Source organism: Trachemys scripta, chromosome 17 (genome assembly GCF_013100865.1).
Source record: "Trachemys scripta elegans isolate TJP31775 chromosome 17, CAS_Tse_1.0, whole genome shotgun sequence".
Classification (NCBI taxonomy): domain Eukaryota; kingdom Metazoa; phylum Chordata; order Testudines; family Emydidae; genus Trachemys; species Trachemys scripta.
Window position 1 is genome coordinate 14,442,926 of NC_048314.1, and position 144,179 is coordinate 14,587,104.

The 144,179-nt window shown below is 48.4% G+C and overlaps 3 protein-coding genes across 3 annotated transcripts in view; 2 read left to right on the top strand and 1 right to left on the bottom strand.

Moving 5' to 3' along the window:
• Positions 1 to 12,257: 12,257 nt before the first annotated feature.
• PRRX2 (paired related homeobox 2) lies at positions 12,258 to 82,950 on the top strand. The gene is made up of 4 exons (XM_034793952.1): positions 12,258 to 12,761; positions 73,500 to 73,684; positions 74,058 to 74,236; positions 78,536 to 82,950. The coding sequence occupies exons 1-4, from the start codon at positions 12,518 to 12,520 to the stop codon at positions 78,669 to 78,671; spliced, it is 744 nt and encodes a 247-aa protein (XP_034649843.1). The 5' UTR covers positions 12,258 to 12,517; the 3' UTR covers positions 78,672 to 82,950.
• A 7,995-nt stretch (positions 82,951 to 90,945) lies between these two features.
• PTGES (prostaglandin E synthase) lies at positions 90,946 to 109,377 on the bottom strand. The gene is made up of 3 exons (XM_034793908.1): positions 109,193 to 109,377; positions 105,611 to 105,693; positions 90,946 to 94,449 (listed from the first exon to the last, which is right to left on the bottom strand). Exons 1-3 carry the CDS (start codon positions 109,298 to 109,300, stop codon positions 94,200 to 94,202), a joined length of 441 nt encoding a protein of 146 aa, XP_034649799.1. The 5' UTR covers positions 109,301 to 109,377; the 3' UTR covers positions 90,946 to 94,199.
• A 34,727-nt stretch (positions 109,378 to 144,104) lies between these two features.
• Positions 144,105 to 144,179, top strand: part of LOC117889401 (torsin-1A-like) — a 4,602-nt gene continuing 4,527 nt past the window's right edge. Inside the window, exon 1 of the mRNA XM_034793559.1 lies at positions 144,105 to 144,179. This exon is cut by the window's right edge and continues 136 nt beyond it. Coding sequence (XP_034649450.1) covers positions 144,129 to 144,179 — 51 coding nt within the window. The 5' untranslated portion in view covers positions 144,105 to 144,128.

A 144,179-nucleotide genomic window follows, 5' to 3' on the forward strand; every position in this document is an offset into this window, starting at 1 on the left:
CTGTACAAACAGAAGCAGATTTGACTGGCGATGAACGGGACGTAGCCCAGTGCCAGTCCTATGCGATCCAATCCCCCCACCCTCCCCAGCAGTTTTAAACTGGAGCAAAGGTGCAGCTGTGGGGAGGCACTTTAACTCCACCAGGTTCCTCAGCAGGACACGGCAGTCCCCAGGAATGCAGTTCATAGCTGTGCTGCCATCCAAGAGCCCACAAGGGCTAGGTGTGCAGGGGGCACTTTTGTACAATGTCACTGAGCCGTTGTCCCCCATCAGGGCACAGCACACAAACCTCTGAAGGCGAGGAAGAAATGGAAGCTATCACTATGCAGAGCCTTACATCTCCCGCCCATTGAGTGCTCCTGTCCCCAAACCCTGGTGCTGCGGGGCATAAACCCTTCAGAGTGAGTTATCTATGGTACTTAGCAAGTCCGCACCCCACAAGCTATAACAGCTTTAGCTTCACAGTGCCCTGTGAGGCAGGGCAGGGCTATTAGCCCCATGTTACAGATGGGGAACTGAGCTGCTAAGTGACCTGCTGAAGGGCATACAGGAAGGCTGTGGTGAGGTCCATAAAGAACCATCTGCCCCAGTTCACTCCCCACCCAGCTCACAATTGTTCCTTTCCTTCCCAGAGCACTGGCATCTGGGGCCTGAGTCTGGCAGGGAACCTGTGGGCCAACAAAGGGCCTGCCCCAAAGCATTGGCTTTAGTGGGTTCTGGCTCAGGAAAGTCTCCTGTTGCCTACAATGGGCTTTGCCTCATAGACTCTAAAGGCAGAAGGGACCATCATGATCATCTACTCTGACTTTCTGCACATCGCAGGCCACAGCCACTGACCCACTCCTGACATAGACCCCCTAGCCCGAGGGGTGGGTGAACTTTTCGGCCTGAGGGCCACATTGGGGTTCCGAAACTGTATGGAGGGCCGGGTAGGGAAGGCTGTGCCTCCCCAAACAGCCTGGTCCCCACCCCCTATCTGCCCCCCTCCCACTTCTCGCCCCCTGACTGCCCCCCTCAGAACCCTGACCCATCCAACCCCCCCTTCTCCTTGTCCCCTGACCGCCCCCTCCCAGGACCCCCCGCCCCTGACCACCCCCCCCGGGACCCCACCCCCTATCCAACCCCTCCTGCTCACTGTCCCCTGACTGCCCTGGCCCCATCCACACCCCCACCCCCTGACAGGTCCACTGGGATTCCCATGCCTATCCAACCCTCCCAGTTCCCCGTCCCCTGACCGCCCCCCCGAACCTCCACCCCATCCAACCACTCCCTGTCCCCTGAGTGCCCCCGGGACACCCTGCCCCTTATCCAGCCCCCCCTCGCCCCCCTTACTATGCCACTCAGAGCAGCAGGACTGGCAGCCACGCGGCCCGGCTGGAGCCAGCCACGCCACTGCGCTGCCCGGCAGGAGCTCGCAGCCCCGCTGCCTAGAGCGCTGGTGGCATGGCGAGCTGAGCCTATGGGGGAGGGGAACAGTGGGGGATGGGCTGGGGGCTAGCCTCTCCAGCCCGGAGCTCAAGGGCCAGGCAGGACGATCCCGCAGGCCAGATGTGGCCCGCGGGCCATAGTTTGCCCACCTCTGCCTTAATCTCTGGCTGAGTTACAGCAGGCCTCACATCATGGTTTAAAGACACCACAGGATACTCCATCCCCTCCATGCCCCAGGGGGCTGGTCCCTGAGTGTAACTATTCAGTTGTGGCAGTGGGCTATCAGGGGCTTCCATCTCTGCTGGGGCTGGCAAACAGCAGCACCTGAGGCTCTTGTGTTTGTTGCTGCATAGTGACACTAGTTCGCTCCTCAGAAGGGGAGCTCCCAGCACTTTGCAGACATTAGTGCATTGGGGGCGGGGTAGCGGGGTCGTTGTGTGTCATCACCAGGCACTGAGGTTTCCCACATGCACCACTCTGGACGGGGGATATGAACATGTCTTATAGCCCCCTGCAAGGAAAACAGAAAAAAATCCCTCGCGCTCCCAAACACATTAACTGTTTGTCCAGGTTTACCAAATGTTTCCTCTTCATCTATTAAGGGGCTTAGAAACAGCTCAGAGAGTGTATGTGTTAATGAGACATGTTGTGACACTGAGGATAGTTCCTCCTACTGCATTTCTGATCAGAGAGACTGGTTCTATCCCCATGCCCCTGGGGAAGCAGCCACCCCTTGGGGTTTGAGCCAGTCCATCGAAGCCAATGCCATTTTGCCATTGCCATTAATGGGAGCAGGAGCAAGCACTTGCTGCCCGCCTCTGCAGTGTGGGCTCCTGGTTAGAGCAGAGCGGCTGGGTTTTGGGTTTCAGGACTCCAGGGGGGTCTATTTCCAGGTCTGCCACTGACTTGCTGTGCCATCATGTGCAAGTCACAGAACCCCTCTTAGGGCACTGTTTCCCCATCTGTCAGTCGAGAGTACTCAGGTGAAAGGCAGGGCTAGATAAGCATGAGGTATTAGCATCAGCATTCAGGCCTGGCTCTCACAAGCTCCACCACCTTTCTGGGGGAAGGGGGGTACCCAATGAACAGGGTTATCAGCCCTTTCTCATAAGACCATTAGAATGGCCAGACTGGGTCAGACCAATGGTCCATCTAGCCCAGTGTCCTGTCTTCCGACAGATGCTTAGGGTAGGGTGACCAGATGTCCCGATTTTATAGGGACAGTCCTGATTTTGGGGTCTTTTTCTTATATAGGCTCCTATTACCCCCCACCCCTGTCCTGATTTTTCACATTTGCTGTCTGGTCACCCTAGGGCATGGGGTTACATCCCTGGCTAATAGCCATTGATGGACCTATCCTCCAGGAACTTATCTAAATCTTTTTTTTTTCTCCCATGGAAGGTCCATTGCTGGCCATGAGACAAGCAGAGCCGGCTGCAGAAATGGCTCTGTCAGCCTAGTAGAGTTTCTCACTAACCATATTTCAAGGTCTCAGGCCTTGGCCCCATCATGGCCATTTATAGCGCTGAGACGTGACATGCCATGGGCACGGTGCAGTCTGCGGAGCCGGCCAGGCAGGCCCTCCCCCACCGCAGATCAAAACCAGCCTCAAGCGGCGTAATGGCCAGAGGGACCCGATGGGTCAAGCCCCGCCTTATTAATGAATATTCATGACTCCCAACGCGTAGGTGAATGCCTCTTTATTGTCCCTCGTCCCAATGAGGAGAAGGGGGCCAAAGTAGCCATGTGTATAACATCCCTCTTCAAACCTCTCCCACTCTAGGTATCTAGCTCCAAACCCTGCAAGCCAAGCCTTCCCGGGAGGAAGTGACTCCAGATTCCAGAGCTGGAAGAAGTGCATTTTTATGGGAAACAAGCAGCGATTGCCTTGTGAATAAAAGCTTCGCTGGCCACCGCCAGCCACAAGCATTCTGTGCCCTGCTAGAATAACAGAGGTGGGAGCTGCCCCCTTTCCAGATCTCTTTGGCTGGGCTGATTGCAGGAAGAATGCAGTTGGCTATCCATCAGGGAGACAGAGCAAGGGAGAGAGAGAGAGGGGGCATTTTAGGAGGAGAGCCAGGGAAATTTGATCATTAAGAAACCCTCCTGGCTGTCTGGGGGAATTTAATTAAATTGCTGGAGAGGGCTGTATACAAGGGAGCACATCTGGATCCAATATGTGCAGCTTTGATTTTTTCTTTCTTTTTTTTTCTTTTTAGTTCAGTCTTTTCCCATCTCGCTGCTGAAGGGTGGGGGGAAAACGGGAAATAGCAGAGCCACGGAGCATTGGTTCATCTGGGACCAGAATTCCTGGCACAGAAAGAAAGAGAGAGAGAGAGAGAAAGAGACAGAAATAGAGGGAATAAGAAATCTGGGAGAAAATCTTTAACAAAAGCATGGAACAGGGCACTTTGTAACAATGCGGACAAGTAGCTAAATCAAGCTGTGTGGGTGGGTGTGTTGGGTAACCTAAAAGATACAGGGAGAGGATCTAAATTCCCAGTGAATTGCACCTTCTGGAAATTAAGGAGATGGCAGGAGAAATAGGAATGGATCCATGAATAAAGAAATACCATTCAAAATTAGGCAGATAGAGAGAGATAGAACCACCTCCTTTGCCAACCCTCTATGTTCTGCCTCCCTCACAATAGATTTCCTTTCTGAATAGATTTGCACTGCACTCCACTCAGCCCCACAGCTAAGCCTCTCTCTCTCTCTCTCTCATATAGTATAATCCCCACCCCCCCGCCACACACACACACAGTTGAGATTTCTTCTCAGCTCTCTGCAACCCTCCAGCATTCGCTCTCCTATCGACCTGCAGTCCTTGCTCAACTGCTAATGGGGAAAACAACCCAACCAGCCCGCAGAAGGCCCGAGACCACCATCGGTCTGTTGACTTCAGCGGAGTTACTCCTGAGTTACACCAATCTATGCAAGAGGAAGATAAGTTCAGACACTTCAGAAACAGCATTGAGGAAAAGCCGCCCACCCAAAAACCTAGCATCCCCCTTTGACATCCAGCTATTGAGAGCTCAGTATGCCTAAACATGCTTAGTCAGCAGAATCAGGCTGCAAAAGGGGTCAGCCATATGACTGGCAGGCGAGAATATCCCCCTGTTGGTCACCTGTTGACCGGGCAGGAGATGAGATTGTTACTGTTGAACCTCAGACTCCAGCCCAGATGTCCATAAAGGCCCTCCACCCAAAAAGAACTAGATATGTTCACGGAGGGTAGGTCCATCAATGGCTATTAGCCAGGATGGGCAGGGATGGTGTCCCTAGCCTCTGTTTGCCAGAAGCTGGGAATGGGCGACAGGGGATGGATCACTTGTTGATTCCCTGTTCTGTTCATTCCTTCTGGGGCACCTGGCATTGGCCACTGTCAGAGACAGGATACTGGGCTAGATGGACTTTTGGTCTGACCCAATATGTACATTCTTATGTTCTATAGGGTTGAGGACCCCTGGCTTAGAGACATTTCCTTAGGCTCCTGCTCCGGACCTTCCACCCAAACCCAAAGCTTGAGGCAACCATCTGGGCTTCCCAGGTTTGCAATTGGGCCATCAGATCAGGATTAAACAAAGACTGTGAATGGCTATCCAACTACAGAAGCAGTTTCTCCTCCCTTGGTGTTCACACCTCAACTGCTAGCAGAGCACCTCACCCTCCCTGATTGACCTAACCTCGTTATCTCCACACTGATTTATACCTGCCTCTGGAAATTTCCATTACTTGCATCTGAAGAAGTGAGGTTCTTATCCACAAAAGCTTATGCTCCCAATACTTCTGTTAGTCTTAAAGGTGCCACAGGACCCTCTGTTGCTTTTTACAGATTCAGACTAACACGGCTACCCCTCTGATACTTGACATCAAGGGAAATAATCCCCAGGAGCAGTGGGCACAAGGACTACAAAGTAGGGGGCTTTGAAGCTGGCACGCAGGCGAGTCAGACAAGACATTTTGGCCAGCGGTCAAGAACTTGATTGAAAACCTGGCCTGGCAAACTCCCATTGACGTCAATGGGGCAGGATTTCACCTCTGGTGTTTACTGTATCTAACATCACAGGGGAGCCTAACCCTATTGGTTTCCTCGTCATGCCCTGTGCCGTATGTCGTCCCATGCACTCGACTATGACGAGTCAGAGCCCTAGGGCAGTATATTTGGAAAGGGGCTCATTGCTGACAGGAGTTAGGAACATACACACACACACACACCCCATATGTGTACAGAGACATGGCTACATTAGTCCACACTGGAGTTCCAGAGGCAATGTCTAAGCCACGGGGGGGCAAAGGTCAGCAGGTTTGTGTAGTTGCTTTGCCCTCGAGCTTCTGTGCCGGCTTGAATCTGGCCATTCATTTATGTCACGTCTAGGAGCTCCATGGATTTGGTGCTCAGTTTGTGTATTTAAACCTGCAAACCATACATCATAGAATCATAGAAGATTAGGGTTGGAAGAGACCTCAGGAGGTCATCTAGTCCAACCCCCTGCTCAAAGCAGGACCAACGCCAACATATACAGCCTTGCGATCGCATTCGTATCCATCTAGCTGCCCAGTGAAAAAACTCCTTTCCTGCTGGATCAGTCTGGGTGTGGAGGATGTCAGGAGAAAGCTTGTGATCTGTAGACGGCCAATCTGGCAGGTTTCCTGGATTTCCTACCAGGCCAGCTGCTTTGTTTACTTCACACAGTTCACCTGAATACCACTCTCCTCTGCACAGCCAGAGAGGGGGCAGAGAGGGTGGTTAGCAACTGCAGGTTTCTGTCAGCTTCCCCCATTCCATTTCCTTCTGATTTCCTCACGGCTCCCATGAGCTGAGAACACTGCTGCGGAAACACCATCAAAACCCAAACAATACCACCAACACCCAAAGGCTCTGTGACGTTCTGGACCCGGCGCTGCCGTGAACCTGCAACACGCTGGGATACACCCCACCAGCAGCTCCTCTGCTGTGATCTCAAGTGCCTTCTACACTCAACTAGACAATATGTAGCTCTTCCACATTGTGGAGATGACAGTTCTGGTAGGTGCTCAGGTATCGCGGGTAGGAGTCCAAAAGCGTAGACAGATATTCTAGAGCCTGAAGACTGTAATCCTTATTCAGGCAAATAATCCTTGTTTGAAGCCAATGGGAGCTATGCCTGAATAAAAACGAAGGGGAAGGTAAGACTTTGGCTCTAATCCAGCAAAGCATTTTAACACATGAGGTCCCTTGGCTGCAACTGGACCACTCCTGTGCTTAAAGTTAAGCACGTATCTAAGTGTTTTTCTGGATCAGGTCCTTAATGACACACACATGGAGAATAGCAATATTCTGCTTTTGTTGCAAGAGGTGAAACTAGATAAAATTCTAGCTGAGATTCCCTCTCCGGAGTTACAGTTTCAGTGCCTGATGTTTTGAAAGCAGTTGCGAGGCAGGAGACACACGTGTTGTAAATGGCTTCCTAACTTGTAGGGTAAATAAGGAAAATTTATTGGTTTGACCTCTTGGATCATCTCCTCTATGAGCGTAAAGGGGGAGAGAGCCCAGCAAATGAAACAGAAAGGTCAAAAGTGTACATGGCTAGGAATTATCACAGCGGAAAGACTGACTGCAAAGACAGGTTTTGCTGCTCAGGGAGAAGAGGCGCTAGGATCTGCATGAAAGTTGTTAGAGAGTGCAGGAAGGTTTCAAGGAAGATGCAGATGCAAAAGGTGGAGAAACTCTAATGGGGTGTTATGGACAGAGTAGTCCAGTACTGATGCAAGGTAAACACTACACTAGTATAACACTGCCACTTCCACTGACTACCCCTGTGAACCCAGGTAATTGCATTCTGCCTATGCACTGTAAACCTCATCTGCAGTTTCAGACAGGAAATATGGGCAACATCTCAGCTGGTGTTAGTTCTATCGAGATGCTTATGCCATTCTCATCACTGTAGTATGCGAGTGTGCTAGAGACGCACCAACCCAGTAAGTACAAACTACCTCCCAAACCTAAAGTGTTGTGTAGCATTGCTATTGAACGGCTGCAGCGTTCCACCCCAGAGGCAGCTGTATTTCAGGGATGAGGAAGAGGATTGTGTTTGTAAAACATATTAGGATCTTTTGTGTTGGAAGGCGCTACATAAATGTAAGAAATAATCTGAAAGAAAACCTAAGGACATTCAATGAGATTACCACAAAAAAAAAAAAAAAAACACACACACACACACAAAAAAAAGGTTTCAAAAAAAAAAAAAACCTGAAGGAAACAGGACATGGCAACAAAAAGTCCATCCAAAGGGTTTCAAACTGCAGACTTCGCAAACATTGACCACACAATGGGCCAGATCCGTAGCAGGGGTAAATTGGCATTGCTCCATTGACTTCAATGGAAATATGCCACATTTACCCCACAACTCAGCAAAGCTTTGAATCACATGCTTTAAGCTATTCAGCAAAACACACATGCTTAACTTTAAGCATGCGCTAAGTCCCGTTGAGCAAGTGCTTAAATGCGTCGCTGAACAAGGATGAGGGATGGATTGCTGAATTGGGGCCCCGCAGAGATCTGGGTTTGATAATTTAAAACAAATGAAAATTTAAAAAAACATTAGGATCCCATCCGGGGGAGCCAGCAAAGCGAGGAGATAGGTGTTTTTAAATAAATGTCTCTAACTCTAGATGCATCGTATGGCTGGAGGGGGGAAAATGATGCTTTAAAAAAAAATCAAATACTACAGCTGAAAAGGAAATTGCATTAATACAGATTGTTTTATTTAAAAAAAGCAAACCCTGACCTCTACTTCAAAAAAGTCATTAGACATTCCCCTTCTGAAAGGCCGACAGGGGATATTATTGAAAGGCCAGTTAATTTCTCAATGACTTACTGTTCTTGCTCTGCTCCTGGAAATGTGTAAAGAGTTGGAGGGTAATTTAAGGCACCCTGCAGAAAGGTGTGTAAATCTTTGCATGTCTAAAGAAACTTTACCAGACCGCTAGGATTGGGAAAAAGAAAACTCTCTGCCTTTTTTTCTTTCCTTTGGAACTCTGATCCCCTTTGATCATAAAAAAGGTCGTATTTCACCCAAAAAAATATCAGCAATCACAGGGGCTGAGGAAGTGCGAGCCCAAGGGGGGTTTCACTGCCGATTAATCCCTCCATTTCATTATTTAACACCCTGAACTGAGCAAAACTCTCCTCTGAAAGAAACAGGCTGGCCTGGGTTCAAGAATAGGGTCTAAATAATAACAATGATGCTGATGATAATTATAACCCCGATTAAATAGGGTAGGAGTGAGACAAGGCTAAACCATTCAGCCTCCCCCTCCCCCATGGCCCGAAAATGAATAGCCCTTGCAGATCTCCAGCGCTCCACAACATAATCACAGCAAGATGTTACCCAGCTAAAAGAAGGCCTCTGGGTTTGAGCAATTAGAAGGCCTGTGGGAAGGTCAGAGGCCAGTCCCTAGCCTTCAGGACCTATCCTCTAGCCACAAACACTCAATCCCTAACCAGCAGATACCAGCCCTTGGCAGCCAGCACTTGAAGCCTAGTTGCCAGTATTAAGCTACTAACTTTCCACCAGTCCCACTGTGTTGCCTCTGATGTCCTAAAATAGTGTGTTGAGAGAGGTGCCCAGCAGTGCTGCCCACTGTCCAGCTGTGGGAGGTAGATCTCCATCCACCAAACAGAGAGGGGCAGCGCTGGGCAGCCCTGTTAATCCTTCAGTGTTCACAACTTGGTCTGATACTTATAGAACTTCATTGTAAGTTACAGTAACTGCAAGACATAACTGAATCATACCGGTCTGACAGCGTTTATGACCTCCCTGGTGTATAATAATGGACGCGGAGAGCAGATTCTTGGGCAAACCCAATCTTCTTTTAAAGATACATTTCTAGCCACAGCTGCCAAAATATCTGCCAGGCCGTTGCTTGATCGACTATCGTGAGAAAAATCGAGTCCGGTGTGCTTCAGGATTAATCCCAGTAATCTCTGTCTTGATGGTTCCCGGGAAGAGTTCACCCAAGTCAGAAATTGACAAGAGGGAACAACTCAGCTGGGCAAACCTCTGGTAGCAAAACCTGAAACCAAGCAAAACTTGGTTCACATTTGCCAAATGGCAGCATGGCTTAGTGAACTGCGTTTGGAGCTGGGTGTTCGAAGGTTCCTACCTTGACTATGCCAATGACTCTCAGGGTAACTTTTGGCAACCCTTGGGACTTAACCCTTCGTGTACTAAGGACAATGACTAGAGCAGCAGGTCTTTTACTCTGAGCCTCAGTTCCCCCCTCTTTAAAATGGGGGTGATAATCCTCACCAACCTCCCAAGAGGGTTGGTTTTGTGTGCAGAGCTGCTTGAAATGTTAACAACATTTTGAAATTTCAATCAATACAAGATAGGCAGTGGAACATTTTGATGAAATTTCCTCCCCTCCATTTTTAGCCAGCTACAGAGCTGGTCAAAATAGAATGAATTTCAAACTTCCGTAACTAAAAAAAAAAAAAGCAGAAACATTTGAAAAAAAAGCCACCGCGTTTGTTTTCTTATCTGACCTGCTCTGTTGGGAAGTATTAATTCGTGAATGTTACTAAAGTACTTCAAAAAATGTCAACTGCTGCATAAATGGTAAGTATTACTGGAGAGTTTGCTGACGAGCCACTCTGGGCCCAGTTTCAGGCCTTCTTTATGGTTCCTGGTGGAAACCAGGCCAAATGTGATGGTTTCACATTGAGATTTTGGATGAATTCAAAGCTGACATGGAAGGGAGGCTATCCATTCCATCCGGAAGCCATCCATCCCTGTTTCTCTGGTACTACCAGAAACACAATCCTTTCCCACACAACACACAAGGCTAAGGACAGAAATGGGTCCAAACCAAAAGCTCAGCTCCAATATCTGCAAACCTTGAGGAAGTTTGAATCCAAATCTGACCCGAGTGATTCTTCACAAGGACCTGGCTCCAGCTGCTGACTCCTCTAGGAAAACTGAAAAATGTTGTAAGCCGTACGAGCATTCTGTTTATACCAAGGATGGGCCAGCATTGTCCAAATTTAGATTTGATTTAGGCTCTCATTCAGGGACGAGGTCAAGTCAGCCTAAGGCTTTTAAGTTCGGATTTGGTGGTGATGCTATCTCACCAGCTGTTCTCATGAGATTTCACCAGCATCAGAACGACAAAACAGGCCCTTCCTGGGTTTGGATAAAACCCGGAACCAAAGGGCTCAGACCAAGAGATTAGATTCCAAACCATCTAAGAATCAAAGGAGGTCTGATTCAAGGGTTTAGCCTGGGCCTGTTTCTCATTTCTGTATCCTGTCTTGCTCTCCATTTATTCTTTAGTACTTCACAGACATTTATATGACAGCAAGGTCTTTACTCCTTCAGACTCCATCCACTCCTGCTCATTACCCATTTGAAGACATAATTTACTCTTTGTGACACTAGCACGTGGAGATGAGGATTAGGTCACAGAGGATATTAAATGAGCTAAATTCTTTGGGGGAGTCAGATTATACAAGCCCAGGAGACCACACTCAACTCTCATCCATAGGCATGGACCCCGCAGCTCAGTCGAGGAGTTAATTGGTGACAGAGCATGATGGGAAACCTGTTGTGCTTCTTCCCATGATTTACCTGTCCTTTGGTCAGAGACTCTCAGGTTGACAGCCCATCTCTAATGTCATGCAACAGCATATTTTGAAAAAATAAAACAGTTTGGATTGGCTTCTTTATCAGCCCAAATCACCTCACTCCAGTTCAGAGGGATCCATGCTCTGATTTCAGGTATCCCATCTAAATCCGGAGTCTCTCTGCTGACTTCAGTGACGTTATTCCCAGTTCACACCAGGGCTAAGAAGATCAGAATTGGCAACATTTAATTCTAATGAACAAGGCTGGAGTCCTGTTTTGGAAGCTTAAAAAACAACCTCTGAACCTACCCACGCTTGCTCTTGTTTTAAAATAGGCATGTCTGTTATCGAAAAACAAATGCACAAGTCAAACTTGCTACAAATTTTATCTCGATTCAGTCAGTGAGCCCTAGTTGAGATATTGTAGGACATGTTAAGAGTTCAGGAATAGATTTTTATGAGCTAGGAGTTTGGATCGCCAATACAGGTCACATAGCTGTACACACATGTGCCTTCAAAAACAAGCTCACCCGCGGCACTGAGGAAGAATCGCGATAGGCACAGATACATCAAAAGGAAGAAAAAAATCATGAACCTCTTCTCTCATTGTCCTGACTGCAGCCCCTCACCAGACACTAATAACAAGCCCCTGCCTCACTTTTCAAAGCTTGCTCGTTTTTTTTTTAAATTTTTAAAAAGGAAAAACTCATTTTTCCTCTCTCAGTGGCTGCTTTTCATTAGGAAGGCTCCTTGGCAATCCCTAGGGAAGCAGCCTATGAGTTTTTAACTGTGGTGCAGGGCATAATTATCTCGTTAAGGCAGGAGAGCTGGGTTTTTCCCAGGAGAAGTGACCTTGAGCTGAGGCTGAGGGAGGCAGTGGGGGGGCTATCCAGAGATTTTGAGGAGGGGGTGTGTATGTTGTATATATGGAAGAGGGGGGTTACATTGATGTGCGTGTGAGCTTGATTTTATGAGGTCCCTTATGCCAAACCATGGGTCAGATCTTTCTCCAGTGGAATCTGTCCATGTGAAAAAGCCCTTCCCTATCGAATCTCCGCTGAAAACATTCACTTACACTTGTTGATAGAAGCACTTAACTTTCTCAGGCACAGGAGAGAGGAAAAAAAATGCGTGCGGGGTGAGAGGGAAAGCGAAGCGGCTTCTCTCTCTTTTTAAAAATCTCGGCAGCAGAAAAGAGGGGGCAGAAAAGTGGGGGGAGGGCAGTGGGGGCTGTTCGCGTCAGTGTCAAAGAAGGCGCGTTGTGTGGACACGTTTGTCTGCACCACTCCAGAGCGAAGGGGAGAGGAAAGTTTTGGGTGTTTTTTTTTCCTCTCCCCCAGACGTCAGCACAAGGCGGAACAGCGCTCGGGACGGGAGAGGGAGACCGAGGGACTGGCTGGCTGGGGCAGGGTGGCTGCTTGGCCGCTCGGGGCACGGGGGCGTGGGGCGGGCTGGGGGGCACCGGGGGCGCCGGAGCGAGGCATGGACAGCGCGGCAGCCTTCGGCATGGACAAGCAGTTCGGCCCCAGCCCCGGGCGGATCCTGGAGCCGCCTGACAACCCGCAGGGCAGGAAAAACTTCAGTGTCAGCCACCTCCTGGACCTGGAGGAAGTGGCGGCCGGCATGAACGGGGGCAAGGAGCCCGGCCCGGAGGCGAGGGACGGCGCGAAGGGGCTGCAGGAGCCGTCCGGCGGCAGCAGTGGCAGCGAGGCGGCCCCCCAGGACAGTGAGTAGCTCCGGCCGGGGGGGGGCTGGGTGCCCGGGGGGCAGGGTCACTGCTGGGGCAGGGAGCGGAGCCCCCAGAAATAGCCGGGGGGGGGGGTGAGACCAATGTAATGGGGGGAGGGCAGAATCCGAGCATCCCTGGGCACAAGGCGAGCAGCCGCTGGGATGGGACACAGCTGAGCATGGGTGAGAAGGGAGGGGGCAGTGCTACTTAGTGCCAGGGGCACCACGGGCCTGGCAGTTCTTAGCCCTGGCGGTTCCTAGCCCTGGCACCCCCAGGCTTGGCGGTTCCTAGCCCAGGCACCGCTGGGCCTGGCGGTTCCTAGCCCCGGCACCGCTGAGCCTGGCGGTTCCTAGCCCCAGCACCCCCAGGCTTGGTGGTTCCTAGCCCCGGCACCGCTGAGCCTGGCTCTTCCTAGCCCCAGCACCCCCGGGCTTGGCGGTTCCTAGCCCAGGCACCGCTGGGCCTGGCGGTTCCTAGCCCCGGCACCACTGAGCCTGGCGGTTCCTAGCCCCGGCACCCCCGGGCTTGGCAGTTCCGAGCCCCGGCACTGCTGGGCCTGGCAGTTCTGAGCCCCGGCACCCCCGGGGCTTGGCAGTTCCGAGCCCCGGCACTGCTGGGCCTGGCAGTTCTGAGCCCCGGCACCGCTGGGCTTGCCGCATCAGTTCGGAATGTCAAAATATTGCTTGAACCCCGGCGCCTCTTTCATTACAAATTAAGCACTGGGTGGAGGGCACAAATCCAGGGTCTCAACAGTGACCAAACCAAGCTTCTGAGCACCTGATTCCATAGGGTCAGACCCTGAGTGTCAGCTGGGACGGGACAAAGGCCCCCAGCCCCGGTTTTAACTTATTTCTCCTGCTAATTTTGAAACTTACGTGATTGGACTCAGCCAAGACATTTGTGCTGCAGGTGGGGATAAGAATGGGACCCCCCCACACACACACACACACACACCTCAATGGGCGGCTAGCATCTCTATACTGATTGCAGATGGGACAGGGACACTGGTTGCCCTTTACAAACTGTGACAGAAAGAGAGTTGTTGGTGGGCCACCAGCACCAAATAAAGGCCAGATCAAGTTTGGCTCCAGTGGGCATAGACATGTGAGACTGGGCTGGTGGCTGGTTGGAGCCCCAGGTCTGAGGGCTGGGAGAAGAGGATGGGAGACAGAAAAGTGCCTGGGAGTGAGTGAGGGGCAGTGGAAGAGAGAGCTTTTTGATGCACAGGGTTTGGGCAGTGTGATTTGCTGGCTCTATTTGGGAGTTCCATTAACAGGCCCGTGGACCCACCTTGTGTTCTGAATACTGTGACTTTAAATGCACTAAAGCAGCAAAGGGACTATCCGATTGAAATAAACTCATTCCACTCAGGCAGGAAATGCTACAGGCCAAATACTCCCCTGACCAAGATGTTCAAAAGTAACTAGGAATTTTGGGTCCCTCCGTTTTGGGGTCTCTAACTCAAGGCATCTGAATGTTGCCCAATTTTCAGAGATCGAGGGCTCAGCGTTTCTGACAGTCAGGCTGCTTTTAGGTGTCTTGAGCTGGAAATCCAAAAATCACTAGTCACTCTTGAAAATCTGGACCATTATTTTATTTTCCAGAACAGATAATACCGAACAATTCTGTCCAGAGTGAGTGCCCATCTTTATTTAAAAAATAAAATTAAACAAGCACGTCTTTGATTTTTACAGGGTTAGATTTTGCCCCTCTTCACTCAGATTAAGCAGTCCCCTGCTCCGCAAGTCATAGCAATGAGATGTATTGGACCACTCGCACAGCAAGGTACTGCTTAATGTAAGAGGGGCAGAATCCGGCCTCTGGTTTAACATGAACGGAGCGCTGGGTGAGGTTTGCAAGCAAGCGTCTAAAGTCATGAAGGGAGAATAGTATATTGATATTTTGCTGGGTCTGCTCCAATAATATCACGGGTTCAAACCAAACAAAGCAAACTTCAAAGAGCCAGAAGTATTTTTTAATGCCATAAACACTCAAGTTTGGTTCCTAGCTGTCCAATAACTTGGGTAACCAAAAAAGATCCATTACCTGATCTCTCTTTGGAAAATTCACAATAGGTCTCTACCCATCCTAATTTATGGATCAAAAATTACTCCCCGCCCCTCTTTTTTTTTTTAAATAAGGAAAATAATTTGGTTTAGGTTTTTAACCTGAGCTTCAATAGCCACTCTTTCCTCTCTGCCGAAGGCAAACTGAGACGTAGGCATCCCAGCTCCTTCTAAACTCATAAAGAAAATGAAAAGAGACCCCTTGAAGAAGTGGAGCAGAGCACTTGTAAACACCCGTAAGAAGCACACTCCAAAGAGCCGATGCACTAAAACGAAGGCAGAACGAGCATTTTTCTTGTTTTCAGTCTGGTAGCGGCGTCTTGTCGAGTGACTAGCATCTATCTGAATGCAACACAGAAGCCGCTTAATCCCATTCCTTATCATTAGAGTCTCCATGTACGGTCTCTTTTTCACAGCATCATTCTTGCCAGGAAGTTGGGCTAGCTATTGCATCTATAAAATGACTAATACGTTCGCCAGTCAATGCAAAAACACTGGAAAGATTCTTGGGGGTTTGCAGGATATTGTTTTTTTGCACCCCTAGAAAAAAATATTAGTAATTTTTTTTAAAGTTCTTCCTACTGATTTCTAGCAGGTATTGAGGGAGACGCTGCAAAGCAAACCAGCTACAGTTCTGCACTGATCTCTCTGAAAAAGGAAAGACCAAAACCACTCAGGTTTCTTTCTGTCTCTCTCTTATTTTTGTGGCTGGTCTTATCTGTTATTGTTACTGAATCAGAGAGGAGGAAAGACACTCTCCTTCAAAAGGAGCCTATACACACACACCATCCGGAACAGAAAACCCAGCATTTAAATTCACAAATCACAGAGAATGGACACATAACTTTTGAATATAGACTCTGATACTTCTTGATTTTGTATTGTGTTTAAGATACCAACATAATAGGTGCCTTAGAAGTATTATAGATAGATAGATAGATAGATAGATAGATAGATAGATAGATGCCAAAGGAAAGCAAATACAATGGACCGAAAGAAAATAAAAATGATTATGGGAAAGCAAACCAAGTAACTTGACTTTGGAACACACATTACAAAAAACTTTTTCAAAGCACATTTTTTCTGATGAGTAGAGATTAAAATACTGAGGGAAGCTCCTTACACAAAGAAATGTCATCTGCTTTCCAGCAAAACGAAGTCGCAATCGCAAAGTTTCTAAGCAATGCAGTATACAGAATGCAATTCTGGTTATAGCGAACCTCTGCAGAACGAGGGGGGGGGGGGGAAATACTATCAAATCACTTCCTGCAAGATTACTTTGCAGGAAAAAAATATTGATCAAATAATAATCCCGTTTCTCCCGCCAAATGACACTGGGTTTCATCAATATTTGATAGATGAGAAAAAAAATGATGGAGGGAAAATAAGCACAATTTTAAAAGAAGCAAATTGGTAAATCACAACAAGTGGAACCCATCCATGTGGTGTTTATATCCAAAATGGGTAGAACATTACAGTCCTCTATGTCAGTATTCCCCCATTCTAAACAATGCCCAAGAGACATGGGTTGAGAATTAGGGCTAAATCCCGAAAAACCCTTTTGGAGACAGTCCTTATGGGAGTGGACGACAGTGGAACTACTCATGTGAGTCAGGGCTTGCTGCAGTGATCCCTTCATTATCATAATCTTAAACGCTACCCATCTGATGATGACATATAATGCCCTCAATGGATTGCAGAGCAAAAGGAAAAGGGATGCTGGGGAAAATATGTACAGAAACAAACTTTGCCACAGATTCAAAGGTGACTCTTGTGAGTTGAGCACTTTTAGCTCCTTACAAAAGTGAATTTCTGAGGATCCTGCTGGCCTGCACATGTTCAATACGTTGTGTATTGTAACACACATCCCTAAATAGGTATTTGACTGGAAGGCTGGAAAATGCCAGTTTTGTGAGGATTAATAGCTGTCTAGGCCCACCAATCAGGCAGGCTCGTTTAAATGACACTGTCCATTTCTACCGATGAGACAGACGGCAACATTTTCACAAGCACCTAAAAACTTAGGAGCCTTAAATCCCATTGATTTTTCACTGAAACTTAGGCATCACGGTGACTTGTAAGAGGCTCCTAAATCACTTGGGCAAATTTGCAATAACAACAACAAATTACCTGGAAAAACTGAGATTCCTCATTCCACAGCTCAAGACTGGGAGAACTCGGACTTATCAGATAACGCCGTTCTCTACAGCTCATTAATTAAACCTTTCCACCATGGCACACTGAGCTCAGCAGCAGTGCATCTGATTCGAGCCGAGCGCACCGGGTTTATTTTTTAAAACTATTATTACTTCCTCTTACTTTTTTTTTTGTTTTTTGGATCAGCTTTTTTGATTTATAAACATGTTCACAGCAACTCTATTGCTGTCAGCACATTGCTCTGGAGGGTTCCTCTAGGAAGTACGGCACCGGCAAGCATCAAATCTCAAGGCTGATGTAACTGATTGCTAGAGAAAACAGAGGGCCCTTCAACCCCTTTTCAAAGTCGCTGCACGTAGGGAAGGGAATTACTGGAAAGTGTTGGTCCCAGACCAGCACCAGGGGAGCTGCAAGTTAAAACTGTCACTGTAGTGAGCCATCCTATGCAGCAGATGGAGAGACCCCGAGCACCTCCACCTAACTCTACCCTGCACTTCTGTCCATCAGAGGCCTGCTGGTTTAACCAGTGTCCCCTCTGTAGTGTAACATACCTGAAAGGTAAGAGGCAGGCTGCAATACGAGACCACTCCCAGGCATGCCTCTGAACTGGGACTGATTGCAAAGCCGCTCATTTTATTTCAGACCCCATCAGTTCCTCATGGTCCTGCATGAAAACGAGGGCCTGATCCTGCAACCCTTACTTGGGTGAGACGACCTGACGCGTGCAAGTTGTTCCGCTGAAGTCCCAGGGACAGCTCTACTTGCTCGTGTGCGAAAGGACTGCAGGATTAAGCCTTTCGATAGGAGGAAAAGTTATGTATATATTAAAGGAATGAATACCTCCTCACTTCCAGCGGCCTCCTTTGCTGGTTTTCGTCCTGCCATGGAGTTCATTCTGGGTCCGTGTTGCACATGGGAAGCCCGGGAAAACCGAGAGCAATAGACTTGTTCAATGGCTGCCACAGTCAGGCCCCTGTGATCCGATTCCTAGCCGACTTCTTTAAAATATTCCCGGGGCCCACCGCCTTTTAAACAGGGAGCCCGCTCCTAAAGCATCCAGACACCTTTGTGAAGCTAATAGATCCACAGCTTCCCAGGCCAGAAGGAACCCTTGTGATTATCTAGCCTGACCTGCCGTAAAACGCAGGCCGGAGAACTTCCCCAAAAGAATTCCTAGAGCAGATCCTTTAGAAACACACCCGGCCCTTTGTGATGCTCTGGGGCTTTTCAGGAGAAAGAGATAAAAATGTGCCTCTATCATTCCAAATAAATATAAAATAATAACAACAACTAAAAAATTAGCAGAGGAGTGGTTACCAGGGATTGAGCTGAAGTCCTGCACTTAACAATCTTTCTGTCCCTTTCATGAAACTGCAGATTCAGATGTCCTCAGCTGGCATAAATCGAAGTAGCTCCATTGAGCTATGCTGAGTTACACCAGTTTGTTATTTGGCCCAGATTGTTCCTTTATTGCCAAGGAACCAGTTCCTAGAGTCCTTACTCCAGTTTTGCTCACATCTGACTTAGGGAAAGTGAAGTTTTACGGGAGTGGGAGCTTGCCGGAGTGAGAACAGAGGAAAGATCTTAGGAGATGACCCTTAAAAAAAATGATTTACAAACAGAAGACAACATTGCAAAGAGGCTGCCACAGAAAAAGCTGTGTCTTGGTCCCCTTAAGTCAAACTTTGAGGTATGAATTAGGAGGATTAAAATAAATCAAGCACATGCAGAAATTAGAAGTTTGGGCCACACCCTCAGCTGGGGTAATTTGGCCTCAGTGGAGCTATGCAGATGGACACTAGCGAAGGGTTTGGATACTTCATTTTGAATCCCCGGTAAATTACAGCAAATAAATAATGTCAGTGCTGAAATTTTCTCCCCACTGGATAGAGAAGGAGCTACTAACAGATAGCCACTGCCACTGAAATAAACCTACATCGAAAAGGGAATAATTAAACTTCCCTGCCATGTAGAATTATTTTATCCTTTCAAATTTTTCCCCCTGCATGTTCAAAAAAAAAAAAAAATCTAAATCCCAAGTTTTTGTTTCTTAACGAGCATAAGACAAATTTTTTTAAAAAGCAAATAAATTTCCCCCTTGAATGTAAAATGTGTAATTCTTCTCCCGATATGATTACAAGAAACAGACAGGGAGGGTTTGATTTCAGCAGCTATAAATCAGTCGCAGGCTCTCGCAGATTGAGAGCACCACAGAAGGTTTTATTCGGATCCTGTGAGACGCCAGTGATTAGTTCCCACCCCAACTTCCACCACACTGTCCTGTTTGCCTGGTGTATAACGTGGGGTGTGGGTGTGGTGGGGGAGATAATGGGAAATTGCAAAGAGATATACAGAAATAAATCAGGGTATCTCAGGGGGCTTCGTTTGGGGAGACAGCTTAGGAGGATACGGGTAAGACGGACTAGTTCCCCCCTGAGCTGAGGGGCATCTGTAATCAATTAGTGCCATGGGGGAGTGAGCTGGATTTCCAAGTTTAATGTTGCCCCTTTTTTGTTACTTGCTTGGAAACTCTGTTGCTAATGAACCCATGTAATGTTACATTTCCTGTGTGCTCATATCAGAAAACTAAAGAGGACCAGAGAGTCAGAAAAGCCTTTTTAATCAACCGGCCACTGCAGGACAGAAACAAAAGTAACTTTTCCAGCTGTCAGACAACTGCCTTTGTTTCTTCTGACCAGGACCTCACCATTCAACCTAAGGGATCCCTAAGCCCTTTAAGGGCTCACTAACATCTAAGTAAAGCTTATAACGGGAAAACTCTCTCCACTGATATGCTCAGACGTTCCCCATTAATGTGCGTGATAGGATGTTCATTCAGTGCAGTTCTACACGCCCCAGACACTTGCCAGAGCAGGAATGTAAAGGGTTAACCATGGATTTTACCCCTCCAGTCTGTCCCATCTTATCTCCAGGGGAGCCAAGAGCAGCATAAGGAACGTGTGGGTAGCGTAGAAGGTAGAAGCGCTTTGCAAAGAGAAAGCTAGAAAAACCAATCCGAGATAGAGCGTACTCCCACCAATCCACCTCACGCGAGTGTCTGCACAGGAGGAAAGCAGAAGGATTTATCGACCACACAGGGAGGGGAATGAAACTGTTGAACCGGGGGAAAGGGAAGATGAAGAACGGCCGGCTCCTTTGAAAATCTCAGGCACGCTCTCTTAATCTTGGAAAGTCCTGGCTGGTTAACGCAGGCCCGGTTTAGCCGCATCTGGCTTTCTGACGGGCTGGGGCTAAGAACACTGCAATAGCCGCTACGTAGCACTTATTAATCAGAGGGCTGGTTGCTGTTGTTTTTCACAGCTTACAGTTCATTGGGGGGAGGGGGTGTTGGAATCTGGCATTCACCAAAGTCCTGCTCTCCTCCCCAGTTTTACAGGTGGGCTGATAGATGAAGGCAGGCAGTGGCCCAGGCCAGATTCAAACCCAGGATAATGCTGGCTTTCAAGCCTGCTGTTAGCACTAGATCATACATCCCTGTTTCCGTACTTGGGGCCAGAGGCAGCTATGAGAGTGAAGCCGCCTGCCTTTGATAGCGGCCTGATGGTGGTTATGGGGCTCAGGTTCTGCAAGCCGCGGCAGCGGTCTGCTTGCCAGAATCTTGTTCGGCAGCCTCGACATGTTGTTAACATTCGTAGGTCACCCAAAGTGGGGTGTTGTGGAGAAGGGGATGAATAAAGGGGAAAGCGAAGAGACCAAAACTGTTGCCCCCATAAGTACTGGGGAAAATGAAGCTACAATAGACCCCTCTCCTGCATAACTGGCACCCCATAGGTCCTTTCAATGGAGATGTGGAAATACAAGGAGCGTAGGAAAAACAGAGCGAGCTGTATAAACACAGGGAGCATAGGAACGACCAGATCAGATCAGATCAGACCAGTGGCCCATCTACTCAGTATTCTGTTCCCCACAGTGGCCAGTACAAGATACTTCAGAGGAAGGGGCAATAAACCCTGATGAGAGCAGTTCTGGGATAAACTGCCCATAAGGGAAGTTTCTTCCTAACTCTTATCCCTGTCAGTTACTGGTTGGTTCATGCCCTGCCTAGTGTAGCTGGGGCTGGTCTCATTATCCGTGTAAAAGTCTAATCCTTTTTATAATCCTTCTGCGTTCTCAGTCCCAATGATATCTTGTGGCAGTCAGTTCTGCAGGCTAACCAGGTAAAAATACATTACTTGGTATCGGTTTTGAATGTGTTGCCTTTCATAGAATCATAGACTTTAAGGTCAGAAGGGACCATTATGATCATCTAGTCTGACCTCCAGCACAACGCAGGCCACAGAATCTCACCCACCCACTCCTGTATCAAACCTGTGTCTGAGCCACTGAAGTCTTCAAATCATGGTTTAGTTTCTTCATCTGTCCCTTGCTCATGTAAGTCACAAGCGGGTGAATAGGAACACCGAATTATCTTCTCTGTACCTGTCATTACTCTGCACGCTTCCCTCAGGTCTCCTCTTCTTCATTCCCCCCCTAAACAGCCTCACTCTTTTCGCTCTCTTGTCAGCTGGAAACCGCTCTGGGGCTCTGGTCCTTTTCATCACCCTTCTCTTTCTGCTATGTCCTTTTTGAGATGGGGTGGCCAGAACAGAACACAGTATTCCAGATGAGGCAGCGCCATTGATTTATGCAATGGCATTGGAATATTTTCCGCATTATTTTGTATCCCATTCCCTGTTCAAGCTAACGTTTTGTTTGCTTTGTGGATTGCTGTTGTGCCCGGAGCAGAGATTTGCAGGAAACGGCACCCAGGTCTTTTCACTGAATGGCTCCAGGCTGTAGTCCTGACTTCCATGCACTGTCTAACCAAAGTCAGTGGGTGAAATCTTGACCTTATTGAAGTCAGTGGCAAAACTTCTGTTGACTTCAACAGGGCCAGGATTTCATCCAGAGTTGACATAATAAGGGATACAAGATCACGGGGTCCAGTTCCGCATTCCTTGTTTGTGCAATGGATTCAATGGGCCCACAATTTTATCACGTATACAACTGCTATTTTAGGGTCCTGACCTTTCCCCTGTAGTTAAGGGGTCTGCTGCTATTGATTTCCATGTTAACACACGAATTACTTGTAATATTGACCTTCCTATTTACTTACAAGGCATTTCCACCTTAGCATTGGGAATGACAGGAAACATCTAAGCACAAACAGAATTTCAGCATCTCTTCCAAACCAAAGCAGAACTTCAAAAGGAATATTGCCTTAAAAAAACAGGCAGGTGAGGTAGGAGGGGTTGTACATTTGGGTTTTCTAATATTTGGTAGATTGTATTTGTAGCATTTGCTAGCCTAAAATTCTTTATCAAATGCCAGACATTAAACCTTCCCAGTTAAGCACAAGTGGCTTGGGGAAGAGACCAGCATTTTGTTCTGTTTGTACGTACAGCATCTAGCACAGTGGGGTCCTGGGCCATGCTGGGGCGCTGCCTGCTACCACTGCCCAATAAATACCAATCGTGCCCTGACAGTGCTATGCAAATGGTAATTAAAACATGTAAGCATCATAGCCCGCCCCACCAAATTAACCCAAACCTATTAACATAGGCCCTGATTCAGCAAGGTTCTTAAGCAGCTGCCTAACTTTAAGCGTGTGAATAGACTGACTGACTTCAATTAAACTACTCACATGCTAAAACTTAAGCACGTGCTTAAGTGCCTTGTTGATTCAGGGCCATGAAGAGTAGCAGCTAGCGCCACATCTGGGGCTAATGATGTGTGGGCCGCAGACCACATGTAGGGGGAATGCCAATTTCCTCAATCCGCTCATAAACCTCATCCACCAATGTGGGTCTCTGTGTTGGGAGAGAAGTACATGCTGGCTGAGATCTGCAGAGCAAGGATTCCTCTCTCCCTAGCCCTCCCCTGTGCTGTATAGAACGGCAGCCATGTAGATCTGAGAGATGGCAACATTTGATCCAGAGGGACTAATTCTGATCTCTGCCACACTGGTGTCAATCTGGAGCAACGCCATCGACGTCAGCGGAGTTACTTCAAGTTTACACCTGTTTTACGAAGAGCAGAATTTGGCCCTTAGTTTCCTGAACTGATATTATTGTCATAAAGTGTGTTTCCTAACTAATTCCCATTGCACGTACTTTAGTACCACATGTCCAAACTGCTAACTGGGGTCTGATCCTGCAAACGCTTACTGCCAGGCATAGTCCTTACTAGCACAAGTAGTCCTCTTGGACTCAACAAGTCTCCATGCAGGAGTATGCATCATGCCCGTAAGTGTCTGCAGGATTGGGCCCTAATGTCTTCTAATGGTTGGACCACAGGTCTGGGATCAGGCCTCCTGGTTTCTATTGCTGGTTCTTCCACTGATTCACTGTGTGACCTTTGGCAAATAACATCACCTCTCCCTACCTCAGTGTCTCTATCAGTAAAATGGGGATAAATGATATTTAGGCATCTCAGGAAGGCGTTTGAGCTTCTCTGAGGAAAGGCCCCATGGAAGTGAAGTGTTTCTGATTCCCACCAGCCATACCTGAATATCTAGGTAATAGGGTGATGGAAAAATTGGGAGCTAAAACTCACTAATCAGAAGCTGAATATAAAGAGGGGGGAGGGGGAAATTGTCTAACCATGTAAGCATCAAGGCCGCTTCCCATTGAGCCAATACTCCACAGAGCTCCCTTTCAACGGAGGATTGGCTTCTTGAGCCATGTCTGAACTCAGAATCCAAATACAGACCAGGTGAACCTACTAGCATGTCCTCCCTTTGCAACCAATCTCACCCTCACTGCACATCTGGGATGCTTTCCCTTATGGAGAGGAGACAGTGTGATGACAGAAGTGGGTTCGCATGATAACCTTATCTTTTATTGTCATCCTAAATGGAAACAGGCACTCGACATGATGTCTCATTTCTTTTTATGGCCATCGCTCCTTCTGCTAGATGCAGTTTTGATGGCTGACGTCACAGACTGTGGCAACAAGTTTATTAACATTAAAAGTAAAATGAAATAATCTCCCTGAGCATTTCCATGAAGGACCTGAGGTCCAGAGTCCAACACCCTTGTGGCCCCTCCAGGACGTGAGGTCTCTGGAATGGAATCATTCAGTGGGTCCCAATGGTGCGAACGCCATTCTCGCCATGTGTCCTGAACATGAACACATTGGACGAAGAACTGCATCATGTCTCCATGACAACTGTTTCCCCCCACCCCCTTATACATACAGAAAGGCCACAGCTGTGAGGAATCAGGGAGGCCCAACGCACAGAATGGCTATGGTGACTTCCGGTACCCTGGGTTCTCTTCCTCACTCTACTACCCATCGCCTTTGTGATTTTGGGCAAGTAGCTTCCCCTCTCTGGGTCCCTGTTTTCCTCCCATCCATAAAGAGATATTCCCTACTTTATCTGCTGCTGTGAGGATTAACAGCACTTTGAGATCCTTGCAGAGAGACACAAAGGGTTATTCCCTTGGCCAGCAGAAAGCCCTATGCAGCATTGCCGCTCTTCCTTGTTCTTGGAATATCAGGACTACACCTCCCACAGCTAGCACAGCAAATTCATCTTCATTCTTGGCCACACACCCCCTTCATTCTCCAGCAATGGCATCCCAAAGCCACCACCACAACGGACATCCATGTAGTGACAATGTCTTCTCCTCCAAGTGGCTCTTGGCAAACAGCCATCACCATCTCTTGCTTCTCATCCCCATGGCCATCACCACTCCCCTCTTCACATGTAGCATTTGCTTTATGGGTAATTTGCTTTCTTACTTGCTAGAACACAGGTACGGCTAGCCAGTTCAGTCTCCAACTACTACCAAAAGGATCCATCTATTTGTTGATGTTCGGCTATGCACATGAATACACATTGTGCAGAACTTATTAAATGGGACATTTAACTAGATCAAAAATTACAATGCAAAATGATTGAATACAACAAAATCAAAGGAAGAAATACCAAGTGAATTGGCAAGCATCTCTTTTCTCTACCAGAGCAATGCAATAATCTCTCATATAAAACCTTACGCAGAACTTTTGAGGTCTTGAAAGCTTGTTCACCTCCTTTCATTAGACTAACAAATAACGTCTAACGCAAAACATCTGTTAACAACAGCCTTTAATGTTCTCAAGATGATAAAGCAGAAGGATAATTTTAGCCAGCAGGCCTTGACTGATGCCTTTTCAAACAGTGCAGTTACTTTTGGTGTTTCTTGGGGATGGGGGGGAAATTGCGAACCTCGGAGTTGGTTTGGTTGGTTTGTTTCTCACTGACTAAAGCTACAAACCTCTAGGAATGATCTGTTTCGTCAGGGTTCCTAGAGAAATTTCTGTAAGTTGAGTTGTTCCATTGCAAGGGTTTGCTGCACCAAAGTTAAATATGGTCACCCAGGAGAAACACTTGCCCTTTGCAGGATTTTCAAAGGTCCCAGCTCCCAGGAAAAAAGAGATGATTCATACGGCATGGCTAGAGAAAGCCTTCTCAGATAGGACTAGTCCATGTGCAACACTCAGTTCATGGGAGAGCCCAGTGGTTTACTAAGAATATTTCATCCCCCTCATAGTCTTGGACACCAGAATGGACTGATTTCAAGCCAGGTCCTTCTTTGTTTACTAAGTTTGTCATTATTATTATTTATATTACTGTAGTGCTTTGGAGCAGTAGTCCTGGAGCAGGACCCCATTGTGCTAGGTTCTGGCTCCTGCCCCAAATGATAGGAGTTAGCCATCAGAATGGGAAAGTTTGCTCTTGTTGTATGTAAAGCAGCTGTAAATGAAGAAAGGAACAGAGACACATACAAGATGGCAGCTGGGACCAGTGATGCTCGAGTGATTTTTTTAAATGTAAATTAGTGTGAATATAAACAACAACCAGGACAATAAGAGCAATAGTGTTTCACATACCTATATGTGGACACAGTATATGGGGTCTTTAACCAGTCTAAAGAATCATAGGTCCCTATGATTCTTCCCTCTTCTAGAGCTAAGAGACGGATTAGACCCCCTCATTGACACAACCCTGCTTCTGGGCAGGACTTAGCCTTTAAAGGAAAACGTCCTCTGTTACATTCAAGACACACACACACACACACAAAGTTAAATAAAAACAGAAATACTCTTGCTGGGAGGTTGTAACATAACAACATTATTTCTTAGAATTCACCGTGTTAACATACAAGAACTCAAAACAGAGAGAGACAAAGCAGGCTGCTCCCTAAAAGAGAGTGACACAATTCACCCCGCCTTACTGTAGGCTAGCTGTCTCTAGACTAATTGGGATCTCTTGCTTTCCTACAGAGCCCCCTAGCCTGCAAGTAGGAATAGCAACCCTATTACAAATTAAAGTGACAAGCTACAATTCCAACACAGGTTTCAAATGCACCACATCTTCCATATTGAATGCCTTTCTCCAAACAAGCCCATCTCCTGGTGCAGGAAAATAAATAATCTTAAACCAAAGAGGGAAGGTGGGGGGCAGGGAAAGAGAGCATAGACAAAGGGAAGATTAAGATGATAAGTGGTGGAGCAGAAATCATGTCCTCTGCCTGAAATTAAAAAGGAAAGTAGGAGAAGAAACAACACACTTTATTCCTTGGAGTTTTCTGGGTCAAGGGCATTTCAGGCCTTTCCCCTGCCCCAACAGGAGAACCAAGCAGTGAAACTGATGACAAACAGGAAGTGAAAGCAACCAGTCTCAAGCAAAGTGCAAATAGTAAATAGCAAAAAGGCGGCAAAATACAGTGATAGAGATGGTCAGAAAATTGGTGGGGGAGGAGGATCCCATGGAAAAATTATATTTTTAATCAAAAAACTGAAAATCCTTCAGGTTTTTGGTTTATTGACAAAAAGTTGAATTTTTCCCCCACAGAAAGTAGACGCTTTTCATGAAAAAAAATCTTTTAGTCAAAAATTCAATTTTTCATCATAAAAGGTTTACAGTGGAAAGTTTTTGACTAGCCGTACACATTGGGTTTTTAAAACTCTTTCAGATGTAGTGAGATGAAGGTGCTCCAAACAGCACAGATAAGAGGAAATAAGTTAGAACTGGTCAAAAATGGTAAAGAAAAAATTTCAAAATAATGTTCACTTTGTGGGTTTTGAAAAGAAACAATTTTTTATTTATTTGAAATTTGTCACAAAAATTTTGGTTCAGATCATTTCCTAGTTTTTGGGTGGTCAGCCCCCCCCTTTCTTTTCTTTGCCCCCTTTTTCTCTTCTTTTCCCATTTTGCCACTGAAAAAAAATGGTGGGGGGGAATTAAAAACATTGAGGGGGGGGATTCACTGAAAATATTTTTCACTAAGCTTTCTGGTTTTGAAAAAAAAAAGAGGCCATTTTCAATGGGGAAAAATGCAGAACGTTTCAAGCAGTTCTAAAATATATAAATAGGGTTGGTTTTTATCTTGACAGTGCCCCTTTAATGAGGGGGTTACAGTGCCAGATGGTGAGTTGCATTCTGAGTTTGGGGATTCAATGGTTTTTTGTCAGATCTTTCTAGGCCTGCAGTTTCCCACGGCTCTCCATGGGCTGCTACATGAGTTTTTAAATGAATTATTAGTATGACTATTGACTAACCACAGAGGGCTACATTTTAAGTTTCTATAGAGGCAGAGAGGACACGTGTATAACCTGACAGTCTGTGTCTGTGGCTAGTTTTATAATCTTTGTCAGATGATGGAATGGTATTTTGGTGGACACATGGATGATGGATTAGCTCCCTCCCTCCATCAAGGTTTGTCCCTTCAGAACCTGCCTTGGAAGTTCTGATGAAAAGGACGTTGGATCGGGCAAGATTGAAGTTTTGTATTATCATTCCCAGGGTCATTTCTAGTTTCTATCTTGATTCGACTAATTCAGTTTCTTTCTCTCCTGTCGACCCCTTCTCCTCTCAGTTCACCTCTTGCACAGGACAAGGCAAAGTGGGAAGGTGTCATGATTCATTCTCCCCAACCTGATTTTGAGAGTGCAGTTCTCTATCCCAATCATGTACAAACTTGCTGGTGTCAACCAAAGGCAAAGAACCACAAGCTCAGCAGTTCCACCTGCCACTGAATTCTCCTACTGTGGGATCAGACAATCCAGGTTTCCTCTGAATAGGCCAACCCAAAACCTATCGGGTGATAAATCCCTAATCTCACCCCAGGATGACCCAGCCACCCGCCAAAGGAATCACAGTCACTCCCAAAACAATATATGGTGTGAGCTCCCATGTAGGGCCAAATCCTTGCACAGAGCACACAGCCCGAGTAAAAGATGTGCACCTGGCGATGCATGTATCATGGCTAAGGGGTGGAATCCCCATCTCCAAACTCAACAGCTGGCGTGGAGTCACTCTGCTGACACTCCTGCAGGCCACAGGGTGGAGGAGAGGATGGAGCCTGCTGCTAATCCCTCTCCCACCAACCAAAGTTTGGGTCTATGTGCCAGTCAGTCCCCTTTGCACTCCTCTCGAGGGCAGTCTGCTACTCAGCAGCACAGAGATAGGGATTGTGAGCGGGCCTGGTGAGCAGTGGAGTTGGGTCTGTACATATGCACATACTGACCTGAAATCCTGCGTAGCGGCTAGGGGAACAGTGGGCACAGCCAACCAATGGACCTTTGGGGCAAGATTCACAAAGCTACTGAGGGAATAAGGGATTGGGAACTGGAGGTGAAATCCTGGCTCCATTGAAATGAATGGCAAAACCACCATTGACTCCAGTGGGACCAGTATGACACCCTTGGTGTCTAAATCTCATCGGCAGCATTGAAAAAATCTCGCCCTCAATATCCAGTCTCAATGGGCTCTTGATGATTCTCCAGCCAGGCAATGGGGCCTAATAAAATGAATTTCCTAGTTGTAGTGGCCTGGCTGGGCCAGCAGGCAGTGGAGAAACCCTCTCCCGCACCCTTTCCAATTGCCTTTTGATCACAGATTTCATAATGCTCAGAATTAAATCTAATTGATTTCTCATGATTTAACGAGCAAGCCCTTCCAATGAGGGGAGAAGTGGCTGACTTTCCCTTCCACAACGGGCTAAAAATCTGCTAAGATGCAGGGGGAAGGAAGTTTGGTCTTACAATTAGAGTAGGGAAGCGGGAGGCAGGATTCCTGGGCTGAATTCCCGGCTCAACAACTGACTATTCACTATGGGCCCAATCCACATAAGGCAAAGGAAAGACACCCAATGGGCTGTAGCTTGGAACCTGGGTCAGCTTGGGTCAGTTCACTTAACCTAGACGTGCCTCTGTTTCCCCAGGGGTGAAATGAAGCTACTCATGCCTGTGGCACTTACTATGTAGGGCTGATGTGACGCTTAATCAACATCTGTACAGCCCTTTGAGCTGCCCAGATGCATAGTGCTATAGAAATGCTTCCCCTGGTCCAATTGTCTCAGTCCCAGGAGGAATCACAAAGCATAGTTACAATCCAGGCGTCCCTTTGGCAGAGGTCTGGCCCTGGGCTCTCTACCACCGGACACCATCCTTCGCTACCACACTTAAGTCCAAGCCTATCTGTTCAGCAGGCCCTTTATTTTCCGTGGCACATGCTGCATCCATGCAGCGGCTACGTAATTACATGGCAAAGGCAGACTAAATACCCAGAGACGGAGGAGGGTTTTTTTACCATATTTGAAGTTAACAAGGAATTCAGTTCCGAGATTAATTGTTGTGTCACTTACAATATTTAGATCCCGGGAGACGAGGTTTTGTGTTTAGAGCAACAAAATAATTACAGGTCTACCCTGGGGATCGCCTGGCCAGGAGTTACAAGACAGTCCCGGAGGGTAGTCGTTGGTTGGTCCATAAACCAAAGTGATGCAAATCTAAGGGCAAGACTAACCATTCCAATGCTGCCATGTAACCATTACTCACCGTTTCCATTTGATCCCTGCAAATACAAGAACAGCTCTTGCCCTCATTTACACTCGGGCAACCTCTCTCTAGACCAGGGCAGTATTTGGCCCCCGGGGTTGAATAAAGGGGACATTCTACAGTTAGGAAAGTGGAGCAGGACGAGCTCAGGGGGTAGAGGCGGCATATTCCAGACAGAAGCGGCGCTGGCCTTACTAACAAACATGGCACCTAGAGGTACAGTGTGAGTGCATTAGACACATGCACATTAGCAATTAAAACTGTACCGACCGTCGTTGCCCTTGCGGGTGATCTCTGCAGAGAGGCCCAGGAATGAATAGGGCAGGGAACCTGAGCGCCTATCTCAGTCCTAGGGAGGATTCCTCTAGGGCAGGCTTAAGATAGGAAGACGGGGTGGGGAAATCTGTCCTCAGGCTGCGAATGCTGTAGAGAGGAAGGCTGGCCCCATGATTAAGTGTCTGGACTGGGACTCAGGAGACCTGGGTTCAGCTCCTGGCTTTGCCACAGACGCCAGGTGTGACCCTTGGCAAGTGACTCCAGTCACTAGAAAGTGCCTCGGCCAATTGTGTTTGCATTCCTGCAGCCCTCCGCTCGGAGCACCTCACAACACCCCCCTGAGCTAAGGGACTGTTACCCCCATTATACAGATGAGGAACTGAGGCCCAGATCACCAAAAGCATTTAGGTGCCCAACTCCTATTGAAATCAGTGGATGTTAGAAATCTAAATATCTTTGAGGATGTGGGCCTAAGTGACTTCCCCAAGGTCACAGAGAGGCAGGGATTGAACAGAGGTCTCTTGAGGGCCAGTTATGTACCCTATCTCCTAGACGGCCCTTTCTACTGCAGCTGCCCAATGGGGATAATAATGCTCCCATACTCCTGCCCTCAGTCTTGTCTATTTCAACTGTAAACTCTCCAGGGCGTGGATCGTCTCCTACCATGTGCTTGTACAGCACCTAGCACAGGGAGGCCCAGATCTTGAGTATGTCCATAATATAAATAATTCATAATCATTATCTGCAGTCTAAGGCTGTCAGTCCAGGCCCTTTTAACAGCACTGCTGCCACTAAAAAAGAGACGTGAATGAAAGTTTAGTTTTGATTTAGTGCTTGCGATTTCTGAGGAAATGCAAACTGATAGCCATGCTGAGCTGTGACAGCTCAAACCCAACGGTGTGAGAATCTGGGGGCGAGTGGCGCCGCTGGAAAAATCTGCAAAAGCTGATTCTACTGCCCTGCCACAGTGTGAGTTTTTCCAACCACAAAAAGCAGTTTGAGCAAGGTTAGGAGTCCATTCCCCATTGAGCCAGTGCACCTCCTGGAGAGAGTTAAAATCCCCATCTGGTTGCAACACTTGTACTTCATTAGCCAGTTATTACAGCTTTTTGTGCTGACACTGGGAAAAGAATACGATTCATCAGGCACCTTAAATCTTCCAGCCTCATGGCACAGAGACTGTGTCTATAGCATCCAGATCGCTGGGGCTGGCAGGGAAGGATTCAAGGCAGAATCCAAGGGAATCCTCAGTTGCAGAGGGCCCGTTGCAGCAGTGCAGCCGTGAGCAATCAGCGGCAATGCACACTGCTGCTGACACAGGTCCCAGATAGGAAGAGACACACCCTGGGCCAAAGGTGCTTCTCACGTGACTCCAGCTTGAATGGCATCAGCAGCACAGGCTGCCGAGAGAGAGAGAGAGAGAGAGAGAGAGAGAGTGTGTGTGTGTGTGTGTGTGTGTGTGTGAGTGAGTGAGTGAGTGAGTGAGTCAGGGTAGGAGGAAGATTATTGTGGGGAGAGGCCAATATTTGAGAGGTTCTGGTGCCGGTCCATACTCTTGACTTAGCCCCAAAAGCTGGAGATGGAAGAGACCAAGTTAATCTACAGGCTGTAGTTTTCCCCCCAAGGAGAGACTATATCAGCGATATGCATTATACTGATCAGCACAATAACAGTGTGAAAATGGGCAGGCTGCTGTATTGTAACCTATATAGTGCTCTCAGGGAGCCAGGCTTCTTCTGACTTATAGGGTCCACCTAGTCAACTATCCAGTCTCCAGCAGTAGCCAGCACTAGATGCTAAGAGGGAAAGTGTAAGAAACCGCACAGTGGGCAAGCGTAACACAGCTCTGTGTACGCACGTGGAGCTCCTTGCAGGACAAGGTCGTTGCGTTAAAGAACTTAGGCCCCGCTGGATCTACAAAGGTACTTCAGCGCCTGACTTCCATTGAAATTGCTGGACGTTAGGCGTCTAAATATTTTTCAGGATCCGGGCCTTCCAGTTTAAACCGATGGGCATGGATGGGGAATGAGATGCAGAGAAGGACGGCAAGTGAGTAGTGATGTATATTATGGGGTTGGTTAGTTCTGTGATTTTATATTTTGGCAGCATGTATCTTGGTGGGGGAACTGGAGGTTCGGAGCCTTGTGGAAGAAGCATGCTTCAAAGGTTCTAAAAGTTATTTTTAAACATCGTAAAAATACACTCTTGTGAAATTAGCTTAGAAAAATAAGCAGGGGACCCTCCCATTCGGTCTGTATGGGGAGCACTTGCTGGGGATCTCAGCTCCAACCTCAACAAAACTGATTTATTTGTACAAGTTAGCAAGGGCCCTCCTAACATCAGGAGCTCTGCAGCACAGTTCATGTCATACTCCAGAATAAACACACACCATACATGATCTCCCAGGTGCCGGGAGAAAAACAACATCCTCGTCTTCAAAAGCCGGAATGGGCTTTCCCGCAAGTTACCTGCTCTTCTTCTTTGTGCATATAAAGGTCACCTCAGACCTGCATATGCTCTCAAGTGCACGGAACACAGTCAAGGGAAATGAGTTTTAAGCGAGATCAGGAACTCAGACGCTATGATGAGCAGGCCCGGTGCTACCCGGAAGCAAGGTGGTAAGAGAACATTTGCCCCCCGCTGCCCCCCAATAATCTGCAATGGGCTGCAATTACAGTCAGAAAACCCAACATATGTACAAAGTTATCCAGGGCTAAGCAGTGGAAGCGACAAAGACAAAAGGCTGACAGCCGCTGAATTTTACTTTTTCAAAATCTTAAAATCTGAGCTTTTCCAGGGGTCTAACCAGCCCCTGGACTCCTGGAAGGTTGATTGTTTTTAAATAGCATCATCCAGGAGCCCCAAAATGCCCACTTGCCCCTCCGCCCAATTGGGAGCCTAGAATCGGCCCTGAGGATGGGTATGGTGTAAGATCCTAGACAGAATAGAACAGGTTAAAGCTTATACTAGAGCTTTGCCTACCCTTGATTTTGTTGCACCCCTGTAACTACATTGATCTAGTGTAGATGTGCTGCACCAATGGGTCTTACACCTTAAGCGGAGAAAAGCCATGCTGGTGCCCGGGACAGCATCCGCCACGGTAGTGCATGCACAGCCAGCGTGTGCCGCCATGCACCTTGTCTACGCAGGGTGTTTACTACGCAATAACCGGCGTGCAGTATATAAGCTACAGTAATAGCGTTCACATGAACAATGGTGTCCTGTTTCGGTCTGTAGGTTGCGGACACACAACAGGGCCTTGGTACTCACTAACATGGTCCTTTGCTTCGCTACTGAGCTGTGTGCTTTCTGGGATTTTTCTCGTTGTACATGGTGGGATACATAGTGAAATCCAGGGGAATTCTTGGACTTAGGGTCAAACTCCAAAAGTCCCATGCAACTAGACTAGTGCAAAAAATTAACCCAGCATAGGCAAGACGAACATCACCCAGTTGCAACACTTAGGACTCTAAAAACAGGGCATGATGCTCCTACATGTTCTGCCCAATACTCAGGGACGTTAAAGGGGGAATTAATGATGGAGCAACCTCCAAGAAATTGCATTGGCTTGAACCACATATATTATATACGTAATGCAATCTCAGTTCCCCAAATGACCTGACGGAGAATAGCTAGACGGGTGGATAATTGAGGTTTCAGACAATTGAGGGCATTTGCAATGTCATTAATCGTTTTTTTGTGGTTGAACATCTGATCCAGTGTCATATAACAAGATGTTTCAGATCACAGATGTTGGAGTTTGTGTTATCTATCTCCCCTTTTCTCTCCCAAACATGGCATCCGTTGGAGACCCCTTGGCACAGGATCTCATGTCTGAACCGATTCCTTCTGGAGCTGTTATAACTGTTAAGCTTCAGACAAACCTTTCAAGGATCATTCTAATATTTTTAGATCTGACCCCCTTTTGTTTCGCACAGAGGGAAGCAAAACAAATGCCAGAAATGGTATGAGGCATTAGAAGGGAATCTTCTCCAATGTCGATTGAGAAATGTGAACCAGGAGCATGTGTTAGATCAGTCTAGTTTGTTTCAGTCCTTGTAAGGTCGCTGTAGCCAGTGCTGGTGGTTAAAACATGCGTTAAGGGTCCATAACCATACTGAGGGCCATACGATACCCCTTTGTAGGAATAAGCCTTGAAGGAGCCAAAATCCGCTGGCAAAAAATACATGAATAATAAGCACTGAGAACATGGCACCGAAGCCATGTGCAAAGCAGTTGGATGCAAACTTCGTGGAGTAGTGGGAAAAACAAGTGCAGAGCCAAAATCCATGTTGGAAAATAGGTTTAGGATTGTGTTCAATCTCACTTGCCTCTTGCTGGCACAGAGGTAGGGTGTTGTAAGACAACGCTATCCTCACTGGATAGAGGTGGCTCCTGGATGTCTCTTTAGCCATTGAGATGCATTGCTGTATGATTGCAAGTTATTACTGGTAATTTCTCAACCCTTTTTACCCATTAATTCAGATTCTTTTATACCAGTGTTTCTCAAACTGGGGTCGCCACTTGTGTAGGGAAAGCCCCTGTTCTGTCCGCAGGTCCAGCCGATCGCGGCTCCCACTGGCCACGGTTCGCTGCTCCAGGCCAATGGGAGCTGTTGGAAGTGGCGCACGCCAAGGGACTTACTCGCCGCCGCTTCCAGCAGCTCCTATTGGCCTGCAGCAGTGAACCACAGCCAGTGGAAGCCGTGATCGGCCGGGCCTGCGGACAGGGCAGGTAAACAAACCGGCCCAGCCTGCCAGGGGCTTTCCCCACACAAGCGGCGACCCCAGTTTGAGAAACGCTGCTTTATACAGATGGGAGTTTATACAGTTATGCCGCATAACTTCCTTTAACAACAGCAGCACTTCTATCAGGTTTTCAAGGCATTGGGCAAACATCAATCGATCAGTATTTACTAAGATCTACCAATTAATCAAGCTTGTCTTTTGCCTCTTGGTACCTCCTCCCTCCCAAAACCTTTCCCCATTTGTTTGTACTTAGTGAAGGCTGGTGACATCTGAGAATGGATCAGGGAAACTGCCAAGTCGTGGTGTCTGTGAGCTAATTTTCAGCAGCGGGTAAAAATCCAACTCCATCCGAGTCAAAAGATTATAGGGAAAGCCTCCTCTCCCTTCCCCCAGAGCGTTCCACAATGCATTATTCCCACCCCAAGGTTCAGCTGCATAAAATTGTTTCTGAGACTTGGGTGGGCATCACCCCAGGAAGTGTAACTTCCCCCCACAAGCATGATACAGCCACATCCCTTGCGTACTCTCTATCCTCCCATCCACGCTGTGCCTCACTGGGGGAGCAGAGAGCCCCAAATCAATATTGTAAAAAGCAGCGTGAAGATGTACAACAACCTTTCCAGCATATGTTCCCGGAGCCAGAGGAGGCCATTTCTGCCCTTGCTTACAGACCAATGCAACTCCACTGAATTCATAGCATTCTTTCTTTATATACCAAGTGGGCCCGATCCACATTATGCAACAATGAAAAGCAATGTCATTAAATGCTAGACATTTTAAACTCAAAGGGAGGGGGAGCTGCTTTGCATGGGTACCCATCGCGCATAACACCTCTGCAGAGAGATGGAGCTCTCCTTGAGCAAATATTAAGGCAAGCAGAGCAGACAAGTCCTACATGTTCTATGTCTCATCCAAAAGACCCTGACGCAGTTCGCTGCATACTTAGCTTAGCCAGCCCTGCAGGGACCCAGTTCACAGTTCCAAGGAGTCCAGGATGTTCCAAACCAGCAGTGACATAAACCACTGGATGAGACAGTGTGGTCTACTGGTTAGAACAGAGGGCTGGGAGCCTGGAGAGGGAAGGTTCTTTTCTCACTAACTGGGGCAATTCGCTTAGGATTTCTCTATGCAAAGTTGCATCCCTTTAACTTAAATCGGTTTTAAAAATATTTAATTCAACGGGTGCAACCCTCTGTGTGGACACACTTAGATCAGCTTAAAACGGGGTACATTGGTTTACTTTGTGCCTGGAAATTTCCTGGTGCAAGCTAAACCAATATAAGCCAGGTTTAAATCCATTTAAGAGTGTCCCATCAGCAAAGTTGCACTGGTTTAATTGAATTTTAAATCAGGCCTTTAGTTAAACTGGTGCAACTCTGTGTGTAGACTAGGCCTGTTGTGGCCTGATCTAAAAGTTATCAAAGTCCCTGGGAAAACTCCCACTGGCTTCAGGGGCCTTTGGATTGGGCCCTTAATCTCAGCCTCTACTATCCCACACCAAGCCCCTTGGATGATGGTGCAATGATCATACAAAACGTTATGAAATGGCCCGCGGCCACAAGCTAGACATGGGATGTTGCTAGAGGAGGTGGATAAAGTCAGAAAACTGTTTTTAAAAAGCTCAGCGCTAAGTGGGGCAGTTCTACCTTCCTCCCTACACATTTGGTGGGCTCTCTCCTAGTCACACCATTGACATTTACAGCATCCCGTTGTCCAGGGGAGGTTCCTTGCCTTCCCCTCCCCTGGACATATTCATTTTGCACCACTGGGAGAATACTCCTCTTCCCTCCTCTGGCTGTAGAAACCATGCAGATCCTCCGCTGCCTGAAAACCAGACCTTTGATTCTCGGCAAACCTCCTGCAAGCGGAGGAGAGTGGAAATGGCACTGAACCCAGGAGCCAGGGAAAACAGAGCCTGGCCTATAAGAACAAAACCATAAGGCACGATCAGGGGGTTTCTTGGTAGGAGAGTGTGCTGCAAACTTTGCTCAACTGGGGCCCGATCCAAAGCCTACTGAAGTCAATGGAAAGATTTCCACTGACGTCAATACTCTTTGCATTAGGCCATATTCAGAAGGTCTGAAGCTGGGGTCAGTATGGGACCGGATCTCTCTCTTTCTCTCTTGCTGTAATGTGACTGTAAAACACACAGAGGAGGCTGATAGAAAACAGATTTCCAGCGGATTAAAGCTATGATCACGCATTGATCGTATTTTAGTTGTCAATTGCATTGCCATGGAGAAAAGAAAAAGTGCTTTATAAACAGACAAATGGAAGGAGGAGAAGGAAGCAAGAAATATTAATTCCTCTGGCTCATTGGCTTCCTAGTTTCCAAGGTTCTGGAGGGAAGAGAGCAAGTTTTGTTCTGGGAAAAATAAACGAGAAAAAATGTTTCCACGTTTTTTTTCTCTACTGCATGGCGGCTAGAAATTCCTGCTTCTCTCCCACCATATTTTCTCTTATTTGCGTCATTCAAGGTCTCACATCTACGCGGCTGATTTGGGGAGCCAGATTGGTTGTTGCTGTTATTTTGCAGACAGGCTAAATATAAACTTATATACAAAACTCACAACTTCAGCTGTGTATTTGTGTGTCAAAGTCTCGGCTTTCACCCTCACCAGTATGCAGCAGAGGTGGGACAGCGTTTGTGTATCTAGAAACACACAAATACCCAGGCAGATGGAAATGTTTGGTTTTTACCAGGGACAATGATTGGGAAGAGAGATGTTTAACAAAACACACACAATAATACAAGACACAACATAAAGGGAATCATTTCTTTTCACTTGAGTCTTAATAAATTCCCACTCTATAGAATTCCAGAACCAAAATGTTTTCAACCTAAGCAGATCTGGCTCCAATAACAAATAAATAAATAAATATAACCCACCCTACTGTTCAGCCTTATTAGTACAGATGTGGCTTGTAACTAAAATCTAGCTGGACCGGTGTATCTTATATGTATGTGGAGCTGCAAGGGAGTTTGCTGCCCTAGTGGTATTTAGAGAGTTTGATTCTCAGACATATGAGCTGTGTGGCACCCACTCTAATCGCTGGGCAGGAACAGACACACACGCTGCTCTGTTCTTGTTGTGCCCCTTAATGTAATCATGTTGGAAAGAGGAATGGGGTCAGGTGTTTTGCAGCGTATGGCCTGGTTTATCAGCGAAGGGGCCCACGAATAGGACTGGGCACCAGAACCAGCATCCTTGATGCTTTCGAAATAAACTCCCCATTAATGTTTTGAGGGCGGGCTATTCCAAAGGGCTTAAATCAAGAGCGGTGGGGTGATGGTGAACAATTATTTTCCTACAGTAATTGGTTCTATTTATTTTATGCTAAAAACAGATCCAAGGTTTTTTGTTTGTTTAAATGAGCCAAACGAAAATTTGCTGGAAAACCCAAGCTCGTGAAGGGGGGGTGGGGGTGGGAGGGGTTAGTGTCAAAAAGAAAACAGGACCAAACGGGTTGGTTTCCCCCCCCCCCCCCAGTCCATCAGGCAGGAAGCTATTTTAATTGGACATTTTTGTGGAGACTGATTTCTCTCTCTCACCCCTAAACCCCCCCCCAACTCTTCCTAGAGACAAATTCATTCTTGCTATAGTGAAAAAAAAGTTCTCTTAGCAAATCTCGGTCTCTGTTACCAGGTTATTTCTTGCAATGAAACCTTTCAGGGCATATAGTAAATCGCCCCTCTGCTCTAAAGAGACTCCAGCGAGTTCAGCCTTGTTCTTTTACTGCTCAGATTTCATGGCGTTTGCCCCGCAGATAAGTATTTTTTTCCTCATGAAGCATCACCCCCACCCCTTTGCTTTCTGTATGTGGCCCCGCACACAGCGCGGCGTTGAGCTCCCACGGCCCCCAGCGCAGGAATGATTTTGCCAACCCCTCCCGCTGGGATCGGGGGCAAGGGATGGGCCGACTTAGAGGGGCTGCACGTGTGTTGGCGGGAGGGGTCGAGGCAGCCCCGGGGAGGAAAGACCCGCTCCCCCCCATCCCCGCCGATCTCCCAGGACCCAAGAGCGGAGGAGAGAAGCGCCCAGGAAGGCGTCTCCTGGGCAGACCCCGCTGATCTCGCTGCTGGCGCGGCGGATCCCCGGGGCAGCCGCTGGTTCTCGCCGGGCAGGTGAACGTAGGTCAATGGTCCGGGCTCCTCATCTGCGGGCCGAGCCGCGTTTCGGCTCTGTCCTTCCCCCGGGCTTTGCAGCAGCATCCCCGGGAGCAGGGCTCTGGGGTACCCGGCTCCCCCGCCAGCGGACCCGGGGCCCTAGTGGTGCAAAGGCTCCCCCAGCCAGCCCCGCCCTTAAGGGCCAAGCAGCCCGCCCTTCATTAGTGATAATTAGCGGCACGTTTCCATCGCCCCCACAGAGGCGTTTTCTCCCCCCTTCCCTTCTCCATCCCACCGCAGTGTGAACGGGACTGAGACCGGAGTGACAGGCCGAGCCAAGGGGACAGGATTCCTACAGAGCGACTCGCCACTTACATTTTAATTTTAAGTCACTTTTCGGGGCGTGAGGGATGGATCAATCACCGCTCCCTCCCCCTAAACCTCGCGGTGTCTCGCTAAAAGGGGACCCAGAAGGAAATGCGAGCGGCTCGGTGGATCGGATCACGTCGATCTTCCCCGGCGCTGTTCGTGTGGGGAGCGGGTCTGATTCACGGGGAAAATGTGAAATTTAAACCCTCGGCAGCCCAGAGGGGCGCATTACACCGACTCAGCGTTTTCAGGGAGACGCGGCGTGTGCCTCGAGAACGCCAGTTGTTGAAATGATTGAATCATGGTTCGAAATCTTCCCCGCCCGGAGTGATATTGACACGAGTTGTGTTATTCCATCAGTGCTAAAGCGGTCTGGAGGGGGCTGTGTGTAAGGGAAGGGTCCTCCAGCCCTCACTTAGTGCCCTAAAAATATGATCAAATGGATTTCACCACCTAATCCTAGCCCTAAACTTCAGAAGGAAAGTCTGGACCCTGTACAACTTTTATTCAATACCTTCGCCTTTTCACAGAGCGCTTAGTAGAAAGACTCCTTTTATAGCTTCTGTACTGGAGTATCACAGACCTCCGGGTGTGTATTTGGAGCTAGGCATATTCACACACATTTCTGGGTAGACAATGTACATGTAAGTTGATCTTGGAGTGTCCTACACCTGCATGTATACCTTTAGAGTGTGCATATTCCACAGGTGTGGATAAATACATGTACATAAATATGAATTGTACATTATATATTAATTGATCATATAGCTGTAAATCGATTCTATTTGTATTTATTTTGTAATCCTTTACTCTATTTGTTGTCAAGCATTTAGACTGTGGTAGATAAGCTTGTTTATATATAATAATTATTATTTATAGAGTGCTTTAGTTAACAGCTTTACATAAATTGCTACTAGCTATGAAGAGCTGGCATTGCCTGCTAAGACGAATGTCTGGCAAATGAAACTGAAACCAGGTCCTCCAAAGTTTTAACAACAAATATTAGGGGATTGAATTGGCAGCTGATTAAATCCTAACATTTATCTCCTAGAGACTGACTAGACTGGGAGTTGAGGTCACCAGTAAATGGAATCGGATGATCTGAATCTAGTACTCAGTGGTTCAGATTTGACATCCCCAGATCTCCATAATTTTACATGGTCGACAATCTCTTAAGAATAGAATAGCTGCGTATCAGGACTGCGATACATTAGCAGAGCAAGGGCAGTTACACCAGTGCAAACCCAGAGTAACAACACTGACTTCAGGGGCGTTATTCCTGGGTCACGCTTAATCAGAATCTGGCCCATTGTATTGAAGCACAAAATACTATTGCTAACTGCATTGACATAATGGTTTCCTAGGGGCAGTGATTAAAACCCTCCCCAGGCAATGTTTTCCCATTATAGTTCTGAACTCCAGCCAATATTTTATGCCTTTATACCATCTACACACTACAATGCATCCTTAAACTTGGTGTACTGTAGTAGTCCTTCACCAGCCTTGAAAGCTGTAAATAATTGAGTTGAAAGGGCTAGGTTTGAAGTGGAACTGGGTTTAGTTAACTTCCTGTGGTTAAGCCCCCAGACTGGTTTACACAGGCAATGTTTGGACTTACAAGGGCCAGCACTCCCCCTCCCCTGTGGAGTTTAACAGCCTGCAGCATAAACTCCAATAACACAGCCCACAGATGGAACAAGTTAACCAGGAAGGAGAAATAAGGCATGGAACTGCATCATTTAGGGCAGGACAGAAATAGAGGCTAAAGGCATCCCAAATACTTAAAGTCTGCAGTGGAAGAGGAGCAAATGGTGAACAGTTTGTCTTTGGGACGGGCAATAGGATAGGCTGTGCATTCTACAGAGAGGTGATCAGTGATGTTGAATGGGGGAAAAGAGAACGCACTTCCTCTTACTCCCTCCCCTATATAGACATCTTAGCTCCGAACACCAATGAACTAATGTTTGCTTCCTTTCAAGTTTCCCTCTGGCTAATCTGGTCCATTCTGCAGCTTAGTGATTGTGGTTTTGCTGCTCTTTAGACCCAAGTTTCTGTTTTGGAGACTGATATTGTTCCTGGCTGCAGTATGGAAAGGAGGTGTGGGGGAAATGGAGATAAATTACAAAGCCAAGACAAGGGGATAATTTATCAGTAGCCTTAGTTATAACAAGAGATTTTTTTTTTAAAAGAGTAGAATGGAAGGGGTTCCAGAGGAAACTGACAAGGAACAGTTTATGCTAGAGACTTACTTTGTATGAAAATCAGTTGGTCTCAGTAGCATTATTCCTAGAACGAGAAATCGAAAGTTTTGGTTTAGAGGAAGTGTAGCCCTAGTTTTCCAAAAGTGATTAGTGAGTTTGGAGGGACAAATTGGACACCTTAAAGGGTCCTGATCATTAAAAGGAGCCAAGCACCCGCTATTTAAAAACCAGGACATTTTAACATGTCGTAAATTGGGGCCCCAAAAAAATCACTAGTTACTTTTAAAAATCTTGGTCCTAAACTTTTGAAGAAACCATATGAGTAACAGAATCCCCAGTTCAGTGCATCTGACGTTGTGTGGTAGGGGACTTGTGTTGGCTGGCTGTAATTTACTATGCAAAATAAGGCTCTGCTAGATAAGAAGTCTGATTATACAGTGGCTTTTAATGTTCACCGATCACAGTGCCTTTTCGTATGAAAAATTCAGTTCTTTCACTCCCTAACGGAGGCAACAGATTGTCTTTTCAAACTTTACACAGTACAATCCTCTAACCCGTCGTCATGCAACACATTTGCCACCAAATCAACAATTATGGGGCAGACCTCAGAAAGGAGGAGCCAGGAGGTGAACTCTACCTCTTAGTTCTTCATCCCCCTTCTCCTCTTATGGGTGTTATGACTAGTTCTTTGCCAGTTTCCTTACTCCAGTCAACGCTTAACCACTATAACAAGTATAAAGTCACTTAGCTCATAAGACCTTCCAGGGGTGCTATCTTAAGTAGAGACCTGAGGTTTATATCCAGCATTCAGACCCAGAGAGTGAGGCCTTAAGTCCTAGCCTGTAAGAGGAGTGTTGTGACTTCTGAGAGCTTGATTTCTTTAAGAGGAAAAAAATAGGGGGAAATATATTCCTAGAGCATTGGAAGATACTGGGGTGTAAGAAAAGGATGGGACACATGGAAATAAGTTCTGTGGCGCTTTGGAATGGCATACATGTCTAATTGTTTACATAATCCAAGGTACACCACACACTTACTACGATGCAGCAAAGTGAAAAGTGGTATCTTTCAGGGGCACTTCAACAGCTCTTCAGATTTTATGTTCGTCTTATAAGTGACCAACAAGGGGAAATGTCCTTTCCCAGAAGCCCCTTCTTCCTTACTTGTTACAAGTGTAATATGACTGGCATGTCCCTTTTTTCATCTCCAGTCCTTGTAGTAGTGGACTTGAGAATCCAATACATCTTTTCCATCCCTAACTACTAGGACCCTAGATATAATGTTCATGATGTTTTTATTGGCACTAACGCTCTACACATTACCTTCAGGAAAGAATACATTTCTAGAAAATAAATGTATTTTAAACTTTGGGGGAGGGGAAAAATCAGTTCTGCTTTCACTTACCTAAGATATTAACTCGGGATTCCTTCTTTCCCTTGTAGTATCACAGACATTCACAAAACATATCCCTGATACTCATCTAGGTATCATCAAACACCAAATCCTGAACGCTGTACTGGGCAAGTCTGTGAAGGAAGTGAATATATAAATATATCGCTCTCTTACAAGCATATTTGCACCTTTGAAGTCTTACTTTATATTATTGTTAATAGTCTGGGACTTCTTTAGAGAAATAGTTTTGCAGATTTTGATCTTCAAATTTTAGTAAATTACTACAGGTACTCCTGCGGCCCGCTAGAGAAGTTGGGATGCTGGGCCCTAGGTTCACCTGGTGGCTGAACTTTATAGAAATGGAAAGCACCCAGCCCAAACCCCTGGATTCGGCTCCCACAGACTCTTTTCTCTCCAAACTTTGTGGAGTTCAAATCCAGATTTTGCAGCTGGCCCTTTTAGCTTTGCAATGGGCTGAGCCCCAACTGAACCCTCCCAAACATTAAATGAGCTGAATTTCAGAGTCTTGCCCATTCCTCAGAGAAAGGCCAGGGCAAGGAGGAGGAGGCAGGGACCTCTTTGATTCACACCCCGCTCACTCCAGAGGAGAGAGAGTTGCAAAGGCAGGCTCTGAACGGCTTTTTCAAGAGCTACCATGTTTCTGGGAAGCTCAAAGCCAGGGCCTTGTGAGAGGCAATGGATTAGCCCAGTTATTAAATGGGGAACCTGCAGCTACAATAAAGGCAAGGGGTGGGCAAGCCATAATCAATCTAGGTTTTTATACTGTCTAGGACCTTATGCACCCCAACCCTCTCTCCCATCGCCTCCAGTGCTTGGCAGACATTTAACACAGAAGTAATCACTATGGTGTGGGAGCAGAGACTGACAGTTTGCAGCCCCCCAGTTAAGACACTACAGTACCGCTGTGCAGCAGAGAGGGGGGTTTAACACAACAGCTGAATTAGGGGCAGTGAGTCCTACATAGGCCCAGGTGTGCCAGCCAAAGGCAGCTCTCTCTCTCTCTGCAGATGTTAATTCAGCAGGAAATTAATCAGTTGTTGGAGGCGCCCTGCTCTGGGGAAGTGTCTTGCGTGTGGACGCGGGTCTGAGCCGCTGGAGCAAAAAAACCCACGTTGCCAAGGGCTGCTGATCCCTGGGGAGCCTGCCCTGAAGTCAATCCCCTGACCTGGGCATGGGCGATCGATCTCGTCCCTTCTGGTGCGCAGGGTGGGGCTCGCATTGCCCTGGAGACGGCGGGGCCTGGGCGATAACGCCCTTTGCCAGCCCCCCCGGGAGAGCAGAGGCTGGTGCCGGTCCTGCAGAAAGCCCAGCCCGCCCTCCCCTTCGGAGCGCAGCTCATAAAGCAGCTTTTCAGCTGCGGCTGCAGTGACAGATCGGGAAGAATTGCATGAGTCTATTAAAGGCTGTGTGTCTCGGAGTGAAGTCTGTGGCTAAGCCAGGCGCCAGGCGCTCACATTGAACCAGATGTGGAGAGGCGCCATCCCTTCCAGCCACTGAATCCGAGAGGCTGCAGCCCTCACACGCAAGGAAACTGGCGCGCACATGGCAGGGGAGCCAGGGGATTGCTCCGGCGAGCACATGGCGCGGGGCTGCAGCCAGAGGACGCGCAACCCTCCTGGCAAACGGGGAGCTGCCGGGGGCACGGGGAGGGGGGCGCATGCGAGATGCGAGCCATTGCATGGCCCTAGCGAGCCAGGCTGCACCCGCCGGGCTGGCTAGTGGGGTATCAAAGCACTGCGCGCGCAGCCCCGCTCCTCTCCGATCTGCCGCGCCGTGCACGGCGTGGCAAAAGGGGGTCCTGCGGCAGGAGCTGCGCCGCCTTCCCTAACCCGAGCCCCGCCGGGCATTGCTCAGGTCACTGCCCCCCTCTGCCACACAGCGTCCGCACGCCCGCCCGGGCTCCGAGACTCCTCCTGCCAGCCCCGCGGCGAGCCACGCCATGACCTGGTGCAGACGGGGGCGGGAGGTGCCCTGGGACCAAGGCGGGCCGCGTGGGGTTTGTTGCGCGCGGGACTGGGGCTGCCCCGTGCACACAGAGCCGCGCGCACCCTGCAAAACAAGGGCGAGGCACCCCGCTGTGCGGAGAGCAGCTCCCCGGAGAACAAAACCAACCCACCTGCTTGGGACGCTGCACGAGGCAAGCGGCTTGGCCCGACTAGCGGTCAATAAGCCGGGCGAATTTAGTCCCTCAGCCCGCTCCCGTCTCATCACCCTGGCGGGCAGAATCGCCACGACCCCTGTTTTCCTTGCCTGAGCTGGAACACCTGGTCCCGCAGACCTGCTCCGGAAGTGTCCCTCCCTTACCCCCACCCTTTTATTTGTGGTGCAAACAACTGCAGTTGTGATCAGCCCGTTTGCGGAACCCAGCAGACTCTATTCAATACCTGGCTCTCAGTCCCCTTAATATCGATTTTTCCCCTCCCAAAGAAAGAAAAGGAACAAAATAAACCACCAGTGCTTTAGTTGCAAGTGACGACTTGGTTTAACATGTAAGGAACTGCTCCAGAGAGAGGCAGAGGGGCTGTTTTCATTACTTGCAATAATTTAAAAAAATCAGGGACCAAGGGAGTAAAGGTAGATCGTTTATAACACACTAGGTTCACTAGGAAGTAGTCCGATCCATAACTGCTTTGCTACTTAGTTCTTTGCAAGCTAAGGATCTTTGTCCAGTTCTTAAAAAAAAAAAAAAAAAAAAAAAACTTGGGAGGGTCTTGGAATGGATGATTGCCTCTCCATCTAGGTAGAGAGAAGGCGCTGCATTGGGTTGCTTCTATTTTCCCATTTATTTAGCAACCAGATTGTTCAACAAATCAACTGTAAGCTTTTCAGGTGTTTTCATTGGTATTAAATCTGCAAAAGGTGGAGGAAGGCATCTTCCAATTCTCTTTTTATAGTTCCTTCTGTTTAAAAATAGACTGTACCCTCCAGAGCAGCTCCAAAATACACCTACAACTCACAATAAAAAAATAAAAAATAGCCTTGGGGTCATAACTGTAGAGTTGTGTATTTATGGCTGGGCCCTAATAGATTTTAGTCCATTAAATGTCAATAAGCAACATGTAGGCATCATGTGTTATAAATTAGTTTAAAATGACTTGAGCATTGATTTTAAAGAGGCAATTAAGACCATGTTAAGTACACCAACTTTCCTTACAAGCCTTATTAATAACACCTCCGATTATTAAAAATACAGGAATTAGATAACATGGTCTCTCTCAGATCTTGGGAACAATACAGCTAACAATATATTTGTTGCCCTTTATGTTCTTTGTTTGCATTTTCTACACTTCATTCACATAGTCAATTTCACCTTGGTTTCTAGTGATTTTGTTTCTGGTTCTTTACGGGTTAGCTCATGTCCAATTTTTGGGATTGTAAATACTGCAGGAAAACTTTTTAATTAAAAAAAATGGTATCCATGTAAATGGAAAGACACTGAACCGTTTATATGAGGTTTAGGGGACTTATAAAACATAAAACAAATGTTGAAATTAACCTACTGGACAATGTCCTTTTAATGAAGCAAATAACCACTAAATGTGGTCCATTTCGTGAACATTTTTTGACAAGCTTTTTGCCCTTGTCATTTTATTTATTTGTTTGTTTTTAGGAAAAGCGGCTCATTTACAGATCTGGGGCCTATTCCCGCCAATCCTGACTCACACAAATAGCCCTGACAAACACAATCCAGTTCAAATCAATGGGGCTATACACATAAACAAAGCTGCTGCACACTCAGGTCATAATCCTGCATTCGACAGGTTTACGAAGTCACAACCCTCGGGGCCCAATCCTGCACAGTGCTGAAGGCACCTCCTGTAAGATGCAGATGGGCGCCGATCTGCATCTTTAGGCTCCTAAATACCATTGAAAATCTGGCTCCAAGCACCCTCTGCTCCTGCAAAATGTGCTTATGTCAATTGCATTGTTGGCTCAGGGAGGAGATGGCAAGGGAGAGGACGCAAATGTAACCTCAGTTATCTACCACAGTTATCAAAGCTAGCCTAGGGAATCAAAACCAGGTTGTTGATTAAATTCAACCCTCATTAGACAACTTGTCCCAAGGGTGAAAAATGTTTTAAAATGCTTTGCCTATTTCAGGTAAGGCCCAGCCCCCAACCCTTTTCCTGTGGGGCTACATGCAAAGAGCTTTGGCTCCCTCTCAGTTGCACTCTGACAGTCTGAATGGACATGAACGAAAATTGATACTCCGATAAATGTTTTCATATGGGGCACATCAGAGGAAGGAGGTCACCTTGTGTTTACTTTGTCAGTGGTTTTTCCCTTGCAAGGTTTGGTACTTTGGCCTCTTACATTTTTCCCTTTGGAGGAAAAAAAAAAGAAGAAGAAGAAAGAGAAATTGTAACAATTATCCCAGTTTGATATTAAAAAGCCCTCTTCCATTTGTGTAGGTTATATAAACTGATATGGAATACTGGCTGCATGTCCTGGCTGAATGGCTTTTTCTTGGGACCCAGGGATTTCTGTTATACCATGTGTATAGAAAGGAGGAATGTTTCTGGTAAGCATGTACAGCAAAAAGCTATTTATTTAAATTAACAAAATATAAGTTGAACACTGATTCTGGGAATAAAACATTCAAGGCTTTGGGACCTTGGTAGTACAGTGGGAGAGAGAATTATCACATTCCTTAATGCCTTTCTCTCTGGAAAGCCAGGTTCAAAGGTGAACTAGGTCACCAAACATAAATAAAATATAGTTGGGAGTCTCCAGTGGATCTTTGGTCTCCTCTGCACACATGGCCGTCTCCCAGGCCTGGCTGAGCAGAAGGTGCTGCAAGTAGCAAAGTAGTGAATAATGGGATGAGGTGACGGAGCAGCAATGTCCTGCTAATCCAATGTGCTCTGCACATCTGGGTTTGAATCCCACCTTTGGTGAATCTGGTTCTCAGCTAAGATGATCTCATGGTCCCTTCTGGCCTTTTGAAGTCAAGGTGAATTGGCAGAGGTGTGAGGAGGAGCGGGTCTGGAATCACAGAGGACATTGCAGGTCAGGTCTCAGGGGCTTTGGTAGAGTCGTGCCCAGTGGAAATTTGCCTACACTGCTTGTGGCTTTAACCAGCGTTCCCAGTCCTTCTCTTTCCTGGAGCACCGTGTTCACTCTCTGTTGTCCTGGGAAACCACAAGTGACTCCTAAGCATCTCTGCAAGTGGTGGATAGGCTGTAACTAAGCACAGACACTCAAGCGCACCCTCTGGGAGCCACAGTGGCCTTACAATCACTCCTCTTAGGAGTCCCAGGAACGTAGGCTAGAACAGATGACGCCTTAGGCCAGGTCTACACTACCCCCCTAATTCGAACTAAGGTACGCAACTTCAGCTACGTGAATAACGTAGCTGAAGTTCGAAGTACCTTAGTTCGAATTAGTTCGAACTTACCTTGGTCCACACGCGGCAGGCAGGCTCCCCCGTCGACTCCGCGGTACTCCTCTCGGCGAGCTGGAGTACCGCAGTCGACGGCGAGCACTTCCGGGTTCGACTTATCGCGTCCAGACTAGACGCGATAAGTCGAACCCAGAAGTTCGATTTCCAGCTGTCGAACTAGCGGGTAAGTGTAGCCAAGGCCTTAGAGGGAAAGCCAGTCTCATGGTGCATAGTCCCCAAGGCGGAGCTCTAGCTCTGTCCTTCGATCGTATGGATAAGACACGTGAGCTGGCTCAATCCTAGGCCCCTTCCCGCTGTTCTCATAGGTCATTCTTGCCTTGTCTCACCTTCCCGAAGGTAAATCAGGGGCCGTGCAAGGCTAATGCTCTGCTCTGAACTTCGGAAGGGAGAGCCAGCCGACTCGCTACTTCAGAATCTATTCTGAGAGCCCCTCGCTGTCTTTCCAGTTCCAGGGGTGGGTTAAGCTGACTCAGGGGCGAGGAGGTCAGAAACACCAGAGCCCATTGCAATGTTGGGACCATCTAGTCCTCTGCCCGCATTTTGCGTGCCCATGAGTTGCTTGGACTGCACTGCAGTCAGTTGGGCTTCCTAAGGTCTTCCCTGTCCACCACCACCGCAACGTCACAGCATCTCTTACTGCTCAGCTGTTTGCTCACCTGTTGTCTCAGGCAGTGTGACGAGCGGGCCAGAGTCACTCACAGGGCCAGCTGCCTTGGCCCACAGGAGCCAGCCAGACTGAAGCCAGCCACACAGTTTCTGTTTCATCTTCTCCCAGACACCACACAGCCTGGGGCACATCACGTGTCCTGGTGAGGTAGGAGTGGGTGAGAAGGGCAGAGGCACATTCACTCTTGTCCCCTGCCCTCCCCCCAGCATCTTATGTCCATCCCTGACCTTGCCCCATGGCTGTGTCTACGTTGGCACTCTCTGGGAAATCTCACCACTATGCTAGCACCAGTGCAATTGATGTAGACCAGCCATTCTCACCGGCATGTCAGCTGGACCTGCTCGGTGCCTGAGAGAGTGGCCAATGGTTGTAGAGGGAGTCTGTGTCAATTCCTGGCTCCCAGTCCTCTGCTCATACCTCTAGGCAACACCTCTGGTGGTGGAGTTTCCATCACTGGCCGTTTTAAAATGAAGAGTGGATGTTTTTTCTAAAAGAACTGCTCTAGTTCACACAGGAATTATTGGGAGGAAGTCCTATGGACTGAATTACGCAGGAGGTCAGACTAGATTATCATAAGGGTCCCTCCTGGCCTTGGAATCTGTGAATCCAATCTCTCTCCATTGTAGATTTATAAATATCCTGGGAGAAATTCTGCTCCTATTGACCTCAATGGCAAAACTCCCATTGACTTGAATGGGGCCAGGATTTCCCTTGCATTGAAGGGGCATGTGGCTTCAGGGGGAACGGTGATATAAACCCCTGTGAACCCCTGATGTTTGGGGTGGGTCTGAAAAATAATACGATTCCTGTTTCCTTTCCCTGCCCCCATTTGATATAATCCGATGCTCTCCCAGTTTGCAGCAAGCACCAGTGGGTGTGCTGGAGGTCTGTTTTTCAAACACCTGCCCACTAAAGTGCTGTTTCCCCCTGTAACCACTGTCTTCCTTTTGTGGATTCCTTATCGTAAGCTAAACAAGGCTTTGGTTTAACCTAGAAACAGTTAAAGGGGCTGGGTTTTGAAGAGATACGAGCCACTTATTAAAATGAATGTTTTACAATAAATTTGGCAAGAGGCCACCGACCTCAAATGAAAACCAGATTGAAGGACAGCGACTCCGTGCGCAGAGCCAGGGTTTCCAGAATGCGTGTTTGCGCCCGCCGAGTTGTCCTCACAGACTGTGCGGGCCGGAGACTCCCAGGCGCTGGCCCTTCCCCTGTGATCTTCTCTACGTCACCAGCCAAGATTTTCAAAAGCGAGTTCAGGCGCCTCCACTTTGGGGGGGGGCTTGAGTTGAGACACCCAAAAGGGGCCTGAGTCACAGAGGGTGGGTGCTCAGGACGTTCTGAACATCAGGGGCCTTTAAGGCGTCTCAGGTTGCACATCAAAAATCCCTGAAGATCTTGGCCTTTAACCAGAAAAGCAGGGTCACGGTGCCAGGCAGTGAGACTCAGGCTATACATACTGCAGTGGCAGTAAGAAACTACAGGGAACTATCCTAATAGAGGGGAGTATATGTTAGTACCTGGATGGCAGTTTGTACTTGGCAGTCTCCCTAATGCAATTAGGTCAAACACTGCTTTAACCTGGAGGGGCAGTGTTGGATTTCAGTGCCAGATGCCCTTCTGAACTGGTTTGCTGTGAGCTTCTCCCTATAATGCCTATTACATTTCAAGAGACCATGCTTTTGGGAGGGGTGGGAGCACTGTGCCAGGGGCCCCTGGATGGAAGCCAGGGCTTTGCATAATAGTCTTACTATGCCACGCATACTGGATTTATTTTTGGTATGCAAAATCTCTGCCAACTATTGACATCCTACTGGGGTGAGGGACCCACCGATCTCTAGCCTGTCAATAGCAATGTGTTCTGGGGTACTGCTTGTCTATTCAAATTTGAAACAAGAAGAAGTTAAATACAAAAAGTAACATTAAAACATACTATAGCTGATGGCAGTGTGGCCTAGTGGATAAAGCAGCAGACTGGGACTCAGGAGAGCTGGATTCTAGTCCCAGCTCTGCCATTGAATTGTATGACACATAGGTCAACAGGTTCAAACCAGGGCACTTGGCATTAGGCACCTAGATTTAGATCTCAGTCCTGCAATGACCTAAGTGTGAGCAGATCCTGGCACCCATGTGGTGCTCCATTGCAGTCAGCGGGTGCAGAATTCGTCCTTCATGGAGCTCATGGCAGTTTGGAGGTGTTGGCCAAGATCTACAAAGGGATTTAGGCTCCTCAAGCATTGAAATCAATGCGAGTTAGGCACCAAAATCAAGCACCTGGGCCTTCAGTTACCTATATTTAATTGACTTCTGGGATGGGGGCGGCTATGGGTGGTTGGCCCCTTTAAAAGTCGGACTACTTAGTTAAGGGCCTCAATATAGATTGGGGAAGAGGGGAGCATAAATGTAGACACCTGAGTTTGTAAATGTTGCCATTGACCAGTGCCTCAGTTTCTCCAGTAAGTACATTTCTTAGCCACTTACAGAAAAGAGCTTCCCAGTAAAATAACCGAGAGATTTCAGTGGAGCATGTCCGCAAGACAGCAAAGGCTTCCATTTTCAGTGATTCAGCGGGGAGACCCTTATTAACAGTAATTAACGCCTCTGTTCACTCCCCACACACCACAGGTCACCCCTCATGTCAGGGGATCACGAGAAGGATGTTAGTGCCTCTGCAGGTTTGGAGGGAGACCCGTAAGGTCATACGCCAGGCTACAGTGGCCGAGCTCTGAAGCATCTATGCCAACAATAGGATGACAAGGGCAGACTTTGGCTGTGATCCTACATGCACCTGGATTCTGTACGGGTGGGAATGTTGTCAAGAGTGAAAGCAGGCCGACTGGGTCCTATTCCCACTTTGCTCCTTGTCTTATTAGGCAAGTCACTTCTCTGTCCCTTGATCTCTCCACCTGTGAAGTGGGGACAATAACACAACGCCCAGAGCTGCGGGGCTAATGGAATGCAGAGAGGCTGTGAGGTTGAGCTGTAAGATGTCTTGAGATCCTTGAATAGTAGCTGCAGGGGAAGTACAACGTACCATGATTATGTACACACACGCACAGGGCGGCGGTGATAGCATAGGCTCTGAGACAGAGCTGCAACCAGGCCTCCTTTATTAAGAGTCGGAATCGATCATACTTACTCACAGCAGAAGCCATTCCCACATCTGTTAACTATCACCGGCGTTGTCATTCTCTCGCTCAGCTATTTTTTCCCCTTACTAATTTTAAAACTTAAGAAGCAAGACATAACGTACCGCATAAAACGTGTTAGCAAGACAAGGAGACTAAATTAGTCCCAGGTGGGTCAGCGTGGGCCTGTTTCCAGGGGCCCAGTTGTAACAGCAAGGCATCCCTGTAAGTAACGCACCGAGCTGACAGGGTGCAGGAGAGACCAAGAGTCGGTTCCCTTCCATGAGATTGTCTCCTGGCCTGGAGACTAAGGAGAAACCCGTCAGCAAGTTGCTCTGCACCCTGTGAGGGTTCATTTTAGAAGGGATGGTGGAGTCCCTTTTGGTGGTCCAGTGTGCTTTGCAGCAGGGGCTGGCAGTTACTCTGGACAACTAAACTGAAGTTCCGACCACATCCACCCACCTTTTTGTACTTGGACTGATCCGTCCTTTCACACTGTCCCTCAGTGCCTTGGTCAAGGTGACAGTGGCCAGCACCGTCCTACCGAAAAGGAGGCTCCTTTCAGAGGACTTGTTCCAGTTTGGTCAGCAACAGGCGGTAGCTGTTTTGGTTTTTTTTATTAATCTTCCTTCTCCAGCAAGAAGAGCTAAAAGGGGCACAACGGTCTAGTGAATATAGGAGGGGTCCAGAGAGCTGGATTTTCTTTCAAGCTCTATCACTGACTTCCTCCTTGACCATGGGCAAGTCATAGAATCATAGGACTGGAAGGGACCTCGAGAGGTCACCTAGTCCAGGCCACTGCACCGATGGCAGGCCTAAGTATTATCTAGACCATCCCTGACAGGTGATTGTCTAACCTGATCTAACAAATTTCCATGATGGAGATTCCACAATCTTCCTGGGCAATTTATTCCAGTGCTTAACCACCCTGACAGTTAGGAAGTTTTTCCTAATGTTCAACCTAAACCGCCTTTGCTGCAATGTAGGCCATTGCTTCTTGCCCTATCCTCAGAGGTTAAGGAGAATAATTTTTCTCCTTCCCCTTGTAATGACCTTTGATATATTTGAAAACTGTTATCAGGTCCCCCCCTTAGTCTTCTCTTCTCCAGACTAAACAAACCCAGTTTTTTCAATCTTCCCTTGTAGGTTGTGGTTTCTAGATCTTTAATCATTTTTGTTGCTCTTCTCTGGACTTTCTCCAATTTGTCCACATCTTTCCTGAAATGTGGCGCCCAGAACTGGACACAAGACTCCTGTTGAGGCCTAGTCAGCACAGAGCAGAGTGGAAAAATTACTTCTCATGTCTTGCTTCCAACACTCCTGCTAATACAGCCCAGAATGATGTTTGCTTTTTTTGCAATAGTGTTACACTGTTGGCTCACATTTAGCTTGTAATCCACTATGACCCCTAGATCCCTTTCTGCAGTACTCCTTCCAAGGCAGTCATTTCCCATTTTGCATTTGTGCAACTGATTGTTCCTTCCTAAGTGGAGTACTTTGCCTTTGTCCTTATTGAATTTCATCCTATTTTCTTCAGACCATTTCTCCAGATCATTTTGAATTTTAATCCTATCCTCCAAAGCACTTACACCCCTTCCCAGCTTGGTATTGTCCGCAAACCTTAGAAGTGCACTCTCTATGCCACTGTCTAAAGCATTGATGAAGATATTGAACAGAACCGGACCCAGAACTGATCCCTGCGGGACCCCACTCAATATGCCCTTCCAGCTTGACTGTGAACCACTGATAATGACTCTCTGGGAACGGTTTTCCAACCAGTTATGCACCCGCCTTATAGTACCCTCCATCTAGATTGTATTTCTTTAGTTTGTTTATGAGAAGGTCATGCAAGACAGTATCAAAAGCCTTACTAAAGTCAAGATATACTACGTCTACCGCTTCCCCTCATCCACAAGGCTTGTTACCCTGACAAAGAAAGCTATTAGGTTGGTTTGACAGGATTAGTTCTTGACAAATCCATGCTGACTGTTATTTATCACCTCATTATCTTCTAGGTGTTTGCAAATTGATTGCTTAATTATTTGCTCCATGATCTTTCTGGGAACTGAAGTTAAGCTGATTGGTCTGTAATTCCCCAGGTTGTCCTTATTTCCCTTTTTATAGATAGGCACTATATTTGCCCTTTTCCAGTCCTCTAGAATCTCTCCCATCTTCCATGACTTTTCGAAGACAATTGCTAATGGCTCCTCAGTCAGCTCTTTGATGTATTTCATCAGGCCCTGGTGACTTGAAGGCATCTAACTTGTCTAAATAATCTTTAACTTGTTCTTTCCCTCTTTTAGCCTCTGATCCTACCTCATTTTCACTGGCATTTACTGTGTTAGACGTCCAATCGCTACTAACCTTTTTGGTGAAAACTGAAACAAAAAAGTCATTTAACACTTCTGCCATTTCTACATTTTCTGTTATTGTTTCCCCCCGCCCTTTGAGTAATGGGCCTACCCTGTCCTTGGTCTTCCTCTTGCTTCTAATGTATTTATAGAAAGTTTTCTTGCTACCCTTTATGTCTCTACCTAGCTTAATCTTCTTTTGTGCCTTGGCATTTCTAATTTTGTCCCTACATACTTGTGAATCCTGGGGCTCATCAGAATGAACGGTCTGCCTCCCTCAGATGAGGGAGGGGGCCACAAGCCCAGGAATGAACTAAAGACAGAGGACAACAAATGAAAATACAGGGACAGGAGTGAAGGGCCTAGGTACAAAAAGATGGACTCAGAAGTGACCACAGAGCAGAGAACCCTAGACAAAGCCCTCTGCTCTGCAAAGGAGTCTCTGGTGGAATTAGCCAGCAGTCTGATGCCCTCTGTTTATTTGCAGAGCAAACAGCAGCCAGGAATGGCTTGCTCATATCAGCCTGCCTTAGAGGGATTCACTCTGCGTGTCAGAGGCATTTGATCTCCATGGGCCATTCAGCCCTTGGCTTCTCTCCGGAGGCTGCCAAATAACGTCCGCTGCAGTCGTGAGTTAGTGAGATGCGAGACAGAGCTCACCAGGCCTTTCATGGAGGAGTTACGGATTGCTATCAGCCTGCACCCGGATTTGAACAGGCGACCTAGCGCTGAAAGGCCTTATAGCTCATTAATCTCGGTGAGCCTCCCAGGTTTCCCCTTTGTGAAATGGGGACGATACCTCCCAGTTTAAGTAGTTAACAGTTGGGAAATGCTTTGAAGATGAGGAGCACATTAAAATTGCTAAGCGCTGCTGGCATAACGCCATTGCATACAGGATTATTTATTATATATTTCTACTTCAGTAGTGTCTAGAGCCCCAACCAAGGCTTGTGTCGTTGCCTTGATTAGTTTATAGTCTAAATAAACAAGCCTTCCCCCACCCCTCCCCCCACTCCTGTTTTACAGATGTGGAATTGAGACACTGCAAGCTTAAGTGACTTGCCAAAGTCACACACACAATGCGTAGCAAAGCCAAGAACGGCACACAGCTCTCCCACGTCCTAGGCCAGTGCCTTAACTGCAAGACCATCACTCCTCCCCTATAAAGAGCATCATAAAAGCACACAAATAACCCCCCAGCATTACAGTGCCATTAAGGTTCCCCGAATGAAGCACATTCAACCAGGAGAGCTAGAGTGAAGGTCTGCCTCTCATCCACCCACATCCCTCCTTCCCTCTCTCCCATGTCACGCAATTCATTCACGAAGCTGTTGAGAAGAAAGAAATCCCCCCCCTCCCCCGGGTGAGCTAAGGACAGCTTGAATTTTGACTCTCCCTTCTTGTGTGGGTTAAAGCCAGATCCTCGGTGCAACTTTAACGTCATTTCTTTTGTGGTTTAATTTCCGCTGTAGCTCCATCTGCCTTAAAACTGTAGGAGCTTCGACACAATAGACCCAAGAGGCTGCTTTAGAGCCATCACGGTCTATTGTGCAAGTGTGTAATTACAGACTCTTTCGAATGCACATGATTCCCTTGGCAGCTTATGAAAGCTCTCCTTGGGGTTGTAGTGACCCGCATAGTGTTGGCCGCAGGAGGGAGTTTTGGTTTGCAGATCGCTGGCTAAGAGAGCAAACTTTAACTATGGGCAGACAGTCCAAAAGCTAGAAATTTTTATGCAACAGTCATTGTCACAGATCACGGTTTGTAAGTTCTTGCCTGTTGTTATAAATGCCGTAACAAAAGCCTGCTTTACAATGGGGAGTTGCTCTAATCGCAGTTAAACCTGCTTTAAGCTACAATTTGCACCAGTGCCACTTTCTCCCACTCTGCTGGTACAAACCATAGCTTTGTGCCCACTAGGGGTCTGTGCTGGTGCAGCTACAGCAGTGTCTTAGGATGGACGGCATGTTCCCAGGTGGACAAGGCCTCAGCTTTTCCCAAAGGTCTTTTCAGAGTCCAGAACTCGTTAACATTATGGTTGAGTCACATTCAATGTTTCATTTAGGCAAAAGAACAGGTTGCTTCTAGGGTCTCTGTTCAAATCCTGTCCTGAGCGGCAGTGACAGGCCATTGCTAGGTGATGACTCTTCAGTGGCTTGTGTGAAATGTGCTTGTCTCAGCTGAGATCCCAGTGGGCAAGTGGCTGCAGTGTGCACACACACACACACACACACACTCACACACACACACACACGCTCTCTCTCTCCGAACTGGCTTGCTGATTGGCAGTTTCAGCAAGGACTGGATGGGCTGAGAAGATGGAATTATCATCTCACCATCGAGAGTCGGCCTGCTCAGGACAGTGTGGTAGAATTTTGCCCTGTGCGATACCGGTCTTGTGGGAGGACTTTTTCTTCCATAGCTGTCTTCCAGTTCCTTCCCCTCCTGAAAACCACGTCCACCTCATTGAAGAGAGGCCCAAACCAAAACCCTAGGCCCACATGCCCCCAGGCCAGGCGGGAGGAGCGATCAAACCTTATTTCAATATTCCTCCTTCTTCGAACCTTTCCCCACCCACTGAAGCAGCCGCTCAAGTTGAGGATCATTCTCCCTTACTATTCATTATTGGTTATTTACATTGAAGTAATGCCTAGGGCACCAATCATAGACCAGGAGCCCATTGTGGTAGTTACCATACAAACACTGAGACAGCCCCTGCCCCAGAAAGCTGGGGAACCCTATTGACTCTACATCCTGTTCTCCTGTGGGGTTTGCCCCTGGACAAGGCAGGGCATTCTCTCCCCAGGTCAAAGCATACTGGGTAACATTTTTTAAAATGTCTAAGGCGCAGAGCTTCAAAGATATTTAGGCATCCAACTCCTCATGAAAGTCAAAATAATATATGAAGATATACCTCTCTCATAGAGCTGGAAGGGACCCTGAAAGGTCATTGAGTCCAGCCCCCTTCCTTCACTAGCAGGACCAAGTACTGATTTTGCCCCAGATCCCTAGGTGACCTCCTCAAGGATTGAACTCACAACCCTGGGTTTAGCAGGCCAATGCTCAAACCACTGAGCTATCCCTCCCCCCCAAGTCAGATGTGGGCTCCTAAGTCTCTTAAAACACTTTTGATCTTCCCCACCTCTCATTTTCTCCTCTCTAGCTCTCCAAGCCCAGGGCAGCTCCAGGCAGTAGAGAGATGAGTCCCTTTGGCTTTTCAGCATGCTAACTCTGCAGCTACACGCCCAGTCCTTTGTATTTATTGATTATCCTCTCCCTCGTTGAGCAGACCCTCCTAGACACTTGAACAAGAACACTTTATTCCCTGTTAACTCGCCTTCCCCATTGGGTAAACGTGGGAGGGAGACTCAACTACTTCCGCTGACTTAAGCGCCTTGCCCTGCCCAAACGCCTTTGTTTGTGCCCTGGCCTCATTTAGATCAGCACAGCTCTGGGGCAAGTGTCTTTTGTAGTCCAAGTGCTGCTGTGGAGACAGCTCAAACCACTGCGATTTTGTAGGTCTTGCCTAGAGTTAATGTTAAAAAGAATATCAGTAGTAATGTAACTTAACAGTCAGGGGCTAGATCCTCAGCGTGTGTCGATAAGTGTAGCGCCATTGACTTTGGGAGCGCTGTGCTGATTGACACCAGCTATTGTTCTTTATGATATGGATTGCGATCATGCCTAGGAGCCCAGTCACGGCACAGGGCTCTGCTGTGCTAGACGCTGTACATGCCCATAACAAAATGACGGTCCTTTCTCCAAAGGGTTTACAGTCTAAATTATTTCTGTTCATAGGCCCCAACCCATCTGCCTTTATTCACTCAAGCAGCCCTACTGAAGTAAATGGGCTTATTCCCAATTCATGTGAGTAAGGGTGGCAGGTTCAGAGTCTTTTAGTTACACTGGTATAAATCCAAATTAGGTCCATTTAAGTCAGTGGAATTGCTCTGAATTTACACTGTGTTACTTACAGCAAGATTTGGTCCCTAGACTCCAGAGCCCATTATCCAGTTGTGAGCCAGGTGAAATCAGGGGCACTCTGCATTGGGTAAGTCCCTCTCCCAGCAGGTTTTCAAGCAAGTTTGCAGAATAAAATGAGAGCTGGGAAGAGTCCAGCCCGTCCCTTCTCCTGGCTAACGCTGGATTGTTCTCGAAATCATACCGTTCCAGACAACGGAGCGTCCGCCGCTGCCCTGGGATCATACACAGCTCATTGGCAGGACGCTTCTCCTCATACATTATCCTGCCTTAATTTCATCCTAAACTGGACACCTCTAGCTCTCAGTCCTCTTTGGTGTTCATGCCCTTCAAATACGTTACCCTGTTACCTATCATCTAGTGTGAAATCCTACCTACAAAAGTAAAATACTGCTGCTTTCCCACTTAGGTCTATTAGAGCCATCTAGTGCAGACATCTTTGTGGCCTGGATTCACAGGATGGAGTCACAAATCGCAGGAGATATGGTCCTTCCCTTCCAGAGTGCTTCTGCCCCTGGCACCCATATCAACATCTGATCTGCCCGACCAGCGCGATGGGCCTGAACCAAACCCCTCGGTGTGAATGTTTCACACACCCAAAATGGGCAATCGTGCACCATGTGCACACATAAGGATCTGCATGTGCATCTTTTGGGGGCACAATTCTGGGGGTTCCTTTGAAGCCCATTGATTTGGAGGGGATACACATAACACCCAAATAGCTACATAGGCATTTGGACATCGCCACAGCAGAAGCAGCTCTGGGTAGAGACCCTGCCTCCTAACCCACTTGCACACTTCCCACACACCACCGCAAGGTCTGTGGCACCGAAGGGCTGGGCTGGGTGGTTTCTGACCAGTGCAGGCTGCAGCTTCATAACCATAAACCACTCTGCTGCTGCCTGTCAGTGACTGGAAGGGAAAGACCCTCAGGCTCACGGGACAGGTTTGGCCTCCTTTTGGGTCCCGGCTTTCGCTGCTCTTTTTAAACAGACACTTTCCCCCAGCAAAACTGGCAGCCTGTAAAAACGTGTCAGTGTTTCAGTTTTTTCACAATTAATGAGGTGAAACATCCTCGGAAAGATTCGGCTGACGCTGTAACGTTGCTACGGTAGCGGAGATCTGCTCCCCCTCCCCCAATTTTTTCATGGACTCCACTTGCGCTGGGGAAGTTTCCGTAGGATTCAGCAATTCTTCAGCCTCTCCCCCTTCCACACGCACTTCGCTTGGCTCCATCCTGAGCCTGGGCCCTTCCACAATGAGCTCGCACGTTGCTCTTTGTTCGACAACTCACCACCGAGTGGAAAAAGCCAGAGCGGCAAGCGGGCTGGTTATTGATCTGGGAGCCAAGTCTCGGGGCTTCTTGCATATTTCCTCCTGTCGGGTGGTTTTGCTCCGTTTCTTAACAGTGCCACATGCCTTTAACCCGACGCCACTGTTGATGGCCAAAGCTTCTCCCTAGTAGATGTTGACCGACAGCACCAACTGTACACCTATTAGGGTGATTATTCCCCCCCGCCCCATCCCATGTGACCCGTTGCAGTCAGCCGTGGAGCTCCAGAGCCAGTGTTTGTGGCTTGGCAGTGCCGCATCATGCTGTGCACACTTGATCCTGGCAGGATGCACGCAGCCAGAATATTCCACGTATGATTTATGCAACCAGCACAGTAATCGCGGCTATGAAAGCTCTCCCCTTAATCCTCAAACGCATTTCTGGAGACAGAGTAGCCCACGAGGGACGGGGCTGATTGGGGGTTGGCTTTTGGCAGGCGGGGTGGAGAAGAGGCCTGGATAAGCGTTCATTCGATAGCTAAACATTTTTTTCCTGCCCTGCCTCGGGAAGCCAGATCTCTGCAGAAGGAAGGTGGAGGGTGCAAATCCTGCGCTGGCATGACGACTCCATTGGCTGAGGCTTTAGCTTTCTCTCCACTTCTTCTACATGCCCAGAAGAGAGCTTACTAACAGGGTACGTCTACACTGGAGCTGGGGTAGACATACCCATCCTAGCTGCGATCGCTTAGTGTAGCCACGGCTGCATGGGCCGTGGGACGGGCTAGCTGCCCAGGCTGAAACCCTCGGGGCAACTAGCCCACCCCGCCACCCACGCAGCTGTGGCTACGCTGCTATTCTTAGCGCATTCGCTCGATCGGGGCAAGCAAGGGCACGTGTGCCCGAACTGCAGTTACACCTGCTTTCCGTGTGGTCTGAGACGCAGAAGCAGAGAACATCCCTCTACGTGGCAGATGGCTCCTGGAGAACGTGGGATGATTCGTTAAAAGAGAGTACGTGGCAATAGGTTTGGGAGAGCCACATCTTACTTTCGAGAACGTCCCCGGGGACTTAACTGTGAGAGGCAGGCTCGATATAGAACTGCACACGCATCCCTGGCACAGCCACCAAAACCAAGCTTGGCCCACGGATGCCGGCCAAATGGCGCAGCTCAAGGGGTTGGCATCACCCTATATTGCACCTGGCTACATTCGAGGTGGTTCTCTTCTTTGCAACAGCTGAGTTGCTCGTAATCTTTAGTTCTGAGCCTTAATGAGAACCCAAGACAGTGTCAGTGGCGGGTTCTTGCTTTTGGGGATAGCCCACCTGAGCTCTTCTTTCTCAGCCATCAGAGCATTTGGCCCAATGGGTCCAGATTGAACCATTCCCTTCCTTTTCTGGGCGGGTAGACGATTACCCGGAGGAGGTTAGTATTGCTGATGAAATGCACTATAACTTATTAAATATGTGTCTACCCACCTTTGGAGTTGCCAATTAGAGGCACAATCCTGCACCACTGAAGGGAAGAGGAACTTGGCATTGGCATCAGTGGGCACAAAAATCAAGTCCTAATTGCCCAGGGCAGCTTGCAAGCTCCGTGGTGCACCGGCTCTAGTGCTGACCCAAAGCCATTCAAGTCAGTGGAATGATTCCCATTGACTTGAGTGGGCTTTGGATCAAGCCCTGTGGCCTTGTCTGAAAACTTGTTGCATCCCCTTGCACCAGCAGAATACACAGTGGACCTCAGGGAACACTGCCGAGAAAGCGTCTTCAATTCCGGGGTCAAGAAGTGACTTCATGCCCTGAGCCAAACCAAAAAGTGGCAGCTGGGTTCCATAGAAAAGATCATTCTATTCTCTCTCTTCGGGAAGGCAGTGTGACCTAGTGGATAAAGCACTGGACTAGGCCCCAGGAGACATGTGTTCTAGTCCCCCTCTGACCAGCTGTGTGATGCTGAGTATCTGCACCTGCCTTGTCTATCTAGATTGAAAGCTCTGGGGGCAAGGGCTGTCTCTCACTGTATGTACAGTCCCTGGCACAATGGGGCCCTGATCTCAGCTGGGGCCTCTGGGTGCTACAGCCAAACAAAAAAAATCTCACTTCCTTGGCCTGCTCCTGCTCTGACTGAAGTTAACCAGAGTATTGCTTTGACCTGAATGGAGCAGGTTTGGACCTCATCCTGCAAGGTGCTGAGTGAAGTCAATAGGAGTGGAGGGTGCACAGAACCTTATGGGAAGCACTGCAGCACCTTGCAGGATCAGGCCTAGTATCAGCAAACGGATGCATCTTAATTGCTTCCCACCCCTCACCAAATCCTTCCGTGGCAGACAGTTGCGCATTCATGGGCCGCCGGGGGTGGGGGGGGGGGAGATAGTTCTTTAGTTGTATTTTTCGGTCTATAAGATGGAAAGCAGGTCCCAGCCCAAACAGCCAGCTTGGTTATACAAATGCAGCCAGCTTTCCAAACGAGCAGACAGTTCAAAGCACAGACACCGGCACAGGCCACAGACGCTGCACTCGGGTGTCAGCCTGCCTATACTTTTGCAATCTTGTATTTGTATTGTGCAACGCAGGCCAAATTCAATAAAAGGAATTATTGAAAACAACATCGCAGGGGCAAGCAAACACTTTCAAAAGTCAGGGCTTCCAATTACCTCTCAAGCATAATAGTCTTTATGACAGAATTGTTAGAGATTAAAAGTTTTTGTAGAGTATTTGGTTCCTACCATTTCCATGACTGTCAAATGGGAAATTCAGTGCAGTCTAGTGGTTAGACCAGGGGACTAAGCACCTGGATGCCTGGGTCCTATTCCCAGATGACTCATGCTGTGACCTTCAAAAAGTCTCTCTCTGCCTCACTTCCCCCCCCCATAAGACCCAATTCAAGAAAGCACATGAGTTAAGTCTGTCCCCATTCAAGAGAGCACCATAGCATGTGTTCGGTTTTAAACAGAGCAGGTTTCAAGTTACACAAGTGCTTAAGTGCTGTCCTGAATAGGAATACTTTCTTGAGCCACAATCGAAAATGGGGATGATACTATTTAGGAAATGTGGAGTTGCCTAGTGGTTAGAGCTGGTGACTTGGCATCAGAACTCCAGATTCTGTTCCCAGCTGATTTGAAATGCGACTTGCCACAAATGACCGTACCTCTTTGTGGTCAGTTCCCCCCTTTCCCTCCCTCCTGGGGAGGAATTATGATGAATTAACATCTGTAAAGTGCTTTGAGTTCCTCGGATGAAAAGTGCTGGCAAGAAAGACAATTATTATTGTTCAAGGGGGGGGAAAAAGGACACAGAAAAATAACTCTGCAGCCCCTGGATCATTTACTCCACAGATTAATCCAAAGGGAAACATTCAAAATAGATTTCATGATTTAAGGAACAAGTTAAACAATTGCACATGAAATCTAGGCGGACGTCATTGCTGTAGTTCTTTTGGTTTCCCTAGAGTATATAATGGCAGTCCACATGTGTACTGAGAAAGACCATGGGAGAAATGAAAGACATTGTTTTTCCAACGGATTTCTTGGCTGTAAAAGCCCTCCGCTGCCCTGCGGCTTCCCTGATTAAGGCCCAGTGTTAATTTGTTAAATCCACATCAAGTGCCCGGAGAACCAGTTGTTTATTTTTGCTAATTCAGCCGGCTGAGATCAAATTGGGGTTTTATTTGTTAAGGATAAACGTTAATTAATAAAAGCTATTTATTTGGTTAGAGCTGGCCGCAGCCTTGGGGTCATATATGCCGTGATCATTATTTCAAACAAAACAAACCCAAAACGTCTCTCAACAGTTTGAAAAAGGCACAAACGTAGAGGGCTGAATTTATTTGTTTTAGGAAGAATTTACAGTTAATTCCCTCCAGGCTATTTAAAACCTTAAATTATACGGACTTGAGGGGGGGGGCAGGGGAGAGCGAAGTGGGAGGAAGAGGGGAGGGGAAGTGACTGTAAAGAAGATTTGATCATTTGGCTGGGTGAAAAAAATAAAGCTTAAAAAGGTCTTTGGCAAACTGTCCACAAATAAATGGAATGTGTGAAATAATTTAATGGCAGAAAACTGCTCCGCTCCGGGTTTTTACATTGCAACGCAATAGGGCGAGATGTAACTTTAGCTTTTAGAGATGTGGGTCTGAAATCCGCCCCCCCTCCAACCAGGCCAGAGATGCACAAGAAGGAGTGTTATGTATTAACCACCAAATCATAAAGGTTTAGGGTCGAAGCTGCTTTACAGGGGATGGGCTGCACGTAGCGAGGAAGGGGGCGTGTGGTTAAAGCAAGCAGAGAGCATGTGGCCAGAAGGGACCACCCGACCATCTAAGTCTGACCTCCTGTATGTCACAGACCACCAGCACCCACCACCTAGCGCCCGCACACCGAGCGGAACTGAGATTGAACTAGGAACAGAGGGAGTCTGCAGAAGAGAAGAGTGAGGGGGGATTTGATAGCAGCCTTCAACTACCTGAAGGGGGTTCCAAAGAAGATGGAATTAGGCTGTTCTCAGTGGTGGCAGATGACAGAACAAGAAGCAATGGTCTCAAGTTGCAGTGGGGGAGGTCTAGGTTGGATATTAGCAGGAGCGCCACCATGTTTTGCCGTCCTAGGCGGCGGAAGGTCCCGCCCCCGAAATACCGCCGACGACCGGGGCGGCCGAAGATCCGGCTGCCGCGGTCACTGCCCCCCAAATGTTAGTGAGTTGCGCCGACCCTGGATATTAGGAAACACTATTTCACTAGGAGGGTGGTGAAGCATTGGAATGGGTTACCTAGGGAGGTGGTGGAATCTCCATCCATAGAGGTTTTTAAGGCCCAGCTTGACAAAGCCCTGGCTGGGATGATTTAGTTGGGGTTGGTCCTGCTTTGAGCAGGGGGTTGGACTAGATGACCTCCTGAAGTCTCTTCCAACCCTAATATTCTATGATTCTGTGTTAGTCCCTGGTTTAAATGTCATCTTTTCCTATATTAAGGAGGACAGCCAGTGTCTCTCACACTGTTCCCCAAAGCCAGGGGACGAGGAGCGCACTCCTGCTGTGAGCTGGGCTCCCCCCACTCAGCCTTATTTTATCCCCCAGGCTCATTTCTATCCCTAGCCCACAGCTGCAGAACCATTCTACAGGCGCTACTGTAGCACTGCGGCTGACAATTGCAGCACCCCACCCCGGCAGGGGTTCCCAAAACTTTCCCTAAGCAGTAGGGCACCAGGAGCTGCCGTGGAGCTGAGCTTAGCAGCATACGGTGATCAGAACCCCTGCATTCAGGGCCTTGCCTGAGTGGCAGGATTAGGCCTTAAATAAACCCTGATGACTAGTTTTCAGATATCCAGCCCCTGTTGACTTAAGGTAGCTCAGCCCCTGAGAAATGAGGCCATTCCCGCTTAGATTCATCTCAAAGCAAGAACTAGGGGAGGCAGTTTGCACTTGGAAGGTGCAGAAAAGCACCGAGGGTCGTAAATTTCATTACAAAAATCTCCCCTTTCCACACAATGTGACGGTGGCCAGGTGCCTGGTTTTCAACCGGAAAGTCCGGTCGAAAAGGGGACCTGACAGTGTCCGGTCAGCTCTACTGACTGGACACCTAAAGTCTGGTTACTGTGGGTGGGGGAGCTGCTGGGTCATCACCTGTGCCAGTCCCTACTCAGTCGGGGCCACCTCCTACCTGCGTCGGGCGGCTGCAGCTCCCAGCCCCAGCAAAGCAGGTGAGTCCCTCCTGATCTGGGTGGGGGGGAGGGGAAAAGCAGCGAGCTAAGAGGAGTGGATGGGGACAGGGCCGGGGAGGTTCCGGCACTCCTGCTGGAGGGTCCGGTTCTTAAATATTACCAAGTTGGCAACCCTAATGAGACCTACAGGAATAGTACACTTGCCTGAATGAAAGGGAATTGCCACCTCTCCCCGAATACGGGCACTCCTCTCCCATGGCACAGGGACATTCCATGTAGATAAGGCACATTTAGAAATTGAGACATTCCACTCATTGAGTTCCAACATGTAAATGGATGTCATTTTAATGCAAATCAAAATAAATAATAATAATACATTCAGATTGCCTGTATCACGGCTGCACTGAGCTCATGAATCCCTCGTGAACAACGATCATAAATCAACTCTGAAACCTTGGTGGAAATGTAGGGAAAATTCCCTTTCTAATGGCACATAGTACAACTTTCTACTACCAATAGCCTAGGAGGAGTTCAAGGGTTAAAATCCCTCACTACATATATATTTAACCATGACCCAGATTTGCTATAATACCTGGTTTTCTAGTCTCAACTCAGCAAATAATTATTAAAGAAAACTGCTAGGAGCACAGATGAGAAGTGCAAACTCAGCAGAGCTGCCTTGAGCTGCTTAGAAAATGAACATGGGAATACCGCCTTTGGGCCTGATCCTGCAGTCTCAGTGACTCCGAACAGGCATGTTACCCGGGTAAGGAACGCAGGATCAGGCCTGTATTTTGACAGAGCAGTTTTCCTACAAGCCACAGGTCCGAACCTGCTCTCACTGAAGCGAAATGATACAATGTGCATAGACGTCGTCGGGACAAGGATCGGACTGTCTCACATGCGTTACGGGGTTGCCTGGTAGAATAGCAGTATTAAGTAAAGAACGGCCAGAAAAAGGACAAAGGAAGAAGAGGCAAAGGAGAAAAGTGAGGCTATCAAATGGGATGATCAAGATTAATTTAAGAAGAGAACCAGAAAGGCTGTGATTTTCAAAGGAGCTTTAGAGGGTTAAGCCCCAAAGGAAAATGTTCAGACGCACCTGATGTCTACACAGCATATTGTGGCGTGGGTAGGCGCAGCCGTTCTAGCTTTAATCTAGCTAGTATGGGTAACAAGAGACATGGCGGCACGGGCTTCTGCACCATCTAGCACCCGGACCACAAGCCTGTCAGGGAGCGTGGGGACACACACTGGTTGCTAACCCATACTGAAGCCTGTTTCACCATGCCTGCGCTGCTACTGTTACCTGTGCTAGCTAGATTAACATTAGTGGTATGTCTGCCATGCTACAGTCACACCTTCACTTGCAGCATAGCTGTACCCTAAGAGACTTGTAAGCCTGATTGAGGGACCTGGGAAGCTAAGTCCCATTGACTTTCCAATGAAACTTCGGCTCTTAAGTGTCTAAGTCCCTTTTTGAAGAATGGGACTTAGGCCCCTAAATCACTTAGGTGATTTTGAACATTTTATCCCATTTTCTCTAACAAGCTTGAAAATCCCAGCTCAAGTCCTTTGGAATAATTTACTATTTGGATGAGATTTTCAAAAGCCGCTAAGTGACTCAGGAATACAAGTTCTACTGAAAGCCAATGTCCATTGGGCGCTTTTGGAAATTCCAGCCTTTATCGTTAACATACCCCAGCAATGAGTGGGCTAGATTTAGTGTGAAACAGACAACAAGGTTCTAGTTTGTGCAATGGCTCACACACACACACACACACACACACGTTACAAAACGACAGCTTAATTCCACGTCTCGTATATTCCGTTTAACGCCGATGTCCCCTGGGGAATGTGTTTTTCATCTCAGGGTTACTGAGCAGTCTCGCTTTCCCTTTTTATCCTTGCAATGTCATCTTTCATTATTCGGTAATATTATCCCTCCCTCCCCTCTTTATTTTTTCCCATTAGAGGAAATTGTAATCAGCAGAAAATAAATACACCATACAAAAAGCGGCCACAGGAAGAGGGAATGTTCATATGTCCCCTCTGACCTCTAGGTTGGACAATCAACCCAGTCAATATCTCCAAGCGAGCCAGACAGTAACCAAAAAATGACAAACGCAAACTTGCAAATTCGCTCCATCATTTCAACCCCCCTTGCGCCCCAAAACAAGGCCTGCAAAGTCCTTCAGGAAGGAAAGAAATCCAGTGTGGAGCTATTTCTGCCTTTCCATAATTAATGAGTCTTATTCTTGGAAGAGCATCAGGATGTTTTAATTCCTTGGTGAAAATCACAGCGAAGCCAGTTAAGTAACTTTTCCTCCTGTGCGTCTAACGCTCAGAAGCGAATAGGGTTATCTTATGGCACAGCGGCCTTTGGCACGAAAAAGTAATGGCTGGATGGTCAGAGTTAGCTGTGGATTTCATGTAGGATTTGTGACTGCAAATGGAAATAGGATCTATTAGGTTTATCCTCCTACCCCACCCCGTGAAAGCACAAAAATGGAACATTTAATGACATTCATTTTTTAATGTTGATTTCAGCTCTATCTTTTTATAGAATGGGCGATCGCTCCCAACCTTGCACACCATAAACCTGTCAGACACATGCCATCAGCCATTAGAGTGGCATTTATCTGGTCCTACATTTCTGGAGTATGGGCAGGGCTCCAAAGCATGAGCTAATTGAGAAAAGATGTTGATTCATTATGGAGCAGGAGAACCCTGTCTCTGGGCTAATTAGAGGAATCAGACAGGTACATTTGGATCAAGCGCGGCCTCATGTACAACCAACGGATGGGATTGTTTTTAAAGAGGAGGGAAAAAACATCACATAATGGATAATTCATCTGGAAGCAGAAGGACCTATGCAGAGTTCAGGAACAATGATACCCTTTGAGCTGTACTGGGAGGCAGCTATCTTTCAAGGGAAGGTTTGATTAGGTGAGGAAAGGCTTTCACCAGCTAACAATAGCTTTTAAGAGTTTGCCTGGAATGTGCTGCATGGTTTTGTGGCTCAGGAGAAGATCTCACTTGTATATGGTATAAGAGACACATTTAAACTAGCGGAGGGGCCTGAACATAAAAACTGGATCCGTGCGCCCCCAGACTTTACAGCTCTTTAAAAGCCCAGACGCAAAATGGTCCGCCCCATTCCAAACATGGAAGAGGGGTGTAATCCATATTGGAATCTTGCAGCTTGGGAAATCATTTTACACAGTGGGTCTATGGTAGCGCCTGACCCCATTTCCATTAAATTCCATGTGAGGTTTTGTGTTGATTTCAGTGGGAGACAGATCAGGAGTCCTGCTTTTGCTAGGAGGAATAGAGGGCAGACAGAGTGGGTGCGGTTGAGAGCACATTCTCCGCATGCCATTTTAAGAGTTAAATCTATGAGGTTCTGCTCCCTCATTCTTTCAGCAGAGCAACCTGGAAGCTATCGCTCATGAAAAAGTCCTACAGACAGATTTAAATAGGGATCAGCCCAGCTGGGTTCTATAGAAATCACTATAAAAACCTATACCATTTAATAGAGAATGAGATCCTCTTTCTATAATTTGTCCATTAAACCCTATCAGGTAGTTCATAAATCCTATAGGGAGCTTATTGCTCTCTATTAAATTCTGTAGGGCTTTTCCATCAGAGATGGTTCTTGCATGCCGGCCCATGTCAATCCCAGGTTCTGCGAGGAAGCTGGACAGCAGTGACCTGCCGTAGTTTTTCAATCCAGAGGCCCATTAGCTTGCTGAAGGAAAACAAAACCAAAAAAGGAGTTAAACTAAAAGGGGCAACTGTAAAATAGAGATTGGCAGCGAATTTGAGGCTCTCGACAGAACCAAGGGCTGGAGGGAATTCTCGGAATTTTATTTGTGATGCAAAGCTCAGTGAAGCCTAGACTGTGGTCTCCTGGGCGGCGCAAAGAGCGTCTTTCTCTCTCGGCTTTTGGACTCAACTTGCGTTTATTTCAGATTGAACCAAACACGTGTCACCTTTCACCCGCCGCAATCCTGGAGCTTCCCAAACGCAGCCGTGCTCAGCTTCTACCAGCCCCAGGGTCCCTCTGTCCTCAGAGGGTTTTACAGGGGCAAAGAAAGGATAAAACTTACCTGGAACGCAAAGATGTGTAACTAAATTATCAGAAAGTGGCAGTACATAAGGAGCTCCCCGGCTCTATTCAGATAACTACACCTAGGGCCCATGGTAGCTGAGGTCACCTCTCTTTCTACAGCTCATCAAGGGAGTGCCCATCTCACCATCCAGTCATGGGGAGGGTGGTCTCAATGGACAGTTCCCTTCCTCTATCTCCTGGACACCTACTTGTTTGGCTGAGGCAGAGGGATGAGTGTACCCTGACACAAACACCAGATCTATGTAGTCATGCTTGTTGAGGAGCTGCATTAACAGGTCGGGGAGTAGGGTGAGTGCTGGGTTTTGGGCCTGATTTGTGGATTGTTAGAGGCCATTCCTACAAGGGGCAGAGCGTTCTCACTGCCCGTAATGTGTAATGGTTTCTAATGATGGACGGCATCCAGGGGTCTCAAGCCTCAATGTGCATTGTAAAGCAAGCACGAAACACTCATCTTACACTAGGCCATTGTCAGCACCAGCCACAAACCTAACCCCTCATTCTCGGAGATTTCAATTGCCACTTCCCCGGGGTAACCGCCGCATGGTTGTCAGGATTTCTGACTCAAGCCAGGGAGAGCTGCCTCTGGAATTATGACCTATATTAGGGTTGCCAACCCTCCAGGATAGTCTCCAGGGATTAAAGATTCATCTTTAATTAAAGATTATGTCATGCGATGAAACCTCCAGGAATACACCTGATAGCAGTGGTGGCTTCAGTGGAGGTCCATGGCTGCAACTGCACCCATTGAAATCGGGCCCAGATTAACCAGTGTGCAATGAGTGCACTTGCACAGGGGTTCCTGTCTCAGGCTTGGGCCTGGCCGTCCCTCCAGAGGCAGCCCGGCCAAACCTGAGTGGCGGCGCTGTGACCCTGTGCACCAAGTCACAATGCCCGGAGTGGGCAGCTGGGCCCAGCCCCGTGGGACAGGAGTCACAACCGCTGAATGAGCGTTGGATGAGCTCCCTCTCCATGCCCACCCCTGGGGCCTCCCCGCCACGCCCGGCCAGGATTAGGGTTGCGATGCTGGGACGGAGGAGCTGCTGTGGGTGGTCGGTGCCCCCTCGGCGGGCTGAGGAGCAGGCACTCATTGAATTGGGAGGCTACGTCCTCCCCTGCTTGATAGCCACAGGCAGAGCATGGCTGAAATAGACTAAGCTCAGTTTATTCATTATTAAAATGGGAATGTCCCCAAAGTCTCTATCCGACCACATTGAATGACCCCCAGTGCTCCAGGCAACGGAAAGAGACTTTCACATACAAAGTATAGCAAAGAAAGGGTCCACCCAGAAATTAGCAGCACAGATGCCTACTCTCAGTTTCCTTAACCGATAAAGCAGACAGCACAGACCAGTAATTAGGACAAGGGCTCAGGAGTCTTAGGACACGTCTACACAGGAAAACAACAACCCCAAACCAAGCCACGGCAGCAAGTCTCAGAGCCCGGGGCCACTGGCTCGGGCTTGTGGGGCTAAAAATAGCAGCGTAGACGTTTGGGCTTGGACTGGAGACTGGACTCTGAAACCTGGCAAGGCAGGGAGGGTCTCAGAGCCCCAAACGTTGAGCCAGGCTCAGACTCACTGCCGCATCTCTTTTTCTCCAGTGTAGACAGACTCTCAGGTTCTAGTCACTGTGTGACCTTGGTCAACTCACTTCACATTTGTGTGCTTCACTTCGCCCCTCTGTAACACAGGGGTAATGCCTACCTTTGTAATGTGCTTTGAGATGCTGGAGAACCACAAAGGGTTAGAACAACAGCCATGCACATGTCTACTGCCCCATTCACCTGAGATTAGGGTTTTTTGGGGGGAGGGGTGGATGGGCGTCTAAATTATCTTTAGTTTTTCATCAGCCTGGTACAAGTAGGAATCAGATCACACTGGATCACGGTGCCACATTGGCTCAGATTCATGGTGCATCTACTCCGGTATCCTGTTACTGACAATGGCCAGCACCGGATGTTTCAGAGAAAGGTGCAAGAAACCCTGCGGTAGCAATGGAGCAAGGCACAGAAGTTTCCATCTAGCCCTCAGTAGTTAGAAGGTGGCAGGAGGGTTTATATCCCTTTCAGGAGATTTGGTGCCTGGGCTGGTATCATCTCATGACAATTTTGCGAAGCTGCATTAGAAGCCTTTTAGCGAGAGGCAGCAATTTCTCACCTCATAGGCTCTAACTTTGACATAAAGCAGAGAAATCCAATGCCACGGCTGTAAATCCATGGGAGGTCATAAAACGATTAACATTTCAAACCATTCAAAAATTTTTTCCCGCCATTAGGTACAAATTGAATCCAGATGCTTTGCTAATGGAAAGAATAACTGAACAATACTCCACTCAAGAATTAAAAACAACAACATACTTTCCCCACTGGGCCTCTGACTGTGTCCTCCAGAACCCGTCTCCATCAGACTTGCCCCATCTCATGTGATGCTGGCAACAAAGAAAGAATGAAAGTTACCCCGGATGAAGGCCCAAGATGCACCATACTCAGGCCTGGATCTGGGCCAAAAAGGCAAACAGACGGACCAGTGGCAGGCTTAAGGTTCAAAATTTCACAAGCCACAAAAATGGAAACAAATGCTGGGTATGAGCAGAAATCTCAGAGGCTTGGTAACATTTGTTTCTAGCACTGGCTGGCCATGAGATAGCTCACCTTAAAAATCACGTCCTTCTAATTACCCTCCTATTCCTCCCCATGTCACAGACAGATGTAGCTGCTGCTACTTCAGGAACTGCTGGCAGGGGAGCTGGAACCATTTTTACAGCGAGTGCGCTGAAAGCCATTGGACAAAACGGTCTAATATGTCATTGCTATTATTCCTTCAAGCCAGGGAGTGCGGCTGCCTCTGCAGCACCACTAGTCCCTGCACCACTGACGACTGGCGTTAGAGACTAAGTGGCCACGGATTTTGGGTGCTTCCATTTTTGGGTGCCCAACTTGAGACATCCTGGGGCCTGATTTGCTACGGTGCTGAGCTCCCATTGACTTCAACAGGACTTGCTAGCACTCGTCGCCTCTGAAAATCAGGCCTCAAGCATCTGAATGCATCTGAAATCAGTGGCCACTTTTGGGAATTTTAAACTTCGTACTTACATAGCACTTGGCATATATTAACTAGTTAAACCCTTTCCCCATTCATCCCCCCGGAGGTAAGTATTATCCCTGAGAGAAACTAAGGCACAGAGAAGGGATGAGACACGTGCCATGAGATAGAGTCAGTGGCAGAGCTAGGACTGTAACTGAAGAACTGCTTCCCCTTCCCATGGACAGTCCAGTGGACCACGCTACTTCCCCTTGAGGTAGGCATAGAAGGTTAGATTTTTATCGGTAACTGTTGGTAAACAGCGATTTCACCGTACACACGCAAACTGAAGAAAAAATATTTCCATCGATGATCATCGAAATGTACAGACAGACAAAGGAAGAAAAATGCGGCTTGAGAACTTATTCCAGTTTGATTTCAGGGTATTTACGTTGTATATTTTGACACGGGATGTTGACAATTTGTATTTTAATGGTTATAAAGCTTTAGCTTTTTGACTTGCAACGTCTGCTGTCAAACAATTATTGCCTGACTCTCCCCGTCGTCCGACCTCTCCCCCATAATTTTGCATCACTGTAAATATATAAATGGGCAACAATAGGAAAAAATGCTTTCAAATAAACATTGCTGTTATCCATCAACATTATAAAGGAGTTGAATTCTGCCATGCTTGGCTCTAGGGCTTGCAGTGAAGGGCAGGCTGTGTTCCTCTGCTGGATTACAGACATCTGCACTTAGCAAGGTCATCTCCCAGGCCCAGCAATGAAATCACCGGCCTTGTTCACCCTTTGAATAGAGACACAGGGCAGTGCCCTGCTGCGCCCTGCTTGCCACATCCCCCTCACCAGTGCCTGGGTGTGTCTGTCTAACCGGCAGGGGAGAGGTGGGCTGGCCCCATGGACATGTCACCTGGGATTGTCTCCTTTGTGCTCCCCTTAGGTGAGAGTCTGAGTCCGAGCCGCGGGGCTGCCAAGCGGAAGAAGAAGCAGAGGAGGAACCGCACCACATTCAACAGCAGCCAGCTCCAGGCGCTGGAGCGAGTCTTCGAGAGGACGCATTACCCCGATGCTTTTGTGCGAGAGGAGCTAGCGCGGCGGGTCAACCTCAGTGAGGCCAGAGTCCAGGTGAGCAAAGCGGTGGGGAGGAACTAGGCCTCTGCCTCCTGGCTCTAGGCAAGGATGCTGGCTTCCCCCCTCCCTTGGCCAGCTAGAACTCAGGCCTTCATAGAGTTCAGAAGGACCAGGGCAGTGCACCCTCCAGGAGCACCACAGCTCATCCTGGCCCACGGTGCCATGGCAGGCAGAGCAGAGGTGTCACCGCCAGGCTGCCAGCCTGAGATCTGCCAGCATTAACTTGGCCCCCTGCCCAGTGCAATCAGCCCGCTGCGCTATGCACTAGGGGAGCGTGGGGCAGCTCCCCTGCTCCCTCCCGCCGGCCTTGTCTGTGCCCCAGGTTAAGTGCGGCTCAGGTGACCGGTGCTGCCTCTCCTCCCGCTAGGTTTGGTTCCAGAACCGAAGGGCCAAGTTCCGTCGCAACGAGCGGGCGATGCTGGCCAACAGGTCCGCATCGCTCCTCAAATCCTACAGCCAAGACGCAGCCATTGAACAGCCGATGGCCCCCAGGCCGACTGCCTTGAGCCCAGAGTATCTCTCCTGGACCACCACATCCCCATACAGGTAAGTCCAGCAGCCTCACCAGTATCTTTCCCATCTATTCCCAAACTGAGTTACCGCGGCTGCCTTTCGGGAGGTGCTGGAGAGCCAGCCAAGGTCACCCTACCAGGCCTGTCCCTAGTGGGCAGAAAAGACTGCGAAGGTTGCGAGGCTGATTAGAAAACTGCTCCCCCTCCAAGGGAGAGAATTAAACAAGCAGGGGAAATGGAGAAGGCACAAAGGCCACAGGGAGTCTTTCCATTGGCTTTAGCGGGAGTTGGGATGGGCCCTAAGGCCCCGAGTAGGAAGGAGAAGTTAGAATTGAACAAACTGCAGCCCCACTGGGCCAAGATGTCCGCCTGCCGCTAGGACAAACACAGCCAGCGTATGGGATGGAGGCAATGGCTGTGCTGAGCTGAATGCAGCGTTGTGGGAGCTGTGTCTGTCCCAGGTTATTAGGAGACAAGGTGGGGGAGGTAATATCTGTTACTGGACCAGCTTCTGTTGGGGAGAGAGACAAGCTTTCAAGCTTACACGGAGCTCTTCCTCAGGTCTGGGACAGGCACTCCGAGTGCCACAGCTCAATCCAAGGTTGAATAATGGAATATGTGCTAACTCCTTATGCTAAACTAAGCATCCATTCAAGGTGAAGTGGCCTGTCAACACCACTGTAGTCATAGGATGAAAACGGGGGGTTAGTGGTTGTCTGGTTTCACCACAAGTGCCAACTTTCCAATATGCCATCGGGTGCTTGACCCCCAGCTCTACCCCATGCCCCACCCCCACTCCCCTTCCCCCCAAATCCCCAACCCCACCCCACCTCTTCCTGCCCCCTTCCACCTCTCCCCCGAGCACGCCACATCCTCGCTCCTTCCCCTTCCCCCAAGTCCCCAACCCCACCCCGCCTCTTCCTGCCCTCTTCCACACCTCCCCCGAGCATGCCATATCCTCGCTCCTTCCCCTTCCCCCCAGAGCCTCCTGCATGCCACGAAACAGCTGATCGCGGCGGGCAGGCGGCATGGAGAGGGGGGGAGGTGCCTATCGGTGGGGCTCATCAGTGGGCAGGAGGCGCTGGGGGGGCTAGTAAGGGGGCTGCCAGTGGGTGTTCAGCACCCAGCATCTTTTCCCTGTGGGTGCTCCAACCCTGGAGCACCCACAGAGTCAGCACCTATGGGTTTCACTCACATAGTTGTTGTTAGGTCATTTAGTGTGCTGGATGAGGTACACGACATCACATGTTGTGATAGGCGTGTGTACGACCCATGGGTCAGACTCATCTGCAAAGGAAACTGCACAACACTTTCAAAAGACAAGTCTGGGAGCCATCGGCGCTGACTTCCCTTCTTTCCCGTGGGTGCTCGACGCCCCCCTCTGTCCCCATCCCCGCTCCCACTCCATCCCTTCCATGAGGCCCCGCCTCTTCCCCACCCCCATTCCAACCCCTTCCCCAAAGTCCCTACCTCAACTCCACCCCCTCCCTGCCAATATTCCATCTCCTTCCCCAAATCCCTGCCCCGGCCCCGCCTCTTCCCCTGAGCGTGCCACGTTCCCGCTCCTCCCCCCCATCCCAGAGCGTGCTAACGCTGCCAAACAGCTGTTTGGCAGCGGCCAGGCAGGAAGCACTGGGAGGTAGGCGGGGCAGCGGGGATGCAGCGCGCTCGTGGGGGAGGAGGAGGAGGTGGGACGGGGAGTGAGGGGAGCTTGACTGCCGGTAGGTGCAGAGCACCCACTAATTTACCCACGGAGTCAGCGCCTATGCTGGGAGCTGAAATTCATAATTTTGCATGACGCTAAAAATCATGGTCTTAATAAAGACACTGGATTTATGGTTTATTACAACAATCTGTAACCCACTAACCCCCTTTTTGTCCTGTGACTACAGGGGTGACTTCCCCTTGAATGGTCCCTTGGAACACGTGCTAACTACTTATGCTAAACTATGTGTTCCACCTTGGATTTAGCTGTGGCACTCGGAGTGCCTTTCCCAGACCTGAAGAAGAGCTGTGTGTGGCTCCAAGCTCGTCTCTCTCACCCACAGAAGTTGGTCCAATCACAGAGATTACCTCACCCACCTTGTCTTCTAATGTTGAGTTTAAATATTTATAAGAGTGAAACTTGAGTGAGGATAGTTAATATTCTAAGTGTCGGAGGCACATGGTGCTCCCCAGGGGTCACGAGAACCAACAGAGCTTTTTAGCAGCCTGAGCACTAATGCCCCCCCACCAGGGGGTAAAAGCAGAGCCCAGAAAGCTTTGCAAGAGAGGGTTTTTTCAGTGGTTTAGGAATCCTCTAAACTAGGGACAGCCAAACTCAACAGGGTCAAATTCCTTTCTGGGGTAACGCCAGCAATTGCACCAGGGATGAATTTGGCCTGTTTTATCTAATCCAGAACCCACTTGGAAATGCAAACTCACGTTCTGCTTGGGAGAGACGTCAAAATAAAGAGCTGGAGAGGGAGAGGAGGAGGGAAGAAATTCTAATGAATAAATAATTACCAGCAAGGAGTTGGTGCAAGATAGACTCTCCCACCACCTTGGTTTCAGGTCAAGGGGCTCTTCTACCCCTAATACATCGCACAGGCTTTGCTTCAACTAGGAAAAAGCTTCTTTTCACTTTTAAATAGAATTTCCTTTGGCAAAGCCATTCCGGGGAAGAAAGGGATTGCAAATTCACACCCATTTGTTGAACCCTGTAACCAGAGAGAGTCATAAAAACTGCACGGGGAGTGTCCATCTCTGAAAACTTGACTCTTCTATACAGACCGTGGAACCGAGAAATTGTAATGGGTGGGGGGGAACATCAGCCATCCCAGTCTTGGGTTCTCTCCTAGACCCGCGGATGATCTGCATGAAGTCAGCTTGGGATACTTGCAGTAATGAATACCTTTCCCTAAGTGCTTTGAAAGCCTTGAAGGAAGAGCTTTGCAAAAAGGACCTAGCGTTTCAGTATCTAAGAGCCACAAGGGCAGAATATTGGTATGGAGACAGACGTTTGCTCCAGAATAATTCCCATCTGATTTGCTTCTGTATCTAACACCTGTTTCATTCTTCAGCCCTTGAGTGGCAGACATCATTCGCCTCGTGTCACTGAGTGCTCAGATAGTGGGTTTTCCCTGCGCTGCAAAGCTCAGATCCAGATCTGGACTTCAGGACATATTCCTCTCTGGGTTTTTGACTCAATCCATCGCCAACCCTAGAGCTCAAGCGCACAGTCTGGAGCGAACTTCCCCTATAATGTTCAGAGTGGGTAGGGAAGGGGTCTAGCCCAGGGGTGGGCAAACTATGGCCAGGAGGGCCACATTGGGCCCTTCAGATGTTTTAATCCGGCCCTCGAGCTTCTGCCGGGGAGCAGGGTCTGGAGCTTGCCCCACTCCGGCGCTCCAGCCGAGGAGCGGGATCCAGGACTTGCCCCGCTCTGTGCGTGCCCTGGCTCCACGTAACTTCCGGAAGCAGCAGCATGTCCCCGCTCCGGGTCCTACGTGAAGGGGCAGCGAGGGGCTCCGCACGGTGCCCGTGCCCCAAGCACCACCCCAGCAGCTCCCATTGGCCGGCAACCGCAGCCAATGGGAGCGCAGGGGCGGTGCCTGCAGATGGGGCAGCACAGAGCCACCTGCTTGCACCTCCACGTAGGAGCCGGACGGGGGACATGCCGCTGCTTCCGGGAGCTGCTTGAGGTAAGTGTCCCCAGAGCCTGCACCCCTGTCCGCCTCCCGCACCCAAACCTCCTGCCCCAGTCCTGATCCCTGTCCCACCCTCCGAACCCCTCGGTCCTAGTCCAAAGCACCCTCCTGCACCCCGAACTCCTCATTTCCGGCCCCACCCCAGAGCCTGCACCCCCAGCCGGAGCCTTCACCCCCTCCCGGCACCCCAACCCCCAATTTCGTGAGCATTCATGGCCTGCCATACAATTTCCATACCCCGATGTGGCCCTTGGGCCAAAAAGTTTGCCCACCCCAGGTCTAGATCCAGACTTTTGCCCTGGGCCCATCTCAAATGGATTCAGTTTAAAAGCTAGAGGCAGGGACTTCAATCTCATTTAAAATTGATTTGCACAAACTGTCTGCCTTCACTGAGCAGCATAAAGCCATCCAGACCCTGCTATGGCTTGTGGGGGAAGTTTACTATTGGCATCAGCCGATTGTTTCCGAGAAGCTGGTGAAAGGAGCCAACTGCCTGACAACTTAAAATCAAATGAATCAACTAGAGAGGTGCTAGTCCACTTAACCATTGCAGCGTCGGCGGCTAAGGCTTTCCCTGGGCTGTGCCTGTCTCTCATAACTATTTTCCTTTCCCTCGCCCCTCTCCCCCCCTCCCACCGCTGCAGCACCGTGCCATCCTACAGCTCAAGCAGCACCGCGACGCCCGCCCAGGGGGTGAACATGGCAAACAGTATCGCCAGCCTACGCCTCAAAGCCAAAGAGTTCAGCCTGCATCAGAACCATGTGCCCACTGTGAACTGACTGCACATCCCCAGAACCGGGACAAACTACCCATGTGCCTGCCATAGGCGGGAGAGCATCTTCCCGATCACGAGAGGCCAGCTTGCCGCGCCTGTCCAGTCTAAACCCAAACCCTTGTGACTCTCAGCCAATGCCGAGTGCATCACCAGCACCCCCTTCTTCTCCTGGTCCCTTTTGAAAGCACAGCAAGTCACAATCCCCTTTGGAAAGTGGTGTGTAATTGTAGCCACAGACGGCGTGAACTTGGTAAGAACGTTGCTTTCCCCACACACTCTATAATAAAATATACGTATACACACACACACATTTCAAAGATGAACAGACTTGCCAAGTTAACATGAATATGCTTCCGAACAGGGAAGAATCTTGGACTACAGGATTTGACCAATTTGGATATCTCAGCTGGACAGCCAAAGAGCGACTGAGTATCCTCCTACGCTGGGGTCGCTGGCCTTTGTTGGGAGGATCACTACATTGTATTATGTCAATTATATAGTCCCTTTTCCTTTGGTTGGCACTCAAACTTGACTGTTCAGCCGTTGCATTTGTAGCCGATTCACATTATACGACAGCATTTCCAAGGCTGACCAATTTGCTCCTATATATTTGTGTCACCAGACTGCAATGCTTGAGAGAGAAAGACTTTTGCAAGCGGGACTGCCCACCCCTGCTGTATATATTCATTACCCTAACCCTGCATTGTGCTTTGTACATTTAGGAGTAGCCAGCTGCCCATGCCAATGTAAGATATATGCTACCGACTTTTTTTTTTTTGTAAACCGTTAGTCAAAGGCGAAGATGATGGTTTGAGTGCTCAGGAGAACTCACTCCAGCTAGCTGACGGGACTTTGCAGCGTTCCAAAAGTTGATGTTTGCTCTGCACTTTGTGGTTAAGTCAATGAATTCACAAGCAAGTCGGAAGGGGCTCGGGTCATTGAACTGTCCTGGGGGAAAAAAAAGTCTGTGGGCTTTAGCTGAGTGCATCGTTGGCCAAGCTCTATGCAAACGGCCAGGCAGGCTGCCTCCTTCGGAAACACTGCCTCTCTTGTGGACCTGGATGTGGTGTATGGCCTGGGCTCGTAAATTAAACGCCTTCCGCAGCAAGTGGCGGCTTTCCCCATCACCCCACCTCTTAGCAATCTCTTCCCTGCCGAACAGCTGAAAATCGAAAGCAGGGCTTTCAGTTACGATGTAAGATGGGAACCAGCAGAACCTCAGCTGGAGGCCTCAGAGGTCTTCCTCAGCCAGGGCCTGCTCTGAGCGTTTTAGGCTGGGGCTTTAATTAATGGGGCTAGAGTAGGGGGCTGGACAGGCAGCTCTGGAGACAGCTTCCCTTATGTATGCACAAGTACAGGTATAACATGGGCAGTACAGGTTTCCCCTGATACTGCTACACCACTCAGCCTCAACCCTGCTCTCATGGGGCTCCCAGCCAGGGAGGAGAAGGGAGCTCAGTTTCCAGGCTCCATTCAAGCCCCGACCTCTCTGCTGCGTGGTGCTGGTTTTATGATGTGGATAAAAGATCCACTGGAAACTGCTTATTCATTTCACATAGGCCACCAAGCAGGCATCAGCTCTGGGTCCTGACTGACTTGCCCTGGATTTGAACTAGTGACTTAAAAGTAAAAGGCCTCGTCGCCCAGTACCAATCCCCCAGCCCATTCAGTCCCCCGCTCTTTAAGGCCTGTGTCTTGCTGGGAATTTAGTAAGGAATGAATGACTGTGCTGGTATTTTTAAGAACAAGGGCGGCTACTACTGAGACGCTCTCCTACAGAAAACGCTCTACGGTAGGGTGACCAGATGTCCCGATTTTACAGGGACAGTTCCGATTTGGGGGGCTTTTTCTTATATAGGCACCTATTACCCCCCACCCCCCATCCTGATTTTTTACACTTGCTGTCTGGTCACCCTACTCTATGGGAAGCCCAGTAGTTTTGCTGTAGCCAGTACGACAGAGGCGGAAAGAGCTCATATCCCACAATGTGGCATTAAAAGGCACAACCCTCTTCCCTCGCCGTCGTCACAGATGCTGAACGGGCTCCAGGACAAAGGCACATGTGGAGTTTCTGACGGGATGGCCTAGCTCGTCCATAACGATAACCTAATTTCGCCCCCACTTACTGCTTCCCTTGGGAGCAGCCTTTTCTTTCATGGGTCTTTGGCTGCAGCCTGAGACGGTAGCTGTCAGGAGGAATCATGCACGGGACCATCTGCTTCAAAAGACACAAGTCTCTAGTGCCTGAGCTAAGGGAGAGTCCCCACAAACTGGGCAGCAGCAGGGTTTGTATCTGCTGTAGCCATGATAGGAGCAGCGCCTCCTGAGCTGTTCTAACTTTCCACCCACTAGAGTGAAGTGATGCTCCAGCCACTGAGTGACCCTTAGCTGCTGTTATCAAGGTCTGGGAAGACCCAGGCCTTCTGGGCAGCACCAGCAGGGCCACACCGGGCCTGGTCGGTCCAGTGGGGAGGATCCGGCCAGACTTACCTTCCCCGCTGCTTCCCAACCGATGGAAGATGTTTCCAAAATCAAGGTGGCGACACCTTGTGTGTGTTTACCTTAACCGGACATGGGGACGCAAGCTTCTTAAAGAAACCAGCACAACCCAGGCCGAGATCATTGTCAGAGTGAGCAGACAATAGCACCCACCCCCGGGGAACAGTGACCGTGCCCAAGATGTTCACAGCCCTGCTCGCTAGGGATGTGAATCACAGCTCTGATGCATTGCCTAGGCCGCTCCAGCCCCCACCCTCACGCTGGTGAGTCTGTACTTAAATTCCACCAATCAATTCACGTGCTGCGGTACCTGAGCACTTCACAATCTCTAATGCATTTACCCTCCCGACACCCCTGTGCTAGCATCTCCATTGAAACGATGGGAGCAGAGGTGCAAAGATATGGGAGGGGGAGTGGCATTGGGTGTACCAGTATAGTTAAAGCAGGAGCTTTTTTGTGCCTAGACGAGCTGATCACACAGGAAGTCTGTGGCACAGCAGTGAAGTGAATCTTGGTCCCCTAAGTCTTCAGGGTAGCACCCCAACCCCTGAACCACCCTCTTTTAAAAAGTAATGCCAGATTTTCCAAACTGGCCAGCATTTTGGGCCCTGAATGCTTTGAAAGTATGGCCCCCGCTGTGGGTGATGGGCATAGACAATCTGGTCCTGATCTCTTAGGAAAAGTCTGTCTCCATGAGACCAAATATACTTGTCAGATTAGGTACCCTCCCCCATTACCCCCATGCTCCCCACCCCACCCACACGCATTGCTGTGACTATAGGGGGCCTCATCTTATGGGGAGCCTCTTGACCAGCAAGCCCCTGCCAGCGTCCTGTTTAGCGCCGCATCTTGAAGACCATCTAACCAGTGCACAGTTTCAAACACTCGGCGAGAGGTCATTTCAAGCACATAGAGAACAGTTGTGACACAACATGCAAAACTGGTGGCGAGTGTCCTCAGAGCAGGGCTGAGGCCCATTAGCATGAATCAAGAGTGCAAGTGTAGAAAACCTTTCCCCGGGAAGGAGCTTGGGCACAGGCAGACACGCATGAGGCAGGGAAAAGAGATCATGGGCTTGAGTAAAGCTCTGGTTGCATCGGTTTCAGTTTAACAGCGGGTGTCACTAGCACGGCACCAAACTGCCCAGGATAACCACGCAGGACTGAAACGTCCTATTTCCCCCAGTGAGAAAAGCCACGGAACAGCGAATTCCACATTTCCAGCCCTAGTGTTCGTTTGGTGCAAAATAAAGATCTCCAAGCACCGATGACAGAAGCAGCGCGCGATGGAGGTAGCCTGTCAAAGCCAAGCCGTGCAGCCATGGATTGACTGAAGATAGAACTCCCATCATGAGAAACTTTGCTTGGGGGTGGGAAGAGGGAAAATCTTGGAGCTTTTATTCCCGTGGAAAACGTGGGGCTCTTTCCTGTTGTATAAGACGAAACCGCAGAGATATAAATGTCACTCCCTTTTTGAGAGCATTAATGAAAATAAACCAGTTTAATAGTTTGCAGATGATGTTTCTCTAAACGTAAAAAAAAGAAAGGGGGGGGGATAAATATTTCTTCGCACAACCTCAATTAGAAAACATTTGCTCTTAATTTTACAGCTATCTTGGCAGCCTCATCCAAAATTGTCAGCTGACGTTAAAGCATTACTGAGACAAGACACAAATTGCCCCAGTGGAGTGATAGCAGGAACTAGGGATTGTTGTAATCTAAGCTTGCTCGCTTCCTTTTTATTTGTACATTTCAATTACTTGTAACAGGATCTATGGTGGGGGGGGGTTGTTTGGGTGGGTTTCTTTTTTTTTTTTTTTTGCATGTCTGTGTAGGGTTTGGGGTTTGGGTTTGGTTTTTAGGGGGGTTCTTTTTGGGGAGGGGAGTAATTTTTGTAAAAACAACTCGTGAAATAACTGAGAAATAAATATTTTACTGAGTAGTTCAGCGTCTAGATGCATGAATGAGGATTCAGCCTTTCCCTCCTCTGTCACAGCCGATTCTGGGACAATGCCCGGCCCACAGCAGGATTGGAGGCTGCACTGCGCTGGAAGATGGCGGGGCAGGGCACTTCGGACTTCTCAGGCCAGGAAGAGTGATGAGATGAAGAACACAAATAGGGCCATATAGCAGCATTTAGCATCACCTTCTTCCTATTGAGCCAGCACTCCTCTGTTCAAGCCCCACCAAAGATGTATTGACTATTGCACCATTATTGTCGAATGCTCCCATAGTTCCTGCCGGTTGAGAATCTCTCCGTGTTTTGCAAAAGCCGGGTGGGGGTGTATTAGTATCTCCAGCTAAGAAGTGGGGAAACAGAGGCTCAGAACAGCAACTCTGATGCAGCAAGGCTGCAGATCTCACAAGCCCTGCTCTAACCGCTAGATGCGTTGGATTCCTAGTAGGGAATGGTTCCCTTTCCACGGGTGCTTGGTTAATTCCATGCTAGCGCTGCCCCTGGGTCTTTTCCTCGGGGTGCGAGGTTAAGGTCAGTGATGTGTGATTCAGGTTGGGGATTGGCCCTTTGTATCCCCTCTCAGCCTGGCCTCCAATCCCTTATGGAGTGTGTCAGTTTGGAGCCCTGTGCCACAGCACTGAGGAGATGTCTACGCTGCATTGAGGACCAAACCTCCCCGTTGACACCCACAGACTCTGGCTGGCGGGCCTTGTACCAGCCTGCTCAAAACAGCCGCGTAGGCATCGCAGCCCGAGCCACAGCGGGAAAGCAACGTCTACACGGCTATTTTTAGTGCACTTGCGTGACATTCCCCCCCAAGGCTGCAGACGCCAGCTGGAAGGCTTGCTCCGCCTCCCAGCTGCAGTGTAGACATACTCTGAATGTTTGGTAGCCACCCTGTAATAACCAGGCGTCGCTCAGCCATGTTCCAAAGGAACAGATGCATATTGCAGAGACTGGGAGCTGCCCGTGGCCTCCACTAACCCACCACAGTCTCAGCTACAGTTGAGTGGGCGTGAAAGGAGCCACAACCGTCCTGCAAATTAGTTTAGTGGAATTCTTCAAGCCAGGAGGTTTTCAAGGCCCGGCACAGCCGATGTCCAGAGGAGATGGAAACTTACAGCCAGGAGCACAGAATCGAAGGGCCCGGCCTGGCAGTTCATTGCAGGGCTGTGCCAGAGCCTAGTGATTTCATTACGTTTCATGGGGCAGGAAGTGCTGGTTTTTGGTTGAAGGGCCTGAGTCTTGTCAGAGGTAATAGGATTGGTTCACTGCAGGCAAAGACATGGCTGCCTTAATACTCTGTGAAGGGGGGAACACCCATAACTATCCCCCACACGGTTATGACTCCTCTCCCCTTGCGAGGGCAGCAGCCCCTCACCACAGCCCTGCCGCAGGAGCTCCTGTTCGGGGGGGTCACAACCGCACCCTGTTCACATGGTTCTAACACACAGGGCTGCTCCGGTCTGCAGGCCCCTGACACTTGCTTTCACGTCACTCCCCCTTTCCCATTTTTTCAGCTATGCCCAGCAGCAGAGAAGGACTCAACCCACGATACTCAGGGCCAGATTTTGAATATCCCAGAGCTGGGGGCAGTTTGGATGCAGCGGGGCTGGACTGGGACCATCTCTATCCATGAGGAGGAAACGAGTTTAAAAATCTCTCTCACACCTCATGCATTTCACACCTGACCATAACGCTCCTACAGCAACCGCATGTCTCAGGGAGTCAGAAACAGGCTACAGAGCTGTATTTTCTCTTCACTGCTAAATCACCAGTTCAAATCCTAGCTCAGTCAGGGATTGGGAGAGAGGTTTTGAATAGATGGTGGATACTTAATGGGCGGCTCCTGGAGTCTCATCTCACCGTGACCATCCGTGCTCAGCCATGGGGAATGTTGGCGGAGTCGAGCAGTTCGGCTGTAACTGCTCGGGAAATAAACATTCGCTCTCGGAATGAACAGAGTCAGCGCGTCGCACAGCTTCACGAGCGACACGTGTTTGGGTCACAGTATCCGTCCAACGTCCTCAGGTAGCTACAGGAAGGCCGTTGCTGCTGCTCTGCTGAGATGAAGATTCAGTAATGGCTGCAAAGGAGCATTAAGTCTGGGTCATATCAACCTCTTCTCAAGTCCATTCTGGGGCAGCCTGTGCACTGAGGAAAACTTGAAAAGAGGAGAGCCAAAGATCAGGGCATTTGCACCTTCCAACGGTAAGTTATAACCTAGTTGGCAGGGCAGGGGGAATAGAGAACACACACACACACACACACACACACACACGGTAGTTGGCAGGGCAGGGGGGATAGAGAACACACACACACACACACGGTAGTTGGCAGGGCAGGGGGAATAGAGAACACACACACACACACACACGGTGTGGGGTGGAATCTGATAGGGGAAGCGAGCTACTCCTACCGCCCACATTCCATCCAGATTCCTAATAACCCAGGTTATACTGTAGCCTGAATTATAAAACTCTGTCCGATGTCCCCCGACTTGTGGGTTGCACCATTGCTTGGTGACATGTCTCCATGAGCTCAGACGTGAGGTGTGTTGTCCAAAGCAGTCCCTGCCCCATGCCCAGTTTGGCTCTTCCCCAAGGATGTTAGAGGGTGGCTCGTTTGCAGAATCAGCCACACCACTTCACCCCTCTGGGCCTGGAGGACGCAGAGCCTGCCGGACCCTGCTAGATACCATCTGTGCCAATTTCCGTTACCTGTTAGCCACGTATGTACAGATACAGCAGCTGCAGGACAACCTGAGTGGCCATGTCTCAATCAGTTCCAACCTTCAATTAACTCACCAGCTATTTATGCTAAGAGTCTGTGTTGATTCATTTCTGGGAAACTTTCTAAGAGCACAAACAAGACAATTCCTGCCCAAAGAGCTTGCAATCTAAACATAAGACAAGAGACAAACAGGTAGAAACAGACGAGGGGAAGGGGGGAGTGAGGGGGAGGCTCAAAGAAACAATTAGACAATTATCGGTCAGCATGATAGGCAGCAGTCTCAGAACACCAGCTGCCTTGTCAAGTTTTTTTTAATAAGTATCATAGAACCACTTAGTTACTAAGCCCTACATTTAAGGCCAGAAGGACCTGACCTGCCTAACACAAGGCATAGAATTTTGCCCAGTAACTCCTGCATCGGGTCCAATAACTTGTGACCAGACAAGAGCATCATTTAGAAAGACATCCAGTCTTGACGTGAAGAGATGGAGAATCCAGGGCAGACTGTTCCAGCGGGTCGCTACTTTCACTGTGAAAAATGTGCACTTTATTTCCAGTTCAAATGTTTCTAGTTTCAGCTTTCAGGCACTGGGTCTGAGAATGCCTTTGTCTGCTAGATGCTACATGGTTAGTTCTCGAGCAGTGGAATTTTAGTCAGAGAGTAAATCGATGGTGACACATCACCCCCCAGGGCTGGCCAAACATTTTCTATTGAAATACTTTTTTTCTGACAGAATTTTATTTTTTGTTTTGATTAAACAAAACTTTCCCCAGAAAGCGTCTGCTTTCCATGGACATTGTTTACTTTCATTAGAAAACTGAATTTTTACAGGTGAAAATTTAAAGGCTTTTTTTTACATAAGAACATAAGAACGGCTGTACGGGGTCAGACCAAAGNACCCATTCCAAACCCCAATCATTTTAGTTGCCCTTTTCTGAACCTTTTCTAGTGCCAGTATATCTTTTTTGAGATGAGGAGACCACATCTGTACGCAGTATTCGAGATGAGGGCGTACCATCGATTTATATAAGGGCAGTAATATATTCTCTATCCCCTTTTTAATGATTCCTAACATTCTGTTTGCTTTTTTGACCACCTCTGCAGACTGCATGGACATCTTCAGAGAACTATCTACAATGACTCCAAGATCTTTTTCCTGACTTGTTGTAGCTAAATTAGCCCCCATGATATTGTATGTATAGTTGGGATTATTTTTTCCAATGGGCATTATTTTACATTTATCCACATTAAATTTCATTTGTCCTATCAATTAGTTTTGTGAGAATTACTGGAAGGGACCCTGAAAGGTCATTGAGTCCAGCCCTCTGCCTTCACTAGCAGGACCAAGTACTGATTTTGCCCCAGATCCCTAAGTGGCCCCCTCAAGGATTGAACTCACAACCCTGGGTTTAGCAGGCCAATGCTCAATCCACTGAGCTATCCCTCCCTCCCTGTTCAGTCCTTGTTTGTTTCTGACCAAAAACTGAATTTTGGGGGTCCCCGTGGGGAGCCAGCTGTGGTCACTCAATTAGGGTGAACTGCAAAGAATGGGGCAGACAATCCCCATAAAGCTGGTGGATATTCCAATACCTAGATTCACCAGGCCAGCATCAAACAGCTTCTTTATTACCGTTCTGGTTACTCAGAAGTCCAAACAATACAGTTCCCTTCAAGTGATCCAGCCTCAGGCCTCCATCCAGGTACCCACGTCAAACATGATGAAAATTTCTGTAAATCTTATTTCATTATATAAAAGAAAAGGTTCTACCAATCCCAAAGGATCGGACACATCATCTCCCAGGTTAGCGAATGTTTCAGATCTTACCCAAATACACGCTACAGCCAATTCTTATTAACTAACATTGAAAGGTTTATTTATAGAAAGAAAGAAAGAAAGAAAGAAAGAAAGAAAGAAAGAAAGAAAGAAAGAAAGAAAGAAAGGTGAGAGTTAAAATTGGTTAAGGGAATCCACTACATACAGTAATGGCAAAGTTCTTGGTTCAGGCTTGTAGCAGTGATGGAATAAACTGCCGGCTTAAGTCAAGTCTCTGGAGTACATCCCCAGCTTGGATGGGTCATTCAGTCCATTGTTCAGAGCTTCAGTTTGTAGCAAAGTTCCTCCAGAGGTAAGAAGCAGGATTGAGAAGCTGCAGCTGCCTTTTATAGTCTCTTGCCACGCGGCCAGTGCTTCCTTTGTTTCAAACACAAGCTGCCCAGCACATGGCTTGGAAGCCTTCGAGTTCTCTCCATGGGCATGTCCCTGCCTGCCTGGCTGAGTCATAAGGTGTATCTGCCTTCTCTCAATGGGTCAGTTGTATAGCTGATGGTTCTTAATGGGCCATCAAGCAGGGTAGGCAGTGTTGATGCCAAACTGGCTGGGGTGTCACCCAGAAGCATAGCACAAGTTTGAAATACAGACATACATAAAAAGAACAGGAGTACTTGTGGCACCTTAGGCTAGGTCTACACTACCCGCCTGAATCGGCGGGTAGAAATCGACCTCTCGGGGATCGATTTATCGCGTCCCATCGGGACGCGACAATCAATCCCCGAATCGACGCTCTTACTCCACCAGCGGAGGTGGGAGTAAGCGCCGTACCGACGGGAAGCCACAGAAGTCGATTTTGCCGCCGTCCTCACAGCGGGGTAAGTCGGCTGCGATACGTCGAATTCAGCTACGCTATTCACGTAGCTGAATTTGCGTATCTTAAATCGACTCCCCCCTGTAGTGTAGATGTACCCTTAGAGACTAACAAATTTATTTGAGCATAAGCTTTCGTGGACTACAGCCCACTTCTTCGGATGCAAATTTGTTAGTCTCTAAGGTGCCACAAGTACTCCTGTTTTTTTTGCGGATACAGACTAACACGGCTGCTACTCTGAAACCAGACATACATACATATCTATAACCCATAATACAAAGGCAATACAAACGTATAAACAAGATGATCATATCCGGCAAATTATAACATTTTGCAGATACCTTACATGGCATATCTGGCTGATTACTTAGGCATTACCCCAGGAGTCAACATTTGAAATCCAGGTATAGAGTCAATACTTATAACTTTAAATACAAAAATGATACAGGCATACAGATAGCATAATCATAACCAGCTAATCATAACCTTTTCATAGACATCTTACTCGACAACCTTAGTACAATATTTGCTGCAAATATATAACAGTGGTTGCAACAATGATCTATATGGTCATATTTTAATCAGATAACGTCACAGGGGGGGATTTTCAGTTTGACCTGCTGACAAGCGGAAATCTTCCACTGAAAATTTGGTTGAAACCAAAGTTTTGTTTTCATCAACATTTTCTCAGAGGGAATCAACACATCCCAGTTTCCAAATCAGCATGGAACAGCAGGGCTGATAGTCTAGCTCAGTGTTTCTCAAATGTGGCCAGCGTGGCTGCCTGTGGCCATCAGGGGCTTTTCTTGCAGCCACAGACCTCCTGGGTGCTGATCGGGGAGGGGAGGGTGGCAAAGCAGCAACCCCTCCCCCAGGTCCGCCAGCAGGGGTTGGGCCCTCCCACTCCTCTGGAGCCAGCCAGCATGAGTTCCCATCTTCCTGGAGGAAGTGGGGTTCAGGTTTCCAGTTTCAATCCTGGCTCACCACCCCCCTTATTACCTCTTGCTCCTGCTGCCTCCTCTGGCCCCTCCCCCATCCAGCCCATGACCCTGGGCCCCCACTGTCTCCCTACCCACCTGCCCATCCAAGGCTTAACTTGTCCCTAGGCTTGCCAGGGCTGAGTAAGTCTGTTGTGAAAAGTGATATGTTTATGTTTGTTAATATCACTTTTCACAGTCTCCCAGCTAGCTAACAAGTCTTCTGCTGTGAACAGTGACTTTATCAAACAAATATCACTTTCCACAGAAGCAGACTTACTAGCTAGCAAGTCTAAAAAGAAAATGCAACAACAACAAAAAGACGAGAACATGCAAAGCACCTTATTTGCGTTTCTATTCTGTTTAGTTCCGATAAAGAAATAGAGCCAAGTGTATGTTATTTTTATTATTCAGTCTGCGAAAAACTCCTACAGACATAAATTACTCCGATTTGGACATTGCACGGGGGTGTGTGCGCATCTGGCTGACACCACAGGGGGGTGCTGTAACATCACACAGAGTAAACTGTCACTAATGGGTGAGAGTTGACATAGATTCTGCAGGGTCTTTGTGAGAAGGAAGAGAAGACACTGAATTCCCATTGATCCCTCCTGGAACAGTCTCCCTACCACCAGGTTACAGTTTCGTGTACCAATGGCCATATTTTGATTACATTGCCGGGTTGGATTTTCCTTCACACCTGGTACCTGTTCTAGAGGGACTATTTTTTTAACCCCACTCTCATCCCTCTCTGCCATACCCACTCCTGCCTGGTTTCCAGCATTTTTATCCCGTTCCCAACCACAAAAACCTGAGACCCAGCAAATCCCACAAGAGAGAAAGATTCCCCCAGGCTACTAAAAAAACCCCAAACAGTCAGTTAATATATTATATATATTAATGGAATTCAGACACAATTTTTACCACTAAAGAAATAAAACAAATCTTGCTTAAACCATGTAGAAAAAAACTTTAACTCTTGTTATAATAGATGTCAAATCCCTTTCTGTGCCTCGCTTAAACAGAAGTACTAAAACCTTTATTTAAAAAGATATCGTGTCTTCCTACAAATTACCGCACTCTGTTTTTTTTGCCCACCCAAACCCACCCGCCCCCGCTGTTATGACAGCAGGTTCTGCGATACCCATTGGATCCCTGTCCCGCTGCAGGGCTCTAACCTGCTCCACCCCCACGTTGGCATTTCCACATTCATCTAGGTAATGGAACGAGCACTACACTACATGAAAAACGCCTCGGAGGAAACAAACCCTTTTCGCCCCATAGCACAGCTTCCCTTTTACACTCACCGATCTCAGACCTGGAATCTACAGCAAACAGGCAGGTGTGAACGGACAATATTTCTCTGTGTGTCACTCCTTATTTGAGGTCAGATTTCCATGATCTCCTTACATTTACTGACAGAGTAAGACCCGTCTATCAGTAATAATAATGCTATGCCTCGGGGAGAGAGAGAGAGAGAGAGAGAACAAAGAGTACTTGACCTTGAAGGTGTGAGGTGGCAGGAGTTTATACTTGTTCCCTTCACAGGGGAATGGTGCACACCTATGTTTTTAACTATAGCCCCACTTCCACAGTTCATTCCTAAAAGTAGTTTGGCTTTAGGCCAAGGGGGTGTATCTTAGGTATGGCCTTGTGAAGGGACCACAGCTCAGTCCATCGTCCCTGCTCCAGCCCCACCCTAACCCCCTTATTAAAGCCTGCTGTGGAAGAGTCAGGCCTAAGCCATGGAAGGGGAAGTACAAATATACACACTCCCTTTGCACTGGGCCAATCTGGGGGGCTCCTTAGGGGGCTGTTTGCATCTAGCTGGGGTAGAGGACATGGGCAGTGCCATGATTGGCCACAAGCGAGGGCAGCCAGGAGGAAAACAAGAGCTCTGCCTGTTGGTGGAGTGCTTCAGACAAACAGGTACTGTCTTGGGACAGGTCCAGATAAACCCAAACTCAGCACTGCCAACCCCAAGCCTTTAAAAAAAGAAGCAGGAGTCAGCACCCCCCAAACCCATGAGATTTAAAAATAATAAATACAAACCTGTTGGGTTTTTATTTATTTATTTATTTATTTGCCTTGTGCCGCCCCCTCCCCCCGGGCCCAGTTTTTACAGTTCACTTTTCCAAGTTTCTCTCTGTAACCCTCAGGCCAGGAAATGAACTGTTTGTTTTTTAAAGAAAGCCAAGATTCCTGGAGTCATGTGATCATGATTCCAGGAAAGAGGACTTTATGAGGGACAAACATCACAAGACTCTCAGTGAAAGTCGAGAGCTAGCAGCTCTGCAAACTGGATTTTTCTGTGCTCCACCTACCCCTCCCCCCAAAAATAGATCCTAGCACTACCCCCCCCCCCCAAAACAGCAACAATGGGTCAGGTCAAGGTCCCATTTTACCCAGCTCTTCCCCTCACACACACACACTTTGAAGGCAGAGGCAGGGTTGAAGAGAACAGGAGTCAGATAAATGGGCCCTGAGATAGGGTAAAACCCAGGATGATTTAGAACCTCACCAGCTCCCCCTCTTTCTAAAAAAAAAGGGGGGTGGAATAAATACTTTAGCTCATCTTCACTTACAAGGAGGGAAAACTCCTAACCACAAAATTTAGACTGAATCAAGGAGGTCTGTTGCCACCCCCACCCCAAGCTCCCAATGCAGCAAGGGAGAGCAATCATCCCCTACCTGAACTTCTCTGGCCTACCAGGGTTCCAGCTCCTGCTCCAATTTGCCCTTCCTGGCCATGTAATTAACTCCTTGTTTGTCATGGGAGGTGAGCGGGAAGAGGACTAACATTATTTCGTAGGGTAACATCATCATGCACTTGGCGAGAATGGCCCATCCTCACAAGCAAGAGAAAACTGAACAGGAGAGAGACTCACCAGCTAGGAAGGAAGGCAGGAGATGCAGCCACTCACCAAACATGGCTGCTTTAGGGCTGCAGCTCCATGGCTCTGCCAAATTTAAAGGGCCAGCTCCAGCAAGGCATGGTGGGAAGAGCGCTCCTTTAAGAAGGCAACCTTGTACCAGGGAGAAGTTAGGAGGGGCCAAGAGATCACCCAGAAAAGCACTGCTTCTGCCTCCATGTGTTATATGCTTTAATAGCCCTTTTTATCCAAGCACGTCAAAGGACTTTGCCTCCGAACAGAGGCATGAGGTGGTATTCTGCCTGGCTCACAGATGTATACACAGAGGCATAAGGAATGGTAGAGAAGAGTAATACATAGTATTCATTTTACTATGAATATATACTTCATAACTCCAAGGAAGCACAAGAGGGGAACAGTGTAACATACATAGGTTTGTGGTTTTCCATTCAGCCCTACATCTCATATGAAGCTATGTAGAAATGACAGAACATCTAGGTACCCAGGGGATGCTCCAGGTACCTGCACAGCAAGCGCGCGCCTGGGGCGGCAAGCTGCGGGGGATGGCAAGCCATGGGGGGTGGCCTGCCAGTCGCTGTTAGGGCGGCAATCAGGCAGCCTTCAGTGGCGTGCCTGGGGGAGGTCCGGTGGTCCCGCAGTTTCGGCGGCAATATGGCGGCAGATACGTCGAAGCCGTGGGACCGGCAGATCACCTGCAGAAACGCCGCTGAAGCCGCGTGACTGTGGACCGCCCATAGGCACGCTGCCGAAGGCCACCTGACTGCCATGCTTGGGGCGGCAAAAAACATAGGGCCGCCCCTGTAGGTACCTGTAGGAAATGGAAAAGGCCCAGATCTGTGCTGAGCACCCCGACCTTCTTTTGAGCTCAATGCTCTTTCCAAGATGGAGTCTGGAGATGGCCTGATGTGCCTGGAGCCAACTCCCGCTTCTCACTCCATAAGCAAATGGAGCTGTCTGCTCTGGAGTTGACAGTCAAGTGAAATCTTGACCTCCGGGGCCCAGAGGGGAGCTGCCTCTTTGGACTGATGATGTAATTTGGGTTTGGAAGGGGACCTGCACTAGTTCTGTTTCCCTCTGTGTTTTTCCTGCCACCCTCTGAAAGATTTAACCCTTTGGGTTCTATTTCCCAGCAGAGATGTGCCCGGCAGTATCAGATGCTGCACCACCAACTTGTTTCCTTCCTGTGTAGGAGGTTAAAAACCAACAACAAACGAACAAAAGAAGAGTCAGGACTCTCTAATCAAAGAGTAAAAATGAGATTTTGGGGGCAGGGGTTTGTTTTATACAAAGACTCAGTGTGTTCCTACTTTAGCTTTTTCGCTACATCGCCAGGTATTCTTGCTGAAGAGAGGAGATGGGACATCCTCTCTGGTCACCGTACACACTCCCATCAAAGTGAGTTAGGGGGACCAAGGGTCTCCTGCTTTTCTCTCCTCAGAGCGATGGGGCCAGGCTGCTTAGAGAGTCTTCACCACTTCCTGGTTTAGTTGTGCTCTTAACGTGGCATCATTCCCTCCCCCCAGGTCACCAGCGAGAAGACTGGAAGACACCACAATGCTACTGCTGTGGTACTAATGCTGTGGCATTACTGAGCGCTTAATGCACGAGCACCCAGCTGCGAGGAGCACATCCTTCCACCTCTGCAGCCTGCTCCTGGAAACAGGGCCTTGCACACACCCAGAGGGGATTTCCCAGAGCCCTGAGCTCCACCCAGCTGGGAGATGCCGACACTGAAGCCACAGCAGAATGAGTCCTTCTCTTGGGAAAGCAGCAAAGGCGGGTCTTTCTAATCCACGTTGCAGCACCAGCGGCGGCGGGTTATCTTTAACGTTACCAGTGTGTGATGACCGCGAAGAGAATCTGCAGCGCCATGGAGAAGCAGGGCAGCTGTGCCACGCTGTAGGCCACCGAGCGTGTGGGAGCTTTCAGCTGCAGGAGGTACGCCACGGTGTGAACTATCCGCCCCACGCAGAAGATCAGGAAGTGGATCCTTGCCACGGTGGGATTGGGGTCCAGCAGGGAGTAGATGGCCCCAAGGAAGAGGAAGGGGAAAATGTTCTCCATGTCATTGCGATGGGCCCTGGAAATGTGAATAGGATAATTCAGGCTTATGGGGCTGCCTTGGAGTCCATTCCCTCCCACCAATCACTGAGCTGCCCAATTCTTCTTCCCACCCCACCCCCATACCCTGGTCAGCCCATATTGACGCCCCTGCCTTTCTGGACTGGATGGACTCTCCCTTTGCAGCCCATCCGTACAGAAAACGGGATGGATGGGTTGCTGTTGGGTGGAATGCCACAGACTACTGGTGAGGAATAAGCAGCAGAAACAAGTTTCAGAGCAGCAGCCATGTTAGTCTGTATCCGCAAAGAGAACAGGAGTACTTGTGGCACCTTAGAGACTAACACATTTATTTGAGCATAAGCTTTTGTGGGCTGCAGCTCACTTCATCAGATGCATGTAGTGGAAAATACAGTAGGAAGATATATATATATACCCAGAGAACATGAAACAATGGGTGTTACCATACACACATGTAGGTCCAGCAACCACACACCACACAACAAAAACACCAACCCAGGAACCTATCCTTGCAACAAAGCCCGTTGCCAACTCTGTCCACATATCTATTCAGGGGATACCATCATACGACCTAATCACATCAGCCACACCATCAGGGGCTCGTTCACCTGCACATCTACCAATGTGATATATGCCATCATGTGCCAGCAATGCCCCTCTGCCATGTACATTGGCCAAACTGGACAGTCTCTACGCAAAAGAATAAATGGACACAAATCAGACGTCAAGAATTGTAACATTCAAAAACCAGTTGTAGAACACTTCAGCCTCCCTGGCCACTCGATTACAGACCTAAAAGTCGCAATATTACAACAACAAAACTTCAAAAACAGACTCCAACGAGAGACTGCTGAATTGGAATTAATTTGCAAATTGGACACCATTAAATTAGGCTGAATAAAGACTGGGAGTGGATGGGCCATTACACAAAGTAAAACTATTTCCCCATGCTTATTCTCCCTCCCACGCCTGTTCCTCACATCTCCTTGTCAATTGCTGGAAATGGGCCATTTTCATTACCACTATAAAAAGTTCTTTTTCTCTCCTGCTGATAATACCTCGCCTTAACAGATCACTCTCCTTATAGTGTGTATGGTAACACCCATTGTTTCATGTTCTCTGTGTGTATATATATATATCTTCCTACTGTATTTTCCACTCTATGCATCCGATGAAGTGGGCTGTAGCCCACAAAAGCTTATGCTCAAATAAATTTGTTAGTCTCTAAGGTGCCAGCAGAAACAAGTGAGCCAAGAAATGAAGAGGCACCAGGATTTTCAAAGGGGCTGGTATCCAACTCCAGCTGAATTTCAGTGGGGGGTTCGGCATCTCATTTTCTCACCCAGTAGCTTTTTAAGGCAAGTGTTATTAGTGATGAAAAACAGGGGGGGAAATACAGAAACATTGTGATAGGACATCTGACTGAGATTAGAGCCTACGGTAAAACCCATTTTCCCCACTAAACTCCCTCTACCCGCCCCGCCCCTAATGGAAGAGTTTATGAAACAAGAACAAAGCAATGCTTCCTAGAAGCTGGGGAAACCAAAATCCTGATGAAACCTACTCACTACGCCAGCACACAGACATGTGTAAATTTTTCCAAATTTCCCATGAGATGCCGAAAGGAAATTGAAGATCATCCAAGCTTTTACTAATTTTTTGACGCAAGTTTCCCTGGCTCTGCCCATCTACCCCCTCCTCTGGCTGGGAGAGAGTCTAACGGGAAGTGTTGGGCAACCTTAAGTATATGTAGTGCTACCAGCAATCCTAAATTATATATAAAGTAGTTACCGTTAAGATGACGGTCAAGTTCATGATGACCTGTTAGGGATCAATCCCACTCCCAGTTGAAGTCCATGGGAGTCTTTCCATTGGGCTTAGGGAATGCTGGACAGGATCTTTGCACCATGTTCTCTCTTTGAGCCCCCCCATCCTATAAGGTGCTGAGTGCCCTCAACGCCTACTGAAGTGAAAGGAGCTGAGGGTGCTCTATACCTGATAGGATTGGGCCTCAAAAAATTAAGATCAGTGCAGGCCTCCTCCCAAAAGCCACTAGAAACGACCCTCCTTCACACTGCAGCTCTCAGCCTAGACAGGGGTGGCCAACCTGAGCCTGAGAAGGAGCCAGAATTTACCAATGTACATGGCCAAAAAGCCACAGTAATCCGTCAGCAGCCCCCCATGAGCTCCCCCACCCCGCTCCCAGCACCTCCCGCCCACCGGCAGCCCCGCCAATCAACTCCTCAGGCACTGCAAGCTCAGGGGAGGGGGCGGGAAGGGGTGAAGTGGGGGTAGGGCCTGTGGCAGAGCCAGGGCTTGAGCAGTGAGCACCCCCCGGCACATTGGAAAGTTGGTGCCTGTAGCTCCAGCCCCAGAGTCGGTGGCTATACAAGGAGCCGCATATTAATGTCTGAAGAGCCGCATGTGGCTCCGGAGCCACCCCTGGCCTAGAGTGTTAGTTCACAGAGACCTTCCCTCCCCCCCAAAACCCATGCATAGAATAATCTCCACTTCAACTCTGGCTTCTGCTGAATGAATTGGGGCCCTCCCCAAGGAGGATCAGCTTTCCCCATGGAGTCTTGTTTGCTGTGTCCTTGTTTATTTAGTCACTCAGTAGGTTCCTCTTTCCAGCCTGCCAAATCCCACTGCATTTGACAGGCAATTCTAACCCAATGCTGCTTTTGTTTGAGCTGAAACTGGTTGTATAAGTGGGGTCAGCAAAAAGGAGTGGAGACAGTACAGGAAATAGGTGCAGTTTATTTCTCAAGCCCAGGCTTATACAACAAGCCACTTACATTTTATCCAGGCACCTTTAAATGGTCTGTGATAGAGATGGCAATGCACTTAGTCATCCTCTGGTGGCTCAATATCCGTTAAATATCCGTTAGGGACTGGGCCAGGGGGAAAAAACCCTAACGCAAACAGTCACTAGGAATGGAATGCTGGAAATTCAGATGCAGCGCTGAGTTAGGAGGCTTGGGCCAGTCTCTACAAAATACCTTGACAGGCAACCTGCAAAAGCAAAGGCTATTGGTTTCTTTGCGATCGGTCTGAGAGGATTTGCTGCTATTTTTCTGCTTCCCCTGCTTGTTTTAGCTGGAGGTCTCATGAGGGGACCTAGAGCAATGGGGGTGGGAGCTCTTTCAGCCCTATCAGGAGATCATCATCCTTCCTTTCAACTCTCTGGTGGGTACAGGAGTTACATCAGTGTTTAAAAGAGTTTTAGGGGTTGTCTTCTTTAACAAAAGAGGGGCGTTCTTACTACAGAATAACTAACATGCATTAGCCATCCTGGTGTAAAAACACCGCGGAGAGCGGGCACTGTGGTTTTACTGCAGATTAAAGTACTGTGGGGGGTCAACATGGACAGGGGCTATAGGACTGACCTTACCTAGCTCTGCAAGCCCTGCAGCTGGCCTTGTTAGGGAGATAACCCGTGTAGTTATCTCCCCGTTAAACCCCACCCCCAAACCCCTGCATGTCAATGGGGACGAGCCTTGAACAGTTTGACCAAAACGAAACGCTTCATCTCTCAGTCAGGTTTCATTGGCTTGGTACCTGTGATGTCATAAGCCTACTGGGTCTCTACTTACCCATAGAGTCTTCCAGGAAGGGAGGGTAGACACTAGGGTGACCAGACAGCAAGTGTGAAAAATCAGGACGGGGGGTGGGGAGTAATAGGAACCTATATAAGAAAAAGACCCAAAAATCGGGACTGTCCCTATAAAATTGGGACATCTGGTCACCCTAGTAGACACAGACCCAAACTGCTAGTGTTAAAAGTAGTCAGAAAAAAGTTGTCCTTTTTCTTATCGAAGAAGAGTATAAACCCATTTCCCTGTCCCATTGCATGTCAGCTTGAAAATAACTCCTTCCCCTTATCCCCCAGAGATGACTGGTATCTCAATGTACCAGCCCTTGCTTAGACTGCAGGCTCTTTGGGGCAGGGACTCTTTTTGTTCTGTGTTTGTACAGTGCCTAGCACACTGGGACCCTGGTCCATGACTGGGACTCCTAGGTGCTACCACGATACAAATGAGCACAGCTGGTTGAATTTGGAGTTTCCGTCCCATGGATGATTCCCAGATTTTAAATATGATTTAATCTCAAATCAGGACAAAAAGTTGAAGTGCGTTGCTTCAGTTTGTATGAGATAGGCCATCGTGTCATAATGTAATGGGCTAAAGCATGTCTTGAGACATATGGCACATCACCACCACATGGCATGATGACATCACAACATGACACTGCATCATAGCCTGATATATCACACTCTGACATCATTATGTCACGGTAGAATATGAAGACTCATGATGTTCTGAGACAAGAGGTGACATTACATCACAACAAAAGTCAAATAAAACATTGATAAATGATCACAAAAACCTACACATTCCCACAAACATTCCGATTCTGTCAAATCAGTATTTTCTAGGTCTGTCAAGCGATTAAAACAATTAATCACAATTAATCATGCGATTAATCGTGCTGTTAAACAATAATAGAATGCTATTTATATAAATATTTTTGGATGTTTTCCACATTTTCAAATATATTGATTTCAATTACAACACAGAATACAAAGTGTACAGTGCTCACTTTATATTTATTTTTATTATAAATATTTGTACTGTAAAAATAAAATAAATAATATTTTTCAATTAACTTAATACAAGTACTGTAGTGCAATCTCTTTATCATGAAAGTTGAACTTACAAATGTAGAATTATGTAGAAAAAATAACTGCATTCAAAAATAAAACAATGTCAAACTTTAGAGCCTACAAGTCCACTCAGTCCTACTTCTTGTTCAACCAATCGCTCAGACAAACAAGTTTGTTTACATTTGCAGGAGATAATGCTGCCCGCTTCTTGTTTACAATGTCACCTGAAAGTGAGGACAGGCATTCGCATGGCACTGTTGTAGCTGGCATTGCAAGATATTTAAGTGCCAGATGCACTAAAGATTCATAGGTCCCTTCATGCTTCAACCACCATTCCAGAGGACATGAGTCCATGCTGATGACAGGTTCTCCTCGATAACGATCCAAAGCAGTGCAGACCAACGCATGTTCATTTTCATCATCTAAGTCAGATGCCACCAGCAGAAGACTACAAAGAGTCCGGTGGCACCTTAAAGACTAACAGATTTATTTGGGCATAAGCTTTCGTGGGTAAAAAACCTCACTTCTTCAGATGCATGGGCTCCATAATGATTCAAAAGTCTCCATGCATCTGAAGAAGTGGGTTTTTTACCCACGAAAGCTCATGCCCAAATAAATCTGTTAGTCTTTAAGGTGCCACCAGACTCCTTGTTGTTTTTTTGGATACAGACTAACATGGCTACCCTCTGATACTTGACAGCAGAAGACTGATTTTATTTTTTGGTGGTTCAGGTTTGGTGGTGTAGTTTCCGCATCGGAATGTTGCTTTTATAAGACTTCTGAAAGCATGCTCCACACCCCATCCCAATCAGATTTTGGAAGGCACTTCAGATTCTTAAATCTTGGGTCGAGTGCTGTAGTTGTCATTAGAAATCTCACATCGGTACCTTCTTTGCCTTTTGTCAAATTTGCAGTGAAAGTGTTCTTAAAACGAACATGTGCTGGGTCATCATCAGAGACTGTTATAACATGAAATATATGGCAGAATGCGGGTAAAACAAAGAGCAGGAGACATACAATTCTCCTCCAAGGAATTCAGTCACAAATTTCATTAATGCATTTTTTTTTAATGAGCGTCATCAGCATGGAAGCATGTTCTCTGGAATGGTGGCTCAAGCATGAAGGGACATAGGGATGTTTAGCATATCTAGCACGTAAATACCTTGCAACGCTGGCTACAAAAGTGCCGTGTGAATGTCTGTTCTCACTTTCAGGTGACATTGTAAATAAAAAGCAGGCAGCATTATCTCCTGTAAATGTAAACAAACTTGTTTCTCTTAGCGATTGGCTGAAAAAGAAGTAGGACTGAGTGGACTTGTAGGCTATAAAGTTTTACATTGATTTGCAGTTATGTAACAAAAAAACCCACATTTGTAAGTTGCGCTTTCATGCTAAAGAGATTGCACTACAGTACTTGTATGAGGTGAATTGAAACATACTGTTTCTTTTGTTCATCATTTTTACAGTGCAAATCTTTGTAATCAACATAACAAAGTGAGTACTGTATATTTTGTATTCTGTGTTGCAATTGAAATCAATATATTTGAAAATATAGAAAAACATCCAAAATATTTAACAAATTTTGAGTGGTATTCTATTGTTTAACAGTGCGATTAAAACGGCGATTAATCGTGATTACGTTTTTTTGAGTTCATCGCGTGAGTTAACTGCCATTAATCAACAGCCCTAGTATTTTCCCTAACAGAAAACTCTTCTGTTGGAAATTTTGTGACCAGCTCTAGCAATAAGCCTGAAGCAATAAGGCTTTGAAAGTCTGGATTTTAGAGGTTTCATCCTAGTCTCTAGTCAACGCTAGCCCTTTCCGTAGCATGGCAAGTCTTAGCAGGAGTGCACCCTACTCACCCGCACCATACTGCCCTCTGGCCATGTTATTAGCTAACTTGGCATGCCTAGGTCTCCACGGCAAGGGTGGGGTGAGACGGACAACGAGAGCTCGGTACTTTGAGCATTTGCACTGACGCAGACAGGGCCGGTGCTACCATTAAGGCAAACTAGGCGGTTGCCTTGGGCGCCAAGATTTGGGGGCGCCAAAAAGTGGTGCCCCAATTTTTTTTTTACAGTGTTCCTGGGCCGCTCCACTTCTTCTGCCTCTCAGGCTTGGAGCGCCAATCAGCTGTTTGGCACCACAAACCTGGGAGGAGAGGAGAATTAGAGCGGGGGCGGAGTGCTCGGAGAGGAGGCGGAGCAGAGGTGAGCTGGGGTGGGGAGCTGCCGCACGGCTCCCCAGGGGGGGAACTGTCATGGGGGGGCGCCTCGGGGCAGGGGGGAGCTACCGTGGGGGGGCACCTCAGGGGGGAGGGGGTGCGGGGAGCTGCCGCAGGACTGGCGGGGGGGGGCGCAAGGTGGAAGTTTCGCGCCCTAGGTCCTGGACGCAGAGATGCTGGGAAGAGGGAGCTGGATGACAGGCCTCAGTGCCTTGCAGCTGCTTCCAATCACCACATCCCCATTTCCGAGGGAGACAGAGCGTGTGCCAAAAAGTCCCAAGGAACCCAGTCACCATTTCCTGTTTCCCCATCCTCACTCCAGACCCGTAAATGCAGATTTTACGTAAACAAGGCAACCACAGCCCGTGGCCAACACCTCAATCAAGCCATTTCCTGCCCCGAGCTGTCCAGGAGTGGGAAGGCAGCCACTGAGTCTGTTTATTTTTAATGAAGATTTTTATCTGCTGACTAACAGGCCCAACCCTACTCCCCAGTTACCCTCACCTGGGTGCCTGTGTGTCAAAAGCTCTCGCTTCCTACATGCCTTTTGCTCAGTAACATTCCCCTGGAGCCTGTCTTGGTAGCTAAACTCTGTGGGCTAACTTCTTCTCTTGGTTACGCCATGGTAAATCCAGAGCAACTCGCCATAGCCTGGCCAGTCAGGCCACGTTGCACGCTGGGTGGCCTGCATGAGAAATGAGGGGACGGGGGGCAGTCCTGATTTTTTAAATGCAGGTACAGTAACTCCTCACTTAAAGTCGTCCCGGTTAACGTTGTTTTGTTGCTGATCAATTAGGGAACGTGCTCGTTTAAAGTTGTGCAATGCTCCCTTCTAACGTCGTTTGGCAGCCTCCTGCTTTGTCCACTGCTTGCAGGAAGAGCAGCCCGTTGCAGCTGGCTGGTGGGGGCTTGGAACCAGGGTGGACCGGCAGCCCCCCTATCAGCTCCCCTAAGTTCCCTGTGCTGCAGCCGCCCAGCAGGCTAGCAATTGCCTGCAGTTCAGCTGTGTCCCTCCTCCCACTGCCATGTGCTGCTCCTGCCCTCTGCCTTGGAGCTGCTCCCATGAACCTCCTGCTTGCTGGGGGGGGGGGGAGGTAGAGGGAGGCTAATGTCAGGGTGTCCCCCTCCCCCTGCACCCCACTTACCCCATCTCCATAGAGCAGGGGGGACACACGACAGGGCTCAGGATGGAGGGAGCTCCCTGGTAGCAGCTACGTCTCAGCTTGCTGATTAACTTAACAAGGCAATGTACTTCGAGTGGGGTCAGCATACGTAAAGAGGCAATCTCTCTCTCTCTCTCTCACACACACAGGGTGTGTGTCTCTGTCTGCCATGCTGTCTCCCCTCCCTCCATTCGTGCTGCCTTGTAGAGTGTGAGGCTACATTAACAACAATGTGTTAACCCTTGAGGGCTCAGCCGAGTGCTAGTTCATCATTCAGCAGCAAGGCATTCCCTGGGAAATATCCCACCCTCTGACTCTACCACCTCAACCAAGCTTCACAATCATCATTGCTGTGTACAGTATTAAATTGTTTGTTTAAAACTTATACTGTGTGTGTGTGTGTGTGTGTGTGTAGTCTTTTGTCTGGCAAAAAAAATATTTCCCTGGAACCTAACCCCCCCCGCTATTTACATTAATTCTTATGGGGAAATTGGATTCACTTAACATCGTTTCGCTTAAAGTCGCATTTTTCGGGAACAGAACTACAACGGTAAGTGAGGAGTTATTATACTCCACCCACACCAGCGTCGCTCCTTCCCAGAGACTTGACCCACCCCCCGGTGCATTTCTGTATAAAATGGCGTCTTCCATGTGGCATGGCCTTGCATGTTCAGTGCGTGTGAGGTCAAAAGTGTGGGTCCCGTCCCATTGTTTCACATGGATGCATACAATTATTCGGTCAAGTCTCTCTCTTACATACACACACACACAACTGAAATCACAGACTCCTCAGTGAGCTGTTTCCCTGAGCTGGTAGGAGTAGCAGGTTTCTTATCCTCCCTGTGGGCAGACACTAGGGGGCAACCCATTCTCACACACAAAGCCGCTCCATTACAGTGCATTTCCCCACTTCCATAAGCAACCCATCCCCAGAGCACACACCTCCTGCTCTGTACTTTACTGCAGCAGGCCTGAAAGGCCGGCCCCCAAATCCTTTGCTTACAAATCCTTTCCAGTTCCAGCTGTATATTAGTAAACAACTATAAATCTCCCCACACCCAACTCATGTCGCCACCGTTTCTGCGTCATGCAACCAGTTTCTCCTCTGACACGTTGGAAGTCACGGAGAAAGAACGGTTAACAGTGTCCAAGCTGCCTCAGCCGCTAACCAGCCCTCAGCTCAACAAAAATAAACTCTCAGGCGCTAGCTATGCCAGCACATCGTGTCCTCCCAGAGAGACTTCAGCAAGAGAAATGGGAAGAAACAAAGGCAGCTTTTAGGCCAACTTTAATACCAGGGGCTCCTTATAAGGCTGTGGGATTCCAGACTCAGCTTGTCTTCCCTCAGGTCTCGCTGTTGAGCTCTCTCCAATCCTTTTGTGGCTCACTTCGCACAACTCCTAACCACAGGCATCTCCTCCTCCCGAGCCGAGCCGTGCTGCTGGGGCTCGAGGGAAAGTCAGGCTTTGTCTTCACTTGGAAAAGAGTTCACTAGCATTGTAATGTGGGTTAGTTAATACACAGCAGTTGTCTCTGTAACCCAAGGTAGGCTCTAAGCTCTCCTTGGGGTTTACTTTGACCAGCCAACAAGGATTAAAATTACTCCTGCCTTGTCTTCACTAGGGCTACGTCTTCACTGCCATAAAAAAGGGGATTTTAGCGTTCCCATCAGTTATCGCATGGAAAATTCCCATAGAGGCAACCCGCAGGCAGTTTGTACTGAGCCTTTTAATATAGCGAGGTGAAATCAAACACTGTGCCCCATGGCGGAGCTTGCTGTGACACATCACAATTATAACTACAGAACCTTGTCTGCATTAACATTTTACATTGACCTGGCTAACACACACACACACACACACACACACGCGCACGCTTAGGGCAAGTCTACACTACAAAATTAAGTCGACCTAAGCTATGTCGACGTACAGCAATTAAATCACATTTGCACATCCACACTATGCTCCTTGTGTCCATGGTGCACGTCCTCACCGGGAGCGCTTGTATCGATTTAAGGTGCAGGGCATTGTGGGATGGCTTCTGAAAGGCAGCCACAGTCGATCCAAGCAATGCAGAGTCTACACTGACACTGCATTCACCTAACTACATCGACTTAAGCTCGCGGAGGTGGCATTATTAAGTCGGCCTAGTAGGCAAATTACATTGGTGGGAGTGACATTTTAGTGTAGACGCTTACAGAGTTAGGTCACTGTAAGCTGCCTATCTCAGAGAACTGGAAGAGACCTTGAAAGGTCATCAAGTCCAGCCCCCTGCCTTCACTAGCAGGACCAAGTACTGATTTTGTCCCAGATCCCTAAGTGGCCCCCTCAAGGATTGAACTCACAACCCTGGATTTAGCAGGCCAATGCTCAAACCACTGAGCTATCCCTCCCCCCATATGGCAATGTAAAACCAAGTTCCTTAATACAGGTTTATAATTCCTCGTGAAGATACAGCGTCTGTGGGTGAATGCACTAGCCTGGCACCTTTTGGACAGCTGGCTTCAAATCTAGCCAGGAGCACACATGATCTCAGATTGGGGGCACGGGGTCTCAACCTTATTTGTTCCCATTAGAGGCAAAACCAACATGCAATGTGACATCACCGACTGTCTCTTCTTAGACCTAGGACTGAAACGGTGACCAAGGTGCACTGGCAGAATTGTGTGGGAGTCCAGAGCATTCCATTGTCAGAGCTGTGCGGGGATTAGTGGAGATTTGGGTCTGGCAGAGCTGGGGGGGTGGGGGAGGGCTGTGGGAACCTTAGTGCATTAATTCAAGACATGGCCACAATCATCTGGGACACTCTGAAAATCTGGACCCTAAGGAACCAGTTATAATGGGACCCTGGGGTTGATGGCTTTAGGACCCCAGGTATGAATCCATCCGTGTTTCATGAGCCAGTGCCTCCATTTAATATTTAACTAGCCCCAGCACCAGGGATCCCGCTTCAGGCCCCTGTTGATCAATCCATGTAGCTAATTGCCGAATTAATGAGCCCTTCGCTTTGCCTTTCCCGTGACACCGAGCAGCTGCTGAGGAGCGTTTCGCCGCATAAGAGGAATTCCAGCCACGTGCTGGCCAATGGAATTCACAGTACAGCACTTGCCTGCGGCATCGCTCCACATCTGGGTCCTCTCGATAGTACTGCAGCCCTCCGTTCCTCAGGGCGTCCTCTGGATTGGCGAAAGCCTGGAAGAGAGAATTGCCGTCTCAGAGGCGTTAGGAGATGCTTCCCACCAAGACTCATGGGGGCCTCAGGCGTATAGCCCTGCGCAGATACGACATTTGTATCCGCATCCGATCAGCAGCTAGCCACGGATTTGCAGGGCTCCAGAGCTAGGACGCTCAGTGCAATCGAGTTTCCTGCACAATGTGAAGGTTGCTCACCGAATAGGGAGCCAGGAAACGGGGAGTTAATGTTCCCATGGCAAGGCCAGCTCCTCTGGACTGCACATAGCGTGTAGGAGGTGATCCCTTTCTGTTCCTCATTAAGTGTGCAGCTTTTACGCACAGTCTTGGGGCCCAGTCCTGCCAACTCCCCTGCACGTGATTAATTCAGTCACGTACTCAGGCCACTGGAGCATGCAAGTTGCTCTGACAAGCGTTTGCAGGATCCGGCTCTTTGGCTGAGACTGTCAGAGCTGCTTAGGGACATGGAGACCCAGGCCCAGCTCCTCAAAGGTATTTAGGGGCCTCATCTGCCTCTTTGGGCACCACTGACATGTTCAAAACAGCCCCCAGCTGCCACCCAGCCCCATAGGTACCAAGATCCCTGTGGTGCTTGTGTTTCAACCAATCAGCATTTGAAATGCTGCCTAAGCCCTGATGCTGACCCACAGCTCGCAAGCTGCTCAGAGCCCTCACTCAAGCCTAAGCCACGCAGGGCCCAAAACACAAGAATGCCTATCCTGCCGATGGGACCCATCGGCGTGCTCTACCCAAAGACCCGATCCCTGTCAGACCCCATTGCAGGAGGGCTGGATACAAGCCGCCAATAGGTATGTGTGTGTGGAGGGGGGAGAGCACAGCTCCCCACAACGAGACAACTGGGGGCACAGGGAAAGCATGAGAGAAACACACACACAGTGTTGGCTTCTAGGGCATGGACTATCTGAGTGGCTGACTTGGCTTTGGAGCCTAGCTCCAGGAGATGGAGGCACCTATCTCTGACCTTCCAAGGGCACCAGGTCAGCTCTTAAGATATCTAAGCCCCCTCCTTGGCATTTCACTCCTGTTTAGCTTAGATGAGTTGCATTAGGCGCCTAATGCTCCCCGTGCATTGACCGGGGAGCCGAGGCTCCTAGCTTGGGGCTGAGAATTCCACTGGGCCTCCGGCTGCCTAGGCACCGCAATGCTGAGCAGAGCAATGTTGAAGTATCTTAGTGGGTACTGGGGCCCAGATCTTCAAAAGTCAGTGGGATTTGGGAGAATCTCAGCCCTAGTGTTTATTGCACACAGCAGCAGTGACCGCTATTCCTCGGAGTTTCCATTCTCGCTCCCTTTTCCAGTTGCTTACGATACAGTCTGAAGCTTTCGCGGGCTGAGGTTTTCCAGACTTGGGGTGAAATTCTGGCCTCACTGGAGACAGTGCAAAACTGACTCCCGGGGGACCAGGATTTCACCCTTTTCATGCATTTGTTTGGAGATTCAGGGAGGAGGAAGTGATTGTCTCAAAAGGCTGAACCGTATGCGAGGGTGAGAAGGAATCTACGTATTTCTAGTGCCATCATATTAACACCACCTTCAAACAGAGCCCAAGCATGGGAAAGCAAGACAGGTCTGAGCGACCAGGGTTGTAATCAAAGCCAAAGGCGACACCTGGGAGAGACAAGAATGATCAGATGCTGCTCCCCAGATGCCTGGGGGTGGCACATTCAGCAGGGAACCGCCACAGAACATGGGGTCGCCCCGCCCCCAGCCCTTCCACGCAGCTGTGTCTCCTGTCTGGGTCTGTACAGCCTCATGGGAGGACAGGGCTGGGCTGGGGGCAGTACAGCTGCACCGGAGGAGTTGCCGGTGTGGGGCTACCCAGCAACCCCATGTTCTGCTCCTTTCGCTGCTCTGGTTCCCAGGAGAGCCCGGCGGTTCAGAAATCGGTAGCCACTGAAATCGGTAGCCAGTGCAGTGGGAGGACAGAGTCCCCCCTCCCCCCAGGTAACGTGGAATGGGGAGGGGACAGGGAGAGCTCAGGGCCCCCAGGCTGGGGACAGGGCAGAGAGGAGTCACATGGAGGAGTCATGTGGGGGGGTGTCACGTGCCCCCCTTTAGCTGGTGTCCCCCTTTGTGTGCCACCTATGATCAAAGCCACACTGCAAGCTTAACTCAATTTCACACCATGTGATCTGTTATATAATACAGGAGACCCTTCAGCTAGCACTGAAATGCAGCCGCCTCTGGGATGGTACACGGCAGCTGTTTAATAGTGCAATGCAGTGATCAAAAAAACAAACAATTACCAGAAATGGCAAAAAATTCTTTGTCCTATGAAATCAGAAGGGTTTTTTTTTTCCCCTTTAGAAGTACAGCTATAAACCATTTCCTGAACTGGCATTTGGTTAAGTAGCTTTAACATGCTTTTTGAACTTAGTGAGTCATATGTACATAAAGGATAATTACACGACTCACTGATCACAGAGTTCAGATTTGGATAAATAGCCTGTCCCCACATATCTTAGAGGAATTGCTATGCTGGGACCCATTTACAGCAGTGGCAGCCTGGTCTTGCAGCACAGAAAGGACCCGACTCTGTTCCTTAATCATTCTTGAGCCTTGGATTTTAGCAGTGCTATAGCACAGTGCAGGGAAGTTGAATGATTTGGGAATGACAGTGCAAGCCCAAACCACGTTCAGTACATCAGGGTTACAGCACAGAGGTGCCAGGGTTTCACAGGGAGAGAGAGTCGTAAAAACAGGCCTGTTATTTTACACACACACACACACGCGCACACACGCGCACACACACACAGTTTCCGGTAGAAATTTTACTAATGTTTTTGAACTTCTTTATAGCAGATTTTTGTTGCAGGCCATTCAGTTGGGATTTTTTTTTTAAAGGAAAAAGGACAGAATGTCCTAGCAAGAGGAGAAAAAACATGAGCTAATGTTTGATTGACTTCCGTTGACATGTCAGGCTAGCTTTTCTGCCTTCACCAGGAGAATATTTCTGTTCTACTTCCCAACCCCAAAACAAGTTCTCTCTAAACTTGTTTACCTCCTAAGAAGTTAGGTCCTCCTGTAATAAACACAGGTAGGAATTCAGCCTTTAAAAAGCCACAAACAGACGCCACAAGTTTGTTTTTTGTTTGTTTGGTTGGTTGGTTTTTTTTGCTATTCACTTAAACAACTTTTTTAAAATTAGTTTCTTACAGACCAACTGTCAAACTGATAGTTAGAGAAAAGGCTGTTTCCAAAAGGAACTCACCTGCATGGCATTTCAGATTTGCAAATTACTGTTGATCTTTTTGAATGCTACTCTAAACATGTTGCAGATGGGAGGAAAATACTCACATACCACTCCAAGCTGATCTACTGCAGCTATAAAATAGTTTCCAACTTGCTTCAAAGCCTCAGTAAAACCAGTCAGCCACTATTTAAAGGATCAAACTCAACACTCTGTAGTTGCAGAAATGCTAACAGAAACCCCAAAGCAGAACAGGCAGTTCTGGAGTGCAGAAAAGCTGGAACGTACCTTCTTTCTGAGCCTCACTTGTCCTGTAATGATGGCCAGAACATACATTTTTATAATCAAGATCGTGCTGTAGAAAGTAAACGATGCAAACACTTCATTTTCCATCATTTTCCAGAAAGGCGGGAGAGGATTTGTGTTGCCTTAAGCAGGCTGCAGCCACTAGCAATCTGAGTCCCCTGTGAGAAAAGGGGATGGATCACTGTTTTATTCAAGTCTAAACATAAACTTGTACACCCACAGACCGCCTCTTGCTTGGTACATCCAGGATTGCAAGAGCTCAACCATATTTTAATTCCTCAGATCTATAGATGCAAAAAATCCACAGTTAGCAAAGACAGACACCTCCCTCCCAAACACACACACTTTGAACCCTAGAATGGACCCATTTCACGTTATTTTCATAACATATTGGTGACTCTCTCGATAGCAAGCCCTGGCCCTTCTTCAGTGCTCCAACTGGGGCATTTTTGACAGGTGATTTACCTGTCCGGGGATTTGCAGTAATTAGCCCCCCTTGATATTAATGCCTGCGCGAAACTCAGCTAGAATACGGTCCCTCACTCACACAGACACAAGGTTCCATGGCAATTCCTGGGTGTCTGGCACATCTTGCTATAATAGTCTCTTTAAATCGCCACATTTCCAAGGTCTCACCTCTGGCACAAGCTTGTTTGCTTTTGGAGGGCGTGGCGGGCGGGGGAGGGAAGTGGGGGGGGTCTCCCATAAGCTATACTGGTTTTGCTGGTAAGCTGTGTCCACAATAAGAGCGGTGTGCCGGTAGGGTAGACTGGCGTCGCTGTCCTGGCAAAGCACGCCGAGCGTACACCTGGCCTGGGCTACCATTGTAGCTTTAATGCTTTCTTGACATTTTGGGTCCGGCCCTCCCCCTGTTTGAGGCAATGAAAAAGCTCCTGTTAACGTGCATGGTGCAGGATCAGGTGCTATGTCTCCTCACTGTAGCACAGGGTGGGCAAACTATGGCCTGGGGCCACATCCAGCCCTTCAGACGTTTTAATCCAGCCCTCCCACTCCCGCTGGGGAGCAGGGTCCGGGGCTTGCCCCACTCCACATGGCTCCCGAAAGCAGTGGCATGTCCCCCCTCCAGCTCCTATGCGTAGGGGCAGGCAGGGGGCTCCACATGCTGCCCCCGCCCCAAGTGCCGCCACCGTAACTCCTATTGGCCAGGAACCATGGCCAATGGGAGCTGCAGGGGCGGCGCATGCGGACGGGGCAGCGCGCAGTGCTGCCTGGCTGTGCCTCCGCGTAGGAGCTGGAAGGGGGACATGCCGCTGCTTCCAGGAGCTGCTTGAGGTAAGCGCCGCCCGGAGCCTGCACCCATGACCCCCTCCTGCACCCCAACCCCCTGCCCTAGCCCTGATCCCCCCTGCCCTCTGAGCCCCTCAGTCCCAGCCCAGAGCACCCTCCTGCACCCCCAACCCTTCATCCCCAATCCCACCCCAGAGCCCGCACCCCCAGCTGGAGCCCTCACCCTTCCCCCCTGCACCCCAACCTCCTGCCCCAGTCCGGAGCCCCCTCCCACACCCTGAATTCCTCATTTCTGGCCCCACCCCAGAGCCCGCACCCCCTCCTGCACCCCAACCCCCAATTCTGTGAGCATTCATGGCCTGCCATACAATTTCCATACCCAGATGTGGCCCTCGGGTTTGCCCACCCCTGCTGTAGCAAGTACTGATGTGGTCTATCGTAGTACTTGGCCGCAAGATGGCTCAGGAGAGGGGGGAGTGGGAAAGGGCTAAGAAAAGGGCTCATACCAATCCAAACAGCATCACATTTTTCAAATACACATGCATGACTGCCCTGGTTTAATGAGACAGAGCAACATGCAACCAACAAGCCAGTATGCAGGAATCAAACCACAACTTGATGGATCTGCAGTGGTTCTCAACCAGGGGTTTGCGTACCCCTGGGAGTACGCAGAGCTCTTCCAGTGGGTACATCAACTCATCTAGATATTTGCTTAGTTTTACAACAGACTACATAAAAAACACTAGCGAAGTCAGTTTCCTACAGACAATGACTGGTTTATACTGCTCTATATACTATACACTGAAACGTAAGTACAATATTTATATTCCATTTGATTGATTTTATAATTATATGGTAACAACGAGAAAGTCAGCAACATTTCAGTAACAGTGTGGCGGTGACACTTTTGTATTTTTAGGTCTGATTTTGTAAGGAAGTCATTTTTAAGTGAGGTGTAACTTGGGGCACACAAGACAAATCAGACCCCTGAAAGGGTATAGCAGTCTGGAAAGGCTGAGAGCCACTGATTTAAAGTAGCTAAACCAGGTCTGGTCTTAAACCAGAGATTTATTTATGCAGAAAACTGGGTAGACTCTTTTCTCTGCTTGGGTCGCTAATCCAAGCTTCCCTCCCACAGCTGAAGAGTGCCCCAAGGACCCTAGCCCATCCCCAGGATATCACCAAGCCTGTTAAAGAGAACAAGGGAAGGGTAAATTAGGGCAGGATGTCTTGCTTCTCAGCCTCCCATCCCCAAGGAGCTATTAGACCCACAATCTCACTGAGGCGGGGAAGCGGCCATGTTTGTTCTGCTCCTCAAATGTAACCTTGAAAACAATTAGTTGCTTAGTGTTTTCCGGCTGGGAACAGAGCTGAGGAAGCCGTTTCTGTCTGAGCTATTTGTCATTCCAGGCCACGCTGCAGCCTCGCACGCAAGTTTTATGCTCTGTAGGCCGCAGCGGAGCATGGACCCTTCCCTGCCCCCGTCCAACACAGCCTCTGCTGTTGGGGGTGTCTGTCCTGTGCAGTGCATCCATCTGCTGTCCCCTCCCATGTTCACAGCATAGGGCCCGGATCTACAAAACCCACCAACAGGCCAATCAAGCCCGAGAGCGGGAAATTCACGTCCGTTACTTACATATTGGAACTGCAGCTGCTCCTCTGGCAATCAGAACAGCATCACCTCCTGCTGGCTGATTAGTCATTTCTAGGGGGGCCAAAGGTACCATGCCATGGGGGGATTTGGTTTTTTTAAGCAATACCTGATACTTGATGCATTTGGAAGGCAAGAAAACCAGGGCTTTTCCCAACTAGCTTATGGGCCCCAGTTAGAAGATCCCAGGGTGGCAAGTGATCCGGTTGCACACAGAGTAGATTTTCAGAAGAGCTCAAAGCCAGATTTTCCAGCACCTCCCACTGTGCGGCTTACAACCAGATTTTCAACAGAGCTCAACACCCAGCCCATCGAGCTCTGACCCATCTCGTTTGGGAGAGAAGGGGGCAGGCGGGACCCAAGCCAGCAAGGGGCGGCTGGTGAAGAGGGTGCTCCCCCATTGGGAGTGGGCAGGGACGGGGGATGTCTGAAGCAAACCCCCAGAGCCACTGACATTGGAAGGGTTCATCACTCCCCACTATGACAGTTGGGGAGCAGCTGCTTGTCAGCACCCACCCGCATGTCACACCCACCCTGACTGCAAATGCCAGACTTTCTTTCCCCGGGAACTCTGCAGCAAGGGGATGGAAAATTCCCTTTGCTGCTAGCCCTGCGCAAGGTGGAGAAACAATCCAGGCCAGGAGCAATAGATCAGCCTAGGTATCAGCTCCACTTCCCCTCTGCTATTTACAGAGAAGTGGGGGCTAAACGACCTTAACTTCTAATCAGTTGGCAGATGGGAGGGACACACCAGCAAAGCAGAGGAAAGGAAGCGACAGGAGACATTCCCCCTGGGATTTTCAAACCTAGACACAGATGGTCAGATCAGCAGCTGGTAAATCAAGGCAGCACCATTAAACTTTGTGGAGTCACGCCAGCTAAGGATCTGATCAGAGATGCTTAGGGACAGTAGCTTCCTAATTTGTATTCCCATTTCTGCTGCTCCCCCCACAGCTCCTTTCCTTCCTTACAAAGTAACCGGCGTGTGGCACAATGCAGCTGCAATACCTGGAATCAGGTTCCCACCAGCAGACAAACTAGCACGTCTCCTTGGCGCCCTGGGCGTGGCTAATTTCCTCCTCCTTGGCATTATTAAAGGGTCACCGGGAGGCCACAGGTGCCTTGGCGCCAGGAGCCAATTAACCCAGACAATGCCCATAAATCATCCACGTACATTTCAATCAAGTGAAATAAACAGCACGCTGAGTTTATTTATGCATGTGTAGATGGGGTAGATACAGACGCAGGTGTATGTGTATATATCATGCATATATATATATATATTTAATGCCATCAGGTAGTACACATAACAATCTATAGTAAGCGCATGGTTTTTTCTCTATTGTTACCCCCTATTCCCACCCCATTTTTGATGCTCTCTCACATTGTCTCTTGCCTTCATTTGCTCTCAGTCCAACAGTCGTGAAGCTCTGTTGATTCCAATGCGGCTCTGTGCTGGTGCTGGTGCAGAGGGCTGCCTTAGGCTCATTATCGGTATTTCACACTTATATTGGAATAGAGCCCAGAGGCCAAGCAGGTCGGGGTCCAGTTGCGCTGGGCACTGTTGTGAACATACAGAAATGACAGACCCTGCCCCGAAGCACTTACAACCGAAAAGAGCCGCGCCTCTTGTTGCAGGATCACACTCTCTGCAGGATCGAGCATTGACCGGGAGCTCTTTGGCCCAGAGCCTCAAAGGGTGTGTAGGCTCCTAACTACCCTGAAAACAATGGAGGTTAAGAACCTAAATCCTTTTGAGGACCTGAGCCTTTGGGACTGGGGCGTCCCCCCAGCTTTCGTTTTATTCTCTACGCTTGCTTAAACAACTTGCTATTAAAGGGACACTCCTGCTGCAGCGTGCCCCTATTCCACCTGCCTCCCACCTGGGTAACGTATGTTGCAGCCTACGGGCCAAACACACTCTCAGCAACACTGGTATCAATTCAGAGCAACTCCGTGACTTACGTGGAATGACTTTAGATTTCCACTGGTGTAACGACGGGTCTGATCCGGCCATGCTTACTCACGCGAGTAGCCCTTACGCATAGGAATAACTCCATTTACTTCAGCGAGTAAAGCCTGGTTTCTCAGAGCAGACTGTAAGGGTCAGGGACCGTTTCTTTGTTCGGGGTGTGTACAGTGCCTAGCAAAATGGGGTCCATGACTGGGGTTCTAAGGCTGCCTCAGGACAGATAACGATAATACATGGGGCTGTGTCTGATTTACCTGCCCGCAAGGCACTTACGCCACAGCCAGATGGATGCTACAGAAGTAACTCTAACGATCCCAGGCATGCGCTGAAGGAGTTCACGATTAATTCATGGGGTTGGAATGACCCAGAGGATGAGGGGAAGGCAGTTTCACATAAAAACGAAATAAATGACTGCGCTTTGGAAGTGGACGAATTCTTCTGGAATACAATCACCTTCATCCCAGAACACTGTGCACATGGGGTGTTACTTTGCTATACCTATGCTCAGAAATTTCCCCCCATGTAGACAAGGCTGACAAGAGAGGAGTGACTGGGAACTATACACCTGGGAACGGAGGTATGCAAGTATGAATTTGAGTGGCGTGGTGGAGTGTTAATCTCTCTGCTGCAAAGATCAGCCCTGGAATCAGACATCTAAGAGCTGCAGCATTGAGGCGCTTGCAAGACAGCTGAGTTTTAATAACCCAGGGTCACCTTAAACCAGCATTTCCGCAACTTTTGAAAAGTAGAGTCCCACTCCAGGAAAACAAAACCCATCTCTCTCTCTCCTGCAACCCAGCCACGCAGTAACAGCCTCATCTTAATCTATGTTTTTTAGGTGTTTGCACCCTGGCCCTTCCGCTGGGAAATGGTGGTATAGATCTCCATACAGTCTTTTTCTTACATGTTTTGGTGAGCAGTGAGATACTTTCATGATCAATGTTGTTAACTATCATAACTGGCGCCTGAGTTAGCACCTACGGAAATGAGTGGTGCAGTTCACACATGTCAGCGGTCAGGCTCTCTGCAAACTCAGGCAGACATCAGTTATGCATGGGTCACGTTTTGATGCTTTTCTTTGCAACCATAAAAGCTAGAGGCTTTTTAAATGAAAACTAAGACTCCTCAGAACAACTGAGAGGTCTGTCCATGTCCCCCCAGTTAGTCCTTTGTGCCCCCTGGGTGGCATGCCCCTCACTTGGAGAAAACTGCTTTAACGAGCCAAAACAAACAACCATATCATTTTCAAGTCTCTGCTCCTCCAGTGTGGCTTGCAGATAGACTGCTAGTTTGAGGAAATGGGGACTATGGAAGGGGCTTCAATCTCTCTTGTTATGAGCTTCACATGAACTCATTCCACAACCTCTCTCTCAGGGTGAAAGAATTTCTTGGCTAAAACTCATGAATGTGCTGGGACACAGAACAGCTGCAAAAGATGGGACTGAAGCGCAGGGTTTAGTCTAGTCTTATCTATCCCCTTGCTTTAGCATTTCCTGTAGACATAGCTGGGTTTTAAAACCTGGATCTGAGAGTAAAGCAACACCTGTAATTCTGGGAGAGATACACAATGGGCCAGGGAGGGAAATCATGGGACTGCTGGAAGCCAGCCTCCTCCTCTACTTTCGCTCAGACATGAATATGGCAACTGCCATCTGGTTCTGTTCCAGAGAACTACATCACCTCAGGAAATCATTTCTACAACAAATGTAGAATGCATTTCACATTGCTGCCTTGAAAACTGGACTTTTCAGCCAAAAATATAACTAGCAATGTTTCTAAACTGCTGAAATTTACAAGCATCTTTAATCTTTGACCAGGTAGAACAAACCTCTTCATCTCTGCTTATGCAACCTGAAACTGTCCCCAAGGGGAAAGTATCTTATAGATTGGTGACTCTGAGACAATGCTATACTAATCCCCCCAACTCCCCCGCCACTATAACAATCTACAAATCTCCTGCATCTCACTTCATGGCTGATACCGAAGATTCTGCAGTGAGAACTTAGTTGACAACGTTGTTGATGATAAGAATACCTAGCTCTTTATAGCACTTAGCAGTAGATCTCAAAGTGTGTGATGATCTATACTGTATTTATCCTCACATCACCCTTGTGAGATAGGGCAGTGCGAAGTGGGTATTCACCCACGAAATGCTCCAATACTTCTGTTAGTCTGTAAGGTGCCACAGGACTCTTTGTCGCGTATTACCCCCATGTTACAGATGCGGGACCTGAGGCACTGAGAGGCTACGTGACTTGCCCAAGGTCACACAGAAAACTTGAAGCAGAGCAGGGAATTAGACTCAAGTGTCCCAAGTCCTAGGCTATTGACCTAACCATTGGGCTGTCCTTCCCCAGGCAGATCCGGTGTGTAACTGGCTGTGGAGCGCTAGCAGGCAGAAACACTACTCCTTGTCTGTCAGATCAGCCGCTAGGGACCAGAGCCACACAAGGAGCCTGATCCAAAGGGAAATCACCTAGAGTCTTCCCACTAACTTCAGCAACTTTGGATCCAGCCCATTATCCCTTTCCTCGCCCTCTCTGCCCACCCTGGGGAAGGGGAAATAGGTCATGTGGCTTCTTCTCAGATGGGTTGGCAGTGGAACATGCCATGATGGTATTTCAGGGTTTCATTGGCTGGTAGCAAGGTTTTGTGGTGACCGTCGTCACTCACCCCATGCTGGAGGAAGAAGAAGTCTGGTCCTGGCTCTAATGATAAGAGTAGTTCCCCTCTCCCATTCAGTGCCCTCAGCCCTCTCACTTGGTCCCTAAGGGCTGGTCTGCAGCGGCATAGCTGCCTCTCTGAGGGGTGTGAACCATCTAGCCCCCAGTGTAGACAGGAAAACCTACCGTCCTTTGGAGCGGTGACTATCTATGCCAAAGGGAGAACCCCTCCCGTCAGCCTAAGCAGCGTCTACACTGACGCGCCATTATAGCGCGACAGATGCACTGCTGTAGACTTTGAAGTGTAGACAGGCCCTGACTCTGAGGCCAGGGGTGTCACGTGCCTCTCCAGATTTCTGCCAGGGTTTATATCGTTTTATTTATTTATTTATTTGCGGGGAGGGAGTTCAAAATCGGTGCCCTCCCCTCATCCCCACTACCACCAGTTACACGTCACCTTTTCAGATTCTGTTCTCTTCTTCCACTGCAAATGGGGGTTGTTTTAACTGCATCGTTTGTGGCGCCACCTGCTGGACGCTCTCGTTATAGCTACCACAACTCTTGCTCTTCAAGCTATTGATTCTGGAAAGAAGAAAATGAATACCCTTCTTCTTTTAAAAGCTGGGGCTTACCGGTGCCACCTCTTCAAATCCCAAGAGGAGATGCTGCTGAAATCCTGCCTCCTGCACAAATTGCAGTGCCAGGGTAGAACTACAGACATAGTTACAAAGGGCCTAAGTCTAATCTTAGTTACACTGGTGTAAAACAGCAGCCAGTGGGGTTACACAGCCATCAAAGTAGCGTGAGCCAGATCAGAGTCAGGCCCGAAGGCAGCAGAATAGGAGGTAGGCCTGGTCTACACTAAGGCCACAGTTAGGTTGAACGAGCCCCTGGGGTAGACGTGGTGAGGTCAACAGAAGGATTCTTCCATCAACCCAGCTACCCTCTTGGAGCTACGTTGATGGGAAAACCCCTTGGTCACTGTTGGGTTTCGGTAACACTCCTGCAGCGCCGTAGAGCTGCTGTAGTGCAGACATATCCTAAGTGAAAAGAATGAGCATGAAAAGGCTTCTATCCCCTCCAAGGCTTTCCCTTCCCTTCCGGAAAGCTACGCTATTCAGGGCAGGGGCTGTCTGTGGGCAGGTCTACACTTGGAAAACTGCAGCTGCACGGCTGTAGCGCATTAGTGAAGACGCTAGCATGCCAGTGGGAGAGCGTCTCCCGTCAGCATAATTAATCCACTTCCATGAGAGGCAGTAGCTACGTTGCCGGGAGAAGCTCTCCCCTTGGCAGAGCGCTGTCTGCGCCGGTGGATTTTTCACACCCCTGAGCGACGTCATTGTACCGATGTACGTTTGTAGTGCAAACCTGGCCTCAGTGTCTTGTGCAGCACCATGCACGTTGTCTGAGCATAAATAATATTGAACCACTACATTTTCAAAAACCCTTGCCCAAATGTATCCCCTGGTGTAACTCCAGGGTTTGAATGGGACCTGGATTGGGCCCAAAATGATTTGGGAGCTTCCATGTTGAGTGGAGAGACCCCACATTAATGCTTACAGCAAGTAGTAAACCCTTGGACTAGCCCTCCCCAGGTCTCTTCTCAAGGAGAATGAGCCTGGAGAAAGAATCCTTGCTATTTCTCTTAGAAATCTATGTGGTACCTGTGCAAGGGTTACTGTTCTGCTCCTCGGGGGATGCTCTTGTGTCCATGGCTTGTGCCCAACATCTCTCACTCCCAAGTGATTACAGAATTTCAGAGCTTGTACCTGGCACTGGGGGTATGCGACTTCTCTGAGATGGAATGATTTCATACCACAAACATTTACACAACAGAGTACCTCTGGTCCAGCCTGACACACATCTATTAGTGTAGCCACGTTAGCGGAAGTTAAAAAGAAAATACTGCCCCATTGGTCAGAAGACGTGAACGGAGAGATAAATGGAAAGGAAGTGTTGGCTAGTGGTCAGAGCTGGGACTCTTGGGTTCCATTACCCACTTTTCAACCGACCCACTGGGTGACTTTATGGAATTAACGTGGCTTCTCGGTGCTTCCATTTCTGAAATGTGGATAATAATGTGCATCTGTAACATGGGCTGTTGTGAGGCTTAGTGTGTGTAAAACACTTTAAGCAGCTCAGGTGGGAAGCACAAAAGAAATGCCAAACATTGTTATCTAGCACCTTTCATGCTCAAGGGATCTCAGGGTGCTTTACGGAGTAATCAGTTAAATAGGCAACTAGTAATTGCTAGATTTGGCTCAGCCCCCAGTGTCCATCTAGCCACGTATCCTGTCTCTGACAGCGGCCAAGACCAGCTGCTTCAGAGAAAGGTGTATGTACCCCACAATAGCAGATGTGGGATACGAGATCTCATCTTGATCTCTAATAGTCGGAGATTGGCCTACAGCCAGAAGCAGGAGGTTTGATGTACCTTCCACAAAACCTGTTATGAATTCAAACACTGGATATTCTTGATAGCCATGTAAGTGTCCAAACCATTTTTGAATCTTGTTAAGATCTTGGCCTCAACGACTTCCTGTCACAGTGAGTTCTACAGTCTGATTACACGTGGTGTGAAAAAGTACTTCCTTTTATCAGTTTGATTTTCCCACCTTCTAATTTCAATGCATGTCCCCTTGTTCATGTATTACAAGGGGAAGAGAAGCTCCTCATCTACCCTCTCCAGACCCCACATTCTTCGATACACTTGTATCATGTCCCCTCTTATTCAGCTCTTTTCTTTTCAATCTCTCTCCCTAGAAGAGTTTTTCCAGGCCATTGATCATTCTCATTACCCTTCTCTGAAACCCCTCTATTTCTGCACTATCCTTTTTGAGATGGAGTGATCGGTACTGTGCATGCTATTCCAGATCACTGAGTTATTTAAAGGCATAATATTTTCCATATTGTTCGCCATCCTGTTCCTTATGCATCCTAATGTCTTTGTTTTTTGACTGCAGCAGCATATGGAGCAGAGGTCTCCATTGAGCTGTCTCCAGTGATGTTTCATTGAGCTGTCTAAATACTCCACAGGAGACTACTCACTAGATAAAGAAATTCAAACTATGTTTCATTAAGGGAAGCCCATCCCAAGCGTAATTCCACAGCCATTTAGCCACAGATTTGAATATAGTTCACACTGGCTCATAACATTTCTTCTCTTTATTCCTTTGGAAATTTTCCTTACCCATGAATGAGGTCTTCTCCGTGGCTATACGTACAAGCCCATAACCGCTCTGTAGAGCGGCTGTAAACACCTACACCTCTAAATCATTCAGAATTGTCAGCTGCAAAATTCCCATCTTGCTAATGTTCATTTAAAAATAAATGGTGATCAGAACTCTGCACACATCAATCTCTTTGTGACGGGGTAGACTAGTCCCAGAGGCCCCTTGCTAGAGGTTTCAGGGTCCTGTAACACCCGCCTGTGACGTTATTGATATAATCTGGGACCATATAGATCATTGTTGCAACCAAGGTCCTGTAGTGGCACGCAAATCTTGTATAAAGGGGGTCAAATGGGGTGTCTAAGACAAGATTATGGTTTACTGGTTATGATTATGCTGTCTATATGTGTGTATCACTTTTGTAGTTGAAGTTATGAATATTGGCTCTATACTGTCTGTATTTCAAACTTATGCTATGCTGCTGGGTGACATCCCAGACAAACTGGTGTTAGCTCTGCCTAGCCTGCTTGATGGCCCATTAAGGACCATCAGTTATACAATGGACCCATTGAGAGAAGGCAAATATGCCTTGAGACTCAGCAAAGTATGCAGGAACTTGCCCATGTGACTCCAGACTCCATTTTGCTGTAATTTTCCACAGTAAGAACAAAGAGGTGTTCTTACACCTGGAAAAGACTATATAAGGCTGATGCCTCATCTCCATCTGGTCGTCAATCCTGCTTCATACCTCTGGAGGAACTTTGCTACAAGCTGGAGCTCTGAACAAAGGACTGAGGACCCATCCCAGCGGGGGATGTATTCCAGAGACTTGATTTGAACCTGCAGTTTATTCTATCGCTGCTGCAAGCCTGAACCAAGAACTTTGCCATTACTGTATGTAATTGATTCCATTTAACCAATTCTATCTCTCATCTCTATCCTTTTCCTTTTATGAATAAACCTTTAGATTTTAGATTCTAAAGGATTGGCAACAGCGTGATTTGTGGGTAAGATCTGATTTGTATATTGACCTGGGTCTGGGGCTTGGTCCTTTGGGATCAGGAGAACCTTTTTCTTTTACTGGGGTATTGGTTTTCATAACCATTTGTCCCCATAACGAGTGGTACTGGTGGGAATACTGGGAAACTGGAGTGTCTAAGAAGATTGCTTGTGAGACTTGCGGTTAGCCAGTGGGGTGAGACCGAAGTCGTCCTAGTCTGGCTGGTTTGGTTTGCCTTAGAGGTGGAAAAAACCCCAGCCTTGGGCTATAACTGCCCTGTTTGAGCAATTTGTCCTGAGTTGGCACTCTCAGTTGGGTCCCGCCAGAACCGCATTGTCACACCGCCCCAAGAAAGGAGTAGTAGAGGAGTTCTCCAGACAGCCTAGAGTGGCTGCAGGGGAAGCAGACAATCAGAGAGGCTGTAGGAAGCAGCCAATCAGGGCCCAGAAGGGCCATATAAAAGGAGCTGCAGAGCCAGAGACAAGTCAGTTCCTTGCTGGAGCCAGTGGAGTGCAGATGGTGCCCCTAGCTGGCTAAAGGGAACTGCAGAACCATGGACAACTCAGGACTGGGGGAGCGAGGAAAAGCCCCTGGCTGGCTGCTGGGCCTGAATGTAGAAGAGCCCTGAGCTAATGGTGAAGGCTTGATGAAGGCTGGGGCCACGGGGAAGTGGCCCAGGGAACGGAAGGTGGTTTTGTTAAAGGGACACAGAGGCATATGGCTGCTATTCTTAGGGTCCCTGGGCTGGGACCCAGAGTAGGGGCTGGGCCCAGATCCCCCCATGCCCTCAAACGCTACTAGGGAAATGGGCCTGCAGTTGAACTGAGATAAACCCCGGAAGGGGAACTAAACTGCTAAGAGGCCCAGCTGGGGCCAGAACAGATCAGAGAGGGCGAAACCATTGCCTCCAGGGAGGAAGCCCTGGGGGTATGGCCCAATATCATGGCTGGGACTATTTAAAGACTACAGACACACCTGACCGGAAGGGGCGCTCAAGAGAGATGGGTGCCACCCCATTCTACTCTTTGAGAGGGACAGAACAATTACATCTGCCCAGAGAGGCAGTGTTGCATAATGGTGAGATCAAGGGACTGAAAGTCAGAACGCCTGGGTTCTCTTTGACTCTGTTTCTTCATTGCATGATCTTGGTGAGTCATTTTCATCTCTCTGTATCTCTTCTGACCCAGCTGCACCATGGGGATAATGATACTCCCCTCGCTGGCAGAGGGTGATGTGAGGCGTTATTAACAGATGCTTGTAAAGCACTTTGCCTTTCTTTCATACAAGTATCTCAATGTTGAAGTAGAAAGTATTAATTATGATTAATTCCGTCTGCTCATCTACATACACAGTGAAACAGCTGGACTAACGGAGGAGGTCGTATTCAAAACATCATGAACGAAGAAACCCACATCTCTCACTCTGTCCCCTATTTAATGACTACGTATCACTTGTTTCCAGGGAAGCAGTGCTGGTGCCAGCGGCCCTCTTCCTACACAGATGCTGTCACAATGAAAAGAAAGTGGACAGCTGCATCTGGAAACTGGACTGATCCAACTCAGAGGAACTTGGAAAACTGCCTAAGGTGCCACAGGGTTGCCTCGGGGCTCAGTTTAAATGGAAGGGGAAGACTGGAATATGGGAGGTTGCTGAAAAAGTGAATCTGCTCTCAGAAGTTGGAGGGTAAATCAGAATCATGAATCAGCCAATGAGAGGTTGTCTTGATGATGTAATTCTTTTTCTTTTGCACTGTATTGCTCGAGTGTGTTTCCATTCAGTGCCCTGCTAGTGAACGACTGCATCCTCTCCAAGTGGGAGGAGGCACCAGTCTTGCTCCTGTAGTTGAAATTCACTTTCAATAACAACAGCTGCTATTTTTCTAACTTGCCTCCAGACTCTTCTATTCTTTTAAGCCAAATACATCAAGGACCTCAGACTTAAAGGTCAGAAGGGACCATTATGATCATCTAGTCTGACCTCCCGCATGATGCAGGCCACAAAGCCTGGTGGAAATCAAGGGCCCGATTCTGCTCTCACTTACCCCAGTGCAAATCAGGATTCGTCCAGTGAAGTCGATGGAGTTACACCTGCGTAAAACCAGTGTGAGATTAGAATCAGGCCCCCACTTGGGCCTGACTTTTCATTGCCCTGGTAGCGTTTTACCCTCACCTTGCACTGACGTAAATGACAGCCCACGGTGCAAGGCAGTGGAGAATCAGGCCCTCTCAGAAAGAAGTCTATGCCAACTGGCTCTGCTGGGGGACCTGTGATTGGAGCACGCTGCCCCAGTCCATGCAAGCCAGTCCTACTGCCGCTTACTGGCAAGCCCCTGGCGTCTATTGGTCCCCCGCATGAGACTCTTCAGGGACAGCTATTTCTCAGGGCTTCACTCTGTGTCAGAGCCATTGTCCAGAGTCAGGCTAGCCATGGGGACTTCTTCACAGCCGTCCTTGGCATCGGAGAAGGAAGAATCCGAGTGCAGGGCGGAGATGGGCAGGTAATCCTGGGATTGGGCCTTGGGGAAGATGGAGAGCTCCAGGCAGTTGGTGCTAGGCTGTTCGGTTGTCACATCCCAGATCTCCACCAAGGGGGAGCACACGGCACATCCCATGGTCAGCCACTCAGGGGCACAGGAGCTTGGAGGTTTCAAGGCCAAAGTCTGACGCTCCGGGCTGCAGAGAAATAGACGGGCTGGTGGCGTTGTTCCACTTCAGAGACGTCTCTGTGCTGGGATTCCCCAAAGGGGCGGAAATCAAAGCCCTGTGCCTTTCCCAGCCTGGCTGGTCCGGCATTCTCCAGGCACAACGCTCTCCATCACTCATGCCCAGGGTTGCTGGCCATTCAGAGCCATTGTGTTCTCCGGTTATCGACCCTTCCAAGGGTCTCTATAACAAAAGCAGCTTTTAGGAGACCATGAAGATGGGTTCTTGTCCTCAAGCCTCCGTTCTGCTGGGGCAGTGCAGCAACGTTCTTCGTTGATCCCTGCTCCTCCCAGGGCCCTCACTCAGCTCCCAGCACAGTGTCTGTCTCTGAGCAGCCTTTGTTACATTAGGCGAGGAACCAGACTTGGCCTGTGAGAACAAATCAGGGAAACAGTTTCAGGCAGCAGCGCATGGCAGCAGGCAGTCACTACTTCTTGGCATGTTCACCTCTTCTGGAAACCCGTCTGGCACAGCTGATTAGAACATACAGAGGCATCAACGGCAGCTCTACAAAGCTGAGGTCTTAGTGAGCCACATGGACTCTCCCTCGGCAATAAGATACACAGCAAAACCCAGGGCATTTAGCCTTGCACACCCCAAGCCAGGAGCGGTTCTGGTCTGGGGTCCCCCGTTTCAGGTCAAAGGTTCTGGTTCCAGTCCCGTTCAAATAACACTTAGCACTTCTCAAGCACCTTTCACCTGAGGGTTTCAAGGTGCTTGACAAGCATCCATACAATTAATACTAATACATTCAATATTGAGGGTGAAATCATGGCCCAATTGAGGTCAATGGCAACACTCGCATTGACTTCTGGATTTCACCCCATTTCTCTCTCTCTCTCACAGGAGCTTGAGCTATGCAAACAATAAAGAATCTTGACGGCAAGTTATTTTTTTCTTGCTGCTTCTCGGATGGCGAAGAGAATAAAACGTGCCAGGCTTGAGGTCCACCAAAGCCAAATGGAAATGGATTCTCAAGTTTCTGATTAGACTAGAGTTAGAAGCCACTATTTCCAAGCAGGATATACATTTAGTAGGATCTAAATCTAGTCGTTATCTCCATTTAACAGATGGGAAACCAAGACCTGGACAGCTTAAGTGACTTACCCAAAGTCGCTCAGGGTAGTGCACACAAAGCCTGGGCTCTGACTCAGGTTGGCACCCAAACCCCTCTTCTGTCCACACACAAATCAGTCTGACTTGGGTCAGCCACCACTCAGGATCCTAGGATCCTGCTAGGGAGGTGGGTCCAAGTCCTGTCATTTTGCAGCGTAGACTTACCTCAAGCCGCAGACCCAAGTCAAAAGGTCGGCATAGTGCAGTGTGGATGAATTAGCACAACTGTGAGACCCAGGCCCAGAAACTGTAAACCCAGGTTTACAATACAGCTTGGATGCTCAAGCACTGGCACCAACTCCGTGGGGGGTCTGGGGCTGGAGCACCCACAGAAAAAAAAGGTGGGCCCTGCCGATCAGCTTCTCCCCCTACCTCCCAGCGCCTCCCGCCCACTACGGATCAGCTGTTCAGAGGTGTGCAAGAGGCGCTGGAGGTAAGAGGGCGGAGCAAGGACAGGGCACACTTGGGAGAGGGGACGGAACAGGGCAGGAAGAGGTGGCGTGCAAGTAGACAGAGGTGGGGCAGGGATGGGGCCATGGAGGATGGAGTGGAGTGGGGGTGAGGCCTGGGGCAGTGTGGAGGTCAGGAACCCCTGTGGAAATGAGAAAGCTGGCGCCTATGCGCTCAAGCATGGGCTGGGATACACTGAATCACAATCCCAGCTCCCACAGACCCGGGACTACAATGCAGTGTAGACACAGCCTCAGAGAGTGGCAGCAGCAGCACAGGAAACAGAGCCCAGGTGTCCAGACTCCAAGTCCCTTTGTCTAACCACTAGACCACAAATGACTTCCGTATCGTGGATGTGTAGTTTCCACGTCCAAACAGAATCTCACTGCCAACACCACAGGTGCAACCTGATATTCCATCCTCAAGCTGTGTTGATTCAGCTTTGTACACCCAACGCAGACCCTGAAATCAGAACCCAGCTGGCAATTTTGCTGAGGATTATGCATGAGGAAGGAGCAAACCCAGCCGTGTTCTGCTGCAACTAGGGGTGAAAGGTCAGGTTGTTAATCCACCACACTCGCTTCCACCTGACCCTGTTGGGGTTTTGTTTCAGTTACTGCAGCAGGGGGTATGTTTCATTCAAACGTCAGCCAATACAAATTGCATGGTAGCTCTATTATTTATTTGCATCTGGATGTAGGTGATACCTGAGATGCGCTGTATCGCCTTTCCCTGCAATATGAACCACGCTCCTCAGCACCGCTCAATTTCCACCTCAACTCATTAACGGGCTCTGCAAAGGCCCCTGAAACGCGAGGGCTTCAGGATGGGTATCCAGGCCAGGCTGGAAGGCATCAATTCCAAAGGAAAGGAAAAGGAATGTGACAGCTTCGCACGTATAGATGGATTCATACAGCCTCCTTACCCCCCTATCTCTCTCACACTGACCCACAAACCCAACCCAGTCATTATTATGAATGGGAACTGGACAGCCCAATTCCCCCAAGTGGCTTAGAAAATCTCAGACGGTATCTACAACTAATGCCTGTGCCGACAAGGTCCTGCTCTGCCAAGGTGTAAACACAATCTGCTGAACAACATGCTGCAGGCTATTGTGGCAATGGGATCTAGTGGTTAGAGCAGGGGCACTTGGAGTCAATGCTCCTGGTTTATTTAGCTCTGCCTCACCACTGACTCACTGCATGGGCTTGTGCCAGTTCCCGTCCCCTCTCCGTGCCATAATTACTTACCTACCTCGAAGGGCGTTGGGAGGGTGAACTCATTCATGTCTGTAAAGTGCTTTGAGGTCCTCAGAAGAGAGGTGCTCTAGAAGGGCAAAGTGTTAATGATTTTCATTCATCGAGGAGCTGCACCCTGGCTTTAAAAAGCTCCACAAACTTGTGATCAGCGTCCGCTCACAGCGCATGGCACCACCTTGGGCCGTACTGAGCCAGCCGGTGCCTGCAGTGAGAGCAAGGGAAAGCATCTGTGCGCCCACACATTTCTGCAGGATCAAAGATGCTTTCGGTGGGCGAGGTGTCCATGCAGATAGGCTGGTATAAGCGGAGTTGTGTGGCTTGAACTGCCCTGTGCGTCTCCAGTGATCACATTCCGGTTGACACTGGGGGGTCAAAAGCTGCCAAACAACGAGGCGCAGAGCCGTTTTTCTCCAGTATTTGTTGATGTCAACCCAACAGTTGAGGCAGCTCATGCCTGGAGTCCTTATCGCAGCCTTTACAAAGCAGGGTTGGACTCAGACCTTCCTGAGTCAACCCCGCCATAGGAAAGCAAAGAGGGGCATCAGGGAAGGCTCCAGGCCCACGGATGGTTGCTGACACAGGGCTTTGCTTTTATCGCATGTGGCCGGCGGGGACGGGGATGACAGCCGAAAGAGTAAATTTCCAGGAGCATCTGAGCAGACACGATCACATCCCAGAGCCCAATGTGAAGGTAACACAGAGCCTAATTCTCATCCCCCACTGGATTTACGCCAGTCGAACTCCCTTGACTACAGCAGATATTCACGATGTGCACTGGAATGGGCAAGAGGAGCCCGGGGTGTCCCCAGTAATGGAGAGACGCAGACACCCTTGTGGCTACAGAGATGGAGGAAGGCTGACTTACCATTGGCCTGAGAGGTGGGGGTGTGAGCACCCCCAAAGCCCAATGAAATCCAGAGGGGCTGCAGGTGCTCAGTACCTCCAGAAACCTGCCCACAAATCGTTACTCATCCTGGGCCATTTTTTCCCTTCACTTCTCCCAGTGTCGTGCAAAATGGGGCTGCTGCACCCATGTGAACTGGGGATGTTTTTTAAGAGGTAACTGAGAGCTAGAGTGGCTGAGATTTGGGGAAAAAAGAAAAACAGACAATATTTCCCAAGTCACATAGACCTGGTGTACATGGAGCTGTTCAATACCTCAGCGTAGAGAAATAACCACACCCAGGCACACAACCCCCCCCACCTCACAGCTACACAAGCACCCCCCCACACACAACCACAAATACATATATGCACCCATACAGATCTAGCCACACAAACACACACACAACCTAGTTTGTTCACTTGTAGATACAACCATACATCCGCATCCGCAAAGCCACATGTACACACACAAACACGTCGCCCCACAAACACACCGATATCCAAACATACGTCATCCCCGACACAGGGAGTCACACATATACCCCAACAGCCAGTCGTTGTCCTGCACCCACACATCCCCCAGGCTCAGAGACACCGAGTCATATAAGCCCACATGCAAACGCACTCATAGACACATGCAACCCTCTCTGCGCATGCACACACACACGCAACTGCACAAACACCTGCAGAGCTACACAAACAGATGTGCCTCTTTTCTCTTAGGCATAGACATGCGGAGTACAGATACGTGCATGCACATTTTCCCACACCAACGTATATACCCCTACACTGAACGTCATCTGCTTAACAGCTGCTTTCCCCTTCCAAACCAACCTGGGGAAAAACAAACTCCCCCTGAACCTCTGGGACTTTGAAGTCAAAGACTATGGGAGCCTGGAGATTGTTTATATAGTGGAATTAGGTCTGAGCAATCAGTGAGTATCCCGCTCCGGATCAAACACTGCTCTTCCTAAAGCCAGTCGGAGTCAGGGCTCCTGGATTTGAAGAGATTTCTTGGATTTCCCCCTTCAGCTAAAAAAGCCATTCACCCCTCCTGGAGCTGCAGGTAAAGAACATAGCAGCTGATGGAATGACAGACTCCACATGACTTAAAATGCCTAGCGGTGTTTGTTCTGCACTTGCAAAATGGCAATCCTGCCTTCTGCACTCATTTCCAGGTGGGAAGCTCACTGTTTGATGGCGCTGGGTATGGAGATGTAAAGGTCAAAACAGGTAAAACTGGTCGGACTGCTCCAATTAACAGGATTCCACCCAACACAGGGAGTGGGGAAACAGAGAAGAGAAGAGCTGTGACCCCAAGCACACCCACCCCACCCCTCACCTAGCCCTCGGCTGCACAAGGCTTACCTTTCCGGGCTGCTTTGGGAAGAAGTGAGAAGACAGTCGATCCCAACACCTGTGTAAGTGCCATCAGAGGGAAATGGCTTCAAACACACTGAGCCTTTTCGCTTTCTCATCTTTCACGTCTGCTCACGGCTGTGTAATCCTACCCCAGCTGGAGCAACAGACTCAGGGCTGCTTGGATGCAGTGGCACGTGTTTCCCTCTCAAGACAGCAGGGGAAGGGCTGCATTGCTAATGGTTACCACCCGCAGCCAGAGCCTCCACTGGTATAAATCAGCCCAGGGGTTTGGAGCCGGGTCATTTCCACCAGGTGAGGATCTGTCCCCACTCGCCTCCCCCTTTGTAGCTTGTTCGCTCTTGAGGGCAGGGCCTGTCTCTTTGTTCTGCGTCCGCACAGCGCCTAGCGCTGGTCTAGGGCTGTGACTGCTAGGTGCTACCACAATCCAAATAATGGTATTAATTCAGATTGAGCCACAATAACCCGTTACGTATTCTGCTGAGCACTCACTCCCCTGCGGCTCGCACATTCAAGAGAGCTCCATTTGTCCAACAGAAGACGCGTACATTCCCCCAGACAAACCCCAGGCAGCAGTTAATAAAAAGTCAGTGGAAGGGACTGGGTTGCTCAGGGGACTGCTAGCAGGCTGTGGGGACCTATCACTTCTAGATCACTGGCTAAAATCAAGCCCAGATGGCGGTGGCTGGTGGTGGTCCAGTGGCCTGGAATGAGCTGGTGATCACAGGCCTAGACAGTAGGGTGACCGGTGATCTGTGGATAAATAGAGCTCAGTCCATTTCCTATTGTGGAGGTGGCCCACGTCACAGAAAACACTGTTGCAGCTGGATGACTTGTCGGCAGCCACAGCAGGGAGGCCAAAGACGGAACAAGCCATAGAGAATGAGCTCCCCCCATTCCCTTAGAAGTCAGAGTTGAGGCTCATTGGTGAGGGAAGCTAGTTAGCCGAGCAGCGTGCACGTGACGTTTGCACTGGAGCTGCCTGTCTGGGGCTATAATTAGAGGATTCAGTTTGCAGGGCTCCCAGCTCACCAGCATACAAATTCACTTTCAAAGTAAAGCCAGGGGAACATCTCCATTGGGTTCACTGGAAAAATCAGGGATTGTTGGCTTGTGGCAAAGATCACAACGTGCAGAAAAGGTTTGCCTCGTTAGAGAGCGAGAGAGCTGGGCTTGCAAAGATTCCGGATATCCTGCCTCCAAAAGCGTGGCTGTTCTGGGATCCTCTTGTTATAGCAGGATAATCCGGGGATCTGAGCCTCACAGTCCCTGCTAGTTTCTGACCTGCTGAGTCACTCTGGCCCTGGGGCTTTCAGGCTGCGAAAGTGTAGGGACTACAGTGCCATGGATTGGGTGCCACTGCCAGCTCCCTTTCAGGTCAGCGCTTTGACAGGCAAGTGGACCATGAAGATGGGCCCAGTTCAGGCTACCCTGGAGCCATAGTAGAGCCAAGCCGCCGAGCTCGCTGGGAACAAGGCTCTCAGGACACAGCTCCTGCCGAAGGGAAGGGCTGCAGGTCGGCATGCCCAATTATTTATTTCACACAAATTCCCCACCCTTGTTTGCTGTTCATCTGTGATCCAGTCCTTATCATTCCTCATCCAGACACTTTCACTGAGTGGGGCACTTGTGGGACTGCTGCGTATTAGCCCATTAATACAGATGTGTATTAAGAGTCTGCCTCTTGTGAATAGCCTGGCCCCTATAGTAAGGTTAGTGTAGGACCATGGCAGATTACTAGGATTTACTGTATGACTGTATTGATCTAACACAACAGGGGGCTGTGGGAAGAGCTAACTGGAAAGCAATACAATAGACCCCAGCACATCCTTGAAAGAGAGTGGGGCAAAGGGTTAGCTTCCAGGATCCCATCTCATCCCTCAAGCCTCCTTAAGAGGAGCCTGGCGATCAAAAGAACCCGTCAGAGTTTAAAAGTCCTTCTCAGGGAGTCACTGTCAGAAGCTGTCTAGAGAGAGAGGCTGACACAAAGAGAGGGAGGGAGGGAATAGAGTGTTATGGGGACTTGCGGAGGGAGTCTAAGCAGTAGGCCCCTCCCAAAGCCAGGGAATGGGAACCCTGTGGAAGAGCTAGCTGTGCACACAGTCTGTTTTGTCGGTTTTAAGGTCTGTTTTCTCTCAAATACTTTTGTTCTAAATAAATGTTTGCTTGGAGGAAGCTGTTTGGCCACTGATCAGCACTGTCATTGCCCCAGAGGGAACAGACTTGCAGGACCTATCACACTTGCTCTGGTAGTTACACAGAGGACTTCAACGCTGGGTGATTCTGGCTCGAGCCTGATGGCCAGAGGCCTGGAGAGGGTGCCCCCGGAGAGATCAGGAGGGATCAGAGATGCAGTTAGCCTGGTTCCTGGGGCACCGAGTAGTTTGAGCTAACAGCTTTCAGCCTGCGGGTCAATTGCGAGCCATCCTTTCCAACTCTTCACAACTTGTGGTGAGCAGTCACCTAAGTCACATGGTGTTGTCTCTGCTCCCTGATTGGATGGGTGAAACTTTTGAAACAGGAGAACAACAAATAGCAAACACCATGGCTGAATGTGAATATGGTGTGGGAGGGAAGTGCAGCCGAGCTCTGTTCCCAAACAGTCAGGCAGATGAACTCTTGCCCACACATTAAAGCTGGACCTACAGACCCCCGATGCTGTGATAGCCCTGAGCCCCCCACTGAAACCCTTGCAATGTTCCTCATCCTTGACCTACAGCAGCTGAAACGGTCCTAATTCTAGGTTCCCACAGCTGGGTACTGACTCACCCAGTCCTTGGCCTCTCATGTTCAGTGGTGCCAGATTATACAGTGGTTTTATGCTGCAGATAAATGGTCACTGAGACTAGACTGGAAGCTGCCCAACTCACTTTACTGAGGGGTTTTTCCCCGTTTGAATTTGAACCCAGGTCTCTAGAGAGGACGTGTCAGTGTGTGTACAACAGCCACTCTTGGTTCCCAGCAGGGACTGAACTGGGGACCTCCACAGCAAAACACATGAGTTGCTACCGCATGAGCTAAAGAGCCAGACTCTAGGCGGGGCTGTAACAAACTCATATCCGCCGTGGCCTGGGCACAGAGCGGCACACACGGATGTTGCACTAGCACTGCTCCTTCCTCCTTATTCCTCTTAGAAACCCCAGACTGGACCGACGCAGGGCAGGCTGCAAAATCTAAAGGAGCCTGTCCTGCCTACGAGGTTAAATGTGGCAGCACCTGCTCCCAGGGTGGCCAGAGATATGGGCAGCTCCAGTCACAATGGAGGATAGATAGTGTGGCAGGACAATCAGGACATGGAGCCATTCCCTGCTCCTGTCTCAAACATCCAATTACTGCCGGTTTAATTCAACTTTGAAGCCAACCAGATGGAGTGAAAGTTGCTCCCATAGCCCTTCTGCATGTTATTCTATTTGTTAAATACTGGAATATGACCAGGGGACGGAAGGGGAGAAAAATGATAGTGTGTGTGTGTGTGTGTGTCATAGACCTGCCCATTCTGCCTATCCGTGAGCTCAAGGGGCTCACAGAGCCACTAAACAGAAGGGCTGATTCTCAGGTGCACTAAGGAGTCTTTACATCGTGCTAGCAGAGTACAGGGCTCTTCGAGCAAGTGCAAATGTCATTTACTCCTACAAGGTCCCTTTGCAGCCGCAGAGCAACATCAAGCAGCTGTAGTGTAAGTAAGAGTCCGGTCCAGAATGTAACGACAACTAGATAAGAGATCTGATCCTACCAACCTGATTCAGGACAGCAGGGACGGGCCCTAAAATCAGATCCCCTTTCATATTCTTGTACGGTAGGCCGTTCCCCTCGCCTGGTTACATTGTCCAGGGACAGCATCTGTCCATAAAAACATCCAGGATCTAAAACTTTTCCAGCTGTATAAAAAAATCACCAGTGACTCCAAAATCCATTCAAAAGTCACACTCGTCCCCCAACAGAGGATTAAGACGTGATCACTTGCTCCTGGCAGGTTCTTCCTCACACCTCTACATTTTTCCCAGCAGGACCATGTCCCCATCTTTCCCATGCATCACAGGCTCATGGACTCCCTCTCTCCTGCCCCCACAGCCCGCCTGACACACAAAGCGGCACTACACCCCGCAGAGTGGTGTGGGGACTTTGCAGTTCTCATCTATGACCCAGTCCTACAGTCCTCACCCAGGCCAAACTTGGCTGAAGTTTTTGCCTGCGTAAAGACTGCAGGATTTGGTCCTTGTTGCATAGTCTCTCTTCTCCCTGCTAGAACTCGGAGACAGATATAAGGATCTTAGGCAAATCACTTCCCCTCTCTGTGCCTTGGTTTCTCCAGGTGTAGCATAGGGATAATGATCCCCACCCTTACCTCACTGGGGTGTTTGGAGGATTAAGCAATGTTTGCGCAGTGTTAAGTGATCAGTATTACTACTACCCACGCGTCCGAGAACGGCCAGATCTGTCCCAGTGAGTCACAGCCCGCCCCACAGTTCCTGATGCATCTGCAAAGTGCAGCCTGGCTCGGTGTTTGGATAAAGCAGTCATCCAGCTCCTCCTGATATGCGTCAGAAGTGCAGTCTCTCCCTGCAGCTGCCTCCTCTGTGAGTTTAAAGGGGGCTCGAACCTGACCTCCTCTGGGAAGATGCTCTCAAAACAAACAGGCCTCAGCCTACTCACGAGCCAGCAGGCAAAGAGGGCAGGGGTGTGTGGAGGAGTCTGCACGCATGGATGTGTGAGGGGGAACTGTAGAAAGGGGAAGCTCTAAACTCCCTTGAAGTCAGGGGCACGTTTTAAGGAAAAGGGAAGGGACTACTTCTGTTCTAACTTGTGGTCAGTTTCATGATGTGCTAATACATTGTACCAGTGGTGATACAAATAGTGTAGATTTGTCTAGTGCCTCTCACCTCAAAGAATCCCAAAATACTCTTCAACTAGCAAAAAGAACAGGAGTACTTGTGGCACCTTAGAGACTAACACATTTATTAGAGCATAAGCTTTCGTGGACTACAGCCCACTTCTTCGGATGCATATAGAGTGAAACATATATTGAGGAGATATATATACACACATAAAGAGAGCATGACCAGGTGGGAGTTGTCTTACCAACTCTGAGAGGCCAATTAAGTAAGAGGAAAAAAAAAACTTTTGAAGTGATAATCAAGCTAGCCCTTGATTATCAAGACCTTCAACTAGCGTTCAGCTTCCACTGTCACTGTCCAGAGACATCACTTTATCCACCAACTGAAATGCAGCCACTTCTGGGATGAAACACATCAGCTGCTTAATAGCCCACAACACCTCAATGCATTCAGCTGGGAAAAGAATCCTGCTTCCGGCTGAAACTGCACGGGGAGCTTAGGAAGGCAGAGTGCAATTACCAAGCTCTGAATTTGGCCAGGATAGCAGACGTAAGACACCCACGCCCATGAACACCTTTACTTTTGCAAAAAACTCAGGAGTTCTTTAATGAGAACCACTGGACAGTTTAACAGTCAAAAGACAGTCCCTCCAACACCGTCCTGGGGCACTGGCTCCATGCAGATTAGAAGAAAAGGGTGCCACCATCATCTGTACTACAATGCCTTGGTGGTTCTTAGGCGGTGTCTCAGACAAGTACTGACCCATCTTGATCCTATTTAGCAGGTAAGAGCTAAGGGGATAACAGCATAGATCCACTGAGGGGCTGGAAGGTACCTCAAGAGGCCATCCACTCCTTCCCCCCATGCTGAGGTAGGACTGAGTACACCTAGTCCAGTCCTGACAGGTGTTTAACCTGTTCTTAAAAACTTCCAATAACAGGGATTTCACAGCCTCCCTTCCAGTACTCAACAATCCTTAGAGTTAGGAAGTTTTCCCTAATATCTAACCTAAATCTCCCTTGCTGCAAACTCAGCTGATTACTTCTTGTCCGGTGGATAGCAGCTGATCACCTTCCTCTTGATTACAACCTTTTACATATTTGAAGACGGAGGTCATGTCCCCCTGCAGCCTTCTCTAGACTAAACATGCCCACTTCCTTCAACCTTTCCTCATAGGTCATGTTTTCCAAACCTCTTATCATTGTTGTTGCTTTCCGCTGGACTCTGTCCAATTTGTTCACTTCTTTACTCAAGTGTGATGGCCAAAACTGGACACAGTACTCCAGAGTACTCCTCACCAGTGCTGAGTGGAGCAGAACTACTATCTCCTGTATCTTCTCCTGTTAACACATCCCAGAATGGCATTCACCTTTTTTGCAACAGCACCACACTGTTGATTCAGATTCAATTTGTGATCCACTATAACCCCCAGATCGGTTTCTGCAATACTGCTTCCTAGCCAGTTGTTCCCCATTTTATATTTGTGCATTGGATTTTTCCTTCCTAAGTATAGTACTTTGCATTTGTCTTTATTGAATGTCATCTTATTGATTGCAGACCAATTCTCCAGTTTATCAAGATCATTTTGAATTCTAATCCTGTCTGCTTGCAAGCCCTCCCAGCTTGGTATCATCCACAGATTTGATAAGCACTCTCTCCACTCGATTATTCAAGTCATTAATGAAAAGTAGGAACAGACTCAGGACAGACCCCCACGGGATCCATTAGATGCAACGTCCCTGTTTGACAGCGAGTTATTTTTCAGAATGAAGTGTTCCAACGGTGAATCACTTGTACACCCCTCTGGCACATGTTAAGCAGCACACAGCCCATCTCAGTATAGGAAATAGATTATTTCCCCTCCCCCCCATATGGGAAAGGAGAGTCTATAGACTTTTCTCCCTTTGCCCTCTCCTCTGCAAAGCCCAGCTGATGCTTCTCCAATGTGCTGTCTATAATATTTAGGACTGTATTTCAATAGTCACAGCCCTCTTCAGCCCTGAGGGACCTCAAAGACAGACACAGACTCAGAGAAATGAGTCCTCCTCCCGCCCTCCTGCATGTCAAAAACAAGAAGTGGGTTCACACCACCCAGGCCTGGTGGGATGATGAGAAATGTGGATCCCAAACTTTGAGACCTACTCACTTGACAAGAGAGAGCAGTACACACAACTTTCTACTCCAGGGCCATGCAAGACAAACAGTCCACTCCAGAGCCCCTGGGATCAAGCTCAATCTCTACCACAGGAGTGGGTAAACCTCACCTGAGCCTGTGAGCTCTGTAATGGGGCCTGCTTTCTTCTTTAATACAAAGGTTCAGTCCATAGAGTCTACAGGCCCTGGCATAAAATTATCTTAGAGCTTGAATCAAGCTCTGCATCTCCATGTGAAAGATGACAGTGGCTGCATTCTGTTGCTTTATAACAGTTCTTGGGTTCCAGATACACTGTCCGTGTGGGTCTGGCTTGGCAACTCTGACGGCTGGGCAGCTTGGAATCCCCCTGAATCATGTTTCTAACACAAACCGATAGCTCTGTTTATGTTTACTCCCCTCTCTTTTCCTTCCATCGTTTCCATTCATTTTGGCATTCATTTTGCAGGGGGTGCTCCTGGGTCTAGCTCTGGGGTAGGCAACCTATGGCAAGCGTGCCGCCTTCGGCACGCAAGCTGATTTTCAGTGGCACTCACGCTGACCGGGTCCTGGCCACCGGTCCGGGGGACTCTGCATTTTAATTTAGTTTTAAATGAAGCTTCTTAAACATTTTAAAAACCTTATTTACTTTACATACAACAATGGTTTAGTTCTATATTATAGACTTATAGAAAGAGACCTTCTAAAAACATTAAAATGTATTACTGGCACGCGAAACCTTAAATCAGAGTGAATAAATGAAGTCTCGGCACAGCACTTTTGAAAGGTTTCAGAGTAGCAGCCGTGTTAGTCTGTATCCGCAAAAAGAACAGGAGTACTTGTGGCACCTTAGAGACTAACAAATTTATTAGAGCATAAGCTTTCTAATAAATTTGTTAGTCTCTAAGGTGCCACAAGTACTCCTGTTCACGTCTGAAAGGTTGCCGACCCCTGCTAGCTCTAAGACCTTGGTTGTTGCGCCATCTGGTGTTCATACAAATAAATGCAAAGAAGCCGAGGTTTGAGTTGGAGGAACAGGGCTCAGCGTGGTTTAGAACGCTCTTAGGCCTACACACAGTTTTTGTACAGCTGGAACTATTTTGGATAAGGATGTGATTTTTTTTAAACCAATATCATGACACTGGTACAACCCCTAGTGTAGGCACAGTTATACCAGCAAGCAGGTGCCTTATACCAGTATCACTATTCCAAATCCCATACAGGAATATCTACACCAGTGTCACAGTTCTGGGTAACCACACCTGCATTTCCCCTCAGCAAGGGCACCCACTCTAGGCTCCCAGCTGTTGCTGCTGTTGGGTTGAGGTACACGCCCTTCTCTCCCTTCTGACTGGGGTATTTCCAGGCTGAACAGTTCCCTGCCTTCACTGTGTATTTTCCAGCACAAAGACACCTGCTTGCTTCATCTTCAGAGCTGTTTAACAGGTTGACTGTAACCTTTGCTACAGATATAACTTACCAGCCAGCACTTTCTATGCAAGCCTGCTTTATTCTTAAGGTGAAAAGCACCACAGAGAAAACAGATAAAAACAATGAAAGAACCTACACGCATGCCCAGATCACCCCAACCTAACATGGATTCTGACAGGAACAGTCCTTTAAACTCCCACACAAGGGGGATTCCTTGTGGTTACCAGCTCATCACAGCTTCAACTCAGAACAAGCACCCAGGCTTATGAGGCCTCAGCAGGCCCAGTCCTTCAAACCCTCCCCTAAGGATTAGGGCCCTCTGTGGACCAGGGATCCTGTCCGTTTGCTGGGGCAGGAAGAAGGCCATCAGCCTGTTTAAAACCAGGCTCTTTATCCAAAAACTTTTTCTTTGCTGGTTGGCCCCTGGAGAATCCAGTTGGAACCAGTATATGCATCTCTCTCCAGGGGGGTTGCTACAAAGGGTTGATAACAGAGGAAGTACATTAGCATCTAGAGAAGGTACATACAATGCTACAATAATACACACTCAATTGCATTTTTAATACAATGTACCCCAAAGATATTAACCCTAATTCAATAAGGTTTAATTTAATTCAATAAAGTTTCTTAATTCTATAAGGTTTGTTCAGGATACTACAGGGAATTGTCAGCCTGTCACAACTAGTATAAACACCTGTATGCTGATATCACTGCCTCCACTTTAATTCCGTGCGTAGACGAGCCCTGAGTGTGATGTTGCACTCTATATGATTTTATGAAACTATGCTAATGAGTGTGAATATAATGTAACTGGAATATGCTCCATGCAAAAGCTCCCTTGTAAAGTATCATTACAAAGCTTATAATCTACTGAGTGTGGTCATCCTACTTGTATGAATGTATCATTCTTGTATCTGAAACTAGAAATATGAAATATAATTCTGAGGGCCTATTGTAATTATGCAAAGTGTGGGCCATTAATGGTGGTTTGGAATCTTGATGGCTCCCATTAACCAGGACAATTGACTGTAGATGGCTCTGTTTTACTTGTAAGTCTTCTTGTATACGTGTGTGCTGGCAAGTGGGCAATGAAGTCTTATAGTGACATGTGATCATGTCACCTGAACTGGAATCCATCTTTAACCCGGTGCTTTTCCATTTAGAAGTGTGCAGGAGGGGGGGGGGACCCAGAGAGACAAAAGATTCCCGCCTTGTGCCAAAGATATATAAGTGGGTGGAACAGAACAAAGGGGGCTGCAGTCATGAGAAATCCCCTAGCTACTACCTGAGCTAGAACAAGGGTTGTACCAGGGGAAAGGATTGTACCCAGACTAGGACGGCGTCCAGTCTGTGAAAGAAACTTACTGAAACATCTCTGAGGGTGAGATTTTATCTGTATTCAGTTTTATTACTGTACTAGGCTTAGACTTGCATGTTTTATTTTACTTGGTAATTCACTTTGTTCTGTTACTACTTGGAACCATTTAAATCCTATTTTCTGTATTTAATAAAATCACTTTTTACTTATTAATTAACCCAGAGTTTATATTAAAACCTGGGGGGGGGGGGGGGGGGCAAACTGCTGTGCATATCTCTCTATCAGTGTTATAGAAGGTGAACAATTTATGAGTTTACCCTGTATAAGCTTTATACAGGATAAAATGGATTTATTTGGGGTTTGGACCCCATTGGGAGTTGGGCATCTGAGTGTTAAAGACAGGAACACTTCTGTAAGTTGCTTTCAGTTAAGTCTGCAGCTTTGGGGCACGTGGTTCACACCCTGGGTCTGTGTTGGAGTAGACTGGCATGTCTGGCTCAACAAGACAGGGTGCTGGAGTCCCAGGCTGACAGGGAAAGCAGGACCAGAAGTAGTCTTGGCACATCAGTTGATGTGATCAACCCAAGGGGGTTTCTGTGATCTAACCCATCACACAGAGATGAGCTACAGCCCGATCCTCTCTTCTGCCTTGCAACATGTGCACTCATTGACATACCTGTGCAAAGTAGGTCTGAAATGCAACCATCCTGAATTGGTAGCATTTCACAGCCACTTCACACTCACTTTGCACAGGTATAATTGACACCTCGAGGGGCAGGGCAGCGGAGAATGAGGCCTAGGGTGTGAAAAATGATCAGATGGATTTTCTCTCATTGAGCTTTGCCTGCTAATGGGTGGGAAAGTTCCTTTTTGATTTCTTCTCCTGACAATGATATTAACTATGCCCTTTTGGATCTAACTTTGTTACCAAGCTGAGGATCATGTGGTGCACAAATTAAAGCGAGAATTTGGAAACTGTACTCCTGTACTTCAGTTTCCCCATCTTTAAAATAGAAATAACAACACTGGTCTACCTCAGAGGTGCACCGTGAGGACAAGCTGATAAGTGTTTTTTAAAGCTCTATGGATGGGACAGACTCTGAAAGTGGAATCTTGAATCTCTTTATGTCTTATTCCCCCCCCCAACTGATGTAGAAGCTTGTAGCTGATCTGCAATATCATAAATAATAATAATTTGCACTTTTCATCTCAAAGCACTTTACAAAGGTCAGTATCATTATTTCCATTTTATAGGTGTGGAAATGGAGGGCACACAAAGGCAAAGTGATCTGTCTGAGGTCATCCAGAAAGCCAGTGGCAGAGCCAGGAGCAGAACCCAGGTCTCGTGGTACCAATCCAAGGCTCTACCGACTAGGCCAGGCTGCCTTTCCCAGAGTCATGTGTGGATTAATGAAGGCAAAGTAACAAACTTTTGATTGTAAGCTCTTTGGGGCAAAGATCATCTCTTACTGTGTATTTGTACAGCATTTAGACCAATGGAACCCCAGTCTTGAGTGGGGCCTCTGGCCATTACTGTAATAAAGTACATAATAAAGTACCTCTATTACTCTCTCCCCATTGTGATAAAGTTCCTCCTCTGCCTTGGTGGGTTCTGTGCTTTCTGGCAGATTTGCTCGCCTCAGAGGTTCATGGCAGTCCTCAGTTTGGCTCCTTTTGTTAGTGGCACAAACCTGCCATTCACTTGGCTAACCTCATCACTGGCCAGCATTGGGAAAAGGAGGAGAACAATCCCCACAGTCTCTGCTGGCCCACCTAATGGATTGGGGACAGGCCAGAGACCTTCCCCTCTGGTGGGACCCACAGTCCAGATCAACTCCTCTTATATCAAAAAGGGAGGTGAGAGGATGGGGGGGAATCCAGGCCCACCCTCTATTCCAGATTCCAGCCCAGGGCCCTGTGGATTGCAGCTATCTATGACGTCTCCTGTAACAGCTGCATGACAGCTACAACACCCTGGGCTACTTCCCCATGGCCTCCTCCAACACCTTCTTTATCCTCACCACAGGACCCTCCTCCTGAGGTCTGGAAATGCTTGTACTTCACAGTCCTCCAGCAGTACACCTACTCACCCTCAGCTTCTTGTGCCTCTTACTCCCAGCTCTTCACACGTGCCCCTCACTGCTGAAGTGAGGTCCTTTTTAAACCAGGTGCCCTGATCAGTCTGCCTTAATTTATTCTACCAGTTTCTTAATTGGGTCCAGGTGTCCTAATTAGCTTGTCTGCCTTAATTTGTTCCAGCAAGTTCCTGATTGTTCTGGAACTGCCCGTTACCTTACCCAGGGAAAAGGCACCTGCTTAACCTGAGTCTAATTAATCTGCCTTCTATCACTCTCCTGTAGCCATCTGGCCCGACGCTGTCACACCATATAACTTTAATAACTACACTGACCCAGTCTAGCCTCCCTAACTGCAGTCCATTTTCACCTCTAACCCCGCTTGTAAATCAGTGGGACTGAGGAGCACATATGGAAACATATCAGTTAAACACCAATTACTATATGCTCATATCATTGATAAAGAGATTTTCAGCTTAATTATATTGTACTCCCTTGAGGAGGCAGGGGGCACAGTTTAGAGGCCAGGGCTCTGATTCTCCATTGCTCTGCACCTTGTTTATTCATTTACACCAGCGCCAAGTGAGTGTATCATGCTATTAAAGGAGAATGGTAGCACATGCACCACTTTTGTGACTATACAAGTGTGCATGGTAATAGAGAATTAGACCGAATTAAGCCATATTCCATTGTATCTAAAGCAACTCTTACCTTGTTTCACCAATAGAGCCTAGAGTCCGGTGACTGGGAGAAAGATATATTAGGTTTGTGAAAGATATATTTCTTAGGAGGTCAAGCATGAAGGAGATGAGGTCTCACCAAATATGTAAGTTAAATGCTCACTCTTCCGTGGGACAGAACACAAGTACAGAGGAGAAGCTTGCCGCAGTCTGAGTCATATGCCTTTGGGTCTCACATTGCTGTGGCGGGAGGTTCTCCTCCCTGGGCCAAGATTCTGAACTCCCCTTTCAAATGTGTTAATTGGAAACCTGGAGATGTGCAAAAGAAGGGGAGCTGTCCAGGGTGCTGAAGGACAGTATGAATCCAAACCCGCCACCCCAGGTGCTGAAAGGTGCTCATTGGCCAATGGAGTTCCAGCTGAAAGAAGTGGAGTCTGATAAATATTTGACAATTCAAGCATTAACAGATCCACCGCATGGACCCTGGCTTGTACCGGTCAGCAGGAGCACAGATAACAGGTAGTTTGGGCTAGGTTACAAAGCAATTAGGGCACTGGAATACCCTACTTAGTCAATGTACAAAGCATTCAGGGACTATGAACATTGGGGCTAGTCAATACAAACTTCCAGATGATCGATGAGCTTTCTTGGAGAAAATCACAAGCACAAGCTCGAAAGATTCCTGTTGACTCCAGTGGGTTATGGATCTGGTTATTGAAAAAGAAAGCTTAAAACTGGGGCTTGCTATTTGTTTTTTTTTCATATCCATCCTTAGTTCTCTGGTTATTTTTTGGTGCCATTACCCTCACAAACTCCTGCCTGTTAATTGTTTCTCCAGGACACATGCACCATGCCTACTTATCCACCCATGTTGCAGTGAACACTCCTCTCCAAGTTCCTGGCAGTGTCCTTTTCAGCGATGATGATACCCAGCTCTTATAGAGTGATTTTCATCCAAGGTCTCAAAGCACTTTACCTAGGAGGTCAGTATCATTATCCCCTGAGACAGGCAAAGTGACTTGCCCAAGATCACACAGTAGAGCAGTGGCAGAGCCAGGAACACAAGCTGGATCTTGGGGGCCCGATCCAGGTCTCCACTAGGCCAGCCTGCCCCCCACAGGTTTTTCTGTCTGCCTCTTGTTGCCTTGCTCCTCGGAGAACCTAGCACCCGTCACATCAGTACAGGAAATTAAAGGAATGGCTGTACCCATCTTCCCCTTGTTGGCTCAGGTCTCCATTTTATATCTCTTCCCTTTTCTAGCCCCCTTTTCCTTTTTATCCCCTCAACATTTCTATTTCTCCCCTTGGTCTGTTGCTTCTCTCTTCCTCCTGCTCTTATCTCTCTTCCCCTCTCCTTTTCTACTGATCTCCCCCGTGACCGTCAGCCCCTACAGGGCAGTAAAAAGGCTATGTCACGGGGTGCACCACTCACTGCTTCTCTGGCACCTCCTCCTGGTCACTCTGGGGATTAGCTCTCGAGGTCACACCCCTTCCGTGGTCGCACGCCGTCACACCATCTGCAGCTCCTCTCTCACGCCAAGTACTGTAGCATCCTCTTCATGACTCAGCCCTCTGGCCAGGTTACTCAGCGTTCCCCCCCCCTTACATGGTACAGTCCCCCAAAGTCTCTGTCACTCCCCATAGTGACCCAGCCAGTCTTCCAGTTCACTGCCCCATCAGTGCCACTTCCCCCATAGTGAGTAGGGAAATCCAGGCCTGCCGTCTACTCCAGGTTCCAGTCCAGGGACCCTCCACTTGGCAGTTCTGGGCTCTACTCTCCCAGCCCTCACTGGTCTTTCTCTGGACTGTTTCCTACCTTTCCTGGTTCCCCCATGCTGTGATCTACCAACTCCAAACACTCCTCCCTCTTCCCAGGGAGTGACTGCCCCTTTCCCAGCAGCAGCCCCGGTCTGTATAAGCCCCACCTATTCCTGCACAGCTGAACCTGCTTGCAGTCAAGTCCCTGCTCCCTGGCTCTTCCTCCAGGTGCAGCCTATGGAGTTCCTAGGCTTGCATGACTAGCTTAACCCCTTCGAGTCCTGTGTGGGATGGACTCCCCATTGCAGGTGAACATCCCCAGCCATCAGCTGGTGAAAGGGAGACACCAAATCTTTAACACAAGTCTTGACGGATAAATAAAGCTGGTTGGAATTTTTCCAATGAAAAGCTTTTTTCATTGAAAAATAAGATTTAGTCAAAACCAAAAAAAACCACTTCTGTCAATAATATTGGGGTGGGGAGATTGTTGGGAAAAAAATCAGTATTTGATTTTTTTTAACTAAACCTGAAAATTTTCCACCGGGGAAAAATCATTTTCAGAACACCTTTATTGGTCATTGCAGAGAAAATTATTTCAAATGTTTGTCCAGAGGATGAATTCGTTTTCGAGCCTACACACATCCTGTTCCTCATCTGGGACTTTGCCTAGCCTCTCCAATCGACCAAGCCGTGCAGGGCATGGAGACTGGAGCTGCCCAGAACGATCCTGAGACACCTTGCCAGGGCAGCGCTGTCAATGGAACCTGCTCTGTAGAGGGCTTTACTTTAAAAAGGAACAAGATGCTCTCCACCCTGGTATCCGCTGGCGAAAGGTTCAGTCCTGCAAGGTGCTGAGTGCCCTCCACTCCTGCAGAAGTCAGTGGGATTCAAGGAGCTCAGCACCTCATGGGATCAAGCCCCAAACGTGCAGGGTCTTGAGGCTTGAGCCCCCTCCCGCCCCCCCAACAGGGACATAACCCGGCTCAGGATGGGACTCTGCCCTTAGGCTAACACCAAATATAATAATGTGATGATGACTCAACTCTTGTTATTGCATCAGTGGCTTATCCAGGCTAATGGGAACTAGCCTCCAGCTCTCAGAACATCCTGAGATTGCAGAAACACATCAGGAAGTCATGTTCTGATGCTTTCCCTTTTGCTTTCACCGAGCCAGGCTGACATTCAGCTCCTGCCATGAAGCTTCTGAACATGGCTGGATTCTTCGCTCTGGTGCCCACTTTGGTG

Coding starts and splice junctions, on each gene's coding strand:
- PTGES (XM_034793908.1), bottom strand. CDS start 109,300: ATGATGGAAAATGAAGTGTTTGCATCGTTTACTTTCTACAGCACGATC. Junction 105,694..109,192: donor AAGTGAGGCTCAGAAAGAAG/GTACGTTCCAGC, acceptor TCTCTCTTCCAG/GCTTTCGCCAATCCAGAGGA. Junction 94,450..105,610: donor GATGTGGAGCGATGCCGCAG/GCAAGTGCTGTA, acceptor TCACATTTCCAG/GGCCCATCGCAATGACATGG.
- PRRX2 (XM_034793952.1), top strand. CDS start 12,518: ATGGACAGCGCGGCAGCCTTCGGCATGGACAAGCAGTTCGGCCCCAGC. Junction 73,685..74,057: donor TCAGTGAGGCCAGAGTCCAG/GTGAGCAAAGCG, acceptor TCCTCCCGCTAG/GTTTGGTTCCAGAACCGAAG. Junction 74,237..78,535: donor ACCACCACATCCCCATACAG/GTAAGTCCAGCA, acceptor CCACCGCTGCAG/CACCGTGCCATCCTACAGCT.